This window comes from Panicum virgatum, chromosome 3N, assembly GCF_016808335.1.
Source record: "Panicum virgatum strain AP13 chromosome 3N, P.virgatum_v5, whole genome shotgun sequence".
NCBI lineage: Eukaryota > Viridiplantae > Streptophyta > Magnoliopsida > Poales > Poaceae > Panicum > Panicum virgatum.
Window position 1 is genome coordinate 65,537,691 of NC_053147.1, and position 139,891 is coordinate 65,677,581.

At 47.9% G+C, this 139,891-nt stretch overlaps 9 protein-coding genes, 2 long non-coding RNA genes and 2 pseudogenes across 44 annotated transcripts in view; 6 read left to right on the forward strand and 7 right to left on the reverse strand.

Moving 5' to 3' along the window:
* The first annotated feature begins 12,861 nt into the window (after positions 1-12,861).
* Positions 12,862-21,992, forward strand: LOC120666824. Of its 13 annotated transcripts, none has more exons than XM_039946793.1 (6): positions 13,234-14,376; positions 14,762-14,780; positions 15,304-15,391; positions 15,588-15,663; positions 19,418-20,352; positions 21,714-21,992. In XM_039946793.1, the coding sequence occupies exons 1-6, from the start codon at positions 14,333-14,335 to the stop codon at positions 21,734-21,736; spliced, it is 1,185 nt and encodes a 394-aa protein (XP_039802727.1). In that variant the 5' UTR covers positions 13,234-14,332; the 3' UTR covers positions 21,737-21,992. The 13 variants fall into 13 exon arrangements, 4 of the variants coding, with proteins under 4 accessions (XP_039802727.1, XP_039802729.1, XP_039802728.1 ...); XM_039946795.1 differs by lacking the exon at positions 21,714-21,992 and adding an exon at positions 15,914-15,960; XR_005671877.1 differs by lacking the exons at positions 13,234-14,376; positions 19,418-20,352; positions 21,714-21,992 and adding exons at positions 12,862-13,223; positions 15,914-16,109 and having other exon boundaries at positions 14,762-14,848; positions 15,304-15,434.
* A 587-nt stretch (positions 21,993-22,579) lies between these two features.
* On the reverse strand, positions 22,580-24,344 carry LOC120668023. Its single transcript, XM_039947986.1, has 2 exons — positions 24,169-24,344; positions 22,580-24,125 (listed from the first exon to the last, which is right to left on the reverse strand). The coding sequence occupies exons 1-2, from the start codon at positions 24,342-24,344 to the stop codon at positions 23,471-23,473; spliced, it is 831 nt and encodes a 276-aa protein (XP_039803920.1). The 3' UTR covers positions 22,580-23,470.
* Positions 24,345-26,252: 1,908 nt separating this feature from the next.
* LOC120666825 (disease resistance protein RGA4-like) lies at positions 26,253-29,947 on the reverse strand. Of its 4 annotated transcripts, none has more exons than XM_039946799.1 (3): positions 28,813-29,947; positions 27,147-28,705; positions 26,253-27,063 (listed from the first exon to the last, which is right to left on the reverse strand). In XM_039946799.1, exons 1-3 carry the CDS (start codon positions 29,682-29,684, stop codon positions 26,996-26,998), a joined length of 2,499 nt encoding a protein of 832 aa, XP_039802733.1. In that variant the 5' UTR covers positions 29,685-29,947; the 3' UTR covers positions 26,253-26,995. The 4 variants fall into 4 exon arrangements, with proteins under 4 accessions (XP_039802733.1, XP_039802734.1, XP_039802731.1 ...); XM_039946800.1 differs by having other exon boundaries at positions 28,819-29,920; XM_039946797.1 differs by having other exon boundaries at positions 26,253-28,705; positions 28,813-29,924.
* A 4,943-nt stretch (positions 29,948-34,890) lies between these two features.
* On the forward strand, positions 34,891-39,643 carry LOC120666826 (annotated as a pseudogene). Its single transcript, XR_005671882.1, has 4 exons — positions 34,891-35,052; positions 35,144-36,020; positions 36,323-38,375; positions 38,509-39,643. The product of XR_005671882.1 is annotated as a disease resistance protein RGA5-like (transcript).
* Positions 39,644-43,275: 3,632 nt separating this feature from the next.
* Positions 43,276-51,767, forward strand: LOC120666828. Of its 12 annotated transcripts, none has more exons than XR_005671884.1 (5): positions 43,276-46,453; positions 46,549-46,640; positions 47,905-48,084; positions 48,191-48,271; positions 51,501-51,767. XR_005671884.1 is itself a non-coding variant. In XM_039946803.1 (4 exons), the coding sequence occupies exons 1-3, from the start codon at positions 45,622-45,624 to the stop codon at positions 46,615-46,617; spliced, it is 603 nt and encodes a 200-aa protein (XP_039802737.1). In that variant the 5' UTR covers positions 45,469-45,621; the 3' UTR covers positions 46,618-46,640; positions 51,501-51,767. The 12 variants fall into 12 exon arrangements, 1 of the variants encoding a protein (XP_039802737.1); XR_005671885.1 differs by having other exon boundaries at positions 48,205-48,271; XR_005671891.1 differs by lacking the exons at positions 47,905-48,084; positions 48,191-48,271 and having other exon boundaries at positions 43,276-45,663; positions 45,758-45,853; positions 45,962-46,453.
* LOC120668024 (uncharacterized transmembrane protein DDB_G0289901-like) lies at positions 49,801-50,648 on the reverse strand. The gene is made up of 2 exons (XM_039947987.1): positions 50,483-50,648; positions 49,801-50,093 (listed from the first exon to the last, which is right to left on the reverse strand). The coding sequence occupies exons 1-2, from the start codon at positions 50,646-50,648 to the stop codon at positions 49,801-49,803; spliced, it is 459 nt and encodes a 152-aa protein (XP_039803921.1).
* A 199-nt stretch (positions 51,768-51,966) lies between the features above and the next one.
* On the reverse strand, positions 51,967-56,927 carry LOC120666827 (ureidoglycolate hydrolase-like). Its single transcript, XM_039946802.1, has 12 exons — positions 56,534-56,927; positions 56,331-56,416; positions 55,863-55,937; positions 55,584-55,712; positions 54,849-54,935; positions 54,549-54,751; positions 54,378-54,480; positions 54,208-54,299; positions 53,671-53,733; positions 53,341-53,581; positions 52,623-52,663; positions 51,967-52,402 (listed from the first exon to the last, which is right to left on the reverse strand). The coding sequence occupies exons 1-12, from the start codon at positions 56,726-56,728 to the stop codon at positions 52,305-52,307; spliced, it is 1,413 nt and encodes a 470-aa protein (XP_039802736.1). The 5' UTR covers positions 56,729-56,927; the 3' UTR covers positions 51,967-52,304.
* A 592-nt stretch (positions 56,928-57,519) lies between these two features.
* LOC120666830 lies at positions 57,520-64,941 on the forward strand (annotated as a pseudogene). The gene is made up of 7 exons (XR_005671894.1): positions 57,520-57,673; positions 58,200-58,687; positions 62,626-62,872; positions 63,085-63,233; positions 63,317-63,607; positions 63,793-63,981; positions 64,517-64,941. The product of XR_005671894.1 is annotated as a flowering locus K homology domain-like (transcript).
* A 3,681-nt stretch (positions 64,942-68,622) lies between these two features.
* On the reverse strand, positions 68,623-71,633 carry LOC120666831 (protein WRKY1-like). 2 transcript variants are annotated; one of them, XM_039946805.1, is made up of 5 exons: positions 71,473-71,633; positions 70,228-71,162; positions 70,009-70,134; positions 69,295-69,446; positions 68,623-69,178 (listed from the first exon to the last, which is right to left on the reverse strand). In XM_039946805.1, exons 2-4 carry the CDS (start codon positions 71,028-71,030, stop codon positions 69,302-69,304), a joined length of 1,074 nt encoding a protein of 357 aa, XP_039802739.1. In that variant the 5' UTR covers positions 71,031-71,162; positions 71,473-71,633; the 3' UTR covers positions 68,623-69,178; positions 69,295-69,301. The 2 variants fall into 2 exon arrangements, with proteins under 2 accessions (XP_039802739.1, XP_039802738.1); XM_039946804.1 differs by having other exon boundaries at positions 68,623-69,446.
* A 4,853-nt stretch (positions 71,634-76,486) lies between these two features.
* LOC120663829 lies at positions 76,487-77,461 on the forward strand. Its single transcript, XR_005670635.1, has 2 exons — positions 76,487-77,105; positions 77,184-77,461. It is a non-coding gene; the product is annotated as an uncharacterized LOC120663829 (long non-coding RNA).
* Positions 77,462-77,848: 387 nt separating this feature from the next.
* Positions 77,849-82,388, forward strand: LOC120666832 (protein prenyltransferase alpha subunit repeat-containing protein 1-like). 4 transcript variants are annotated; one of them, XR_005671895.1, is made up of 11 exons: positions 77,851-78,096; positions 78,226-78,504; positions 78,599-78,709; positions 78,867-78,972; positions 79,147-79,215; positions 79,410-79,487; positions 79,777-79,863; positions 80,095-80,145; positions 80,249-80,464; positions 80,579-80,786; positions 82,163-82,388. XR_005671895.1 is itself a non-coding variant. In XM_039946807.1 (11 exons), the coding sequence occupies exons 1-10, from the start codon at positions 77,975-77,977 to the stop codon at positions 80,723-80,725; spliced, it is 1,266 nt and encodes a 421-aa protein (XP_039802741.1). In that variant the 5' UTR covers positions 77,851-77,974; the 3' UTR covers positions 80,726-80,756; positions 81,014-81,352. The 4 variants fall into 4 exon arrangements, 3 of the variants coding, with proteins under 3 accessions (XP_039802743.1, XP_039802741.1, XP_039802742.1); XM_039946807.1 differs by lacking the exon at positions 82,163-82,388 and adding an exon at positions 81,014-81,352 and having other exon boundaries at positions 80,579-80,756; XM_039946808.1 differs by lacking the exon at positions 82,163-82,388 and adding an exon at positions 81,014-81,352 and having other exon boundaries at positions 77,852-78,096; positions 78,882-78,972; positions 80,579-80,756.
* Positions 82,389-86,768: 4,380 nt separating this feature from the next.
* LOC120668025 lies at positions 86,769-88,377 on the reverse strand. The gene is made up of 5 exons (XM_039947988.1): positions 88,272-88,377; positions 88,052-88,186; positions 87,865-87,966; positions 87,719-87,799; positions 86,769-87,565 (listed from the first exon to the last, which is right to left on the reverse strand). Exons 1-5 carry the CDS (start codon positions 88,375-88,377, stop codon positions 86,769-86,771), a joined length of 1,221 nt encoding a protein of 406 aa, XP_039803922.1.
* A 51,455-nt stretch (positions 88,378-139,832) lies between these two features.
* Positions 139,833-139,891, reverse strand: part of LOC120666834 — a 3,688-nt gene continuing 3,629 nt past the window's right edge. For both annotated transcript variants that reach the window (XR_005671899.1, XR_005671897.1), the window contains exon 3: positions 139,833-139,891. This exon is cut by the window's right edge. This is a non-coding gene — a long non-coding RNA (uncharacterized LOC120666834).

Here is a 139,891-nt window from a genome sequence, read left to right on the forward strand (position 1 = left end):
CACCAAAATTCTAACACTTTTATACCAGCAATTTCATATACCGACCTCTTGTACCCGCGTATCACTTTCTTTTGGTATACACTTTACTTTTGTTTGCACATGCATTCATATCAATGTAAAAAATAGCATGCTATAGCGCCGAAATAGCACCGCTATAGCATCCAAAAGCAACTGCCGCAACGATATTGCATATTTTTGTGCTATGGGTGCTATCACAGCTATAGCACGCAATAGCGCCGCTAAATGGAATAGTGTAGCGTATCATATAGTGGTGCTATTACCTGGTGCGTACTGAAGTCTTTAAACTTTAGAGTTTTAATCTTTCTTATTACTTTATAACGTCTGTTATAGCGCCTATAGCATTTTGGTGAGCCTCCCGCTAAATTCTATAGCCCGCGATTGTAAACATTGATTCACATATAATTTACGTCATTATTTATTTTGGAAGGATAATAATTGACATCATTATTTATGGAAGAAAAAGAAAGATGTGCATTATTTTCTGAAAGAAAAATTAAATATGTGCATGTTGTAAGACCCAAGCCCACGGGACTGTGCATCATGTGAGATAAATCTCCGGATATCCGTAAGGAAGGAAGATATCAAACTCCTACTAGGATTTTTTAATCCTACTAGAACTCTACTTTGTAATCCTGCTAGGACTCCTACCTTGTAAATTGACTAGTATCCCACCTTCTGGAGTATATAAAGAAGGGCGAGTGTGGCAGAACCGACTAAATTAATTCGGCTCAAGTGCGATGGCCCTTGCTACAAGGACAATCTGGTCCAACCCGCACTTCAAACGGAGTAATCTAACAGTCTGTCGGGTAAGATCCCGATAAAATTATCTGAGCTTCGTTCGAACCCAAAGCTTACATAAAATCCGCAGAAGCCAAGTCCAAAGATTACAACAATTCATCATTTATTACATCACAGAGATCCGCATGACTTTATTATTACAAACCGAGTTTCAAGCTTAACACAATACTTTTGAAGTTCATTGAGAAGAAAGTTCATTAGAGTTCTTTATTGCAACGGAAAATAAACGATAGTCTAGCGACGATGCAAGACGTCATGATGAAGCCTGTACAAGATATCAACCATATCCTCAATAGTATCACCTAAAAATAAAGCCACAAGCAAAGCTGAATATACTAATACTCAGCAAGGCTTACCCGATTATTGGTATACTTAGCCAATATCTAGACATGTAAGGATTTTTGCTTGAGGGGTTTGTTTTGCCGAAAAGCAACTAAGAATGAGTCCTTACTTTCAAGTTTTAGCATCAAGTTCTAGTCCAATTAACCATTCTAGGTGAGCAACTATCCAATATCACACATGGTGGAAGAATTAATTTTGAGCATCAAACAATATTAATCCATCATCAATCTTCCACTTCTTACTCTATGTGGCAGAAGTATTAAGCAGTCTCAATGGCCGCGAAAAATGGACGATTTGAATCAAATTTCTTAACCTTACAAGGTAAACCTAACACACACCAGGAGCACCGAGGAGTCACCCCAAGCAACTTTCCCCCTTTTTTTCTTGGGTTGTGGATCAGGGCTACCCCCCTAGAGTACAAGAAGTCCACGAACCACGGATGAAGCTAGGTCATTTCTGCTCTTGCACTCACCATTAGATGGGACCGAAGTTAAGAGGATGGGAGAAGTCCACTTGCCGGTCTAATCAGGTACCGAGCTTACCGATTACCATATTTTCGTCATGTGGCTAGTACGTTCAAACGCTTAACTACCACTACCACACACTGCGGTCTTAGCATTTTTCACTAAACAGATGGGACATCTATATCGGACCATGGTCCCGCCCGTCGACCTTATAGTTGCAGCATGTAATAAACATTCAACTCCTATAATCTCGCGATTGATAGAAAATCACTCGACTTTTACCGGCACTATTAGCATGGTACTCTAACAAACTTAACAACTAGTATTCAACTCCTGTAAATTTAAATACATATGTATATAGAAACATAAGTTGCATAGAATTTAAAATAGTGGGATTGATGCACCGGGATTTGCCTTCCTAAGCAAAGTTAGCCTTGGACTCTTCCGAACTTTGGTTCGGGTCTTCGGCGACTTCAGTTAGATTAGATTGAGCTTCACATAGTTCGTTTCCGGACTCCGGCACCAACTCGTCCATTCCGTCTACGAGAGTCATAGTGTCTGCATGAGATGCATATACATGATGTGCTCAAAAAAAAAAGATGCATATACATGAGTTGTGTTGAGGGTCTATTTAATTTAAACCTTTCACTGTAAAGTTGTAACCTAACAAAACATAAGTTTTGTCGTGAAACATTTTAATTATATTTTCTTAGGAAATTATTTATAGAGTAGTAATTATTTTACTTAGTTCACAAAGTAAGAATTTTGCTGTTTTTCCATTCTATCATTATGCAGAAATTGGATTTTTCTTAACTAACACTAAAATAACAATGTGACACTTATAGCTGGAGCTAGACATAGTTTATGGTATTGAAATTTTTATGCATTGTTCATAATATAGTGGTAAACTTTCTATCAAAATTTTAACTCTTTTTAATTTTCAGATTAATCATGAAAAATATATTAAACAACTACTGCTAGAATCAAGGTTCATTTTTACAAAACAAAGTAGGCAAGTACTGGACCTCAAAATTTTACTGAGTGTTCATAATCTCATAACTAGCATACTGTGGATTTTACGTATTTTTCCTATGCAATTTCCAAAGACAATAAATTCTTCAAATTAACTCTACTATTACTAAGATTTATTTCTACATAGAGTTCCGTTAAAGTTATGACTCCCAAACTTTTTCTGTAATATCATATACACAAAATTATGCAAAGGTAAAAATAATAATATTTATCTATTGCAGAAAATATTTGTTTTGATTTAAGTTTGTTACACATGGAAAAAATTAATCTAGCAAGTTCTAGTTTAGTAACAAGTTCCAAACTTTTTGTGTAGCCTCTATACAGTTGTATCATGGTTCTGTACAAGATTCATTGCAATAAGTATAATAAAACATTAGGAACAAAATAAAAATTATAGATCTAGCATAGCAAGAATCTGTATATAACTTCTGTTTTCCAAGGAATCTGAACCTTGAATTTGTCTAGCATGCTCAACTACTCAAGACTAGCATCTGGTAAAATTTTCACATTTTTCCAAGGACAATAGGTATTTATGTTGATTTAGTATCAGTATCCATGACTAAAATCAAAGCATATGCTATACAGTGGTAGGGTGTTCCACAATTTTACACTAATATTCTTTTACTGACTAGAATCAACTGAGAAAGTTTCATCCTCAGATATATAGTGCTACATCAAGAACAAAATGAACTATTTATACCTAGCCTTGAACAAGTTCCATCAAAAATCTTAGTCTAGGCAAGTGATATGGTCCTGAAATTTTTACACAGAGTTCCCCATGTCAAGATGAACCTATGTTCCAAAAATTACTAACAGACCTTGCCTAGAACATGAGATCTAATTAAGTGCTATTTTTACTAATCTTTAATCTAGATCAAAATGTAAGCATAATCTGAGTATGTGCATGTATGAAAAGTTGTAGATCTTATTTCAAGGATTCCAAAATATTTTAGTTTGCATTTTTCCTATTTTTCTACAAATTGCTATCCATTTTACAAGTTCACTGGTTGAATCAGTCCTTGGTTTCTTGCATCAGGAACCTTAGAAAAAGTTAAATCCTTGCAACTAGGTCCCGAGGCAGAAATTGGGGAGGGAATAGAGGATGGCTGGCCAAATTCCAGTGAGGAGGCTTGCCGGCGGCGAGGGAAATGTGGGGGAAGAGGTAGAGGAGGTCGAGACGCACCTCCTGGTGGTTTCGGTTGGGGCTGGGGTTGATGGAGGAGGCGGCGCCGCGATAGTAGGAACTCCGGCGAGGGGAGTGAAGGGGCTGTGGGTTTGGGAGCTTCATGGGCCAGAGGAGAATCCGTTCCAGGGGTTGATGGGGCCAGGCTTGGCTCGAAGGGGGAGCTCGGCGTGGAGGTCTGGGAGGCAGCAGCAATGGTGATGAGGGGGGCTTGGGTGTGCGAGCAGGGAGATGGGCGGCCTTTATAGGCGCGCAGCAAGGGTAGGATGGGCTGGGCGCTGGCTACGCGGCTGGCCAAGTGGTGGCGGCGGCTGCCCTGGTCGGGAAAACCAGGGGCGCAAGGCGGGGTTGGTCGGGACGCGACCAGGTGGCCGGCAGCATATGCCGTGGTCGGGAGCAAGGGAACAGAGAAGCAGGGGAGAGAGAGGTGAGGGTGAGGGTCTTGAAGCGAGAATTGAAAGAAGTCTAGGGTTAAAACAAAATTTTCTCAAAATTTTTTATTGAAACTCGAAACATTTTACATACTAAAGTTGTAGGAAATTTAAAAGTCTACAAATTTCATGTTGGACAAATTTTTTGTTTGAGTAATGGTTTAGAAAAAATAATTTAAATTTCTTACCACTAGGATTTGAACTCCTAATAATTATTTAATTTTTTTAAATTTCAAATTTGAAAAATGGTCTTTTAAATAAACCTGTACATCACAAAAATATAAGTGTGTTTTTATGCTACATTAATCATGATAAGTTGAGCATGAATAAAAATTTACCATCTTATTTAGGGAAAATTTTATATACATACATGTATATATACACACATACATATGCACACATACATACATACAATATAATTATTTTTAATAATTCTTAGATTTTATGCATGATGTCAAGTTTAATTTTTCTTGCTTAGCATTTTAAATACCTGGGGTGTCACAGCGAGGTACCTAGATCGGCATAAGCTTAATAGAGCACAACATCCAGCGCAGGGCATAATATAGAGTCAATTCCCTATATGCCATTGAAAAATAGAGATGATCCCTTACGTGCCATTGAAAATTACCACATCCCTTACATGCCATCGTTTATAATTTTCCGTCCCTTACGTGCCACTGCCGTCAAAATCCAATTTTAACTCCGTCAAATTTTTTGTGCTGAGACATTTTTAGCCCTGCTCGGGTCAAGAAGCAGCACCACTGCGTAGGGCCCATTGACCCATTTTCACTCTCTCAGTCTCTCTCTTCTCTGGCTCTGCTCGCTCTTCCCTTGCTCGAAAGATTGAACGGGCGCTGCTTTTTACTAGCCGGCGGTGCGACGGCACGACTGCGGCAGCGCCAAGCCCACTGCCGGCGGCCAGCGGCTGCTCCGCTAGGCGGCGTGCGGACCCGTGCGGCTGTAACTCCGTGGGCGGCCGACAGCGGCGCCCTGGAGCACGCACGGCAGCTGCGGTTCCTCGTGCGCGCGAGTTCGTGGCTCCACCGGCGGCCACGCGGCCACGTGCCGCGCCAGGCGCTCACCGTGCGCAGAGCAGGGGCGCCAGGCGCGCTCCCCACGCGCTGCTGCTACAGGGCTCAGGGGCGGGAGGCGGCGCAGCTGCAGCAGGGCATAGGAGCGGGGCGCAGCGGCAGGAGCCGGTTGGGGGGGGGGGGGCGCAGCAGTGTGGCCGGAAGCGGGAAGAGGGGCGACGGCCGCTTCGCCGCCGTGCACGGGCTCGAGGCCGCGCTCTTCGCGCGCGGCTCGCTCGCCGGGGACCTCCCAGGTGCGCAGCTCGAGGCCGCACTCCGGCTGCTCGCCGACAGGTGGGCACCTCTCGTGCACGCGCCCTCCACGCGCTGCTGCACGGGCCCCCGCGTGCCACAGGGAGCTCACGACGGGGCGGATCTGCTGACGTCGAGGCCCCTCCACGCGCGGCTGCACGGGCCTCCCCTTGCGTGCGCAGCTGCTGGCCGCGCCTGCCACTCCCGCTTCTGCACGCCGCCCGCAGCTCCAGCGGCTTCTGCGCGCCGCCCGAAGCTCCAGCAGCCGCCCACCACGCGTGGCCTAGCGTCCCCCAGCGCCCGCGCCCGCGCGAGGGGCACGCGGGGCCCGCGCGAGGGAGGGAAGCGCGTGCCGCAGGGCCCGCGCGAGGAAGCCGCGCCTGCTTCGCCTCCGCACCGGCGCGCCCTCGCTAGGGTTCGGGGACGGGAGGGGGATTGGCGTCGGGGACGGGAGGGGGGTGTGCGCTCGGGGGATAAGGTGACGGAGGGGTATTTTGGTCTTTTCGCCATAAGCTTTAACGGATCTGTTAGGGAGAGTTAACAGCAATGGCATTGAGGGGATGGAAAATTAAAAACGATGGCATAGAAGGGATCAGCTAATTTTCAATGGCACATAAGGGATCATCTCAATTTTACAATGGCATACAGGGAATTTACTCCATAATATACCAAACCACCACACATGACGTAGGGTATTACGCTATTCCGGCGGTCTGAACTTGTCTAAATTTGTGTTTTATGTCCTCGCGTTTACCTTCAAGTTTCAGATCTTGGCGATCTGTCCCCAAACAATCTTCTATCTTAGGGTATCCCTTGGCATGTTGGTGGCAAAAAATATTGACACATGTGGTAGGTACATCTCCACTAGTCTAGATAAAGAAGATGAATATGTGAGGTGCTCTATATAATACTAAGGGGATGCATCCGAGAAAAACAAAAGCTGGGGTCTTGCATGCTCTAGCCTCAACAAAAAATCGGAATTTTCTGTAAAACATATGGGAATATCTCGGCTAAATGTGGGATTTAAAAATATGTTGAAATAACTGAACCCTTTTCTGATCAAGATTAGGCCCACTTTACTCCTCACAGAGGTCGTACTTATTAGGCTAAAAGGTTTGATGAAAGGGAGGGGGGATTGGTTTCATCAATGCTTTCCACCAAAATTCTAGTACTTTTTACACTAGCAATTTCCTATACCTTCTTGTACCCGCGTATTACTTTTCTTTGGCACACACTTTACTTTCCTTTTGCACATGCATTCGCCTATAATTCACATCATTATTTATTTTGAAAGGATAATAATTGACAACATTGTTTATGGAAGAAAAAAAATGTGTATTATTTTTGGAAGGAAAATAAATGACATCGTGCTTGATGGAAGGAAAATTAAATACGTGTCTGTGGCACATACATCCTATTAGTATTGGAAAAGAAAAAGGATCAGAGATCAAACTGTGCTGCTTGTTTACTGGTCCATCAGTAGGGATGGAAATGGGTACCCAAAACCCGAGTACCCGATGGGTTTTACCCGATAAGAAGTCGGGTATGGAATGAGTTTTCTATTCGTGGGTACGTTATTGGGCAAAATCATGTACCATCGGGTACGGCGGGTACGGATGTGCAAGTATACTATCCATACCCGCCTACCCGTGGGTAAGAAAAACCCGCAAAAAAACAATCTAGCCTAAGTGCCTAGCTCATTTTAGCCCATATGACCCACGAATTTGGCTCAAATCCAATTAAACTCTCCTAGTATATATTTGAATCTGCTGTATTTCTATTAGCTTGTTGCAATGAAGCTTGGAATGATTTATTTTTTAAGTGAACGTATGATATTTATATGTAATTCTTGGGTATGCTTTTGGGTAGGTTACCCGTCGGCTACAAATTACCCGCACGGGTGCGGGTATGGAACCATTTTCCTACCCGTGTGCGGGTACGGATAACCCGACGGGTAAAATTTAGTCCTGATGAGTACAGGTATGGGTGGCCACTACCCATCGGGTACCTACCCGTTGCCATCCCTATCCATTAGTGGTTTACTACTCGAACCCGTTGTTTTCTATTTATCAATATATAAAGTCAAATGTATGGACGGTCCTCGAACTTATTTTAAGGTGTCATCAATTCCTAAATTTTCAAAATATATTTTTAGATCACTAAACTTGTCCAGAGGTGTCATTCGCGTCTCGAAACTGTCAAGATACATCTTTAGGTCCCTAAACTCGTCACAATGTGTCAATTCGGTCCTAAATTCTCAAGGTGAATTTTCATATCCCTGAAAATTGCCATTAATTAGTTGTATTCAAAATGGACCGTTTAATAAACTATTTTTTAGCCGATCCAATCTTATGGTAACACCATTTAAATTCTAAATTAGCTTCTTATTAATCTATATCATGGGTTAATCTAGATCATTTGATATCAAAGGTGGATATTATAGCTTTCTTATTTAACATAAAGATATCAATATTAATCCTGAATATTTCTTACTAACTATTCATATTTTGCATACGTTTTGTATAAATTTATTAAAACAATTTGTTCCTATTCTCAATTAAAAATAAAATAGCAATTTTATTAAATCTAAAGTAGCAAAATAAATTTTCATCCACTAAAGTAGCAAAACAACCAGGGATGGCAACGGGGGCATCCCCGCCGGGGATCGGCAGAATGTTCTGCTCCCCGAGAGATTAAAATGTCCCCGTTCCAATCCCCGTCCCCGCTAGCGGGGAACGATTTTACCCCGTCCCTGTCCCCGAACGGGGATCACGTACCTAGGGATGAAAGCGGTCGGGAACGATCGGGAAAATACTCTAACCACTTTCGTTTTCATATTTTTATGCGGGAACGGGAGAGTTCGGTCGGGAAAACGAAATTGAATACACGGGAAAACGAAATCGAAATAATTCGATCGGAAGCATGTCGATAACGGTCGGGAAGCGGTATTTAAAAGCGGGAACATCAATGCATGTAACCACTTCAAACGTAGAACTCGACGCAATAGATTCAACCATACATACATAATACATAGGGAAGCAAAACTATAATCCATTATCCGTAGATAGGTAAATAGCACCACGACATAACATTAAGCCTTCACATAACAAATAACATGCCATAGTCTCATACTGTCATAACCGATAACATGCCATCACAGTCAACACAACAAAAGTCCACACTCATATAAATAATAGGTGAATAGGTCCACTGTCCACAACAGTCACACAAACACAAGAACACTGGATACACCATTTAGCTTGAACAGCAGCAGCAAGACATCTTATGAGCCAATCCAAAAACCTAGATGTCCAAGCCAAAGTCCAAGTCGTCTGCATGGGCCTCCTCATCACTATCTGCGACTTCATCATCCTATAATATTGCAATTACAAAATCTACATCAATACTTCAGTAGCATAAGTAGTATAATATATTGAATATAGTAAATCAGTAAACCTGAATTGTCAATTTCGCAGCAAGGGCTTCTATAACTTCTAAATCAGCAACAATTGAACCAACTCTTTTATCTGATAAACAAAGATAAAAATCAGCAAAGGACAATTATGAAAAAATCATGTACAAGAACTAAATTTAAGGAGTTATTGTTACCCCTTTTTGTTACAGCAACCCAGTCTTTTGTGCATACTAAAGCTTCAACCATCTCAGGATCCAGACGGCTGCGAAATGGATCAATTACACGGCCACCAGCACTAAATGTAGACTCAGATGCAATAGTTGATACTTGAACAGCCAGCAAATCTCGTGCTATTTGGGACAAAATAGGATACTCATCCACCTGATTCTTCCACCATGCCAAAATATCAAACTGACCACTAATTCTCAAAGGTGCATCTGCCATATATTTATCCAGCTCACTCAATTCAGCCCCATCTGGTCTACTTTACTCATATAAGTAGTTTTCAAGCTCCTCATCATCATTATCCACTAACATATCTATTGTATCACTAGGCATATGTTCACTCCCCGATCTAGCCCTTGAAGTTGATGGTTGTGAAGCACAATAAAACTGATACAAATTCTTGATAACATCCACAAGTAGTGATGTTCTTTTCACCATCTTTTTCACATTTGAGCTGCAACTAACCCTTCACTATGTTGTGTGCTGTTCTTAGATGGGTCCAAAAACCTGTTGTCCCATAATTGCCCTCGGCCCTGGCATTGTGTTTGCAACCAGGTTGTTTGCAATGTGCCCACACTTGGAGATATGTCTTTCCATTATCTTCTTTGATCACCTGCTTCTTTGTGAAATATTCCCACACATTTGATGTGCATCTCTTTCGCCTCTTTCCACCAACAAGAGGTTCATCTACATCTCCATCTTGCACAGGCTCATCACCCTCAATAATTATGGCATCTGTAGTGTTTCTTCCTTGCTGTCCCTGCACTTGTGTCCCTTGTTGTCCCTGCATTTGTGTTCCACTACCATCTCCAGTAGCAGCATCACCCTTGGCTTCACCACCGGCATCATTCCCACCTTGACTTGGCAAAGAGGCTGATGGCGGGCTAGATGCAGGAGTCCCATTTGCAGATGCTGAAGATAGACACAGACCTAGATCCTGACTAGGGCTTCCACTTGCTGACCTAGACCTCTTGCATCCTATAAAGATAAGAAATGCTGAAATGTATAAGACGATTGCAACAATTAACTTGTATCTAGTAAACTAATTAACTTGCTGATCTAGACCTCTTGCATCTAGTAAACTAATTAACTTGTTGACTACACTCTACAGAACCACATCAACATGAAAACATGTACATTGATCAAATTCGTATATTACCTGGTGCTGGAAAAGGAGCTAGAGTGCTGCTGTTCACCGGCGGCGCCGGCTCCTGGAAGAGACGCCTTGTGGCGGGCGATGTAGAAGTTGAACCGGAAGATGGCCCTTGTTCGGTCCGCGGCTTCATGGGTCCTGACATCCTGAGCAGGTGCTTTGGCGAGGAGGTGCTGCTGTGCTAGATCTAGGCCTCCGCGGTGACGAGCTGGCTCCTCTGCTCCTGGGCTCTTGGAGTCTTGGTCCTGTGCCGGCGGCAAGTGGAGGGCGGCAGCCGGCAGGGCGATGCGCGAGGTGGGGAAGCGCGATGGGGAGGAGGTGCTGGCGACCTGGCGTGCTGCACTGCTGCTGACCTGCTGTGCAGCCTGTGCTGGCTGCCTGGCTCTGGCTGGGTGTCGTGCCACTCGTGCGGGCGTGCCGCGTACGGCGCGGGCGCGCGACTGCGCTGCGCGTCTACGCGAGCCGCGAGGTGGGGAGGCAGCGAGGCGCGATGGGGATGGCCGGATGGGGGCGTCAGGCGCACGGCTGGCGGGCTGGGCGATGCGCGAGGTGGGGAGGCCGGAGGCACGATGGGGGCGTGCGGCTGGGGCGCTGGGCGATGGGGATGGGGGCGATGCGGCCGATGCCGATGGGGATGGGGGCGTGCGGCTGGGACTGGGAGAGGGTGAGGGTGGGACTCGGGAGGTTAGGGTTTGGTGGAGGGTGGGCGCGCGAATGGGCCTTGGGCCGTGAGGTGCGATGACTTTGGCTGGTGTGGGCTGTTGTAATTCGGGAATACCGCGGGAAAATACCGAGTAAAAAACGGGATCCGCTAATTCGGTCGGGAAAAGTCCCCAACCGATTTCGATCCCAATTTCACCAAATTTTCCTGAATTTTTTCCTGATTTCGTTTTTTCCCGAAAATACGACATTCGACCGGGAAAATCGGGATACGATGTCGGTCAGTACTGGATTTTCCCGTTCCCGCTTTCATCCCTACACGTACCCCGACGGGGGCTTTGACCCCGATAAATCTCGAACAACTCAAGCACAGGAGGAGGAAGAAGGGAGCAGGGACATGCGGCGCGGGCACACGCCGTTGGCATCCGGGGCAGGAAGACAGGATGAGGTGTGGCGACGGGCAAGGGCGCGCTGCGTTGGAGTGCTGGGCGAGATCGTGCGGCGCAGGCACTCAGCGGCAAACACTCGGAGGGCGTGCGTGGCCGTGCAGTGCCGGAAGAGAGGACGAGGCGCGGCGTCGGCTTGGGCGTGCTGCGCTGGGATGCCTGCGAGAGAGAAGACAGCGCTGGGAGAGAGGAAGAGCCAACACGGTGAAAGGATAGGATAGGGTGGAGGTGGAACCGTGGATGGATGGATGGATGAGAGACGTGGGATGCTTGATGGGCTTTTAGAATCGGAGCTTTCAGCCCATACTAGTGACTGCATAGAGATGCAATCAATTAAACGGGGCCTTACGGGGAACGGGGACGGTGGCCTGAGGAATGTTCTCGGCCCCGCTTCACCCATCGGGGATGAGTTTTGGCCTACTAAGCTCCCCGCGGGGAGCAAAACTTCCCCGTTTTGAACCCCTAATGGATGAAATCCCCATCGTGGATTGGGGATCGGGGCCGTTGCCATCCTTAAAAACAACATTTATATTAAATTAAAAATATAGCATTTTGAGAGTTTGGAAACCTGCATGACATCGCGGGATAAGTTTATGTACCTAAAAATGCATTGAGAGATTAGAAACCTATATGGTACCTTGAAACAAATTCAGGGATCTAAAAATATATTTTAAGAGTTTAGGGACCAATATGATACACCATAACAAGTTTAAGGACCAAGACAACAGATCAAAACAAGTTTAGAGATCGCTGGTGTATTTTACTGTACTATTTAATTCTCGTTGCTCATATGAAAGGATGAACTAGTGGCAATACTATATTTCTCAAGAGCTTGTATTTCATACTTTATTTTATTTATTTTATTAAAACATTCACACATAACAATATTACAATAGTCTATTGTCCGAAGTTCAAACGTCAAACTAATCGTTTAGTCAAAAAGCGGTTAACCACAAAACTGGCTAGTGGAATGGGCCACACTAGCTCAATTGCTTTAGGGTAATTTTAGTGGGGAGTGTCATCGTACAGCTAATAAGATTGAGAATTTAGTAATGGCCACTATGTAAGAAAAATATAAAAAACACTTTCATCAAAGACTCGGAATTAAAATGCATCTTAAACATCATATTAGAGACGAGACGTGTGTTGATTGGACAGTCTCTGATGTGTCACAAATGACTATAGATATGACGTATCAACGGAAACAACAGAGACGCTAATGAACCAAATAGGTCTGCGATAATATGGTAGCCATACGAGACGCGGTTTGAAAGAGACGCGTCTCCTATGAAGCATTTTTTACTTGTTAGAACGTGTGTCCCTGTCCCTTTCACCTCCACGTGGGTCCGCCGGTCAGAACCGACGACTGCCTTTCCTCCTCTCATGCCCCCCTCCCCAGCAAAACCTCTCTCTCCGGCACCGGATCCCAGCGACCGCGCTCCGCCCTCCGCCTCCCGGCATCCCGCTCCAGTCGCCGCCGCCCGACCCGGGTGCTCCTCCACGTCGCCTGCAGCTCCCCGGTCGAGTCAATCCCCATGGCGGCTGCGATGGCGGCGGAGGAGGAGGCGCGGCTGCTGCGCCTGGAGGAGCAGGCGGAGCACGGCGGCGGTGGCGTCTGGGAGTATCTCTGCCTCGCCCGCCGCCTCCGCGCGCCCCGCCCCGCCCACGTCCTCCGCGTCGGCCTCGCCCTCCTCAACGACGCCTCCGCGCGCTCCCGCCTCGGCTCAGAACGTAATTGCGCTCTGCCCTCCACTGACTCTCGCTGATCCGCACGGTCCCGGTTTGTAGCTGTAGATGCATTGATCTCGCCGGCAGCCTCCTGCCGGACAGATCCCCGCCACCACGATCCATTTTTACGTGCGGTACGACTGGCTGAATTTTAGGCTCGTTTTTTTGGCGTTTAGTGGATGGTGTACAGCCTTACGATGCCAGTGTTTATTCAGGGAATGCGAATCCTGTGCCACTGGCTTCATCTAGTGAGGGTTTGTTAGGTTTGCTCAGCGCTCTATGGATTTCCGTTTGCTGCGCGGGGTGATTCCAATGTGTAGAGGGTTCATGTTTAGGTGGACATATAGGCAAAATGCTAAATCTCTAGTCCATGATTGTTCAGTGTTCTCTTTTCTTAGCTCCACGAGCATTCCAAGTTATTTGGGGATAGTCTGTCCTGACTCCTGAAAGATGTGCTATCAGTTCACAGACTGAAAGATGTCCTTTGTGCTTGTTGTTGATCGTTACTTCTAGTCCTTTCTGTAGCTTCCGATGTAAAGGACACTACTAAAGTACTAAATATGAAATTCAATTTTTTGCATTAGTGGTCCGAGGAAATTCCATGGTTAACTTGTTCTTATTGATTTCATTTGGAAGTTGCCCAAAAGTTCAGTGCAGTTCATTTTAGTTCAGCATAGCCTTATTTAAGCGTAGCCTTGCTCTCAGAATTTATTTTTATATTGATGCCCTCATATCATTGCTGGTGCCAATTCTCGTTTTAGCATGAGAAACACTGTCCATTTGTGTTAATATGGTGCTGCATCATGTATGTTTATCTAATACCGTACATCCATAGTTGTAGGGATTGAAGTATAGAATAGTAATTAACAGAACCTTGTCCCCAATCCTTTAGTTCTAGTAACTTAATAGACCGTGGTCATCTCATATTTACTGATGAGTTAATAGTGGAAGCAGGACAATGGTCTACATAATAGTCGAGTTGCATTAGGTGACATATTGCCAAATGGCTTTTACCTGTTTCAGCCCTTTCCCATTGCCATTTGTACCATGTTGGGTCCTAGATGTTTTTCTGAACCACATGCCTACTTGATTACACTAAATAACTGCTGATCATGATGGATTGGTATCCATTGCTGGATGGCTTCTGCCTGACAAGGTATCCTACATATCCTATCTTGGCTCCTGTTTGTAGATTCCTGTCTTGTTTGATGAAACTATTTTAGCCAACATAGATTTTAACCTCCCAGCATACTGAAGTGCAACCAATTCTGTCTCACGCCATAAGGCTACTCATTTTATACAGACTGTATGTAATGCATTATCAGTTCTTGTAGAAATCTCTGCTTTCTGATTTATTCTGATTTCTACAAATTTCTACTTCAGATTTTTTGTTTGAAATTGGACTGCAAACATATACTGTGCTATTGAACCTAGCTAGCTTAGTAGTTGATAGGTTGAATGCATGTTTAAGTAATGAGATGAGATTACCTAATATGATTCTAGTTAAGCTAATAACTGAATCTGCTTGTGTTCTTGAGCAGCACTTCTAAGCTGAAGAATGTGAAATGAGGTGCTCCACAATCAGATGCCAATTTCAGCACTTCTAAGCTGAAGAATGTAATACCTTGGTGAGATGCACTCAAAACATAATTTATGTGTGTCTTCTTTAGTATGAGTTTGGAACTACTTATCAGCTATCCTGTTAAAGGTTGAGATCATTGTGCGCATTATATTAGATCACATGTTTCATGAGTGGACTGATGTACAGTTTGAAGTAGTAATCTTCTCTAAGCCCCGTTGTCAGCTGATAAATAAGAGCTGCTGTCAGCAGATAAATCCTGTTGCCTTTTTCCTTGATGGTGCAAAGAGAAACTAATTTATGTAGTGACCAGTCATATATGATAAGCCACTCTAGATGGTAATCATATATATGGTTCAATTTGGTGAAGTGAATGTTTGAAAAATTATATTTGTCCTTTGTGGTCTTATATGTTAATTCTTGCCTTTTCAGCTTTACTCTGGAAAGGGCATATGGGAATCTTTTGAATACTAGCCTGTGCTATTTGTTTCACATGTTATACAGGTGAACATTCCTAAGACCAAGAAGACTTACTGTAAGAACAAGGTGTGCAGGAAGCACACTCTGCAAAAGGCAACTCAGTATAAGAAGGGTAAGGATATGGTTGTCAGATCAAGCCTGTCTTCCAGAAGAAGGTAATGCAGCATATCTATGTGATTGTAAGATTGATCTATCAATCATTTATACCTGTCTATTTTGATGCCAGCATGAATGTCTGAAAATAACTGCGAATTGTAAATGCCTATTGGCTGCACAGTTTGGGATATGACAGATGTTATAATTTTCAGGCCAAGACCACCAAGAAGATTGTGCTGAAGCTGCAGTGCCAGAGCTGCAAAGGACTACTCACAGTACCCGATCAAGGTACTCATTTCTCCTGTGCCTATTCTCTTGCTCATTGACAGTAGGTTTACATACTGCTAGTAAGTATATTTGCCTGCATGGCTGTGCACAATCTTAATTTAGCCATGGCAGTGTAAAAAGTTGAGTAACCATATTTTGTTGTAGCTATGCACCTCTAGACTTAACAACTCCCTGCTGTTTTGGTGAAATTGAGAAGTATGACATTTCTTACATTTATGTCTTGAATTAACAATATGCTGTTTTGTTGTAGCCTAGGAGTAGTTGGCCGAAGCTCAGAGGAAAGAAAGTAGCTAGGAGGTATTTGTATTGCCATTTATTCTAGAGCAACCATCACATTTTGATTGGTCAGGTGGATACTCTATGTAATTGCTTACAATTTAATAGACTGTAATCAAAATTCCTGTGTACTGTGAAGTGTGAACCATTTATCTTATGTATTTTGATCATGAGAAGTCTTTCCTAAGGTCAATTTTCAGACCTTTTTATTGTTGCTTTAACATCATTGTGCAGAGTCTTTTAATGGTTGAAATGTGCCATTTTGTGAAACATGGGGTTCAAAAATGTACACCATGGATCTAGATTTCCTTTTTTTTGTTCTTGCAAATTGTTATTAGTGACGCTTTTTCTCAACACACGTTGCTGCTATCTTCACATCAGCCGCGTCTTTGATGACCCATATCAGAGATGTGTTTTAACAAGACGCGTATCTGATGACCCACATTAGAGACACGTTTTAACCACCCGCATCGCTGATGTGGATGTGCTGTTATCACAACGCAATTTAAGTGACACATTTTTTGCGTCACTAATAACTATCTGGACACATCTCTAATAAGGTGTTTTCACATAGTGTGTGCCGGTTCTCTCTCATCCCATAAAACTCTCTCTCCTCTCTCATAAGTAACTCTGCGAAAACTTGCTGATGTGGCGTGATATTTAAGGCTCATGACATTCCCATGGAGATTGACCTTAGGCGATCTTAAGTTGAACCAATTAAGGCTACTGGTTCTTGTTATCTTTTGTTTTTGCTTCCGTATGATTTTTTTCTCTGAATAAAGTTTAAAGGTAATATTCCCTATTTCCCTTTGAACTTATTAATTATACATCTTCGGTTGAAATTTTTACAAGATGATAGTATGCATCATAACATATATTAGAGAAAATATATCATAATTTTGATAGGTTAGGATATTTAATAATAATTAATCATTGGAATTCAAAATTATATGTAAACTAACTAGAAAAAGTTTAGTAATTTTTTAATATGCATTGTGATGTCCACTACTACCTTGCAAAATTTAAAATTAAAATCCAACTTAGATATGGAGAAATAAAAAAGATAAATTATATTATGTAGTAAAATGAACTAAATGGCATAGTTTAGAAGGTAAATTGAACCAAATTATAGTTTAGGGGTTACACAAACTTTGACTATATTTGAAGGGAGTAAATTTGAACTTTTTCCAATACTACCCTACCCCTGCACAACTTTTCTAATCCAGATAATCCATTTCTCATCGAAACCTTCTTCTAAACAGCACCTCTTCCAGGAAACCCCAATTCCACTTTGTCAAGGACTCGAGGTTATTTCCGGCTCCACTCCCCCCTCCACTCTGGGAAATCTCGCTCGTTTGGGTTTCGACTCTGGGTTGCGGCGGCCACCGCTCGCCAACCGGCTTGGCCGCTTGATTCACTTACTTTGCACGGGTCCAGAAGAGTCGGTATCGCATGCTTCATTCACTTACAGGTGGGGTCCAAACCCTGAACTATGTGATGGGTAACTTGGATGCCGGTGAAGTTTTGTTAAAAGCCTTTGGGGCCCCACCGGCGACCCCACAATCCAACAACTTCTTCCTTCGCCTCCCCGGAGGCCCGGACCCCGTGCTACTTGGCCAAATCAAATTCAGAAATCGCCTGGCCGTTGCCAGTGCGTGGCATGCCATGGCGTTTCTGCGCGGCATTTCGAGGGCCAGCCGCTGCGCCGGCGAGCTCGCCGGAAAATTACGCTCACCGGCTCCACCTCCGTCACCCCATCCCCACCGCCCTTCATCGGAGAGCAGACTCCGTGTCCCTCTCCTTCCCCTGCTCCCCCGCACCACCATCTCGCCCCCGCCGCCGCCGTGCGGACTTGCGGGGTTCCTGCTCCACTCCATCGAGCGCGCGGGAGCATCCAGGAGGCCGCGTCTCGCACCCACTCCTTCGACGCTTCGGTTCGCAGAGTACGGGATGCTGGCCCTGGCCGCGGCGGCTTCAGGAAGGTCAAGGGCGGCATCAACCTCGACTCCAACGCCGGCATGACCATCCTCGACTCCCCCACTCGTGCCATCTCCTGTGGAAGGACTCGGTTCGACCCTCCTCGCCGCGAGGGAATCGGCCTCGGCGTGATCAGGCGTGGCTCTGGCGGCAGAAGCCGGATGTACACCTACGCTACAACTACGAGGTCCTGGTATTCACCGAGACCGAGCTCTGTCACGGCGGACTCGCTGCCGAATAGAGAACGGCGCTGCCTCAAGCCCGTCCCCCACTTTGCTTCCGGTGCAAGAAGAGATCGGCTGCTTCGTCTCCCTGGCACCACAACCTTGCCGCCACGATCAACTGGATTCCTTATCCGCTCCAGCGAGCGAGCGGGAGCAACCAGGGGTCCGGCGTCACCGTGCACGAGGGCAGCTGGAGCAGCGGGGCGCCCCTATGGATGGAAATGAGTTGGGTCGACCCATTGGGTAGTTGACCCGACCCACAAAAATAGGGCCAATGGGTTATAGGGCCCGACTCTAAATTCCAAAATGGGTCAATAAGGCCGGTACCTATTGACCCGATGTGTATTATGGGTCGACCCACTTGTCATATTAATAATTTTTTATTTAATTTATTGGTTTTCTTCATTCTTTTGAATAAATACAACTAGTCATAAGTTGTTAGATTCTATATACTTCAAAATATAATGAGGAATATTATACGTTGGAAGTGAAAATGGATAAAATTGAAATCATGGACTGCCAGTAAATATGTTTAATTTGATGCATTGCTAACAATCTTAACATATTATTGTGATATATATTAATCTTGAATCTTATCTTTTCTAAAAGTGTTCATAGTATTCATGGTTTATGATTATAGAAAAATATTTGGGTCGGCCCATAATACCCAATGAGCCATCAAGGCCATAACATCTAGGAGAAATGAGTCGACGCATGACCCCTGAAATTGGCCTCGAGGCCATGGGTCCGGTCCAAGGCCAGGGCCGGGTCGGCCCATTCCCATCTTGTGCGCCCCTGCCTGAGGGCGAGGGCATCGCCACCTCAGTCCACCACCACCGCTCCGCGCACCGTCTTCAGGCATTTAGGATCACGTCATGGCAGCATCTGCAGAGCAGGCGGATGTCAGCTTGGAGAGGGGAACACGCCCCGCCGCCCCAAGCTCCCTACTGGAAGAGCGGGCACATTGTACTCCAGAAGCCATCATTCCTACCGATTCATGTGCCTGATCGGTGAGCAGTCAAGCATCCATTCCTATTCCTTCCTTAATACCTATTCATTCTTGAAATAAAGTATTGAACATTCATTCAGTAGTATGAATTTGCAGTTCAAATTTATGCAAAAATTAGTGAGAGGTGGTAACCTGATTCAATACTGTTTTGAGATTATTGGGCAAGATTATACTAATGCCATTTCATTTGTGCACTAGTAGTATGCATTTGCTATTCAAGCGATCAAGTCTGAGTAAAGATTATGACAATAGCACTTCATTTGTGCAGAAAGATTTGGAGACCAGAAGAGAATGTTACTGGGATCGTGCATGAACGCTGTATAGACGAAACATCGCTATTCATCAAATTTGATCCAGTGGAGTATCTGAAAGGTCATCCGCTGATGGAAGAAGTTCCAGTTCTGGGTGAAGCACCTGGAACATGTAATTGGAAATTCACTGAAGACGGCAAGTATACCACCAAATCACTGCTTGATCTGATCGGAACATTCCATGATCTAGGATGTTGCATTCCAACACTTTCAATCGATTCTGTTGCCATAAATAGTGCAGGCAGGTTTGAATTGGTTGAAGCCAAGAGCCAATTCACTGCTCTAACTCCAAGGGGAGCAAGCATTGATTATCTGAATGCAGCATTGCTTTTGGAGAAATTGGTTGCTGTTTCAATGGGAGATCACATGATCAATCACATCCCTATAGATATAAGCATCTTGCTTATGTTAATGAGGACAAATGGTTATCTGTATCGTTTCCTGATTGGTAACCATACCAGTTTGCTACCGCTTCACAATAGATCAACTGTGTTTATGGAATTTTTTGACTACATCAGGTTCCATATACCAAATTTCAGAATAGACCTGAAGGGCAAGGTTAAGGGATACATGCCATACCGCAAAACGTGGATTATTATGGCTTCCAACAACAGATATATGATTGAGTGGCTTAAGTATCCAGATCGACTTTCAAGAAAACAATTCAAGGGCAAGTGGTATGAACTTCTCCAGTTTGTACGGAATGTGATATGTCACAAGATGGAATTACTGATGAAGGGGGAAGTGTACCAAGCAGCAGAAGTTGAAAATATGTTGCACGCCATCTTCCCAAGGTTGCTACCCCATATTCAGCATTTTCTTTGGCAGAAAGGCTGTTTGAGAGATTTCGATATGGAGACATACTTCATGCAGAGGAAAGTCACAGAATGGAAATTGAATAGGCAAAATTTGCTCTGCGACACCGTTAGAACGTGGTCATTGCTAGAAGCCACTAAAAAATCGCACCTTGGCTGAGAGACATCGTTCAACCGAGTTCATTTGCTGGAAGACACCATCGGCAATATCTTAATTGATTTAATTCTAAAACAACAGGAAATGACAATTGTGCCCCGCTGCTTTATCTTCTCCCCCATGGGTACCCTCCTCCGGCAGAACCATTCCCCTGGCCGCTCCTCCGATTCTTCACGGCGATCCACGAACCCCTCCCCGACCGCTCTTGGCTGCTCCTCCGCATAGATGTTGCCGGGGATGTGGACGACGACCACAGCTACCTGCTCGTGTGCCGCGACCAGGAGGTCCCCTGGGGCCACTTGGCTCCGTGCGCGGCGCTATCGTGGCCGCGGACGACTTCGGCGAGATGCACCTGCTCGACCCCGTAACCGGCGTGCGCAGTCCTCTCCCGCCTGTCACCATGCTTCTGGTCGTCGCCCGCGTCGAGGGCCTCCAGGTCCACCTCCGCGGCGGCGTCGCCCCGTGGACGCCATGGTCGCGGTGCTCTACGGGAGCACGGCGCTGCTGGCGTACGTGCTGTCCATCGCAGCCGCGCACCTCCTCCTCGCCACTGGCCGAATGGGACAGGGCGCTCCGTGTGCTGCTCAAGTCCCCTGCACCCCCGTGGTGTCGCCGTCGTCCTCGCCCATGAAGTCTGCCTTGCTGCCACCGGCGCCCGAGCGCGACGTGGCGCGCAGCTTCCTGGTGGAGTCCCCCTGCGGCGAGTTGATGCAGGTGGAGCTGCTCCTCCCCGTGGTGGTGGCAGGCTGGTGAGCCCGTGCTCGGCAACCGGCTTCGGCGGGCAGTGGAAGGCCATCCCGTTGTGCTGTCCGACCCGACGGCTCCGGCGACCCAGGCTGAGGCCATAGTGGCAGCGGGCGACGAGCTGACGAATGTGCGGGAGCTGCTTGCCAGGCTACAGATTGGGCATGCGGAGGCGAAGCACCGGGCGGTGGACGGGTGGCTTGACGCTCTGCGCGAGAACGAGGAGAGCGTGCTGTCAGTGCTCGGCCACCCTGGTGCAGCTGCTCACGGCGACGGCGCCCAAGGTCAGGGAGAAGGCGGCAACTGTCCTCTGCTTGCTCGCCGAGTCCGGCATTCCGGAGGAGGAAGAAACACATGGGAGGAGCGGGGGCATAATTGTCATTTTTTGTTGCTCTACAATTAGATCAATTAAGATATTGCTGGTGGTGTCCTACGGCAAATGAATGAAGTTGAATGATGTCTTTCAGCAAAGGTCGGATTTTTTAGTGGTTTCTAGCAAAGTCCACATTCTAACGGTGTCCTACGGCAAATTTTGCCAATTGAATAAGAGAGGCCACTGATGAGATATCTCAATCTGAAACCATACTGCCTCAGCCACATCAACACTCCCATCTTATATTCTTATGCTGCCATCAGTCAAGCATATTAAGAAAATCATGTTGTACAGATGTAGCTAGTGAGTTTGTCACAAAGTGAAGTTTTGGGGGGGGGGGGGGGGCAGCCTTTTCCAGTTTCTGGTCCCTTTACAGTCATATAAAATCTGCGGAACGTGTTATTGCAATCCTGAACAATATATTGGTGTTTGACTTCCGTCAAGAGATTTCTATAGTAGATTTGTTCTTGCACTTAGAGATAAGATTATTAGTTTACAACAAGAGAAGGTCAGCTTTCACCTAATTTTGGCATCAGATTTTGACTGATCTTTGTGAACAGTTGGGGGCAAAGTTCCTATAATTTCTAAGACAACTAAATCAATTATAAATCGCAATTGTGCACATTAAAAATAGATGGGCATCTTAGTATCTTACCATACCTTAATACCTGACTGAGCACAATCTTTCGTTGTTTCCAGATCACATTCACTGCTAGAAACTAGGCCTAGCAGTTTTCTTGCCGCCATCAAGAATAATATTTCTGTTATAAAGTATGAAATAATATTCATCCTTAATGGTGGACGTGTGGCTGTTTACTGTTGATTGCTTTTCTTCACCTTGCCTGTTCCCTGCATGCTCACTTATTCCGTGTTACTATATACATTTAGTATGCGTGAAACTGAAACAACTTCTAGTCTTGGGATCAATATTATTTTCCAGTCAACCAAATACTAACCTTCGTTTCTTACCTCCTGCATATTCAAGCCATACCCTCTCAGAATGGCCATGCTGACAACAATATAAGCTTTAGGGCTTTACAAGTGGTGGATGTACATATCTAGCTAGTGGATGTGGATTCTTTTCTTCCCCCTGGATCTCTCCCCCTGTAGCGAAGTTCTTTTTTTGGAAGAAACACCACAGAACATTCTCACAAACACTGAAGAACACAACTGTTGATGCTTGGAAATGCTTTTGAGACTGCTAACTCCTGGATGTAGCGCTGCAGGATGTATGGAGAAGAATATGTTAGTTCAAAATAACACAAGGGCAAGCTTCTCTTGGCAGTCCTCAAATAAGTCACCTAAATTCTCCTTTTTTAGAGATAAAATTTCCTGGATAATGGCTGACCACTACCTTACTATCATTACGAAATTGGAACAAAGCTTTGATTTTTTAATCCAGCATCTTGCCTAATAAGGAGAAAAATTGTGGGAAAAAATATTCCACACAAAATCATATAAATTGTTAAGTATCAGAGTACCTAAGTTGCAAGTCGCATGGCTCCTTTTTTATTGATGAAAGTATGAAACCAAACACAACTAGTCATTCAGTCATCACTCTGATTCAAATAGTACTTGACTTGAAATCTGCATCAAGCTTGGCAACTGCTTGCAACACAATAGAGAGAGTAACTCAACAACTCAACTAGATGGGAAACACATTTATTTATGATATTATATTCGCACACATAACCTGAGTAACAAGTTAGTCAACAGCTTCTAAATGATTACACCAATTTTATTACAGAGGCCCCCCTAAACACTACCATGCATATGACACAAACATCGACAATCTTGATAAAAAATCATCATGTGCCAAGTGAGGTTGATTGCTACTCCTACTACTAAAGATCTATTGGGGCCTCAAGAGGATGCCATATAAGATCTTGTGCTGTTGCCACTAGGTACTAATAGAAGCTAATCAAAGCACCCAAGGGATCATCTGCATCTCATGGAGGAGCATGTACAGCGATCCGTGCTTCATCATTCGAAGCCCTCCGTCGGCGGCGGCGCAGCGCTCCACCTCAACGGCGGTGAACACCGCGTGGCCGGCTGGGTAGGGGCCGAGCATGTCGGTGGTGAAGAACCTGGCGGATCCCAGGTGCACGAGGCGCGACACCGGAGGGAAGACCGTCCACTCCGCCGGCGGGGCGAAGTCCTTCCAGAGGCTGCGCACCGCCGGGGGCCTCCGTGCCGTGGCGGCGGCGAGGTCCACGGCGCAGAACGCGCAGGGGCCGCCGTCTCTGAGGCCGAACCAGAGGCCGTGCTCGGGGACGTACTCGGCGCGGCCGCTGAACGGCAGCGTCCAGTCGCCGGCCTTGCTCCACGCCTCCGCCGTCGTGTCGAACGAATTGGTGCCACCGCGCGCCGCCGCCGCCGCCGCCGTCGACCGCCGTGTACGAGTCGACGGCGGGAGGAGGACCGTCCCTCCTACGCTCGCGGTACATTTAGGGCGGCGGCGGGAGGACGCGGGGGTGCCAGTCCTCGCCTCCGCCGTGGTCAAACTCGAGGCACTCGAAGCACCGGCCATCGGGGCCCGGGACCGTACCGAGCACGTAGAGGTGGTCCTCGTCGACGGTGAGGGAGGCAGGCATGGACTTGAGCGCCGCGAATCCGCGCAGGGTGCGGACGGCGTGCTGGTCGGGGTCGTAGAGGACGGCGCGGCCCGTCTGGTCGGCGGCGACCACCTTGTTGTGCCTGCCGCCGAGGAGCATGAACTCCATCCTGCCGTCGTAGTACAACCGTCCGGGCGGGTAGAAGGTCATGGTCGGGGCGGGGAGGGGGCACGGCTTCATCTCATGATCCTCCCCCGTCGGCGGTGGCTGGTCGACCCGGCGGCCGTGGCCCCCGGTACCACCAGGTGCACCAGCCACCGGCAACTCATGGCTAGCTCGATCCCCTTCAGCAGCTTCAGCTGGCCGGGGCTCGACAATGGACGCGGGCAGCGGCGGCGGTGGCCATGCGCATGGGGGTGCTATGTGTCGTCCGGAAGATAGTTAATCGACTTGTCGCACAGTCCAGATGGACTCACCTGTCCGCACCACCCAGCCCAACTCAGGTCGTGTTTGGATGCAAAAATCCAAATTCCAAATTTTTTTCCGACACCTGCATGGAGACTTAAATCTAGACGAAATAAAAAACGCATTGCGACTGCTGTCTGTAAATAGCGAGACGAATCTAATGAACCTAATTAGGCTGTAATTAGATGCTAAATTGCTACAGTAATGCTACAGTAGACAGCCTCTAGTGACGGATTAATTAGGCTCATTAGATTCGTCTCGCGATTTACAGACGAGTTCTGTAATTATTTTTATGAATAGTTTATGTTTAGTACTTCAAATACAGAAAGATGCCTTTTCAAAAACTTTACAGAGCGCAACCAAACACGGCCTCAGTCTTCTTGTCCATGTATCAAGAACAAACAGAACGATGAGAGGGGAGAGAAGGCATTGCACCACCCAGCCCAACTCAGTCCAGATGGGCGCCCCGACTTGAAGCATAACATAGCCATCTCGTCGAATCGTGGCCGCACGGCTTAGATCTAACGGCTCCGATCACCTTAACCCGGACGGTAAATGGAACACCGTCCACCCCGTATCAGGCCACTCAGTTCGCCGCCGCCGCCGCCGCATCCCGCCGCCGGCGACCAACACCGCTGAGTAAGTGAGCCCGGCATATGCCAGCGAGCGTTTCTCAGCCGGGGAAGGCCGCTCCCTCTCCATCGCCACCGCGGCAGGGGCGGAGACCGAAGCGGCGTGACGCCGCGCGCGCACCTGGTCGGCGCCGCCGTGCCGGTCCGGATTGGCGCCACCGCCTCGGGCAATAGCCCTGTCTCCGTAGCGGTGGGGCCTCAGTTTCGTCGCCCGACGGACAAGCAGATGTCGCCGGGGCTGGCAGGGATAACTGGCCCTGGCCATAGTCGAGGCTCATGGCGACCGGGCGGCCCGCTGTGCTCGATCGCCAGCGCTGTGCAGTGACACCAGCGATGCGGCTGGTTCTCGATCACGGCAGCACCGGCAATGAGCATGGCCACAGAAAGGAGATGAAGAATCAGTGCATCTCATCTTCACCAACACCGGCAGATTCATACGAAGAATCAAGCTTGTTCAAAACAGGTATGTCTAGGACACTTCTTTGTGTCCCATGAACCTTAAAAGCTCTATTCTTGCATTTTTTGTGGTTTGCTAATTGATTATTTTATAATTTTATCTCCATATATACGACCACATACTGTCTTCCTGAAAATACCTGGTTTTATGTAAATGAGTTACCAGCTATTCTGTATAAACTAGTACTTATGCTTCTTGTTTACAAAAGCCAACCTAGGAGTAACTAGGTGGCTGACTGGCTTTATATTAAATATATATATCCGTAAGAAGAAAATATACGCACCCAAATTCAACTCGATGGAGACTTCCTTATTATTTGCAAAAGGAATCATTAAAATCTATATTGCTAACTTATTCATATTCTAATGAAAATAAAGCACGCAATCCGAATATATTCCTTGGATTGCTTTAAATGTATTTGGTGTAGATACAAACACCCCTCACCTGTACCAGGCAGTCCACAGCTGCTCTGCATTAGTTATGTCTGATTAGAAATACAAGTTGTACCTGACTAATTACCTTCAGCATGACAGTCCACTACACCCAAGTATCGAACAATAAAACCATGCATCAACTCCAGCAACAGCAATCAGATGGTAAAACACATTCTGCAATATGCACAGCAGAAATTGCCACTGTCCACCCCAATCTTACAATCTTTCCATAAAACAAGTCCATCAACTACATTAACATCTGATGTCTGTACGAAATAAACAAGAGAGAGACACAAATCTATGATTACAAACACAGTTGAGAAATGAAAAGGGCATGGGATTTGAAATTAAGAACGGCTGTGCTGCTGCATCCAACCACCAGATTCATCAGCATGAAGAGGAATAGCAATACTGGATGATGCCATTGTGTCTGCTCCCATCACCGGATGGATAATTGCCTGAGACCAAGAAGATGACTCTGAAAGTCTCATCTTCTTAAGACTAGAATCTAGTGCGTCATCCAAACTTGGTTCAGCTGGACATCTTTTTCGCTTCTCCCTCATGTCACACGGTCCCAGTCCCAGTTCCTCGCTTTCAATCTGATTGGCTGTTTTGACCAACATTACTCTGGGCCTATTTGGGTGTTTCTTTGCTGCGTGTTCCCAATGTTGTCTTTCTTGTGCAGTCGTGTCAGCATCAATTGTGATTTCCTTGAGATGTTTGAAGTGTCTGATATCCATGCCTGAAAGACCAACCACCAAATCTGGACAGAGGAGCTGAAGTGAGACAAGGTTTGGCAGAGCTCCCTGTTCAATGGTTGGCGGCGGAGCTAAAGCGAGACTCCGCACCTGAAAGCACAGGCGTCGCAGACTTGGGAATGCCCCATGTTTTATTTCAAAACCCTCAAGCAGGTCTGCAATCAGTTTGAGGTAGAGCAAATTGCCCAAATTTGCCAGAGCTGATAGAAGACCCTGCGTCAGGGTAGCAGATGAGATGCAGAGATCTGTGAGACCTGACAACAGCGTAACAAATGGCGGCAGCATAAGCAACTTGCCTTGAAGCTTTAGTGACCTTAGATCATATTTGGAACCCCCAGAGCATGGCTCCAAATTAAGTTGACTCGGAAAATCTTTGTCGGTTTCTTCAAAATCAAGTGACAGAGAACAATCATTGTGTCTGTCGATTGGGACCTTTGTCAATTTCTGAATGGCTTTTGAAAGGTCACTCATATAACTATCTCTGTTGGCAACGCGCTTGCACCATATCTTAAGCTTCCTCAGTTTATACATATGCATAATAAGCTGCAGAAAACCTTTGCTATCTTCCTTTTTTGAACAAATAAAACCTTTGCTATCATCAGCGACAAATCCAGCTAAAGTCTGCAAGTTACTCTTTTTTCCAGACAAAAACTTTTCTAGTTTACTCATCTTGTTCACATTCTTCAAGTCATCCTTATCAAGCATAAGCTTATTTCCAAACAGGTGAGTTAAGTGTGGCAGTTGAATGGCCTCGACGGGTAGTGATTGTATCTTTGTTCTCCTTAAATCCAGTGTCTCCAAACAGTGCAGCCCATCAATGCACCTCGGAAGCTCATGGATAGTGCCTCCTAAGCTCAGGTATTTCAGATGCCATAATTTGCAGATGTGCTTGAGATCATGGTCTTTCAAATCACTGCATTCTTCCAGATCCAAGACTCGTATCAGTTTGCACTTGAGAACAAAAGAAATGGCTCCACCTGCATCCCCAAAGACTGTCAGAGAGCGAACACGTGACAACTCTTCATCAGATGCCACACATTCTATCAGTTTCCCATCTTGGACAGATAGGTGCCGAGCATTGTTGGCATTGGCAGCAGCCCTTGGATGAGCAGCAGCCCTTGGATGATCAGGAGACAGCGTCATGATGAACCTATGCGACAAGGACTTATGAAGTACAAACTCATGCATGATCCCATGAGTTCTGCAAGTCTTCACTTGTGAATTGTTTCTTGTGTCGATAGGCTGAATGATATTCCAATCAACAAGCTTATTGAAGTTCTCATCTGCAATGTCCTGTTCATCACGAAGAGATTCACTTCGAGCATATCCTTCAGCTAACCACCGCCTAGTTACAACTTTCCTCTTGAGCGGACGGTTCCTCGGGAATATGCCAAGATACAGGAAGCAACTTAGAGCGTAGCCAGCTAAACTGTCATAGTTATCAAGAAGAACCTTCCTTAGGTCTGAAAAGCTGTCATGGCCATGGTTTTCCTTCAGATGAGAACCAAGGTCACGGCATAGCTTTGCACAAAGCTCCCCTGTGGGCTCAACTGAACTCTTCAGATAGTCGGAAACACTGACCAGAGCAAGTGGAAGGCCATCACATTTTCCCAGCAGCGCCGCTGAACCGTGCTCCAACTCAGGTGACCTGATCCCCGGAAAGGCTACCTCCTTTGAGTCTTCTTCACCAAGGTTGTCCATTTGGTAGACATAACCATTGCCATGACTGCACACATTAGCAACCGACTGAATAGTTGTCGTCAGTATTATTCTGCTACCTGTACTGCTATCTGCAAAGGCCGAGTTTACGGCTCTCCACTCATCCATTTGGACGCCATCAATGACAATCAAATACCTAGCAACAAAAATAGAGAACTGAGGATGAAAGTTGAGTGATAAAAAATAATAATAAAATCATTAGGGAGTTGAAGTGGCAAAGAACTGATACAAACGGAAGCATACCCACACCTCTTGTCACTGAGGTATTCCTTGAGCGAGACCTCAAGATTGATGGTGTCAGCATCCAAATCCATGCTGTCCTTGGGAAGAACTTGCTGGAGTATATCATGCAGGATGGCCTTAATCCGCTGGCTGATCTCCGGCGAGGTACCGGCGGCGGAAACCCAAGCACGGCAGCGGAAGGTTTCCTTGGCATGAGGGCTGTCGTAGACTGCCCTTGCAAGGGTGGTCTTCCCCGAGCCACCGAGCCCAACGATGGAGATCACCCTCAGCTGCCGCGGCTCACCATCCACCTCGCGCAGCAGCGACAGCATCTCCTCCATGGGCTTCTCCATGCCCACCGGGTTGCGCGTGACGGGGCGGCACGGCTTCGAGGCGTCGAGCGTCACGGACGACGGCAATAATCCACCGGGCCGGCCAACATAAGCAGATCTAGAGTCGATGACCCGCTGGTGCGCCTCCTTCAGGCGCCTCTTGAGCTTGTGGATCTCGTCGGCGTAGCTTGAGCGGCTCTGAACCTTCTTCAGCTCGCGAGCCACCCGATGGACCAAGGAAGACGCCGTCCCGGCGGCGGCGCCGCCGCCGCCGCCGCGGTGCTTGCACCTGAGGCGATGCGTGAAGCGGTCAACGCAGTCCTCTATGTCGTGCGCCAGGTCAAGAATCTCCGCGCTGTACAGCCTCGCGACGGCGGTGCGCTCGGGCCTCCCCAGGGCGCCGAGCTGATCATCCATGGCGGCAGCGATCATGCGGAGGTCGTGCTGGATGGACGCAGCTTCTTGCGCGAGGGCCCTGTGCTTGCTGTACTCCTTCTCCAGCAGCAGGAAGAGCCTTCCCATCACGCTCTTCAAGAAAGCTCCCACTGCCGCGGACTCCATGGATGTGTATGGGTATGTGAAAGACGTTGATCCACACTACTTGGAGACGCCTACAAATCTCACGGATTAGTAGCGCAGCTCCAGCTTCAAGCTTCCCTGCTGGAGCACTTTGAGTGGATGCACCCAGTCATGGGCAGAGTAGGCATCTCTATCTCGTTAAATTTTTTAAAAAAGAAATGAGCTGGTGGTTGGAAGTGATAGGAGACGCTACATGGCAACACTTCTGTGTTGTGTGGATGCACTCAATCGTGCCTACAGGAATAGTATCTGATAACTTTGTTCCAGTAGTTCAGTGGACAGAGAATCATATGCTTTACTGATAAGCATGCATATGTCAGTGTGTAGAGGAATAGTATCTGATAACATGTGTCCCAGTAGTTTAGTGAACACAGAATCATATGCTTTTATTGATGAGCATGCACATATCAGTACGTAGAGGAATAGTATCTGATAACATGTGTCCCATCAGTTTAGGCTTGCTCCAAGGGCACACCGTATATCGCCCCCCACCCTACGTAGGGGGGCTTTGGGGGGAGCGAGCGCTCCAACGGCTCCCCCCACAGCTCCCCCTATATACGGGGGGGTTGAAACTCTCCTCATATATAGGGTGAGTTCCAACTCTCACTATATCTCTAATCATACTGTTTCTTCGCAATATTAATTCTGTTTGAGCCCCGTAACACGATGATAATGTGTATTATGACAGTACAAATACTGTATGATTTTTTTAAAATTCAAAAACGTTAAGTAAATAGTTAGTTAATGAGTGATAGTATATAGGGGGAATAGATATGGGGGGAATGGTTGGAGAGAAGGAGTTATAGGGGGAGGAATCTTTTGGAGGGAAGTAGTAAAATATAGTAAATAGTACGTTTGGGGGGAGTTGGATGAGGGAAATAGTTGGAGAAAACCTTAGTGGACAGAATCATATGCTTTGTCTCTATTTGGATCTATGAGTTATTTTTTTAGCCCCCTCCAAATAGCTTAGAGGACTCAAATAGAAGGACTATTTCTAGGTTATTTGCAACTAGCCCACTCAAAAAACTACCCCCCTCAAAGGGTGCTATTTAGGGCTATTTTAGGTGGGGCATACTGATTTTCTCTTTCTCTCTCTTGAAAAAATGGCAGCAAATGATTGGAAAAACACTTTATGAGCCAAATAGACCTTAGATCCAAACATCTCAAGGACTATTTCATTGAAGGGATATTTTTTTAGGCTAAACTTTAGCCCTCAAAATAACTCTTGGCTATTTCTCCAAACAGAGGCCGATGAGCATGCTTCTGTCTGTGCGTAGAGGAATAGTATGTGATAACCTGAGTCCCAGTGGTTTAGCGGACAAAGAATCATATGCGTTATTGATGAGCATGCGCATATCAGTGCGCTGAGGAATACTAGTATCTAATAACATGTACCCACTAGTTTAGTGGACAAAGAATCATATGAGTTAATGATGAGCATGCACATGTCCCGGTTGGCAAACTTTAAAGGTCGTGTCGAACGGTTCTATCTGATCACTGGCTTAAAGTCAATCCATATCAGTGCAGACGACAGCACATCCATCAGTTTAACGACTACACGTTCATCAAAGTGTCTATGGGACCCACCAGGCACCAGCAGCAACGCCGAACAGGCTCAGCCTATCCACAAATGGTACTCTATTTCCATTCTCTAAAAGAAATATTTCATTTTGATCATCGAAATTCTTTCCTCTATATTTATTTCTTCCACACTCATCATCCTCTATATCTCATTTCTCCCGCACTCATCATCACCTTTTATACTGGCTGACAAGTGAACCCACTTCACACTCACCATCTCTTCACCTCTCCTGCACCACAGTGCTGCACCACAGTGCCGCACCACCATCTCTCCACCTCTGAATTTGGAGGACCGTAGGCTGTCCGCTACGACAGAGGATGCTTCCCAGTAGGCCGCAGCTGCAGTTTTTACGGTAAACATATCCTTCAGGAACCGGTGCCGTTAGCCAATACAGACAGCCTCACCTCCTGCTCTGGTTGTCCGCAGTGGGTACTCTAACCCATACGGAAAGCCGTCCTCCAGTATTGCTATAGCGGAAAAAGCCCCGCAGCGGGGTGGCAAGCTGTTCGCTATCATCGCGGACAAGGCGTCGTCCGCTATTTTAGGGGGAGCGAGGTGTCCACCATCTGCCTTCCGAGGCTGGCAGACGCAACCACCCCGGACCTTCCGCCCCTGGTCCGAACCGCCCGGAGGCACGACAGAGCAGAGCGGGGGCGGCGCTGGGGCGCGGCAAGGGAGCGTGGCGAGGGGGTGGCGCAGCGCTCGCACATGGCCGCCGCCGCGTTCGTCCATGGTCGCCGCCGACGCTCGCCCATGGCTGCCTCCTCGCTCGCCCATGGCCGACGCCCGCCGCGAGGCCCGTTGCGGGGCCCCTGCTCCTCCGCCGGCCGCAGAGCTCGAGGCCTCCTGCTCCGCCGCCGCTGGATGGGGACGGAGCTAGAGGCCGCGCGGATCTGGTCGGCACGCTCGAGCAGGGGACCCGACGCGGAGAGGAAGGAGGGAGGTGAGACGCAGAGAGGGAGTAGCAGCACGCGCCCAAGGTCGCTCGCGGGCGGAGGGAGCAGAGGAGGGGCGCATCCGAACTCGCTGCCGCTGTTCCCCATGAACCACCGTGTCGCCGGCCAGCCGTGGCCGCGCCGCCCGCACGCTCGCGTGGCCATGCTCCCGCTCGGTTGCCCACACCGCCCGCCCACGAGCCCAGCCGCACACCCAGCTCGGGCGGCCGCGCCGCCCACGCGGACCGCCGCTGCCGCCGCTCGCCGTGGTCGCGCGCTCGCGGAGCCACACGCCCGCTTGTCTTCCCGCGCCGCGCGCCCAGCTTGGGGGGAGGGGGGCGTCGCCAGCGCGCTCGGGTTGCCGCACCGGCCTCCGCTGCCGGGGATGGCCCGGGTGGAGAGGGAGACAGAAGAGAGCAGGGGAGGAGAAAATGAGAGAGGAGAGTGCCGTGGGAGAGAAAATGAGGGGAGGAGAAAATAGGAAAAGAAAAAAAGAGAAACAAAAAAAGGAAAAGGGAGAAAGAGAAAAAGGAGAAAAAGAGAACAAACTATTATTATTTAATTAAAAAATTTTATTACTAAACTATTGTAAAAGGAGATGAAAAGAAAAAGAAGAGGAGGGGAGAAGAAAAGGAAAAGAAAGGAGATGGTTGAATAAAATATGTGGTAGTTGGTATAGAGGATAGATATAGAGTATGAATGGGTGCGGGAGAACTGGATATAGAGGAGAATATTGATGACCAAGACAGAATATTTTTTTTAAAGGATGGATCAGCCTGGTCGAGTACTGTAAATGAGGTGAGAGAAGATGGTCGGCTCTACGAGTGTGAAAAGCAGTGTCATACGCTAGCGTGGGAGTAGTCGCTGGTGTGGGAGGTGTGGGAGTCACTTACACTTATCTCAGCTCCACGGCGAAAAGAATCTGATGTAAAGGCTTGGTGAAATTTTTTGGATTTAGGTATTGTAGCATTTTCATTGTTATTTGGTAATTAATACCCAATCATGGACTAATTAGGCTTAAAAAATTCATCTCGTCATTTACAGTTGAACTGTGTAATTAATTATTTTTTCAATAATATTTAATGCTCCATGTATGTGTCCGAAAATTTAATGTGACAAGTATTATAGAAAAAATTTTAGAAACTAAAAGGCACCCTAAGTCAGCAACGTCGACTCCCATTGGACAAGACCTTGTCCCTTTAAATTTATTATTTAAACCAAAGGTGTGTGATGACATAAAGCAAACAATCAATCAAGCCATCTATATAAATTCACGTAAGCAAAATAAACTGATGTGATCATCATTAAATGAGTAAAAAATGTGTTGCTACCAACTATCTCGTCAACTGCGTTGGCTCGTGCTCTCATGCAAAACAACATCAGATAGTGTATGTACTCTCTCCGTCCTGAAATGTAGGGCATTCTAGAGTTTAAATTTTGTACTCAAATTTGAGGCTTTCTAGGTTGAAAGTGGATCAAACCATCTTAATTGTACATTATTTACGAGTCTTTCCCAATAAAAAGACGTGCATGCAACCATGTAGGGGGATGTGCATGGGAAAGAAATTGATATTTTAATTAGCACATATTTAATTACTCAAATAGAGTCCCAATGCTTAATAATTAGGGGTAGAAGAACCTTTTCTCCATCTCCATAATCTGTTGGAAATATTCTAGAATGACCTACATTTAGGACGGAGGGGGTATTAAATATCACATAGACAGCTAAACAGACAACCATTGTCTAAACTGTTGTAAAATACTCACTCCGTCCGGAATGATCTACACATGAAAGTCTTCGCAAATACCAATGGGCAGCCGTTAATACATGAATATGCCAATAGATGCTATAGAATTTGAAGAGACACCCAATACATGCATGACTACTACTCATGTGAAGATCAATTTAGGACGACTCTAAAACACTCATATGTAGATCATTTTCGGACGGAGGGAGTACTCTATTTAGTTGTCTGTGTATATCAAATAGACAGCAACTGTCTAAACTGTTGTACATGCTCTAAGTGGACAGAGAATCAAATGCTTTATTGATAAGTATGCATATACCCCGGTTGACAAACACAATTTCATCTATTCTCTTTTAATAGTTCTATTTTAAAAGATAATTTTTTAACAGTTATATATCAGTTGATATTTTGAAAATACTATGGATGATCGTTCGATTCCGTGGAGAGTAACTTTTTTAGAAAAAAAATTTGTATTGTATAATATAACATCAAAATCGAGCAGTCATAATTAATGAGATGATAAGTAAGATTTTTTCTTCTTGGTCATTGTACCAAGATGAAATGGACCTATCAAATACTCCCTTCATCTCATAAAGGCGGTTCATTTAGACAATTTTAAACATATTACTAGTACTAAAAAATAATCATATTACCCTTAATTAACTATAGCAATTGTGATTGAAGACCGTGCTGTTTATTTAATTACCTAGGTTCTTAATAAATGCAAATGTTTTTGAATTAGAAAAGTAATATCCACTTAAACATTTGATTGGTTCTATACCTTCCCAATGTAATTCTTTCTTGATATTTATTGCTTTAATTATACGGGACGGAGGAGTATGGAGGAAGTACTTATCACCTTTAACTTTATTACTTTAATTAAAGGTGTAAAAGGTAACCTAAAGCAAACAATCAATCATGCCTGTTCGGTTCCTATTTGACCGTTCTCTCCGGATCCGTTCTCTCCCAAGTCCTTCCTTCCGCAACGGAAAAGGTTCTCTCCCAAGTCCTTCCTTCCGCTTCAATTCTGTTGCTCAGAGGTCGTTCATGCTACCTTGATCTGAGCTGATTCCTTCACCTTCCAGGTTTGTATTTCGTAGTACTTGATCGATTTCTGTTTCGGCATCTTTATTTGCCTGTAAATTGAAGCACCAAACATGGCTAAGCAATCTGCAGGATTAGGCCTCGGAGAGATCTCAAGCATGGAGGCTCCTACCAGTCCTTTGGACGGCACCATTTTGAAGCTTCCAGGGAAGCTCGACAGGCTACTTCTTCAGGCTCACGGCTGCGCCCTGCCCAAGGGCGTGGCGGATGAGATACCCCTCATCAAGCTTGATCTCGAGAAAATCATAGGTATTTCCTCAAACCTGCAGGAAGACGACCATGCTATGATGGTCAGGTGCTGGAGGAAGGAGCTGCGGGAGCTTTCATACGACATGGAGGACTTCCTTGACCAGTATGAGCACGCCGCTGCCATGAACTGTACTAGATCCATTCGTGGCCAGGAGATTACTCGGCGGCGCAAGAGCAAGAGAACTCTCCCTTGGATCCGGGAGAAGCTGAGGCAGCGCCTGTGGATGGCCAACAAGATCAGAGAATTCAGCGAGCGCGCACAAGAGGCACTTGAGCGCCACAGGTTGTATAACCTTGACGCCATTGCTGGCCCTGCTTCCTTTAGCTGTACTGATGATGCATATCCCACCTCTTGGAATTGCACACCTTGTGGGGAAGATAAGGCTTATGTTGGTATCGATGCTGCTATGGAAGAGCTCGAAGAGTTGCTGATGATGACCCATGATCAAGGGCTCCAGAAGCTTCAGGTTGTGTCCATTGTTGGGTTTGGAGGAATTGGGAAGACGACACTTGCCATGGAACTTTACCGCAAGCTTGGGCAGCAGTTCGAATGCCGGGCATTTGTGCGGACTTCCCAGAAGCCTGATATGAGGAGGATTTTCATCAGCATGCTCTCCCAAGTTCGTCCACACCAGCCACCTGACAATTGGACAGTACATGGCTTAATTTCCACCATCAGGACACATCTGCAAGATAAGAGGTGCTATATATCTTTACTACATCTAACATTAATTACATACATATTTGCATTGTGATAAACTGTACTCACAATCCAGCTCCATTGTCCAGTTGAATTCAGTATGTATTCCATTCAGTGTCTCTAATGTGTCTAACATAAAGCAACTCGATTGTTAGAACAGATGGTCTCTAACGGGTGTACAAAAACAAAATGTAAAGTCTGCTTAGAGAGGGAGAGAGAAATTCGAATTATTCAGAGTTCTTATTTAATATTTGCCACTGATCTTGCCACAATGTTTTCACTGTAACAAAAAATATTTGCAGGTACTTGATTATAGTTGAGGATTTATGGACTACATCAACATGGGACATTGTTAAACAAGCTTTACCAGAGAGCAATTGTTGCAGCAGAATACTAACAACAACAGAAATTGAGGATCTCGCTCTACAATCTTGTGACCATGACCCAAAGTATGTTTATAAGATGCAACCGCTTGGTGAAGATAACTCAAGAAAATTGTTTCTCAGTTCAGTTTTTGGCCCTCAATATGAATGTCCTCCAGAACTCAGGGAAATTTCTCATGATATTATCCGGAAATGTGGTGGTTTACCACTGGCTATTGTGACTGTTGCCAGTATTTTATCAAGTCAGCCAGGCAAGCAAGATCGATGGGATTATGTCAATAAATCCATAGGTTACAGTTTGTTGACCAATCCTACCTGGGAAGGGATGAAACAAATCTTCGAGCTTAGTTACAACAATCTTCCCCAGCATTTGAAAGCTTGCATCTTATACACTGGTTTGTATGAAGAGGACATTGTAATTTCGAAGGATGATTTAGTTAACCAGTGGCTAGCTGAAGGTTTTATCCAAGCAACAGAAGGGCAAGACAAGAAGGAAATTGCAAGGTCATTTTTCGATAGGCTTATCAATGGAAAACTGATCCTTCCTGTAGATGTAAATAGAAATGGTGGGGTTTTGTCCTGCACGATTCACCACATGGTACTAAATCTTTTTATTAGATGCAAGTCAATAGAAGAGAATTTTGTCACCGCAATACATCATTCTCAAGCAACAACCACACTCGCTGACAAGGTTCGTCGACTGTCTCTTCAATTTGGCAATGCAGAAGATGCAATAACACCACCAAATATGAGATTGTCACATGTCCGAACACTTGCCTTTTGGGGTGTCTTCAAGTGTTTGCCTTCCGTTGTGCAGTTTCGCCTTCTTCAAGTTCTAATTCTCCATATTTGGGGCGATAAGGATACCATAAGTTTTGACATCACTGCAATTTCAGAACTTTTTCGACTGAGGTATTTGAAGGTTGCATCTAATGTCAGCTTGGAACTACGTACCCAGATGCGAGGTCTGAAATCTCTGGAAACACTTACAATAGATGCAAGAGTTAGTTCAGTTCCATCAGATATTGTTCACTTGCCAGGCTTGCTGCATCTTAGTCTTACTGCTGAGACAAACCTGCCCAGTGGGATTGGCCACATGACATCGCTTCGCATGCTTGGATGTTTTGATATCAGTAGTAATTCGATAGAGAATGTACAGAGCCTTAGCATGCTGACAAATCTTGAAGATCTTCAGCTCACCTGTTCTACAGTACAGACAGAAAATCTGAATAGCAAAATGCAATCCGTGCTGATCTCGATTCTAGGGAGACTCAGTAAGCTCAAGTCTGTTACTCTTGCATCAAGAGCTCCCAGTACTGTAAAATCTATTGGTGCCACGGGCATGACCATTTCTGGTGGCTTCAGCAGTTTTCCCTCTGCCCCACCTCTTCTTCGGACTCTTGAGGTTTCACCTCAAATTTGCATATTCTTCTACACCCCCCAAGTGGATCGGACAACTCCGCGAGCTCTGCGTCTTAAAGTTTGGGGTTAGAAGAATAGACAGGGATGGTGTTGATGTTCTCAAAGGATTGCCTGCTCTTTCTGTTCTCACCCTGTATGTCCAGACCAAGCCTGCAGCGAGGATAGTCATTGGGAAGACCGGATTTCCAGTTATAAAATACTTCAGGTTCAAGTGCTGCGACGCTTTGCTGGAATTCGAGGAGGGTGCTATGCCTAATCTCCGCAAGCTGAAGCTTGCTTTCAATGCCAGCAATGCTGACCAACAGAGCACAATACCTGTCGGCATCGAGTACTTGTCTGAGCTGAAAGAGGTATCTGCAAAAATTTGTGGTGTTGGTCCTGAGGAATCCCACAGAAGGGCTGCCGAATTGGCATTCAGAGATGCCATCAGGGTGCATGATAGATTTCAAAGAGTCAATGTACAATGTGTAAAGCAGATCATTGAATGTAAGGATGATCAGAGTAGCATAACAACAGTGGAGTATTCGCCTCATGACAGCATCCCTAGAAAGTGAGTTGTCTGCTGCCTTCCTGCCTGTGCAAATCAGCTCCATCATTTGATTCTTTTGGCTTATAATAAGCCTCTGTAGTGGGTAATGATCTTTGTACCCCTCGTTAATACTTTTTTCCTCCCCCTCCTACAGCAGAGGTGGCGGAGGCGGCAGCGACGAGCCGGCCCGGATGCTCAAGCGCCCGCGCCTCGTGTGGACGCCGCAGCTGCACAAGCGCTTCGTCGACGCGGTCGCGCACCTCGGCATCAAGAACGCCATGCCCAAGACCATAATGCAGCTCATGAGCGTCGACGGCCTCACGCGCGAGAACGTCGCCTCCCACCTCCAGAAGTACCGCCTCTACCACAAGCGCATGCAGGGGCTCGGCGGGGGCGGCGGCGGGGGCGGGTGCGCGGGCGGCAGCCACTCCTCCGGCTCCGGCACCGACGCCGCCACCGAGCACCTCTTCGCCACGGGGCCTGTCCCCTTCCTCCCGTACCCGTGCCCGCCCTTCGCGCCCATGGGCGCCGCGCACCACCACCACCACCACGCGCCGCAGATCGGCCACTTCCACCACCCCGCCGCCCGGCCGCTCGGCCACTACGGCCCCACGGGCGCCGGCTTCGACCACGGCTTCCTCAGCCGCGCGGTCGGCGCCGGCGCGCCGCCCGTCGGCCCGCCCGGGATGCACCACCACCGCATGATGGCGCCCGCCTCCTTCGCCGACGACATGGACCTCGGATCCCGAGGCGGCCCCGGGGGCCTCTACCTCAAGCGCATGCAGGGGCTCAGCGGCGGTGGCGGCAGGGGCGCGGGTGGCAAGCACTCCGCCTCCGGCACCGACTCCACCGGGGGCAGCGGGACCACCAACTCCGCCGTCACCTTCGACGCGACGCATACACATTCCATCGGCACCGACTCCACCGGGGGCAGCGGGACCACCAGCTCCGGCACCGACGCATCCATCTGAACAATGTGCTTTCAGCCTTTTAGCCTTTTCTTATCGTTCCGTGGCATCTTGATTTTAACCATGGTTTAAATAGAGGGTTATAGTGCCGCTATAGTCTTTTTAGAGGATTTCCCTACGCTATTTGTATTTGTACCGCTATGTTAACTATGAATGCTAAATTGGGCTATAGTTGCGCTAAATGGTGTAGCTTTAGCGCCGCTAAAGTCTTATCCTTAGTCCAGTGCTAACGTTTTGATCTTTTGGACAACTAAATATTTGATTGTATGAATTTTGTTGTATTGTCAACTTAAGTAATATTTCTGTAGCCCTAAAAACATATTTGTGTTTATGAAATTCGTTAATTACTATGTTTTTGTGCATCTATTACTTGTATTTTTCATAGTTTAGTAGTAAACTGCTATTTGGCATAGCCCGCTATAGCCTCGGGAAAAAATACATCGCTATTTGTCATAGCCACTATTTAAAACCATGATTTCAACCCTATTCTTAACACTGTAATTGTATTTCTTAGCTTCTGAACAGATGGAAATACTAGACCAACAGAGAAGGTGGGGTTGTTCAAATCCCCATCTCTGAATGACTTGAAGTTTGTATTGTCACCTCCACCCTCTTCATTTGGTAGGTTCAAAACTTCCTCATCAGTATCTTCATATGACATCTGTTCAGGTCTGCTTGAGTTGAAACACTTGAGTCTGCTCCATTTGGCTTTCTTGTTTCTTATTTCTGATACTCCCTCATGTTACGACGAATGACAAATAAACGATCAAGAGGAACAAACCAATCACAGAGGACACAAGATTTAACGTGGAAAACCCTCTCAAGATAGAAGGAAAAAACCACAGGCGCTAGCGCGCAAAACTTCACTAGCTATATCAAGTGCGGTTACAAAACGCCGGGGATTTACAACTGAATTTGGATCACAACTCAACACCTCATCCACATCACCATCAACAAAGTCCTTGAAAGGACCGTGATGTCGCCTAAAGGGGGGTGAATAAGCGCACCTACAAATTTTCACTCAAATGCAGCGGATTAAATTCACTGTCTGCCAAACCCGGAACTTCCGGGTTTCAAATCCGGAACTTCCGGATTTGGGCTAGACAGTAGGTGAACTCGGAACTTCCGGGTTTGTCAATCCGTAACTTCCGAGTTCACTCAGAACAGAGTGAACACAATAAAAGTAGTGCTAAAAAAATAAATGTAAATTCAAACCTCAATTGTAGAGTCTGCTCAGAGAAGTTTCTTGAGCAGGTTCACGCGGATCCTGCACATACGAAACAACAATATCTCCAAAACACAAGTGTCTAATGGAGAGCTCCTCAAATCCACAAAACAAATGTAAATGCAATGAACATAAGGATTTGTTTTACCGAAGTTCAGATTCACCCCGTGCACCCACGTGTGAATCCTAGTCTCCGTTGAGGAAGCTTATATCGATCCCAAGGTCAAGCTATCTCCTCCTTCCACTATATGACCATGCACCCTCGTGGCACAAGATCGGTGCTGCAACAAACTTTCCGCTGCTCACCACAATCCTTGGGAGCTAGCCGGTGACGCCTAGCCGTCTAGGAGGCTTCACCTCCAAGAGTAATAAATGCGAACCACACAAATCTCGCCTAAGCTCAAGTGCTCAAGGTTTGCTGTGCTCTCTAGTGCTCTCAAGCATTCACTCTCTCAACTCAACTCAAGGATATACACTAATCACACAATCTCACAAAGAGAGGTTGGGGAGAGCTCAACTATGGCTACCAAGCTTCTTGGGATGACCAGCAATGAACAGAATAAAGCCTGGAACAGCAGCCCACCAAGGAGGGGGCTAAGGGTATAAATAGCCGGTCCCAACAAAACTAGCCGTTATGTGACAGTTAGAACCCGGAACTTCCGGATTCTACAACCCGGAACCTCCGGGTTTTCAAACCAACTAGCCGTTAGTGCCACGTGTACTAAATCCGGAACTTTCGGATTCCAAATCCGGAACTTCCGGATTTGCCCTGGCAGCAAAGTTAAAATGTGCACATGAGGCTTTTATGTCTCTCTCAACTCACATGGGTTACTTGAGTACTGAGACTAAGCCAAAGACCATTGTGATGCATCCCTTTTGATAGTATGACATACCTAAACTCAAGATCAAAAATAAATTACATTTCAACTTCTTGAGCTTCTCTTTTTCATCCTATGCCGTGTGTTGATCAATCACAATCTGAGGTGTGCATCCAACTTGGCTTCTTTACTTTGAGCACATCTTCCTTGAGCTAGTGACCTTGAACCTTTATCCTTGAATGAAATCCACTTCTAGTTCAAGTCACCGTCTTCACAATAAGATTCTAGAAAGATTGATACTTGCCAACATGAACACCACACATGACCAAGATTCTTCAAGTTGAACCCAAAGAACGTTTCGTCACCCTACAATTGGTTCCTCGGCACAGCCACAATTGCCCTTCTCCAAGCTTAGTACCTAGAAACCCATTCTCGAATTCCAACTCTTCATCCTTGCATCACATATGGCTTCATGTAGGCTTGTATCACATTTAACTTACAATGAAATCCATTTTGATCCTCAAGCTATTTTATTTCTTCTAATGAATAATGTTTCTCAATGTGAAATTCTTCTTGTCTCTTAGAATTCTTGTACTTGATCATTATCGGTTTCCTTGCTCATGCCAAGCCTTTGCTTACATAGCCTCTGGAAACTCGCCTTTCGATCCCATCCATTTATTCTCAAGAGCACTCTTGAACTCACATCGATTTTTACATTATAATAAAAACCATTTCTTTCATACTTGCTTGATCATCAAATATCACTTGTAATTCTTATGACAAATTTTTCAATATATGAGACTATGCATAAGCATACAAGCTTGTCTCATTCTCAATATCTTTACTTGTTATTTTGAGTACCACATACTTCAACAAGCTTCATTTAGATATATGAGTGAATTCTTCACCAATAACACATATCCCAATTCACACAATACTCATTGCCCGTTATCATTCTCATACTAGATCATGTTGTGGCATTCATCTTGTCATATGAGTTTTGTCTTGAACATTGATACATTTCATCGCATATATAACAAATATAATAATTAATTTCTGCTCATATACTTAACAAGATGGTTAGTCCTTTAATCGTGGTGTCAATCAATCCACCAAAACACACTAGGGGCCTAGATGCACTTTCAGTCCTCAAAAAGGTCGTCATCATCATCATCATCATCAACATCCTCCAACTCATAATCACTGTCCCCAAAAGTCATCATCTGAACTATCAGAGTGAGAACCATCTATTCCCCATCACCATGTAGATGCTCTTCAGCTCATGCTGTCACATTCTATTCCACTCTTTTATTCCTCAAATCAATGTAGAAAATAGGGAGCTTCTCACCAGCTTTCTTCTCGACAACTTCAACTTTTTTGGGGCTAAAAACTTTTGGCAAAGGAGCTAAGTGGATTCAGTACAATGTCATCCCAATCAAGACCCCCAATATTGTTCTCATGATCAAAATAAATCACCATATTCTTGTACTTATGCACCACAGCTGCCATCACATTGATGTCATGGTCCCCTAGCAAGCACCCTAAGACCATCAGCTAATGTGTTGTCTGGTAAAAGCCAGTAAAACATCAAACTTGGGTTGGTTGGATAACCCAACTGCTCCTAAAAATCTTCAAACCAGAGCAAGGACCATGTATCTGTCTCCACGTGATCAAACCAGAGTAAGGACCCATGCAACTAGTGCTGATAAGACATTTTTTTAAAAGACTAGTTTGGAAGCCCAATTCCTCGGTCTTTTCCCGACCTGTTCCCCGGGTTGGTAGCCCACGAAGAAAACGCTCCCGGCCCAAATTTCCCCAGCATTTGGAAGCCCACCCGCAAGAGCAGCCCAGCCCGACCCGACCCCCACTGTCCCCTCCCCGCCCCCCCGCCCCGCCCCCATTTTCCCTGGGGTCGGCGCTCCCCACCTCTTGAGTCCGGGCGCGGCTTCCCCGCCGTGAGCACCTCCGCCTCCCCGTGTGCGAGAGGAGAGAAGGCGACGCGCCGCCGCTCCTCCTCTGCGTCCAGGCACCGCCGGCCCTCCTCCTCCGCGTCCAGGCGCCGCCGGCCCTCCTCCTCCGCGTCCAGGCGCCGCCGGCCCTCCTCCGCCGCCGCTCCATCCTCGTCGTTCGCCCTCCCCGTCCAGGTCGCGCAGCTCTGAGCCGCTGCGTCTTCCGCCTCCCCCAACTGCCGGTCCTCCGCCTCCCCGTCAAGATCCGACACCACGCCGCCGTCCTCTTGTCTCCTCCGCCTCCCGTCCAAGATCCAAGAAAGTGTTCCTCTCCTCCTCCTCCTCCTACCCTTGTGCTAGGGTTTGTTGTGGATCCCTATTCATGATAGGTTGGTGATTGCTTTCGCGTCCCTGTCAAGATTCGCACCCGACGCTGTGACATACCTGTGCCTGATTTTGTTTTGCTGTCGCATCATTTGTCGATATAGCTATGAGAGCCTATGATGTGCTTGGAACATGATGCTAATGTCGCCAGCAGTTAGTTCACTTCTAAGCCATGAAATTAACCTGGAAGTTCCTTAGCATCACCGTTATTTTACATTTTTCTATTGACTTTCAGTTATTTGTTAGCAGGTTGGATGTGTTTTTATTCAGTATAGTGTCTCATTCAGGTTCAGGTAGCGTACAATTAAACATGAGGGCACTATTCAGTGAAGAACTTCTTTGGTCACTGTTTGTGGTCACTGTTTGATTCCTATTTAGAAGGTTAACAATTTCTTGACGCCATCATTTGAAACTGACAATATCATATACATGAAAATGGAATTGCTTCAAAAATCATGTCACTTATGTCTATGCTGATTTGCCACTTCTGTTACAGAACAATTACTACATTGTGGTACAAAGCTATTCATGGTCTCTGTATTTCAAGAATCAACGCTTGTTAGAGTATGCTGATAATGTTTATTGACATGTTTATTAGCATGTGTCGAAGCACTCCTGTTTTAATTAGCTCAATAGACTTTGCTGGTTGTTCCAAGTTAGTTCAGCTACTCTCAACTCTGATGGTCACATGTTTGAGTCAGTCAGTTAGCTCGGAATTTTCACAGTTTGTCTCACAATCACAAGGTCCAGTACACAAGATGCTGCTTATTAGTGTTTATGAAAATTAAAGCATTTATGTTGGTTCACATTACTTCTAGCTTGCAGAATATCTTGTGATTTTTTTTCTGAACATGACCTGCTGAGTGCTATATCCTTTTTTATATGCTGTTGTTTCCATATGACAGCTAGCTAGCTAGCACTATTTTGCTAATAAATAATATTATATCTATACTAGAAAATGGATTCTTGGGAGGATCAAGTTAGAAGATTCATGTTAGATGAGGAAGAAGAGGGCGACGAACTATATCTAGTTATGGTCCCTGCCCTTCAATTGTGCATGTATGACAAGAAGATACCAGAGCACACCTCATCTCTATCTGGGGCACAAAAGGTTAGAGAAATTTTAGAAGGTCATGAGAGGTGGTGCAAAGTAGAGTTTAGGATGGAGTCTCATATTTTTAGAGCAGTAGCACATTTTCTCAGAGTGGAGAATTTATTACGTGATACTCATGGTGTTAAGATTGAGGAGCAATTAGGAATGTTTATGTTCATGCTCTCCCATAATGCTAGCACCGAGAGGCTAAAAAAGGAATACCAACATAGTGGAGAGACAATACATCGGAAAATTACAGAGGTCTTCGATATAATTCCAGCTCTCACTCATAGATTTGTGAAGCTGCCAAATGTAAACCAGATACATGTCAAGATTGCATCTGATCCTCGATATATGCCTTTCTTCCAGGTTAGTAATAGGTCTCGAATATTTGCTCTAATCACAACTTCACAACACAAGGTTCCAACACTCATTCCTTGGTTTTCCTTGGTACTCTATGTAATGGGCTCGGTACAATAATTAGTTGGCTTAATTGCTCCATTTTGTATGGCTAATACATATAGTGCTCCCATCCTTTATTTCTAATAGTCATGCCAGCAGAAAGTTCAAGGGCTACGTAGAGCTACACTTATGAGAAAGGACTTGTGGAAGCAATGCAGGCGCTTGTCAACATCCCCAGGTTGAAGGGACAGAATGGGTGGATAGCAGAAGGTTGGAGGAACGTTACCAACCAATTCAATGAAAGGTTTCCTCATGCACAATTCACCAAGCAACAAGTACAAGAAAAGGAGAAAGAACTAAAGGGGAACTATAAGATACTATGACAAGCAAGAGCTAATATTGGTGTCGGCTGGAATGACACTTTCGGTATGATCAATGCTGAACCAAAAATTTGGGCAAAGTTGATAGAAGTAAGTACTAATCAACAATCGATTTGGTTTGGAATCTTGAGGTGTCTATTCTGATTCCTAAGTACCAAATATATATTTTGTTGTGTTCAAATAGAATAATCCTAAAGTCAGCAAGTTCCGCAAGAAGGCTTTTCCTTTATTTAACAGCTTGGAATCATTGTATGAAGCTAATACTTTTATCTAGCTAACAGTTGAGTAATTCACTTCTATCTATTCACTTGTTAAATAACTCTCTTGTACAATAGGAAGTATTGCCACAGGGGATTTAAATTTTACATCCACTCAATCTGTACCTCAGAGAACTGAGCAGCGAGTTGAACCTATAACTCAGAGAACTGAGCAACGAGTTGAACCTATACCTCAGAGAAGTATCTCAGAGCAAAGCACCCATAACACAACACCTAGTAGAAATCCATTCAATTCTGGTCTTGATGGCATCGAGAGCACTGAAGTTCAATCTGCTGCTACAAATCAAACTTTAGAGGATGTAGAAGGTTTCAGTGGCAAGAAACGTAAGCAAAGTCAAATGGCAGCAAGACTTGGAGACTACATTGATTTCAGGAAAGACCAGATTGAAAAAACTATGAAGGAGCTCAATGAGAAGAAGAAACGCGAAGATGACTATTTTGTTCAGAAGTGCATTGACATTGTGGACGCCATAGAAGAACTAACTGATGAGCAGAAGGCAGATTGCAATGAGCTATTCCAATCTGAAATGAATAGACAAATCTTTGTGGGCACAAAAAACCCAAAGGTCAGGCTTATTTGGTTGAAGAAAAAAAATTCTCAGGTATATCTAACATGCTGATCACTAGCTCTGCTTATTTGGAAAATGTATTCTTGTTTACTTTGACTAAAACTACAAAATTGTTTTTGTTTGTTCAGGGTAGTAGACCTAGCTTTGGCCATGGTGGCGACAGTGCTTTTGGTGCTGGGGCATCTACTATGGAGTGATAATTCAATACCCCATACCACTGGTACAATGCTCTTGATGCTTATTTTTCTCTCCTTGTAGCTTGTCAATTTCTTTTTTTTTGGAAACCATCAGTAAATTATCATGAAAATACTTCGTTATTGGGTCTGATGATATGTATGGTTCATGTGCACATAGGGATGAAAACGGTCGGGAACGGTCGGGAAAACATCCAAACCATTCCTGTTCCTGTTTTTTATTTTGCCGGGAACGGGAACGGGATAGGCGGACGGGAAAACGAAAGCGATATTACGGGATATCGGGAACGGAACATATCGGTCGGGAACATGTCGATTACGATCGGGAAGCGGTAACTTAAATCGGGAACAACACATGTAACCACTCAAAACATTTAGTTCGGCACAATAATTACAACCATACATCATTCACTTGCAAACAATACATAGAATAGATGAGATAATCGATTTGATAAATAAGCATCAAGTAGCGGATTGTCTCCAGCACGGCAGCACTCAAACGACACATGCATGATGCATGCAGATGCAACATACTGTCACTGTCTCCATTAGACAGTCACCCGGCCACACCACAGACATAGTTCAAACTTCAAAGGTCCAAATTAAAAAAAAAATTATATGCCACATTGGGCAAAAGTAGCTGGCACTGGCAGCCAACAGATCACTACTTCCCTAGTAGTCGTAGAACTCCCCATCATTAGGTAGTGGCCCATCAACCTCTCCATCACTGTCTGCGACATCGTCGTCCTAGAACAGGAGAGCAGTCATATATTTGCACCAAGCCTTTGTAATATAAAGTTTATATATAAAGTTATATATCACATGGAGCACAGCCAACCATCTGATTTTTCTATATAAAGTTTCTAATATATAGATAGCAGATTAGAGACATGTCAGATAGCTATGAATCAAGTACATTTTAAGTTCAGAGCTAGCAAATTAAGTACAGAAGATGAAATGATATCTCATGAAGGCATCATTGGGCAAAAGTACAGAACACAAACTTTGATGGACAATAGATCAGTTTAGGCAAATTTCTAAAGGAACTTGGCGGGCACAATACCTGCAAATTAAGCTTTGAAGCAAGAGCCTCAATGACTTCAAGATCACCAACAATTGAACCAACCTTATCTGAAAATCAAAGTTAAACCAAGACACATAAATCAGCAAACATTAGTCATAGACTCATGATTATTGTATACAGCAAAGAGCAAACTAAGGAGCTTTTCTAACCTCTTTTTTCTGCAGCAACCCAATCTTTCATGCATATTAATGCTTCAACCATTTCAGGGTCAAGGCGGCTTCGAAAAGGATCAACTACACGTCCACCAGCACTAAAATCAGATTTAGAAGCTACAGTTGAGACTTGTACAGCCAGCAAATCACGTGCTATTTTTGCAAGAACAGGATATTCATCAGTCTGGTTCTTCCACCATGCCAAGATATCAAACTGACCACTGAGCCTCAGAGGTGGATCTGCCATATACTTATCCAACTCATTCATATCATCACCATTAGCTCCATCATTATCATACAAAAAGCTCTCTAGTTCCTCATTTCTATTGTCCACTAATAGGTCTGCTGTATCAGTATCTCCAGGCTCATTTGACCCACTTTTAGGCCTCGAAGATGAGGGTGCTTCAGCAGCATAGAACTGGTACAACTTCTTGATGACATCAATAAGTTCATCAATATGAACTTGACAAGAATTGCCATAAAATTTTCTCATGTAGAACTCTATAAGTCTTTTCTTATATCTAGGATCTAGAAAGCATGCAACAGCTAGTGTAGTGGATGACTTCTTCCAATATTTTTCAAACTTCTTACTCATAGAAGTAGCCATTGCACTAATAGTGGTATTTTCACTAATAGACCAATCACCTAGCAGAATCTTTATCTCACAAAACCCTCTATAGAACAGATTTGCAGTGTGATATAATGTGCCAGAAAATAGTTCAGTGAGATCAAAGAATTTCTTCAAGCATTGGAAAAGCTTGAATGCCATTGTCCATTTGCTAGGAGATGGAGTAATTTTTTCATACCTCCGACGATAAGATGATTTCAGCCTCATGAATGCATTCTTGTAGTACAAGGCATCTCGAAGCATCAAATAGGTTGAATTCCATCTTGTTGAAACATCAAGTGAAAGACCCTTGTTTGTATCCAGTCCACACTCAGTTGCACGCTTCATGAGCTCCTCCCATTGCAATGGAGATCCTTTGACAGCAAGTACAAGCTGTCTAATATTCTCTATTGTGGTTGTGATTACACTCAGACCATCACGAGCAACAAGGTTCAATATGTGACAAGCACACCTCACATGAAAAAACAGTCCATCACATGCCAAAGTTGAAGCACTAGCATTGGCCCTTAAATCAGCAATGATATCTCTGACTACTACTTCATTTGCTGATGCATTGTCTAAGGTCAAAGCAAACAATCTCTTGTCAACATACCACTTAACCATGAGTTCAGTAAATGTCTCAGACAACTTGGTCCCAGTATGACGGCCCTCTACATGCACAAAGTTGACAATCCTTTTCTGGATGCACCAATTGTCATCTATCCAATGTAATGTGACACACATGTAAGACTTGTTTTGATTTGAAGTCCACATGTCCATGGTGGCACTAAACCGACAAGAGACAGATTTGAAGTATGCATATAGCTGGTCCTTTTCTTTTAAGAACATGCACATGATTTCTTTCCTAATGGTAACCCGAGATTTGATTGGAAAGCTAGGACGCAAGGATTTGATAAATTCAACAAAATACTCATGCTCAGATATATTAAATGGATACTCATGCATCACTATTGCTAAGTAAAATTTCCTTAAGCTGGCTTGTTCATCATACTTGTATGGAACAACACTAGTAATACCTTTTTTATTGTCTGTTTCAGCTTTGAGCTGCTGCTGGCCCTTCACTATACTATGTGCTACCCTCATATGGGTCCAAAATCCCGTTGTTCCATAATTGCTCTCACATCTGCCCCCTTCACTATACTATGTGCTACCCTCATATGGGTCCAAAATCCCGTTGTTCCATAATTGCTCTCACATCTGCCCTTGTGCTTGCATCTTGGGAAATCGCAATGAGCCCAAATCTGTTCATATATCTTCCCATTGTCCTCAATGATCACTCTCTTCTTAGTAAAATACTGCCACACATCAGATGTGCACTTCTTCTACTTCTTTCCAGGTGGCAAAGGGTCATCACCCTCAACAATGATGGGATCTGCAGCCCCTGCACCTTGCTGTCCACCAGTAGTACCCTGATTGCCACTGCCACTAGCCGCAGAGCCATTGCCACCATCAGCTACTCCAGTGCCAGTGTCACCATCACCACCACTGCAGCTACCACCAGCACCATGGCCACCTCCACTTGGCAAAGAAAATGCATCAGTCGGTGTAGAGCTAGATGCAGGAGTTGCACTAAACAAACACAAGCCAAGTTCTTGACTCCTTGACCTCTTAGATCCTGCCAACAGATAAATCAAATCAATAAAGACTTAAATCATGTGAATAACTCAAAAACTAAAAATCAGTAGATCAACATTGCAGATTTTTAGCAAATAAACGCTAATTGATTCTACTTTACAAGCCAATAAAGGAAGCTACTTATTCTGGTGTTCCTAGTACAACAACCAAGGTCACCACAAAGCTTACACATTTAATCTTATCATGTTCTGTGCAAAAGACTATATGATGAAGCCAATAATTTGCATTTCGCCGACAGAGCAGAGAGTATTTAAGATTGATGGCTGAGCAAAGTACAATACAGAGAGTATCCATCCAGAAGCTTTCTAGTACAAGCAATAACTAATTAACTAGTTCACAGAGAACATAAACTTTCTAATCACCAATTACCTGATGTCGGAGTAGGAGCAGCAAGTTTGGTGGTATGCACCACCAATGGCAATGGCGGCTCTAGGATGCGCCGGCGCTGGGATGCCGACGAACCTGCAGCTGAAGCAGAAACACCTCCGGTCGGTGGGGACTTTGATCCTGGTGCGCCGCCGCCCGTGGATTCCATGCCGGCGGGGTCGGGGCGTCGCAGTCTCGCAGTCGCAGACTCGTTCAGCCCCTGCTGCGGTCCGGCCGTCCGAGGCGTTGCGGAGTTCGGGGCGTCGCAGGTTCGCAGCACGCAGGGGCACCACCGGCGCTGGCGGCTGGCGGCTGGTGCAGACTGCAGAGGTGAGAGGCAGAGATCGCCAGGTGCCCAGGTCGGTCGTCGCCCGTGCGGCCGTGCGGAGAGCCGGAGAGGATGCGCCGGCGCTGGGAGCCTGGATCCTGGGAGGAGGGGAGCGAGGCAGGGAGCCTGGCGCTGGCGGGTGGCGAGTGGCGGTGGCGGTTGGCGAGGGACTGAGGGAGTTCGAGACCGGGAGATGAGATGCCGGATGCGAATGCGACTGCGAGTGGCGGCTGGGAGCCTGGGAGGCTGGGACTCGGGGGGGACGGACGGGGTAGGTGGGTTGGGGGATTATGGTTTGTCGATTTTGGGCCGGGCAGAGAAGGGACCGCAGGAGGCGCCTGGGCCGTGGGCTCAATTGGTCAAAAACGGGAACAACTGACGGGAATTCCTGTCTAAAATACGGTAACCGCGAAAACGGTCGGGAAACAACCCCTCCTGTTTCCGTTCCTGTTCCTGCCGGTTTTTTCCTGTTTTTTTTCCTGTTCCTGCTTTTTTTGCCGAAACGGTATACGGTCGGTTTGGTTTTTACGGGATTCGGTGGCGGTCGGAACGGGATTTTCCCGTCCCTTTGTTTCATCAGTTATTACTTTGTTTCATCAGTTAATCCATGCATGAGTATATATCCTGCTGGCTTCTACTATTGTACTGCAATTTGTCTGAACAGTGCACTACAAATGCTCTTTTGTTTTTCAGGGACCTGCCTGCGGAGAGACCTCATATGAAATGATTATACCGTGTTTTTAGCTGGCAGGAGGCCTTGTAGGATCTGGATTTTTGTATTGTGTAATTTGGCATCAATACAGTATTGGTTTGGCATAAATGCAGTATTTTCAAGGCCTGTGTGCTTGCAAGATACGAACTTTTTGTTTGGTGACCAATTGTGTTTGTTTGCCTTACATAATGGAGATGTATATGTGATCCAATAATTTGCTGCGACAAATCTTTATTTATCTGCAACAATGTCCTAGAGTACTATAGCTAGTCTATGTGGTATTGCTGTGGATTTGATTTTTTTTTTTGAAAGAGCATGCCTGGTGGTGGAGTTGCCCCCCACAGGGCTGCCCCGGCAGGACCCTCCAAACAGCGGCCGGGAGGGGGGAGGGGGATTGCCAAACTAGCCCAAAGTGTAGAGCACTGCAAATCCAGGAGAACGTTGGACTGCAAAAATCTGAAAGAGGCCCCAGCTGCTTATTGTTTCAGAATTTTCAGAGTACCCTACCAGCATTAGACGGTACTTTCATTCAGATCCAGTGATCCTTACATATCTGTGCACATTTTCAGTGAATTGTTCACCTATCAAGCATCTAGGGAGGTGCCACACTGCAGGATTGCAGCCATGGTGTATCCAGCTGACAGCTTTGACCCTAAATCCTATAAATGATGGTGTATATGCAGGCCTGGTGCGGGGAAGATGACGCCACTGTTGTGCAGCTTATTATTGGCAAGAACACAGGTGTTGTTTGGCGGTGCTACTTGATTTCCCCGCATGCTCACTTGTCACTCCAGGGATAGCTTAGCCATTGTCAAGGCAAGGACCTTGACCCCATTTGCCATGTCCTCTGGCGATGCATACTCCTCGGGCTTGTGGCTGTAACCTGCAGATGCTGCTTTCAGTAGCCATTCATTTTGCGACAGCTTGTTCATTTGCAAGCAGGTTGTGTGCTAAAACTGAAATTTTACGCCTAAATCACTAGCTACAATGACTTAAACAAACACATTTCTTGGATATTAGCCTATTTAACATAACACATGTACTTCTGTATATGTATGAAAAATCATGTTATTACTCTGACTCATTTAAAAGTGAGTACAAACCTTTGTAACAGGGGATGAAGATCATACCCATTGGTGATACTCTGCAGATCAAATGCATAATTAGACGTGTTAGTTGATAATAAATATGCTAGTATGGTGATGCAAACTAGAAATATATGTAACCTAGATTGCAAAGTTGTCAAACAATTGTATGGACATTGTAAAAAAAAAAAGAGGAACAATAGCAGAAACATGGGTTTTGGCTTTCCTGAGCTAATGCAAACTGTTACCACTGAGGATATAAATAGAAATTTCAGTTCCAGAATGAAATAACCTAGATGGGACGATCGATGGTTCAAAGAATATGTCATGTATTTACTTTATGAATGAAAGTTATGGAATTTTTTATCAGGTAGTCTGAATCTTTTGTAATTGTTCAGTTCCGTTGTGCCTAATTGCCTATTAGTTTGTTCTGTATAAGCAGATACTCTAATTTTATCTCCTATGCAACCACATCAACAATTCGTGAGCGGATTTCTGCTGAAAACATGGAGGCCCTGTCTCAGTTGGACAGTTGAGGGATCAATAGAATCAGAAAATCGAGCCATGACACATTCTGTGGTAGTTTGTTTTCTAAAAACTTATCCTGCCTTTTTATTTGCTGGTCAGAAATTTTAGTATATTTTTCCTATTTATTTTATGCTAACATGGGGACCTAAAGCAATGAACAAGAAAAATTCAGAAATGGAAAACATCACAGTTGGGGCTAGTAATTCACCTGGCCATGAAGAGAGAATCATGGTAAGCTCTGCTAATCATCTTTTTATACTCCAGGTTCAACTGTTTTGCAGCAAATTCCATTGCCTCAACAACTGATTGGTCAGATAGAGCAGGGGGATCCTGGTTTATGATCTTGAATTCTGAAAGCACAACTCCACGGTTCTTTGATATCTCTGTTGCAGATCGGCGAATCTTCTCAATGACTTCATTCCTTCTTTTCTCATCAATATCTCTTACATCTGTAACAAGGATACCATGACTTTGATAGTTGGAAAATCATCATATTTTCTTGAAGTCATATTTTGTTTGAAAGGAAATAGGCTCCTACCAATTTCTAGGTGTGATTTACTTGGGATGCTATTGATTGCTCCTGGATGTAGCTGCAGAATACCTGGAGAAGAATAATTTAGTCAAATTAATACAAGGTTAAGCATATCGTGACAGTTTGTTTCAAATGTTCAACCTTTTCTTTTTGAAAGAAATCCTGTTGGTATGTTGGTTAACCATTAGAATCATAAATATACTTCAAAAATTGTCTAATTAAGCTTCTAGCCTACAATGGGATAAAACAATAGAAAATTACGGTTGCAGAAACATCATTATTTCAAGGCCAGAATATCAAAGTCGCATGCCTATTGCCTTGGCTAAATATGATAAATTTTGTTTGACATGCAGAGAAGATATAATCCAACAAGGATGGGCGCACATAAAGTGCAGTGAGAAAGCCACAAACTTCATGCAGAAAACAATGTGCTGAGCAATACATATTTAGTCCAAATGTACTACAGGATATCATGATGCCACAAGCATGAAGGAATGATAGATTTTATGTCAAAAGTTAATATATGTGATTTATAAAACATACCAACAGTGCCAACAGTATCAATTGATCCTGATTCCAGGACATGTTTCTCAACTGCTAATGCCAGCTCAGCTGCTGCCAGTCCAGCATCATTTCTGCAAAAGACCCTTTTTACATACATATACGGGGAGATCCTTCCTTACTAATGTAATCAAATGAATGCAAATGCTAACCTTGCAGGCATGAGCACTGCCCCTGCATGACCCCCATTCCCTTCAAATTCAACTGTAATGCTTGCAGGAGCAGCAATAGCAGTAACAATGCCAATGGGGATACCTGTTATAACAATAGATATGAGTAAAAGCAATTTTAAATCTCAGAAATACTAATTAATTGGAATATACCTTCCTTCTCCAAGATGGGACCCTGTTCAATGTGCAATTCTATAAAAGCAGAGTAACTGTTTTTCTTTAGGAACACACTTTGCAGGTCTTTTGGATCCATCTTATACCCAGCAGATTCTGCAGCATCTAAAAATGACACATTCTGATTGTCAACTACTTTTCTGAGGGATTGTGCTAGTTCCTCAATACCTGCCATTAAGCGGCTGCACAGTTTAAAGGAGTGAAAAGATAAGAACCAACAAATTAGAGTCATGCGTTGATTGACACAAGCAAATTTAATCTTATTAGATAAGGGTCCACCTTCCCAAGCAGCTAATTCCAAATCGTGTAGGCTCCTCTGATGTAAACATAATGACCTCCAAAGATCTTTTTGGCTGGAAACCAGATCTGTATGAAACATGCAGGCCAAACGGGTAAGGCTCATTTCAAGATGAAAAACAAAGCTAATCCAATGTTTATATAGCCCAGAGTCATGACCTCAAAATGCTGACAACCTAGACAGAAAAATGCAAGGTTTATGACAACGTGAGTACTCCACTTTTTGGACAAAATGGCAAAAGCTCTGTCAGTTCTATTGATAAAGTAATCAATTTCTTGGAATCCAATGAAGTGTAATGCCACCGATGTTCTATATCAATGTGGCACAAAGGTTCTGGATTATGTTAAGAACTTAATATCTCAAGTCTAGAGCACATTTCTAGTGCATATGAGAATGTGATGAGGTAAATATTAGATGCATGCTTGAAAATACTTGGTTACATCCCACGACGAGCAGAGGTGGATCTTCAGTGGTCTATCAGACAGTTGCAGCACAGAACTAATCAATATGCAGCTCAGGAGTTTGATCAAATTAAAACTCAACAATAGTTGATCAAGCACATTACAACAGCAAAATAATTTCACTCATGCAAGCGCTAAAAACATCCTTGTATAAGAACCATCCATGTTACAGATGGGAAAGAGTAAACAAATTGGAAGCCAAAGAACCATATTTTCTTTAGAAAAAGTGAGATACTTTTAGGCAGTATCTGCTACCTTTTTAGAAGACTAATTGCCTCAAGAGCACCAAGAACACCAACAACACCGTCATATTTTCCTGAGAATGGAATGGCATCAACATGAGAACCAGTTCCAACTGCTCCTAGTCCAGCTTCGGAACCCTCCCTGAGAAGTTCACCATGTTAAAATCGAAATGTGAATTCCAGTACATATCAAGTTTCAGTGAAAACAAGAGATTTTCCAAATCGAAGGTACTATATTACAGCAGGATCCTCACATGCTTTCAGCTGAATACGAGAGCCGTCACCAACTTACCAGCGGCCAAATATGTTACCAACAGCATCTTCCCGAACTGCAAGGCCGAGATCATTCATTATCCCTTTGATATACCTAAACATAAAAGAAAAACAGAGGACGACAATCAGGCAGGCATCAGCAAAAGTGGCCGTGGATGCTCATTATTGTGGCACAGTGGTAGCTTTAAATATCACACTTGAAACGGGATGGGATGACCACTTTGTTAAATTTGCATCCGAATCCGGAATGCAAACCAAGTCACAAAGTCGACATATCAGTCTTATAATGATCGATCTTCTAAGCGTGGAACATTCTAGGACTAATATTTCCCCCCGAACAATCACGGCCATAATTGATCCCAAATAAATTCAGCACAGTCAGCAGAGAGTAATGTCGAGTCGTTCTTGCTTCTGTTAGCTAGCTAGCTAGCTCTGACGACATTGGATATTCAGAATTTTATACTGATGATGGTGGCACCAGTGTTACCTTCGAGCCCGCACATCCTTGTCGCTGTACAGAACGCGGGTCACGGACGGCGCGGGCGAGTCCGAGAACGACGCCAGTTCATCAATCTGGGAAAGGCACATCGTGGGGGAAAACACCATTTCAGTTGTCACTTGTCAGTTCACAGTGATAGCCTGCAGCCCTGCGCAGCATGAGCGTGCGGCTAAGGGAACGGGGAGGCGCACCTGACGCTGCAGGCCCTCGGAGTCGACGCGGAACGCGGTGGACGGGCCCTCGTCGCCATCGGAGGCGGGGAACCCGGCGAACTCCTCCATCGTCCGCCGCGCCACCGCGTCGTCGTGGCCCCCCGCGGCGGCCGCGGCGCCGACGAGGAGGAGAGCGAGGAGGAGGAGCCGCGAGGCCTTCGGCTCCGACGTCATGCTTCGGTTCTGTCTGGCTGGCTGCCCTGCTGGGTTGCAGGGAGAGATTTGAACGGCGGGCGGGGGAGGTGGGAGTGGGAGACGACGCGACGGCACTGCCGCTGTTGCTGTTGGTGGTGGCGAGTGGGGTGGCCCGACTGCCTGCGTGCTGACGAGGAAGACGACGCGGCGGCGGGTGGGCGGTGGCTGCTTCCTAACGATCACGAGTGGAGGTGCGGCGCGGGCCCGCCCGGATTCTCTGTGAACTATCGGCCGTGTTAGTCCCTGAATTTTTTTATTTTTTTTTTCAAAAAAGACGAATACATGTATGGAGTACTAAACGAAGTTTATTTGTAAATTTTTTTCATAGATGGATGTAACTTTTCGAGACGAATCTAACGAGCCAAGTTCCACCACAATTGGCTACAGTGATACTACAGTAACTGTCCCTAATTATTCCCTAAATCTTATTAGCTACATCACATACTACAGTACCATAATTGTAGAGATTGTTTTATAATTAGACTTTATTTAATACCACTAATTAGTGGTCAAAAAAGAAAAAAATTTCTTACCCCTAACCAAACACGGCCATTGCTTTTCCCTGTCACCCTGTACGTTCAGGTGTGCGTGTACTTTTGAGCTCCTGCGGAATCCGATGAAGCAGAGGATCCCTCGCCCCACTCTCTCCGGAACCGGGGCTTTGGCTCTGGGACCCACGAACCAGCAGCCGAACGGCCCAAGAGCAGCCTGTGGAAGAGGGACATACTAGGGGACCAAGCCGGCTCGGCCCATGGGCCGCGCGCACAGCTGGACAAGGAAACGTAAGGCCGGCTTAAATCCAAACCGAACCGCACGAGCACACTCCCGTGCTCACCGCTCAAAACCCTCCCCCTCTCCTCCTCCCACTCCGGCGGCGGCGGCGGGGCCTCTTCTCCGGCGAGGCCTCCTCCTCTACACCACAGAGTACGCTCCCACTCTTATCTCCCCTACTCCCGCCCCCTTTTTGCACACGTACGCCGTCGCGTGCTCGCGCGGCAGCCCTAGCGAGCGCAGGCGAAGAGCTTCGAGAGCGGCGGCTAGGGTTCCAGTGCGCGGGGTGCCCCCTTGCGCTCGTGTGCATAGGCCGCCCTGCTTCTATAGGCGCTACTGCGTCCGTACGGTGGGCTCGATTTGTTGGGCCGGGTTGGGGGTCTTCTCACAGCTCTGCTGTTGATTAGGGTTTAGTGTCTGAGATCTTTCCCGTATGCTACATGCCGAGGCGTTTTGAATTTGTTGGAGCTGCAGGGGAAATGGGTTTCGTGGTGTGCAGGCCGCTGGTGGATGGGCTCGGGTTAATTAGGATGTTAATTCCGTGGTTGGTAGTTCAGCTGGTTTTGTGCAGTGTACGCACTGCCTTAGTTTCTTTTTCCACCTCCTGGTTCCTGGAGACTACATGCATGTTTCAGAGTTATTCCTCTTCAATTGAACTGAGCTTGTTGCATGTTTCCAGAAAACATGGATGTACCTGTTGAGGACCCTGTGGAGAATAACCTGGCTGGAACTCCTCCTACCCTTGGCAATGAGGAACAAGCCAATCCTTATGCTGATGTGCAAGAGAAGCTCAATGAAGAACCAGAAAAGCCGTATGATGGGGAATCCAAAGACCCAAAACCTGATGAGTTGGGGAACTCCGAGCATGCGGATGTGAACAATGAAGATGCGGGGGATCTGAGCAAAGAGGACCAAGCTACCCCCATGCAGCAGGAGCCTGCCAATGTCTATGTTGAGGAAGCTGGGACAAAGCAGCAGGGTATTGTGGTGCCTGATGAACAGAAATGGCCTGGGTGGCCTGGAGAAAGCGTATTCCGTATACTGGTTCCTGTCACGAAGGTGGGTGCTGTCATTGGGCGAAAAGGAGATTTCATCAAGAAAATGTGTGAGGAATCCAAAGCTCGCATTAAGGTCCTCGAGGGCCCACAAGGCGTGCCAGAAAGAGCTGTAAGTCTTTCTCTGTCTTCTTTAGCATGGTGAATTGCTATTACTAGATATTCCTCAGTCAGTATGTCAGCAGAGGCATGTTGAGTTTTTGTGTGAAGACCACTTTCCTTGTTTCCTACACCATTAAATATGTTATATGCTGTTACTTCAAAGGCCTAGACATGTAGATAAGATAAGTTACATGCTGGTGATTTGTTTCTTTTTTATGGATACTTGCAATTGTAAGGCTTCCATACTGACATAATTTAAAGGCCTGGGCATGTAGATAATTTTTTGTATGCTGCTTGTAGTTGCTATGGAAGCCTTACAATTGCAAGCAGCCACCTATACTGTGCTTCTATAAGTGATACTTTGTGAACATGGTCATTTGTGGATCTCAGATAGGCTGTTGTGTGTTGTCTGGAAGTGCTGGAGTTGATTTTAACATGTAACTTGTTATTTGGATGTGCAAGCCTTTTTGAATCTGAAAACTTGCTGGGAATTATAGAAATGAACAGGAATTATTTATTGAAACTTTATGCTGTACAGTGTTATTTGCCATACATCTGCTGCTGCAGATTACGTAGCCTCTAAGTTATTGAGTCGGGTCTTTTGCTTTCTTTTTCCGTCTGAACAGGATGCTCTTTTAAACATTTTAAAAAAAAAGTTCAAACAGTTTAGGTTAGTGATCAGGTGCATATATTGCTCCTGAAAATTGTCATTCCATTATCACTGCTAACTCTAATGCAATTTTATATTTCTATGAGATTTGATCATCTAAGTTATTACAGTAAAATTTGTATAATATTAATAAAAAACATTAATGTAGCAGAAACCTGCCTAGAGAATGGGCTACATGTATGGTGCAAATAGTTAGGGAAAAATGTTGAACATATATTTTAAGTGGAAAAGTGAAATCTCCAACTCCATTTTTAAGTTTGCAGTGGAAATAATTGTGGTGTTTTTTACAATACTGTATCAAGAAATGTTTGCATGCAACCAAATGAGGGGGGGGGGGGGGGGGGGGAGGGGTTACCTCGTGTAGATGCAGTATAACCATGGTTTTTAAGGCGGAAAGGCGAGGTGCGGCGAGCGACCCCCTTCCGGACGCCTAGGCGAATAAGGCGCGCGGCGAGGCGACGCCATATACATACCCTCATCTAGAATAGAGGCAGCACAAACATGCACCAATATACAGTCACTTGATCTCCATACCCACCTGCCAAGTGCTGCTTCAACCTTTTAATCCCTCCATGAACCATGGTGTCACAGAGGGTACATGTCACTTGATCTCTGTTTTCAAGGTTTGCCCAGTAGCCATACTTTCAGCCTGGATCATTAGACCTTGCCTTCCTTGCTTTATTAGTTTTTGGATCATAGTTCTCATTGTTGACTGAGGGTGGACTAGCCATTGCTTGCTGTTATCTTGTACTACATAAAAAGAACAAAAGCACAAATTACAATTACAAAAAGCACTGACATTAGACTAATCAAGTGAGCAGTGAGCACATGGTTCAAAGAAGTGGAGCACTAACATTAGACTAATCAATTGAACAAGCACAACACAGATTTAAAGACTAAACTAGAGACACAGGGCACACATGGGATTAGGAAAGAATAATTAAACAAAATGCACTACACAAAAGCCAAGCAAAAGGGAGGCATGCAGCAGCAGCACACGCGCATGCACATGCACCAGGCACAAGCAGACAATGCACACATGGGCACACCACAAAAGCCAAGCAAAGGACATCAGTCTAGCATAAATAGATGCGCTACTCTAGCATAAGCAAAAGCAGTGCACATGCAAGGCGCACATGGACAGCAGAGCAGAGCACTAATTCCAAATATAAGTAGATGCGCAGCCTTGCACTCTGACCATAAACAAAAGCAACTGAGCAGAGGGAGGGAAGAGGAGAGGCAGAGGTACTTGTGTCCCTGTGATGCAGCTCCAAGAAGGGGTGGCGACAGGGAGGCAGAGGTGGGCACGCCGGAGAAGAACTAGGAGCTCCTGGGTGCGGGAGTTGAGGGAATCCGCCCGGATTGGTTGGAGAAGAGGAAGAAGAAGCAGATTGATTGGAGAAGAAGGGGCTCGAGCCACGGATTGGAGAGCAGCCACGGCTAGGTCAGAGTAGAGCGCCGCCGGAGAGGATTCCAGGTACCGGCGGCCGGCTGCCCTCTATCTTTCCCTCTCTATTTCCCTCTCTCGCTCTGAATCCCCGCCCGTGAGATGTACTCGCGGCGGGAGGTGTTGGCGCGCGATTTCCTCGCGCGCGCAACTCTGCTCTGTTTCCCGCTTGCGATTCCCGCGCGCGCCCTTTTCCCCCGCGGCCCCGCGCGCCCCCATCGCCAAATCGCTCTGCGGCGCCCGCCTCGGACGCCAGACCCGCCTAGGCGACGACTGAAGACGCCATATCCATCGATTTCCTGGCGCCCTGGACGCCGCACATTTTTTCTCGCCTGGACGACTAGGCGACGCCTAGGCGACGACTTAAAAACCATGAGTATAACAATAGAATTGAACATCAGATGGAACAGTGGCTTTGGGTACCTCTTATAGATGAATATAACACTAGAATTGAACATCGGATGGAACAGTGGCTTTGCCAAAAATATTAGGGCAAAAATGTGTCCATTAGTGAATGTTAGTAATGTTTGATCTGTGCCTGTAACAGATGGGATTATGGGTAGGATACATGAATGTCCTTCAATATAAAAAGAAGATCCCATCAATTATCAAATGGGTATACTGATTTTGACCAGTCCAGTATTTATATATGTGAATGCAGATTAAAATAGAATATTATGGCATGGTTCCTTTCTTTAGTTAACTGTATATTATGAGACCAGTTAAACACATATCATGCTTCTAGCCCTATAAGTTTGTGCATAAGTAAAGGAACTCTAAAAATAAAAAGGAGCAGATTATTAGCAAAATGGCATTCAAGCACAGAACATAATAGTGTCAATAACAATAACAAACTAATCTTTGCAGGTTCTCACTGCTGTCTAAGGCCTCAAGTTGAGTCATTTGTGTATCCAAATTCCAAAGTAGACGTACAGTCATGGTTACCCAAGTGCAGTGTTGTGCTCCTCTCCTGAACATATGATTTAAGTCTTTTGAATATTGGATGAAGATCCCAGTCGAGGAGCTGCATATATTGTCGGTAATTCCATGACCTGTTTGAGTTTTTGACCAGAAGGGCATCAGTTGGTTAAGCAGTGAAAGACTAAAATAGTGTAAAGAACATAAAAGAATGATTCTAAGCCCTAATCACTTTCTAAACAATGCTCTAATACTTTGAGAAAATAATATATAACTGCAAAAAAATAATGTAGAAGTGCATACACTTTTTAGATATTAAAAATAATTCGCCGCTTGAGATTTCCTCTTATATTTTGGCCGAGTTGACTTTTTTGCTGAACCAGTGTTTTAACTTAACAATATGATTTATGAAATGTTAAGCAAACTATACGACATACGTCTAAAACAGTCGCATCATTTTTGCTCTTGGGGTTAAGAATCGCATATGATATAGATAAATATTAGGCCATCTGTATCCCAAATTCCAGTATACCCTTAAAAGCAAGTCTTACATGATAGTTAAGGGAACTTATTGCTGCAGTAAGGATGCTTCTAAAATGTATAGATCATGATTTCGTTTAGTTGGCATAGGAGCATGATGATACTTATTGTTATAGCCGTGGGGCAGCAGGGATATTGCCTCACTTGTGTTGATGAAGTGAGTGTATATGCAATGTTCCATTGTTACTTCATACAAAAATGTGTGTCTAAGAAAATGTAGTTGAAACCCAGCTAAACGGGTATGGATATAACCACTATCATTCTGTTTAGTTACCGCAGGATGGAACGACTCCTTATTCATTTCCTTTCATGAGTCCTTGTGCATTTTTTGTACCTATTTGCTGACATTTTGATGCTGTTTTCCTGTTTAAAGGTAATGATTTCAGCAAAGGATGAACCTGATGCAGTGCTATCTCCAGCTGTCGATGGGTTGCTTAGAGTTCATAAAAGGATAACTGATGGTTTAGATGCTGAAACTGATCAGCCTCAACGAGGCACTGTCACCGCTGGGCCTACAAGGCTACTGGTTCCAGCTTCCCAAGCTGGAAGCCTGATTGGCAAGCAAGGAGGAACTATTAAATCCATACAAGATGCTTCAAAGTGTGCTCTCCGAATTCTTGGTAACGCTTTACTTCTTTGCCTGTTATGAGTCATCCTTGTGTCATGGGAAGGATTTACCATATCATGTTCTGCTTATACAATACAGATTTCTGTAGTTCTTTTCAATTGTTTTAGTTAGCCAAGGAGATATCCATAGTCTGCAATTAACTTCACTTGAAGTCTCCCATGGCACATCAGCCATTTCACTAATATAGTATTTTTTTAATCACAGAGAATGTTCCTCCTGTGGCATTAAATGATGATAGAGTTGTTGAGATACAGGGTGAACCTCTTAATGTTCACAAAGCAGTGGAGCTGATTGCAAGTCATTTGAGAAAATTTCTTGTTGACCGCAGTGTTCTCCCTTTGTTTGAATCCCAGGTAAGTTGTATTCTTCTATGCAGCCTATTGATTCTGCAATGAAGTATTTGGTAATCATAAAACATAAATTGCCTTCTTGACAGATGAAAGCATACAATGTGCACAGAGAGCAACCTATGCCACCTCCTCAGCCATGGGGTCCCCCTCCACCCTCACCCTGGGGTCATCCACCAAACCTTCCTCCTGGTCCTGGTGGCCCAGGTTATGTTGGGAATCCACAATACATGCCTCCACGACCACAAGACAACTATTACCCTCCTCCTGATATGCCCCCTGTAGAAAAGCAACCACACTATGGAATTTCTTCATATGGGCGCGACGCACCTCCAAGTGCTCCCTCAGGGAATCAGCACCAAGCACATGGGTCTTCTCAGGTTAGTTTCTACACATTTGACCATTCTTGGCATGATGAATTATTTGCATCCCTATCTCATATTAAGTTGTTCTCATGTTAAGTTGTACTTAACTTTTTTTCTCATGTTAAGTTGTACTTAACTTTTTTTTGGTAATTGTGATTTTACTTATTACTTCTTTCAGTAATTGAAATTTTACTTAGCAGGTGACACACAGCATGCAAGTTCCTCTTTCCTATGCAGATGCTGTGATTGGAGCAGCTGGTGCCAGCATCAGCTACATCCGCAGGCATAGTGGCGCAACCATAAGTATTCAAGAAGGTGCTCCTGGGGAGATGACAGTGGAGATAACAGGAAGCGCCTCACAAGTACAAACTGCTCAGCAGCTGATCAAGGTATTTTTCTGTCTTACATTGCATCAGCAATTTAGCTCATATATGATTTGACAAAATCAATTTCCTAGCTTCTGATATTGTGTCATTCACTCATCGATGCCACCTCACGAACCGGTCCTAGGTTGTTGCTGGCCATTGATAATTTGATTTATACTGTCGGTACAGTTTCTGGGGGCACACAAACGACTTTTCCTTGAATGCCTTTCAAGAAATGAAGCTTTTGTGAATAGGGCCATATGTACCAGATGGTACATATATAATTCAATGAGAAAATCGGAAATCATGTATTGATATTTTGACTAGTGTAGATGTTGTCATTTTCCAAGTTAACCTTTGCTAATCTACCATCACATGCCACTGGCTGGCAATGTTGTCAAGTGTCGGTGTAGAGGCTGGAATACTTTTCCTTTATCTAAAAGAACAAAATATACAAGAACTACAGATGACCTTTTAATTTGGTTGACTTGTTCTCTGTCCATCGCACTCTGCAACTCATCTTTTCTGTGTAACTGAACAAGATACTCTTCTCTTGCAGAATTTCATGGCTGAAGCTTCTCCCCAGGGCCCACCAGGTCCTGCTGCACCCGCTCAATCTGTTGACACGGGCTACAGCTCTTCTTACCCACCATACGGCGGAGCATCATACGGATCTCCTCCAGGCAGCGCAGCTCCAGGCCCACACAATGGAGGAAGCTATGGCGCTGCACCATATCCGCCGAACTACGGATACTAGTTGGAGGGAGAACTTGGTTTCCTAGTTGCAGATCTTGGGGAAAGGGGGTATTCAGGTTTTGTTTGCTAGTCACCTAGTCTGTTCATGTGTTGAGAACGAGGTCGTTAGGATTTCTGAACTAGCTTCTGGTGTTGTAAGCTGCTTTCTGTTCCCAATGCGCGTACGCTCTTTCTTTGCTCTGTGGTTGCGTGAACTTACCATTAATCCAGTATTTCCATATTCGCAAAGGGTGGCGGTAGTATTCCAATGGTATTTCTTTTTCCTAGCCGTGGTATTGAAAGAAACAGCTTATGGTGCTGGTGGTGTGACTACCTATCACAAGGACGGATATGCTCTGAACCTGGCTGAGCATAAATATTCTAGCACCCATGATGCCATATTGCCATGGAAGAGGAACAAAGAAGGATAAATTGGTAGGCGGTCATTAGTCAAGACCTCGTAGTCGAATCAACAAGAGCATCTTGGAACGGCAAAGGTAAAGCCCTACCTTTCCGACATTTGGTCCGGAGACCTGACACTAAAATTGAGGATAGTCTGATGAGGCTGCCTGCAGCTGGGGAATAGGGAAGAACAAGATGGAGATAGCCTAAGAGCAGTATTATAATAAGCAGATCGAATGTTGAGTTAGAGGAGAGAGAGAGCCAGAGAAGGATAGAGAGAAGCAGTTACAGCTTGCTTCGACATAAGACCAAAAAAATTTTGTGCAAGAGACAAACGAGTCATATATTAATGAGGAAGAACTAACTATTATACGAGTGAGTTGAGAGATAAGTTACAAAGATCTTTACAACCAGCTATATTATTAACCTTGCTCAAGAAGTTCTAATGATATATAGTAGTTAATGTCAACTTAGAAAATCTAGTTAGCATGCTCAGCTTGGAGATTGGCTACCGTGATTCAGATTGCAAATCTAGGGTCTCATTCAAAGGCCGTTTCAATTGCAATGTGGGCATGTGGCTATCCAACGCGCACTCGGATTTGGGTTTCAAGTCAGAAAGTTGTCCAGATGATTTGTTAGAAATTTGTTATTTTTATATCTCACAAACAAAGTCGAGTTTGGACAAGATATTTTACAAGATTGTTTATCATCATATCATCTACATGTATGCTTTTTTTGGGTGAATTTAGACGACTTTTTTGATGTGGTTTGCACGGGTTTTCACGAAGTTGTGGTTTGCACTAGATATGTCCCCCATTTTTTTTATCTAGATTTTCTACAAGTTTGCACGCAAGGCTTGACTTGCGCGAAACTGCTACCGACCCCAATTGACTTCCTTTCAGTGGACTGTGGGCCCGAAGTTTAGCCTTAGGCGGCACGTTATGCGAAAACTTAAACCCAAAGGAGTAGGACTGCCAAGGACAAACAGTAATTCTTGCTATGATCACTGCCGGCTCCTCACTTAACTTGATGCATGCAATAGAAATGCTTGGGTATTCCTTGCAAGACACATTTGAGGATGAGTTCCATAAAAGATGAGAAATTATAGCGCCCCTTGGGTATTGGTTTCCTGCTTATATCCATTTTGGTGAAAGGTCACAGCAGGATATGCCAGCCCTTGATCATTTTGTCGCCTGGAGAAATTATATATATGTGATGAAAGTACAGACACATAGGTGTAGAAGAAGACTTATGCCAGACATGAAATGTTCTGTCAGACATAAGTAGCTGTCAGTGGATCCAGCCCTCGCATTTCTCGACTGTGCATGCTGCTAGGATGTTCCAATCGACTAGTAATACTTTTCTTCGTTTTTGCTTGTCAGTGTCTTCATCATTAGCAAGCTAATGGCGACAGCCGACACATGGCTTAGTTAGCCTGTTCGGTCCCTCAACAAGATCTATGATAAGAAAGGAATCAAAGTAAAAAAGAAGAATAAGAAGCTGTATCTTGTAAACTACAGTATAACTGTATAAGGGCAATAGGGCAGGAATTTCGAACGATTTATGAGGAAATTATGCAATTTGCGCCGAGTTCGTATAAAGGTGACTGAAATTCCAGTGTTCTAAATAGGTTCATGGAATTGGATGCATAAAAGGGAATAGAAAACATGGGATGGCCATAGACATGTTCAAAAAATAGAAGGAAAACAACATAAAGATGGTGTCTTGCACTCTTGCTTGGACGTCAGAATATTCCAGAGCTGATGCAAGGCCATTGCTTGAAGCTAAATCTCCTCCTTGACCTCAAAACACCAGCAGTACTATGAAACTTTGATTGCAGATCTTGACAGAAATCTCTCACCAAGATCCCACTTTAAATTCCTTGTACGAATTGTTGGCTCTCCCAGATTAAATCTGTATGGATAGGCAAGGAATTTAAGTGTGGTTGACCATGCAATGAATCATCGGTTGGTGACGCATTTTTGTCCGGCGAGCTGCTCCAATAATGGAGTGTGACTAGTTTGCCCCCACAGGACAGCCAGGGGCTTGCACTCTATGATTATGTCCGGATGACTCCACCGTGAGCGTCAGCTAACGTGTTCAATTGTCAACCTCTTGTTGAGAGGCACCAAAAGCGAAGAACATGGGACTGGAAAACTCTAAGACTAAAACGTTTCATAAATACTTTTGTTCTCATGGGCCCACAATTTTCTTGACAAAAATAGGACCATGACTTCCACAAAACTGACAAACTTCTTCATGAAAAGGCTCCAGAAAAAAACATTTCTTTTTTGTGTACACCATGAAAGAGGTTTTAGTTAGAATCTCTGATATAATTTTACCTTTTTTATACTAAAAAAAAGATAAATTGTTAGACTTTCAATCACCGTCTAGACCTGTCAAGAATGCTGATGGCACAAATCTATGCCTAAATCATTGACATAGAATGCTTTACACAAGAGCAATAGTACCAAGATGGCAAATCACCACGAGCCTTACCACGGGGGCATGTACGGCGACGAGGAGGACGAGAGGCCCACTATGGGAACTATCTGGATTTGGCGTCAGGTACGTTCGCAACAAATCTAATTTTGTTATTCATTGTTACATGATGTATTAGCGCACTTTTAATTTTACTTATTCGGAATGCAGAGGTCCTGGGCACATGCGCGGGTTAGACGCGCATATCCTGAGTTTGTTTCGGAGCTCGACATGCTGACGCCCGAGGACGTTGTCTGGGAGCCTTACAGCCCAGAGGCTGTGGCTACCCGTGCACCAGCAGACATGTCTTCGCACTGCTCCGCGAATGCGAGCCTGTGGCTTACTTCCGCCGTCCTGGTTTATGACATCGCGGTGGAGGTATATTGCCCCTGGAGAGTCAGGAGACGGTTTGGGCAGCGCCAGGAGTTTCCGGTGCCCACCGCGTTGGAGCGTGTCAGTCGCCAGGACCACAGGTAATTATGAATGAACTTGGCTCATACATTCGTGTCGAATCTAACGATTCTTCGTGGTCCACTTTGTAGGTTGTCAAGGAGTGGCTTGCCGTGCTCTGATGATTGGCTCACCAAGATCCAGCCGTGGGTGGACCAATGAGAACAGGCAGACGAGCTCTTGGTCCATCCAACAGGACCACACACAGACAGCTCCTTTAGGGCTTACCTCACTTGGTACTTACCCCGGACTCGGGCTCGTCTGGTTTTTGTTGACACTCACCCGCAGCCACACCAGGCGAGGCCTCAGGATGGCTATGGCCGGCACCACGTGGAGGCACTAGCTGGCGCGGTGAGTCTCTTGATCATATTTGCATATATATATAATCATATTTATAAGATAATTCATGTGTTTGTAACTGTACCTTTACTGAATTGATGCAGCTTCGCCTTTGCAACATGGAGACGGACTGCTCGACTTACTTGACGAGAGTACGTGCCGGATCCCCAATGACCCAGTTTGAGCAGATAGAGGCATGGTCGAGGCAGCGTGATCAGTTGCCTGTCAATCACCGTCTAGACCTGTCAAGAATGCTGATGGCACAAATCGATGCCTAAATCATTGACATAGAATGCTTTACACAAGAGCAATAGTACCAAGATGGCAAATCACACCAATAACTTGCACCTTTCATTCTCGAAGGCTTACACCTCGAAAACCCATATGATCCTAACTTGTCAGCAGTCAGTACGGACCACCTTTGATACTGGAATGTTACTGTTGTCAACAAAAGAGGTGATGATCTTTCGATAAAGCTAAAGCAACATACACAGGCAAGTCATCGCAAGTGAACTTGTGCACGCTAAAAGCCAATCCGGCCATCCTAATCCATCCTTGCATGATGCTCAGTCGTTCACTTCTTTTCCTCAAATCTTTGCTTTCAACCCCTTCAAACTCACTCGCAAAGCTCCCCGGTCGCTATCAAATGCCAGATTTTCCTTTCTTTCCTGCATCATCTTTCAATTATTTGTGCCCCAACTCACAAGATAGGTGAACAGCTTGAATGTCCCCACTATAGCATCTCTAACAACATGTAGCTCAGGAGGGACCAAGCAGCTCATCAGATTCTCAAATAGCTCTATGTCAATAACTGCTGCAATCAAAGATCAGTAGATCAGCAGACCGAGTTTCTAAATGATGACCAGCTTGGCCATCCAGCAAAGGCATGGCCTGCACTTCATGTGTGGAGTGTGGAGTGCTGAGTTTTACTGATTCTCTAGGTTTGGGCAGATTGTGCTGGCAGTCGAGTATGGTTGTGCTCGCCTTCGTAAGTCACAATTAGCATAGCTGGGTCATCTACGCAGCGCTCAACATGCTTCCTTGCCGGGCAGCCCCTGACACTGCTGCATTTGTAGTAACCCCTGCATTGGATTAAAGTCATCAGCACGGGGAGTCTCATGCTGAGACAAAGAGAATATGTGAAATGGGTAAGCAATCAGCACCATGTGCTTTCTTTCATGGAATAGCTACATTTTCCTATCATCCAGGGCAGACATTAAAGCTTGACATGGGGTAGGGGAATGAGCACAATCAAGAGAATGATGTAGATAGGCTAACATGGCATTCAAATGCAAGTAGCAACTACTAGGTCCCCCATGATAGATCCTTCGTTTCTCACAAAATGAGTACAAGAAAGAGTAGAACCCTAAGATATTCCACTAAGCTATATTTAATTGTGCTAGCGACTAAGTTATCGACAAGCATTGGTTGCAGAAGCACTTGGGAGTTACGAAAAGGTAAAGTGGAGAGGATGATCCACCAAGCACCAATAATATTCTACAGAAAAAGGAGCACCCTGGGAGCTTGATACAGATATGCCATCTCTCATGGTACAACAAGGGGAATGATGCATCAATTATTATGACTGAAAAGGATTTCATATGCATTTTAATGTTAGTTGAATATTTCTTGTTCAGTTCATACCTTGGGTGAGGGGAACCCTTAATCGGCTTCTGCCCATACTTCCGCCAAGAGTATTCATCCGGAGGTATATCAGCAATTTTATTGCTAATTGCTGGCACTTTTATCGACCTCTTAATTCGCAATTTCCTGCCGAAACGAGCAGTGTAATCAGACTGAGTTATATCCCACCCAACCGAAGATAAAGATAAGAATAAAAATCATTAAAGGAACATAACTTACCTCCTCTTTGAGCAATGGCATCTGCCGGTAGTGGCACACTTGCCTGTTCCATCCTGCCCCCTACCTGTGCACCTTCGCTTGGGCGCACGGTTTGCATCAGCTGAGTCACTTGCCACAGGCGCACCAACCAAATGGAATGGCCGCTTCCCATCCAAGCTAGCCACACTCCCATCCATACTCAAGGATGACATGAATGACCTCGCAGATGACATCGTCCCAGCACCACCACTGGGGCTAGGGCTATCAAACTTCAGACTGATCCCACTATTGCTCCTCTTGAACATCTCAGCCTGCAGCTTCTGCCGGGAAGGCTGCTGGTGAAATGGGTACCGATGTGCAACATTCCCAATCTGAAACTGCACCGACAACGGTTGGACCATCTTTGGAGCTCCAAATGGATGTGTGCCGCTCTTGCTGCTTGAGCTGGCCAAATCCAGCCCTGGTGGGTCTGGCGCGCCACTAATCCGAGCACGCAATTGCGCATAGCTAGTAGATGGAGATGGAGCAGCAGCAGTGCTCGGCATCAGCTCCGACGGGGTATCGCTGATGCTCCCCAAGAGACTCTTCAGTGTGAAGGACCCCGCAGGTCTGCCTCTCCTGGAGAACCTGCCCCTAGCATGCCCACTGCTACCGCCATTGCTGAGGAGGGCGGTCACCTTCCTGAACTTGGCGCAGGCTTCACCCGTCTCCGAAGCTATGCTCTTGAGCAGGGCCGGGTCCTGCTGCTGGGACTGGGAGAGCAGGGCCAGCACCCGTTGGCAGCTCTCCACCGCGGCCCTGTTGGCCACCTCCACCTCCTCCATGGCTGAAGTGGAGAAGCAGCTGGAGAGGGGGTGAAAAGAAGCAATCCGTTCCTGAGCTCCTCCAAGCTCCTCTCTTCCACAACCTCGGATGGAACCTCAGCTCCTTTCAATTCTCACGAACAGCAGCAGCACCTGCACATCGGAATCAGGTAAAGGACGCAAGATAAGCAGATCTCCTGGAATCTCACGGAACTGGGAACTTGTACAGGAAATCGCGGTGGCCAAGAAGCCACCCATTCAGGCGGATAAGAAACGAAATAAAATGTCCGCCACATGGAAACAGTACAGGACCCGTTGCGCCAAGAACTAGATGCGCCAAAACATGGGCGCCGGTCGAGGTTCCACCACGCACAGGCTGACAGGCGGCGGCCCAAGAACGCGCGGAGCAAATCCGGCCGCTCCAGGAATCACAGGCAGCGAGAGGCTCAGGCGGCGAGCTCACCTGCGCGCGGGAGATGGGAAACACCGTGCTGTCGGCAGCGGCGGCGCAGTACATCCCTGGCCGCTGCAGGCCCGGCGAGGAGGGATCGAAGGGGGCGGAGGCGGAGAAGCGGCTGCAGCAGCTGAGAGAGAGAGAGGAAATGGGGAGAGCGGGGGCGGAGGTATATGAGGGCGAATTTGCCGGATTCGGAGGGGTGTTTTGGGAAAGCGTCGCTTTCGGTTGGGACCTGGAGTCAACAATGTCAAAGACAGGGGTCAGTGGTACGGTCTGAATTGAAAAAAGAATAAAGAAATACTCTAGCTATGTACTAGTACTTAATACATGTGCCTCCTAAATACGGGTATTATTTTATTTTTTGGAAGAACTACATAGTTGGGTTTTTTTAGCCTCTCTTCTGGATACAGCTGTAGAATCTGTTCATGTGCAACTTACACCAAACCTACACACAAACCACGCTCACACCACACGTACACAAACAAACCTACAACTACACTCAGACTAAATCGCGTTTTTTGTGAGATCACCGGGTCCATCCAAGACTCCGTAGGTGACGGACGCGTCGTAATCCCTTTGTGTCTCCACGCGTGAGAGGCAACGAAATTCTACGGGAACCAACTATTCCCGGTGGGAAATCCCGAGACGAGCAGAGTTCGAACCCGCGACCGGTGGCCTCCGCACCTGGAGAGCACACCAACCGAGCTAAGGCTCCGTCCCTACGTAGTTGGGGTTGCAAGAACAGCGAAAAGGAGTAAGGCCCTGTTTAGTTGCATTCAAAATTCCAAAATTTTATAAGATTTCCCGTCACATCGAATTTTTCAACGCATGCATGAAGTATTAAATCTACACGAAATAAAAAACTAATTGTATACTTTGTTTGTAAATCACGAGACAAATCTAATGAGCCTAATTAATCTATGACGGGACAATAATTACCAAATACAAACGAAAATACTACAATGTTTTACACCCTAAAATTTTTGCAACTAAACACGGCGTAATCAGTTTTCTCTCTTTGTAATAGCATCTAAACTCTTCTTTGTAGTAGCAGCTGCACAGCTAAAGCTGCACGTGCTCCAGCATTACACGTTGTAAAAACTCTTTTTCTATCTATTAATATAAAAATACGCAGCTCTCCTACCTATTCCAAAAAAAAAACAGCGAAAAGGAACAAGAGAAGGAGCGTAACCGACATGTTGCCTAAAGTGTCACGCTAACATTTTCCGCATGTCTTCCTGCTCGTCAAGGAAGGTGCTTATATTCGTTTTTCGGCGAAAGGAAATGGAAATATTTATCTAATAATTTTTATTCGATAATGTTAGTTGTGCTACATCATCATAGAGTATCTTAGTTTTTGCAACATAGTTTAGTGATTTTGTATCCCGTTTTTGTAGCATTTCCATGTTCTTGTTAGAAGTGATGTATATGCACACTTGCTACGAAAAAACAATCTTCTTAAGTACCACGGTAGAAAATTCCAAGGGTGATATATGAAATAATTCTCCATTCCGCGCTATTTCAAGCTCTTATTGAAATGATTGTGAATCCGCCGAGCAAAAGAGAGAGTATTTATTGGTGAAGTAGTTTTTGCCATGGAAAGAAAATGGACCGGTGACAGGACCAGTGGGCTAATACGGTTCGCCAAACCCACCGGCGAACCAAGCCGGCGATCTTGTTCGGTTTTTTCCTATGGGTTTTCTTATTCCAAGACTCTGCGACGTACACTACAGTTCTGTTGATGATTGATGACAGGTCTAGTTTTCAAAAAAAGAAAAAGAATGGTGAGAGGTCACGGGACCGTAGACTGCACAGGAATGACCGTTGAAGAAACGGACTGCCCGATTTTTCTTTCTCAGCACAGCAGGTGAACAGGAGAGACCGCTGCATGCAGTGCAGCAGGCTTGTCCTGGCCGGTGGGCCCCGTCCCGGTTACGTTTCCACGGCGGCAGGAGGCAGCATCTCTCGTGAGTGGCCCCACTGGAGGCCGTTCGGGTCGGGGCCGGGCCCCGTGGGCCCGTTGCGGGGCGCGCGCAACAGCGCTGCGGCGCCGCTGTTTGACTAGTGTGTGATGGGCCGATTCCATCGGCGGTTCGGTGGTCGCCTGCCGGTCGGACGGCCCCACCACCACCAGCCTCTGACTGCGAGCGCGCCTAGAGATGAAAGCATACTGTGAGCACCGGACTGGAGAGGTTATATGGAGAGATTATCAGTTAGCTGGTTCATTGGTCCAACTGTAAAGAATCTGATGAACCGCTGGTTCAATAGTTTCGGATCAGAGAATTGAACCGTTCACAAATACTTTCAAATCGATGCAATATCATAATATATGATGGATAATTAGCAATATATAGTTGACCACATGTACGAATAAACAGTCAAATAACATAATTAAATAAACAAATTCAACACAAGTTCACAAAAGATGTGTCTTAATTTAATAAATTTAATATGTTTTTGTGCTCTAGAGTTGTTTTAGGGACATATATAAAATAAATATGCATGAAAAGATAATAATATATGTAGGGGTGGTAAAGGTCATATTTTTTTTCTAGATAATCTAAGGACCGGGTCCTAAAAGGATCGGATTATAATTTTATTCAATTTTAAGCTAAAAAAATTAAGGGCCAACTAGAATTGTGAAGAAAGCATTAGGGCCATGATCCATTACCACTCCTAAATATATGTAGCATTTATGAATTAGAAAAGTTTTATTTTAAATATTTACCACTGTAAAACAACCTCTAATGCTAAAATGAAGTTCATCATTGCAACGAGCTCATCAAAATAATCAAAATGAATATATTATTTGTCTAATTTGGAGCTCATATGAAGCTCATATAAAAAGACAACCCGGTTCAATTGAAACCGGCCGGTTCACAAGATCCATAAAAAATAAGGTGGTCTAATGGTTTTCATCGATCTGATTGTAAGGACGATCCGTAAAAATGAACCGAACTGCTATAATCTCTGATTTGGTCTTTTAACCGTCAAACCGTGTTCGGTCCGATCCTAATAAATATGGATGAAAGGCATTCCCAGTGTTTTTCCCACCGATGCTCACTTTGGCTTGAGTTGAAAAAACACCCGACCTGCATGTTCTCGTCAATGTAGAGCCATGACCCACAGACAGGCCAAGTTGCTTTGAGTGCTCGGATTTAAACTTATTTATCATGTTGGTGCAAAAAAAAAAAAATCAAACATGGCGCGGCAGTGGTCATTCAGTTAAACCTCTGAACAAGGGCGCTTTTGATAAGATCTCCATAAGTGTTAGTATTATATTTATACTTCTACTAGAAGATTATTACAATGCCCAATTATAAATGAAAACATGTTGAACCGATGTGTGTACTACGACGGCTTTCAGTTTTTCATCAAGGAGGGACGCTACCGCTTTTCTTTTATTCTTCTTCCACGATATGACACTACTTAAAATACAGGTGTTGTTTACCAGTTACCACATAATTTTTCTTGAAAAACTGAATTCTTTTACAACTTGATCACACCAGGATAGCAAAGCCGGCAACACTCGCGTGCACTAATAGAGGCGCGCTACGCGCGCCTATACCAAAAACGTGGACCTAAAATATTAATAGAAATATATTATATGTTACTATGTTCGAAGGAACATCGTATCGATGTATTGAATTAGATCTAGAAATTACAGTAAAGCGGCATAGTAGTTTTGTGTCTGAGAGCACGCCAATATCAAGCATTGTAGTATAGAGGTACAGGTAATTTTTCCTTAGGAATTTTTTTTTGTGTCAGTAGGTATAGTTTAATTACTTTAGTAGGAAAAAAGTAAGATTATAAATGAATGAACACTTTAATTATATTTTGTGGGTTTACGGAGGGAAATCAAAACCCAAGAAGTAGTACAAGTACCACATGTAAATGTAGTATACAAAGTTTAGTTATTATTTTTGTATGTAGGAAGTAGTTAAATATATTTTGTATTGTCAAATAATGGAAGGAAAAATATTTTTTTAAGATAAAGAGACTAACTTAATAGAATCGTAGGCCCCACGTGGGTCCCGCTTAAATAGTACATGGTTCCCACGTGAGTCCCGCTTGAATAGTATGTGGGTCCCACGTGGGTCCCGCCTGAATAGTACGTGGGCCCCACGTGGGTCCCCACATGAATAGTATGTGTGACCCGCATGAACAGTGCACGGGCCCAACGTGGGGCCGCGACTCACGAGGAGGCCCCAAATCTTGGCCCTTTAGTATATGTACTTAAATTATCTTTTTTTTTTGCTTCTGGAGGATATTGGACGAATGGGCCGGCTAGGCCGGAGTCAAGATGGCAACGGGTAGAAAAAACCCGCAAATCCGCGGACACCGAATCCGTTGGGCGCGGATTCGGGTCTGGGTTCGTACCCGCGGGCGCGGGCGCGGGTACGAATTCGAACCCGACGGGTATTTGCTAACGGATTTCAAAATTTAATACCCGAACCCGCAAACCCGCTGACATGTGGGTCCAAATACATGAGTATATATAAGATTTTCTAGGGTTTCCCCGGCTCCCAGCCGCCACTCACGGACTCACCCACACCCACCCCGGTCCCCGGGTCCCCGAGTCCCCGAGAGTCCGAGACCCCGACTCCCCAGTCCCAGCCTCCCAGGCTCCCAGCCGCAAACGGCAAACCCCATTGCCCCCTCGGGCTCTCCGCTCCGCGCTCGGCGCCTCGGCCTCCAGGGCCGCCGGCTCCCCTCCGGCCGCCGCTCTCCCCTCCGGTCGGCTGCTGTATCTCCGGCCAGCGCTCTCCCTAGCGTCTCCCCGACCCCGGCCAGCAGATCCCCTCGGCGTCTCCCCTTCGACTCGGCGTCTCCCCAACCCCGGCCAGCAGATCCCCTCGGGTCGGCGGCCAGCAGAGCTGCAGATCCCCTCCGGTCGGCTGCTGTATCTCCGGCCGGCGCTCTCCCTGGCGTCTCCCCGACCCCGGCCAGCAGATCCCCTCGACGTCTCCCCGACCCCGGCCAGCAGATCTCCGGTATGCGCTCCCCCCCCGGCCGGCGCTTCGCCAGGTCCTCCTCCGGTCAGGCCTTAACCTTCGGCCGCTGCTCCTCAGGCCCCCAACGCCAGAAGCTCCTGCTTGATCTATTCGTATATGCTTGATCTATTCGTATGCCAATACAAGATCTACTCTCAGATCATGCCAATACTGATCTACTCTTGTGTACGCTAGATCTGCTCAGTGATCTGAGAGTCCCTTCAAGGTGTTTGTAGTTTGTACTCTACTGTCTACTCCATCTCAATCCACGAATTGCAAATTAAAAGCGTACTTTACTGATTCAGTGATTAATTGGTCGTTGGTGTGTCCATAGTCAATTGGCTTTATGTGCTCATTAATCTGCTTTCAAATTGTAAATTGGAAGTGTAGCGTGACTAATTAATTGGTCAATTGTTGTATCCGTAGTCCATTGACATGTTAGAATGTGAATATTTCATATTTTATACTTGTATACCGCATTGCTAGAGAATTTTGTAGCTGTGTTATCTGACTGCTCTTGTATATGCTTGATCTATTCGTATTGGCATGATCTGAGAATTTTGAGTGAGCATCGCAGCCGTCTTACTCCTAAGATATTGGAAGCTTTGATGTGTGGGCAAAGTTGGCTTCGTCACACTCTCAAAGGTAGTACTGTATTGCATTGCATTTTTCATATTAGAACTATAAACTGCAGGTACTAATGTATTTGAAACTTGATTGTAGATAATGGTGATAGGGTCAATAGCTTTTGGTCCTGCCTTGAAGACATTCAGGAAGAAATGAAAGAAGATTCTTGCATCACTACCGCTGATTCCGACTGATATGAGTTCCATTTGCTTGGTTCAACAGAACTTTTTATGTAATAATGGTGTTGAACAATAACTCTTGTATGGTTGCATGTTTTTCTTTGTGCATCAGACTATTTATTTGTTGGCTTGTACTTGTATTAGACTATTTATTTGTGGGCTTCTACTTGTATCAGACTGTTACTTGTTGGCTTCTACTCTTCTATTTATTTGTTATTTTTTGCTGGCTGTTATATATTTGATTTCCCATAGTTTGCGGGTTCGCGGGTGTGCCCGCGGGCATGCGGATATCCGCGGACAGCGGGTACGGGTATTGTTTTATGCCCGTAGCGGGTTGCGGGTGCGGGTGCGGGCGCAGATTTTGGCTTGCGGGTGCGGGTTTATCAAACCCATATCCGCGCGGATTTTACCCGTTGTCATCTTGAGGCTGGAGGTCCAACACGTCCCAGATTTAGTCTGATCACAGCTTTGGGTCATTTGTTGACTCGCCTTCGGCCCAGTTACCTGGCGTGCTCGCCTTCGGCCCAGTTCGGAGCGTAGTTGTGTTGGGCCGAACTGGGCCACATGAAAGGCACCTAGCCGCTGCCGCCGTCCGCCGTCCACCGCCGCCGCACAGCTCCACGACTGCCGCCGGCGCGCCGCTTGCTCCAATCCTCCGAGCGGGCGTTCCCCGGGACCCCGCCCCGACCCAGCGCTTTCCCTTCCCCGATGGAACAAGAAGACGGATCGGCAGCTGCTGCGGCGGAGCAACAGGCGGGCGGAGCAGAGGAGCAGCTCGCCGAAGATCTCCTCCACCACTTCGAGCGAGTCCTCCACTCTGACCCCCTCATGTATGTATGCTTCCCACCCGGGCAGGGCAGCTCTCGTCCCGCATCTCACGCCTCCCCCTCCGTCCATTTCACCGCGCTGGATCTTGGATGACATCTCCTGCCCTGCTTGTGCTCGGGCCATGTTCGCAGTGATGAAGTGGGGTTCTTGCATCCCACGCAGTTCAACTCACTAGGCTGCGGCCAGGACGGCGATTCCGCACCCCAAGCTCCGGAGTTGCAGCACAGATACTTCTGGTGCCGAGACCACAAGCTTGGCATCTCTGCCGAGATCCTGCCCAAGCTCTACCGCGCCGCCCGCGACGCCTACTACAACTCCAGAAATGCTCCATTACCAGCGACTCTTCTCATGAGCCACACCAAGGCGCTTCTCATACTTTGCCCTGACCTGCTTACCGCATGGAACTCCAGGTTTGCGTTTTTCACGGTTCATTGAATTGACTGCAAGAAGATGGGTAGGGGAAACGACTGCATGACCTACCAATTTCTCTCTTCTTTCCTGCAGGAAGATGGTTCTGTCTGAGAAATATGATTTCACAAAGCTCAAGGATGAGCTGCAACTGTGTGCGCTGATCCTTTCCTACTCACCAAAGAACGAGAGCACATGGAGCCATAGGTACTCCTCTTGCACATGTAAAATAGTTAAATCAGCCTGCCTGTGAAACTCCAGATAAAGGGTTATGTCCCCTACCTATCTGTTTGGAGCTTGATTTCATTTGGCTGCAAATTATTGTGCTGGTTTGGATAACAATAAAATAACATAGAGTTTCAAGTTTCTTTTGCCGCAGGAGATGGGTGTTGAAACAAGTTGCAGAGCAACATCAAGATATGACAGAGCTTGTAGAGAAGGAATCTGTACTAGTGAAAGAGATAGCAGAGGTTATAACTTGTGAATACTTGCTTATTCAAAATTTCAAACTGCCAACAGTGTCAACTTGTCTGAGCTCATCATATTGTAATAGTCTGTTGTTTGTTATGTAAAAGGTAAAAAGCCTTTTCTACACAAGTAGCTGCAGACAGTATGCAGGAAGATAAATTTGATGTCTTTTGCAGAGGTCAAAGATGAACTACCGTGCATGGAGGCATCGCTGCTGGCTTATTCCTTACATGACAAGGAAACAGGTGCGGATAAATGATCCAGACTGATTAGAAATTCCTTTTGTCTCATTCTTAATCTTGTGATTTCTTAGCACTACCATGAAGACCAAAGCTTTAATCCTGGCAGTCAGTCAACCACTGTTATGATGTTAATGAATACTACAGAATGTCTCCTCATCAGTTACCATATATAGAGCATTTAATTTGTTTTTTTGAAGGTGCTGGATGAACTGAAGAAGTCAACAAGATGGAGTGAGCTACATGTTGCTGACAACTGCTGCTTTCACTACCGCAGGGTTAGTAGGTTCCTTATCTGTGTGTTTAGTACTACACAATACTTAAAAAGTAAATTTGTTTATTACTTGATGGTTTTCATATGGACCTGTAGCATCTCTAGAGAGCCTGCACAATAGGTTTGCAAATGAAATTGCAGAGCTTTTGAATGCGCACCATGCTTTAGACTGGTTATTTTGAGCTTCTATTTGTCGACAATTTCTAATAGTATAGCACACATACCCCCTGTTTGCGAACCAGTCTGATTGATAGCACATGTAATACACACGCCTTTGTGTTGCATCCATGCAGTCCCTGCTTCTTGCACTACTAGACAGTCACCTAGAGAACAGAGAGGATTCCCTCAGTTGGGAGTCAGAAACCTACCTGCTCTGGAAGGTATGATAAATTCCATCGAAACAAATTACTTTTTTGCAGCAGTTATTTGTATTCATTTCCGCTATCGTATCCTCTTTTTCCATTATGCATGTTATACAAAGCAGAAAACAAAGGATGCACACGCACATTATTGTACATTTGTACTTTTACAACACCAGTTTCTCTTTAGGCCATGTGGTTTGTTGATACATGACCATCTTGGTGCAATGTTGATTGCATATGATCTGACAGGAGGAGCTGAGGTGGAATGAGATGCTGATCAGACGTTACCAAGGGAGAGAGGTTTGGAAATTCTAAATTCGCCTGCTGCTGTTCTTTCAATTGGTGATTGCAGTTGGTCTAGTGTGTCTTCTCTTATGCTAGTTGTGGTGCTGTATTGCTGCAGTCACTGTGGAACCACCGGCGGTTCCTTTCACAATGGTGGATACAGCAATTGCTTGCTGTTGAAAAAAACTGCCCCTCAATGACATCCCAGGTTGACCTGTTCATCACCCAGGAGATAGACCTGCTGTCAGAGTGCCTGAATGACCCTGTGGATGATTTCGAGGAGCCACGTATCCAAGCAGAGCTCTCAGGGCTCTACATTCTGTGGATATCAAAGGCAACCACCACCAACCCTGCTTCTATAGCAACCATGTATTTGCTAGAATAGATTCATGTGCTGCGAAGGGTTTAAGTTTAACAGGGAAATTGTTGCGCGTTTCGTTGGATGCAGCAATTTCCGGCTGTGAATGGGAAGCTGAAAGAGAGGCTGCATTCCGTTTCCATTATGGGGCTGAAGGACGTGCTGGTAAGAGCCTGCCGACTGGAGAAGACGCGACTGTGGATGAATGTGCTCGGCCTGGCTGATCCATCACAATGATGACATGACATTTCTTATTGACATTAAGGCCTACTTCCTCCTTCCTCATTTATAAGGCAAGGTACGGTGGAACATGGCACGGTCTTCCAAACAATACTTTGACCATTTATTTGTCATATATTATATCACTTATGATTATAAATTTATAATCATTGTAAACTATATTTGATGACGAATCCAATCATATAAAATTTACATTATAAAAATTAATAGTTAAATTATTGGTCAAAGATATAAATGTTTGAATCTTGATATGCGTGTGCGCCTTATAAACGAGGAAGGAGGGAGTAATTTGGAAGCAAGGGGAGGTAAACCCAGGGAAGGAAAACCTCCCATCAAGAACTAAATGTCTTATTCAAATGATATCCCTATGGATTGCTCACCCTGGGAAAAGTTAGGGATCCCAAGGGGATTTGAGTTTCCAAGCTAGCCCTGCTGCCTTGATTGCTGTTGTAACGAAACACATGGATTGCATTTTGTAACCAAACACAAACATGTAGATCTCTTAAAGCATTTGCTCAGGTCCTCTGTAATTGCAAACCAGACTAAACAGGGGGTTGGGATAGCCGGCAACCCGTTACAGGCAAAGAGGAGTGATGTGTTTAGCTCCGAACAATGTTGCTTGCTTCCCCCCACTTTGGACTTCACTTTCGAGGAACAAAATGGGCATCAAACCGTGGCATGTAGCAACAGGGCAAAATTTGGCATTTAACCAAGAGAACAAATTTACAAACAAATTGCATTGGAACACGAGAAGCATGCCATGCTCATATGCTTCAAATATAGTTCTCACTTTTTAACAAATCAACCACAGCGACGCCAGCACTACTAGAATTCACAACTTCCCTATGGCTTAAATTTCCAGGGGAAGGGTGAAAAGCTGCAGGGAACCTACTGCAGAGATCCCCCTACTGCTTTTCTAAGAAACCGTAGTGAAGGATTCTTTCTCTAAGATAGACCTGATCAAAATAAAATCAGATGTTTTCTTCTTCAGTCCCAACCTAGCTCGACTTGACCATGGTCAGATTTTTTGGCCGAGCCTGACCACGTGGTCGCCTGGTCGGGTAAAACCCGATTTTTTGTGTACAGATTTCTGGTTGTCAGATTAGGTCGGGTTTTGAGTTAATAAATTCGGCTCGAGTTTTGTTGCAGTCCAAAAATTTCAGCCCAAGCCCTGCAGCCCACACATTAGTCAGGTCCGGTTTTTTCGGGTTGCATGATCCATGATCAGGTATACCCTAGGCTTTTGAATGGTAGGGAAATTTGCTCACGTGGTAAGCCGCCTACATGGAATGCTTCTTTCCCTATTATTTTAGCAGCTTAGGAAATACTTTTTATCCTATTCTCTAATCATTATTAAAAATTACTTTCCGCCAAATATTACATTTTATTATTTTGTTCTCTCACCACTAATCAAATACATTGCAATCAATGAAGTACCAAATTTCCTTGCTGGTGGAAGGCGCTCTCCGGTACGGAGGAGCACCACAACAGCCTCGAAGAGCGCTCGTGAAAGTGATAAAGATACTAAGACACCTTCGGAACTCTCGGAAATGCTCCGACAGCATTGTATTGTCTCATCAGTTATAGTTTTTTTAGAGAGTACAACAACAGGTATGTAAATTTTTTTTCCATGGACCTCATTGCGATTAGAGAGTACACCGAATGCCTTCCACGAGCAATTGCGTTTAGTTTTTTTTTTCAAATTCGCAATGAGGTCTATGGAAAAAAAAAGAAAAAAAAACTAATCGCAATTGCTCGTGGAAGGCATTCGGTGTCATGATCCACAATTGTATTTCATTATTTGTAATATGTAGTAATGAAATATGGCAGGTATGTGATGAAGTATTATTGTATTTATGTGTCCAGTTTGTATGAAATATATATTTACCTATGTGTTCTCATATATTTTTGAATGCAAGTATGGAGATGGACTCCTTGCTAGACCCAGTGATCGACTCGAGCCACAGGTCTTACTTTGCAGCTGTTGAGCACCGAGCCCTAGAGGTGCTACGTCCTCGTCCACCCGGCGAGGCGATCTCTATACACCACGATTGGTGTGACCGGTATGTAATGAAATATTATTGTTTATCACTTATGTATTCGCCGGTATTCCTTTGTTTCGACATTTTTTGTTTTTTTGCAGGTTACGTGAGGCCGGCCTACTGACTCTGAGCCGTCTTGTCGAGGTTGGGCCTATTCAGCTCGACCGATCCCTCCTGACGGCGCTCGTTGACAGACTCTGCACGGGAGATTGCGGATGGGGACGAGGACGTACCGCCCTACAGCTGGGGTGAGACGGTACTTGCAGCCACTTACCGTGGACTCTGTGACGGCTGCATGAAGACACAAGGGAACGCTATTCTGTCAGGGTGCCCACTACTGCTACAGCTTTGGTCGTACGAGAGGCTAGCCGTTGGTCGGTCCTTTGTCAGCCACGAGCCTTACCACGGGGGCATGTACGGCGACGAGGAGGACGAGAGGCCCACTATGGGAACTATCTGGATCTGGCGTCAGGTACGTTCGCAACAAATCTAATTTTGTTATTCATTGTTACATGATGTATTAGCGCACTTTTAATTTTACTTATTCGGAATGCAGAGGTCCTGGGCACATGCGCGGGTTAGACGCGCATATCCTGAGTTTGTTTCGGAGCTCGACATGCTGACGCCCGAGGACGTTGTCTGGGAGCCTTACAGCCCAGAGGCTGTGGCTACCCGTGCACCAGCAGGCATGTCTTCGCACTGCTCCGCGAATGCGAGCCTGTGGCTTACTTCCGCCGTCCTGGTTTATGACATCGCGGTGGAGGCATATTGCCCCTGGAGAGTCAGGAGACAGTTTGGGCAGCGCCAGGAGTTTCCGGTGCCCACCGCGTTGGAGCGTGTCAGTCGCCAGGACCACAGGTAATTATGAATGAACTTGGCTCATACATTCGTGTCGAATCTAACGATTCTTTGTGGTCCACTTTGTAGGTTGTCAAGGAGTGGCTTGCCGTGCTCTGATGATTGGCTCACCAAGATCCAGCCGTGGGTGGACCAATGGGAACAGGCAGATGAGCTCTTGGTCCATCCAACAGGACCACACACAGACAGCTCCTTTATGGCTTACCTCACTTGGTACTTACCCCGGACTCGGGCTCGTCTGGTTTTTGTTGACACTCACCCGCAGCCACACCAGGCGAGGCCTCAGGATGGCTATGGCCGGCACCACGTGGAGGCACTAGCTGGCGCGGTGAGTCTCTTGATCATATTTGCATATATATATATATATAAAATCATATTCATAAGATAATTCATGTGTTTGTAACTGTACCTTTACTGAATTGATGCAGCTTCGCCTTTGCAACATGATGGAGACGGACTGCTCGACTTACTTGACGAGGGTACGTGCCGGATCCCCAATGACCCAGTTTGAGCAGACAGAGGCATGGTCGAGGCAGCGTGATCAGTTGCGTCAGGTAGTGCATAACTTCGGAAGCCGTGTGCAGTACGAAGACAGCCACGGGTTGTCTCAGGCCTCGTCGTCGTTCCCGTGTCCGTCGACCATGCACGGGCCGACGTCGCAGTTCTTCCCGAGTGCAGGTAACGTACATATCTCTTTAAAATTACATCAAGTGTTCCTACATATTTACTAATATCACATACAGGATACGATCCAGCTACTGCGTTCAGCCATACTGGAATGTTTAGAGGGACAGCACCAGTTGGCGGACCGTATCTAGGGATGGTACTGGGGCCACAGATACCGGCTTACACATGTTAGTTTATGTTTCGTATTTCGGTTTCTACATGGCATGACAAAATATACGAGCGTACGCTAACATCCACATTTTTTGCATAGGATTCTACCCCCATGCGAGCGTCGGACCTTCTTCTTCCTCCTTTCGACCAGATAACGAGACCTTCACCTTAGACGACTTCGACAGCTTGAGTCCAGAAGAGCCTGCCGCGCAAGGTGACCCCGATGTCTTGGGTATTCACAGCTAGGAGGAGCACCACTTGGGATCTCTCAGCAGCAGACACCGCAGCCCCTTGCGCGTCCTGAGCGACAGGTGAGGTCTCCGGATGTTCTCACCTACTCCGAGGGCCATGTCCGTGCCCAGCAGAGGGCTAAGAGGGTCCGACGCCCTAGGGGTGGTTAGATGTATCTGATGTTTGTATCTCTGATGTTTATTTGTAATGAGATAGCTGTGGACCGCTTATTTGTATCCGATTTTTATGATTGTGGTAGGTTACTTGTCATTTGTTTCTATAGATACTATTGATGTGAACTTATTATGTTTGTGGGTTCCATAATGCTCGTGAAATAAGGGAAGTTCTTGCGATTTTTTCCCGTGATTTAATGAAGGACAAGTTAGGTGCGGTAGGAGTCAGCGGCCGAGATCCTGCCGACGATGATAACGAATACACGCTCGAATAGCTCAAAATAGGTCCCTGGAAAAAAAATAAAGGCCCAGGGGCCTGTCGCCCCCCCTGTCGCCCGTTGGGGGGGCGACAGGCCCCCCTTTTTTTTCTCCAGGGACTTCGTTGCAAATTTGAAGAAAAAAAAATAACACTTTGGGCCTGTCGCCCTATGGGAGGGCGACCGGGGTATATTTTTGAAATATTTCAAAACGGACATATATTTTTGAAATTTTATTTTTTTTTAAATATAAAAAAGAAAAAATGGCCCACTGCAAGCCCAAATGGCCAATAGCCCAATAACAATAGGAACTGCCTGTTAGTGGTTCTCCTGGCTCGTTCGTCCGGCCTCTCCATCGAGCACCCAGTCGAACCGACGGTGGACCCCTGGTAGCCGATCCGTCGAGACTTGGGCAGGGTTTTTTTATCCGACCGCCGGGAGCTAACCGCCGGCCACCGGTTCCGGTTTACCGGACCGGTTGGACCGGTTACCGGTTGAAACCGATCAAACTCAAATTTGAATTCAAAATCCGCAGTTTTACCGGTTGCGAACATCTAACCGGCCGGTTAGTCCGGTTTACCGGTCCGGTTTGATCGGTTACCGGTCGGTTTGACCGGTTACCGGTCGGTTTAGGCTAAATTCAAATTTTTTTCTTTTTTAGTTTAAATTCAAATGCCCGCAAAGTATACTAAATGAATGTTTGTATAATATGTTTTAGCCTAAATGAACCCTCCAACTCTTTTTTGTACTACTTTTACATTGTATTTGTATACTTTTGTATGCATATTTTTTTGTTTAACTCCAAATGCTCGCAAAGTATACTAAATGAATGAATATTTGAAAAAAATTGACACCATTAGATTCGTCGCAACTTGAAGTATTTTTAAGAATTTTTTTTTGGATTTTTCCATTTTTTCAAATTCAAATTTAAAATTTGAATTTGGGCCGGTTTTTAACCGCCCGGAACCGGAACCGGGCCGGGCCGGGCCGGTTAGACCGGTAACCGCGGTAACCGGTCCGGTTCCGAGCGGTTTGGTGAACCCTGGACTTGGGAGCACCAACGCGCAGGACGCCGGCTTGCCGCGGACTCGCCGACAGGCCTGCTCGCCGAGGCTAGCAGTAAACGTCAATGATTCAATTATTTATTTGCAATACTAGTGGATGCGTACGTGTCACAGGCACATATTTAAAAATAATTATATTAAAATATCACATGTTTAAGAAATAATTATATTTAAAAATATTATTATGCGGTAGCTATTATATTAGAGAGTAAAAAATGTAGTAATATAAATACAGAATAATTGTAAACTGAGGCACAATATTATTTTAGAATAATGAAACTTAAAAATACTTCAGAATGTATATATAATTTTATTCACACTCAACAAAATTCTAGCAAGAATATATATAAGAATAATCTCATAATAGACATGTTACAGATCAAGATAAAAAAGTATGTTTACACATGTACACCTAAGATTTATCAAAACATTCAGATAATAAGGGAAGTCATAATCTCCAAGCGTGTGACCTGCATGAAAAAATATATGTTTAGAAGAGCATGCATGCACATGATTATGAGTGCATAAATGCAATTACTACATCCTACGGATATATAAAGTTGCTGCACAAACACATCTCACAATTTCAAGACATCTGTGTATACAATATTCTTCGTACTCTTTCCAGCAGGATCGATGTTCATGTTTCTCTTTGCAAGAACCCACGTACTCTCACGAGATACACCTCTTGACAGAGTCACATACAATTGTCCGTGTGAAAAGACAGGCTCGGGGAGGTAGATACCTACATTAGGTATGGTCTTACCCTGCGCCTTGTTAATTGTCATCGCAAAACTCAACCTGATGGGGAATTGCTTCCTCTTAAACTTGAATGGAAGAGTGAGGTCTTCGGAAGGAGACATTGGTATCGTCGGTATGAACACCCTCTTTCCTGCATGCTGCCCATTAACAATCTCAGCATCAATCGAATTATTCTGGAATCCCCGTACTACCAGCCGAGTTCCATTGCAAAGGCCATTATGAGGATCAAGATTATGAAGCAATATAACAGGACAATTCTTCTTAACCTTCAACTCATGAGGGGGCAGCCCATTAGGGGTAATCGAGTTGAGAAAATCAAGAGGATAATTATTACGTGAGTCATCATCCACAGAGTCGAAACTATAGAAAATCTTCTGCTTCCCCGGAAATCTATCAATCATAAGTGCATTCACGGCATCAACATGTTCATTCCTGGTGGATAGTATTGCACGCTCACGCATATAAGAGGTAGAAGTGCAATTAGCAACAAGATTCGGGAACACCTGATCAATTAGGATGTCAATGGAATCATCCTCCGGAGATCCACATGCAACAGAGCCGAGAGTGGGGTGCCAGACAGTCCTACAACCGTGCCATAGCATTTCAAAATTATCTAAATTGGATATATAGTGGGTTGCAACTTCACATTGAAACATGGAATTCCATCCGAAGCACATTGAAATCTATTCTTCTATACATATAAATTAACTGTAATCATTGGACAAACCAGTTTCGTGTTGATTCATGGGCATGTGTATTTGCTCACTTGAACCAACACCAGCAGCTCCATTCAAAACCGCAGTTCCATCCAAATGCAACAGATCTGAGTGTGGGGTGCCTGACAGTCCTATCACCATGCCATAGCATTGATCATTCTTTCAAGAAGAAAAGTATATAAGAAATAGGACTAACCTGCAGTTCCAGCAATGTGGATCACTGCCGACTTCGGTGTGTCCACCAAACATGGAATTCCATCAGCATGTAACAATGCCAACTGGGGTGTATCCGTCAATCCTGGCATCAATAACTTTCATAATTTATGTATCACACAGTATTTGGCATATAACTTTCACAAATTATCTAGCAACATGTAACGAACCTACAGATTGCTTTTCTGCCTTCTTTCGATGATAGTTTTCCCTTTTCTTTGCATTAAGTTCTGCCTTCTTATCTGGCGGCATATTCGCATAACGATCTCTATCTTTTTGACGCCTAACGTTTCTTAGATCATCATCTAAGAAACAGATGTGCACACATACATCTAAGAATTAGTTTTCCAGATATTGTAATTGAATCAACTAATATGTTGTGGCACTCACCGTCTTCAAGAACTCTTGTCCTTTTTTTAGAACCAAAATCTTGATTCTGTGCGTTGGTTATGTCCCCAAGAGGAACACGCGGGTCGTTGTAGTCGCGGTGCGCCATCGACGTAGACTGTGGTCGTCGTCGTGGTTGCATCATCCAGTGTGATCGCGGCGTCGGATGTGGTACTGGCCTTCGCTTCTCTTCGGGCGGTACTGGCCTTCGCTTGGTACCCTTCGCTCCAAGCCCTTAGGGCGCGCCCTCTTCGCTTTCGCAGCTTGCTTTGACATTTCTTCCGCTCCCTTGCTCGCAGCCGAACGCCTTCGGCAACAGGCGAAGGTGGCGTCCCCGACAGTAGCCCCTCGAGGCCACGGCTGCTCCTCGGAGCGGCTGAGGCCTCGACTGATCGGCGCGCGAGCGAAGCCGCGCCCCTTAAGCGCCACCCCTCGGACGTTCGTCTGCGAGCATTTGAGGTTCCTGCAGTGTGAAAGAAGAAACATGTTTTTTTTAAGTCTAGGCATCGCCGCTTTGTGTGAAGACAAGAATGCCGCTTGATTCGACCGTTGGATGGTTGCCGTGCGCTGTCATTTGACCGTTGGGGGCACGGGCATTCTCGTAACTTCGCGTGATCTGGCGCGTCTCGCTGGGAGCACCCCCGGCTATAAAAGGACTAGAGGGGGGGGGGGGGGGGGGTTCCGCGAGCCTAGTCTTAACGCACGAGCTTCCCTTGCATTCGACCTTCGCTTTCAGCTCTCTCTGCTTTCCACTACCCTTCACCTTCCGACCTTTGCTTTGTCTTCATCACGGCTTCACACGAGGAGATGGCGCCTCGATCGTCCGAGAAGCCGCCTCCCACCCGTGCCTTGGGTTACAACCACGTAACCCCAGAAGTCCTCGACGGGATGATCATCAACGGCTTGGTCGACCGCAGCTAGGTGCGGGCTCTGTCGCCTGATCAGGCTTCGGCGCGACCCGAGCCGGACGAGGTGGTGGTGATCCAAGATTTCTTCACTGCTGGCCTTCGCTTCCCGCTGGACACGGTGATCATGGACATCTTCCGACTGTTCACGGTCTACCTCCACCAGATGACACCCACGTCCTTCGTCAGGCTGAACCTCTTCATGTGGCTAGCGAAGACATGCAGGGTCGAGCCCATGGCCGAAGCCTTCGCGCGCGTCTTTTGCATCTACTATCAGCCAAATACGATCGTTAAGACCAAGAAGGATGGCAATAGCAGCGACGGGGAGCCCCAATACGGCTGCTACACCTTCGCCTTCAGGCATACAGCCCCGAGCCCCATACAAGCGTACCGGAACAAGTGGCCCGCGGAGTGGACCAACTCCTGGTTCTACCACAAGATCCGCCTAGACCCGGAGACGAACTCCAGTCCCCTTTGGGTCGCGAGGATCCCTCCTCTTCAGAAGACCCCGGTAGTGGCACCGCCGGACACCGCAGAGGCTAATGCTTTCGTGGCGTTGCTGCGGGTGGTGGTGAAGAGCTTCAGCACCCAGGATCTCGTCGAAGAGTTTTCGGTGTGCCAGTGCTTAGCCATCCGGGAGGGGTGATTAGTCAGTTCCTGGGCGCCCGAAGAGAAGTGGATAGAGGGCGTTCCAATGCCCGACTTTACGGAGTGTTTTGGCCTCCGTCGCGAAGGTGGTTTTTTTTTGTTGATCCGTTGTCTTCGCCTTTGATTGCAGAAGTTGATCCGAAGGCTATATAGGTTGCTGCTGATGAATTCGTCGGCCCCGTGGGCAGCGTCGAATATAAACAATTGGTGGAGAAGCTCGGTGGCACCAGGAGGAACCGAGTTTTTAGCTTCTTCGGAATCACTCCTCCCCGCCGCGAAGCCGAGGCGGTGATGGCGGAGGCTGAAGAGAAGAAATAGCAGAAGGAGCAGCAGAAGGCTGCTGGGGGTGTGGGCGCTACTAGCGCCCTCGAGAAGAAGAAATGGCGAGGAAAGGCCGACAGCTCTAGTGTGCCGAAGCGTCCAAAGCTTCTGGAGTCGATCTTCGCCTCATAGCCGCTCTAGGTGAAGGGCGATTCCGAAGATGATTTGGAGATGGAGGTTCGCAAAGAGCCCCCTCTGCAATCTCCAGCCACCCCCGCTCCGATTGCGGTGGCTCCAATCACCGTGAGGCGTGCGCCCGCACTGGAGTACAACACGATGGTGGAGGAAAGCGACGAGGACGAGGGGCACAAAGATTCGCCCATTGCGGTTGAGTCGAGGCCGGCCCAGTCGATTCCCGAAGGGCCCCCTGCAAGCGCTGCCGCCGGAACCAATGTCTGGGATGATTCCGAGTCTTCTTCAGAGTCCGGCGAAGAAAACGAAGTCAAGCCTCTGGGTGAAGCTCCCAAGAGGGCTGCCGTCTCCTCGTCGAACATGAGCTCCGGCTCTTCTGGTGACAGCAATGCTTACCTTGTCGGCAATGCTGATCCCGTCGAGGTTGCTGGGGCCCTTGGTGCTTCGGGAGTGAAACTCATTGGGGGACAGGTTGTCGGCAGCCTCCGATTCGAGAGCTGCGACAGGGAACATAAATTTCGGGCGGAGGCCGGCTGGTCCGTCTGCTTCCCGCTGATGGAAAAAAGATTGATGAATACCGGGGCAGCCAATGCCTTGCAATGCGCGGAGGATCTAGCTTTGAAGTCCTTCGTGGCTGCCCGCTGCGCCCGAAGGCAGCTGGAAGTCGAGGCGGCGGCCTCTTCGCGGGTGGAGGAGCTTGAAAAGATGGTCTCCGCCTTGCAGACGGAAAAGAAAAATCTCGAAGCATCACTTGCTTCCGTGCGCATCAGGGCGGAGACATCTATAAAGCAACTTGATGAGGCACGTGGCCAGGCCGCGGTTGCCGAAGACGCTACCAAGACCGCCGAAGAGGTCCGAAAGATGGCTGAGGAGGGTTGCAAGAGGGATGAAGAACTAGTTGAAGCCTTCCGGCAGGCTTTGGCCAACAAAGCCATCCCCCTTCAGAGTGAAGTGCACAAACTTTTGGAGCACTTCGGGATCGAAGCTCCGCCGTTGGCTGGTGAGGACGCAAGATCTGTTGAACTCATCGAGCCCTTCCGCTAGTTGCGATGCTGCGTGGCCATGACCAACTGCGGCAGCCAATTTTTCGGTGAGCTGAATGCTGGCGTTGCCGCATGCTCGCTCATAGCCGCGGTGTGCTCTCTTCTTGAAGCCCCAGCGGGAGGCGAAGCCTCTGTGACTAAGCCGAAGCTTCGCACTCTTCGTGACCCCGATGTGCAGTGGCCATCCACCGACGAGGTGAAGCCGGAGACGCTGTCAGCTCTTCCTCGCAACATTGCCAAGAATTTTATGGCGACATTCTTCCAGGAAAAAGGGCGAGGGCTGGTTGCGCACAAAGGCGAGCGCATGAAGGCTCAGGTAGGTCTGCTATTTGTTCATTGTTGCCTTCGACTCTTCCCACTTGATGTTTAACATCCGTTTTGTTTAGCTGCAAGAGAAAGCAACGGAGTGGGCCGCCGAAGCGCTGAATCTCAGGCGAAGGTCCTCGCCCGGAAATGATGGAGATGCCGAGGGCGAGACTGGCGCTGGTCTAGGCGAAGACATTGGAGAGGTGTGAGCCATTTTGGAAGATATAATTTTGGTGAAATGTAATATAACTTTTGATTAATGCCTTCGGTGACTGCGCATGACCCTGCATCGGAACCTGCGCGGATCACCGAAGGTATATTGCCCTTGCGGATGAGACATGGAAACTTTATTATTTCTGGCACTATGTGGCGCAAGTTTAATGCGAACAGGCCTTGGTTGACCTTCGCTGAATTCTGGTTGATCAAAGAGCGCGCTTATAACCGGCGCAACGAGCAGTCAAAGCGTTTTTTCGACAATTTTATGCGTGACACGGAGAAGCATCGCGAGATTCTTCACGACTGTTTCATCCGCTGCGAAGTCAAATGAATGTTGAATAATAATGTACCATACTCGCCACCTGCTGGGCTGCTTGAGCCGAAGGCGGAGCCCGTGGATGAATTCCACAGGGAGTATTGCTTCATGTACAAAGAGGAGGGTGCCTTCGTTCAAGGCAACTGATGGAAGCCATCATTTATTGCAGGGCCAAGATTCGAAGCATATCTCCGGAGTCTGGCCGAAGAGATAATAGACGTCGTGGTCCGCTATGTCATTGATGAATTGGACCGCATTGTATTCGAAGAGGAAGAAATTGTTGTAATTTTAGCGTGAATGGGCGATGGCCCTGTGTAATATTGGTGCAATATTGGTCGATGCCCCTGTGTGTAACTTTTATTTTTGAAGGACCACCTTTATTGATGTAATGTTTTGGTCCTCCGAGGACGCCCTGTATTTTAACTGTGAAGCGCTACCCCCCTTCTGCGTTCTTGGAGGGCGGATTGTTACAAAGAAATATAGTGGATCTTCGACTTCGGCGAAGCCATGGCTAATTTGTCCCTTCGAAGGCGCAATTTGTTTTGCTTGCAAAGCGCCACTCCCCCTTTTGTGCTCTCGGAGGGATTTTTTGTGGACGAAGCCTTAAATTATTTTGCGAAGCACCACCATTATTTGTTTTGGGGTGACTTACGACTGCAAGGACACAAACATGTTTGTACGCGAAGCGCCACCCCCCCTTTTGTGTTCTTGGAGGAGTGAGGCACGCTATATTTGTTGATTCAATTGTATGAGCCTTGGGAACAATGTTCCGAAGGGCTTTTGATAGGGGGACCTTCGGCACTTTTGCTCGCTTAGGTAGCCCTAGCCTTCGGCTTCCGCGCGATAGGACTTTCCGTGCCCTCGGCGCCTTGGCGTAGAGGGACTTTATGTTTAGGGGGCCTTCGGCTCTTTAGCGCACTTAGGCAAGCCCTGGGCCTTCGGCTTCCGCACGATAGGACTTTCCGTGCCCTCGACGCCTTGGTGCGGAGGGACTTTCAATGCCTTCGGCGCTCTGCGCGGAAGGTCTTTTCCAACTGGGAAAAATTAAGAACTGAGGCCCAAGGGTGCTGCAGGCCGTTAAGCTCCGCGAGACCTGGGCTTATTTCTCCAAGTGTCAATCACGCACAACGCACCGATGACTCCCCCCTTCGATTTGACGAAGGGGGATAGATTCTTCGGTGCCTTCTCATAGGCTAGTCTTTTATGGGGACCTTGTTTATATAAGGGGTTACACGGGGTTGCTGCATCGTTAGAAACCTCACACCTTCGGCAATCACAGCAATTGCGCGAAGGTTTCCCCTGTGAGGAAAAGAGTACGGGCCCTTGAGTACATTGTTCGAACCAACTAAATATTACAATTTATTACAAAAAAGAAAACTACAAGAGACTAGACATAGTAGCGCTGGAGCATGCCTTTGTTCCAGAAGTATGGCTCTTCAACTCCTTCAAGCGTGCGAAGCCTGCAGGCTTCAGGTCTTACCATCGAAGCGACCAGAAATGGTCCTTCCCATTTGCTGTGCATTTTTCCTTGCTGCTTGCTCTTCGGGATACGTCGAAGGACGAGATTTCCCTCCTTGATTTTCTGAGGTCTCACCTTCTTGTTGCGCCACCTTCGGGTTTCCTCTTGGTACCTACCAAGGTTGATTGCCGCTTGGATCTTGATAGCTTCGATCGTATCGATTGTCGGCTTGATGTCTTTGTCAGGTGATTTGGTCCTGTAAGACCCGTGGCGAAGTTCTTCTGGAGTCATGGCCTCTTTGCCATAGAGGAGCTTGAAAGGAGTGAACTTTGTAGCCCTTGACTCTGTTGTATTATGAGACCAGATTACTTTTGGCAGCTCATCGACCCACTTACCCTTCGGCTGCTCTGTGATGTTCTTTTTGATTCCGGAGAAGATAATTCCATTTGCCCTTTCAACCGCCCCATTCGACTGTAGATGGTACACTGAGGCAAAGCACAGCTTGGTGCCCAGTTGTTGACAGAACTTTCTGAATGTTGTGCTGTCAAACTGTTTGCCGTTGTCTACTGTGACTTCTTTGGGTACTCCGAAACGGCATACAATATTCTACCAGAAGAATTTCTATAGGGTGGCGGCTGTGATGTCGCGAAGAGCTTTGGCTTCGATCCATTTTGAAAAGTACTCTACAACAACTGCTGCATACTTGAAGTTGCCTGGTGCTGTTGGCAGTGGGGCCAGACTGAGGGTATGAGATGGACTTCTTCGGGTGGGAATTTGCTGTAGTGGGCATGCTTCTGGCAATTTGGGCAAGTACGCACGAATTCGTTGGCGTCTACCACGGCCGAAGGCCAGTAAAACCCTTCACGAAAAGCTTTTCCCACCAGAGCCCTCATTCCGATGTGCGAAGAGCACATTCCTGTGTGAATTTCTTGCAGTACCTGTCTGCCTTCGACTTGTGAAATACATTTCAGCAACAGAGCACAGACACCCCCTCGATACAGTGTGTCATTGACTATTGAGTAGCTTCGCGCCCGAAGGGCAAGTTGTATTTCCTCTCTCTCATCCTCTGGAACAAAATGTCCCCGAAGGTAAGCCATAATCTTTGACCTCAAGTCTTCGCTTGAAATAGCATTGAGAAACTTTGCTGGCTCTTCGGCGCAATTTACTGAACTGCTCTTGATTGTTTCAAAAAACACATCCGGAGGCAATGGGTCGTTCTCTGCTGCTGCCTTCGCCAGGACGTCTGCCTGCTTGTTCTGTGTTCTGGGGAAGCTTCGCACATTGAAACCCAAAAAATTATTTTTCCATGCTGCGGACGACTGCCAGATACTTCGCTAACTCTGGTTTTAGTGCTCTGTATGTCTTGCCAATGTGGTTTGTGATGAGTTCAGAGTCGGACTTGATGGATAGCCTCCTCGCACCAAGTGCCCTTGCCTTGCGAAGGCCAAGAAGCAAACCTTCGTATTCTGTGACATTGTTTGTACACCCTGGAAAATCCAGCCTAGCTGCGTACTTGAGTTGATGTAACATCCTGAAAATCCACCAAAATAAATCACACGCTAAAAATATATTTTTTGAATTTTTTTTTGTCATCGTTGAGCTCAAAACCTCCTAAAACCTAAACCCTAACTCCCGAAAATCTTTTCTCTATCCCGAACACCCGATTTCCAACATCTGATTCCATTCGTCATGTCTATCTTTTCGCCGTCCGAACCCTCTCTTTTGCCTCACCGCCCGTCGCCGCGAATCTCTCCTTCTCTTTTTCTCTCTCCTCTCTCTCCTCCCTGTCGCGTGCACCCGAGCGCCGCTTGGCCGCTAGCGTCGCGCGTGCCCACCTCCCCTGGCCCGCGCACGCGCAACCAACGCCGCGTGTGGCCGACCGCGGCCGCGGGCGCCGCCGGCGCGCACTCGCCCTCTCCTTTTCTTTCCCTTTCCTTCTTTTTCCATTTTTTCTCCTCTTTTCTCCATTTCTTTTCCCCTCTTCCTTTTTCTTTTTCTCCTTTTCTTTTCCTCTCTTTCTTTTCTCTCCCTCTCCCTTCCTTCTTCTCCCTCCTTCTGCTCTGTCCCGCACGCGCGCGCCCTCCTGCTCCCGAGCTCCGCTCAGCCGCCGCCGCCCTAGCCCACGCGAACGTGCGCGCCCGCCCAAATGGCCGCCTGCCCACGCACGCACACTCCCTGCCTGTTCACCGCCACGGCAAGCACCGCAGAGCGGTGCTGCGCGTGCTCCACGCGCACGGGCCGCTCGACGCCCGCCCGGCCAAGCCGCCTGCACCCTGCTCCCGGCCCCACGCACGCGCACCGGCCCTGCACCACCCGCACGCCCGCGTGTGCTCACCCTCGGCCGCCTCCGCACGCCCAGGCACGCGCCCCACGCACACGCTCTACGCGGGCCGCGACGCCGCTCACCGCGCTTGGCGCCGCCCGCTCCGGTCGGTGCCACCTCCCTGCCCTGCACGCACACGCGGTTCGAGCGCACGTACGCGTGCGCGCACTGCCGCTGCCTCCCCCGCTCGCGCGCACGCGGCCGCGCTGCCCGGTCCCGCTCGCCTGCGCCCACATGCCCGCGCGCTGCAAAGCTGCTCGCCGCCCTGCGCGCTCGCTGCGCCACCCGCTGCCCCGCCCCGCTGAGCGCCGTCCGCGCGCACAGCACCGCCACACGAGCCGCCGCTGCCAAGCGCACTCCCTGCTCCGCCCACGCGCACAAGAGCACCAAGCCAAGGCGAACGCGCCAGGCCGCAACGCCGTGAGCTCCGCCGAGCCCACGTGCGCGCCTAGCCGCGCCGCGCGTCGCCCGCCGCTGCCCTGTCCGGCCGCACAGCGTGGCACTGCTCACCGCCTCGATGCCCGTGCTACCGCCGAACACCACTCCGCGATGAACGGACGCGGCCGGAGCGCCATTACTCCGACCCTTGTCGCTCGCCGGCCGCCTCACCCACCCTTACCTACCCCGCTCCGCCTCGCCGACCTAGCATGGCTATAAAAGGGGCGCTGGCGCCGCTCCTCCACACCCCAGGCCGCCACAGTCACCGCCGCCTCCCCTCCTCACTGCCAGCGCCGCCGCCACGCTCCATTAGCGCCGCCGCCGCCGGCCCGCGTCGCCCTGCTCCCTCGCCGCGCCCCAGGCCGAGGTGAGCCGGGGAATCGAACCCCCGCACCCCGTAGCCCCTTTCCCCTCACCCCCGGCCGCCGCCGAGCCCCGCAGTGCCGCCACCGCGAGCACCAGAGCCGGCCGCCGCCCGCCACCATGGCCGCGCCTCCACAAGACACCTCCGCCCAAATTGAGTGGGGGAATTGACCCACCGCGACTCCCTCTTCCTCTTCCCCCTCCCCATGGCCGCTGTCGCACCCCGAGGCCGCCGGCCCAGGCGCCGCCGGCGACCCCGCGCCCCTCCTCTGTTCCACGGGAGGGAGGAGGGGGAAGAAAGGGCATTTTGCCCTTGACCCCCTGACCTTCTCCCAATTTCTTTAAGAGCTCTCCCCCTCTCTCTACATCCTTTTCCAAGGAAAACCCTCTAGGTTCTTCCTATTTAAGAAAAGACCCCCCTACTATACACAATAATTACACCGAGACCCCTGCATATTTCCAGTGAACCTCGGATATTTCTAGAAATTCCAAACAAGCTCTTTTCTTCCCGCAAATAATTACAAATAGGTCCCTGACCCCCTAACTAACCCCTAAACCTTTATATAACCTATCATTTCATGCACCAAACGACCTCGGATCGACCTAAAACTTTACCACGCCTCTCATAACATAATTTTGACCATGCCATTAGGAAACTGCCCAAAAATATTACTCCGAACTCCATATCTTAACTATTTCCAATTTGAGCTCAACGATAAAACTTTCATTTCTCCTTCTTGATTGTGTGTTTGTGTGTACGTGTCGTAGACCACGGTGTGAACGAAGGAGAGCCCGTTGACGGGCAGTACTGCGAGCCCGTGAACAAGGACCAGCTCCGCGACCCCGAGCCCGAAGGACAGTGCTTCGACCAGGACCTTCCCGAAGGCTTCGAAGATGGCAAGTTCAATCCCATCCTTTGATGCATGTTTCTGTCCTAGTTTTTATAAACACAATCCATTGGCCTATTTTACAAAATTGCATATGTTTTGCTTGCATGAAAACACGGTTGGATAGCCACCCCTTGATTTGTTATAACCAATCCTTGACCACCTAGATTAATGTCTGATTCTGTTTGGACGTTAATCACTGCTAGAACGCTTAGGACCTCATACTCAATACAACTTGTTTTTATAAATAAAATGCGCGTGTGTGGGAAGGGATAAAGTGTGGATTTTCGAAAGATGAGTATAGACAGGATGGATGGCATTCTGTGTGATTTGCCGATTGGTGTGCTTGTGCCTGTGTGGCAGAGCAAGGAAGGGAGATATCCATCTTGTCACCCCTAAGGACCGAGTTGGTGTTACATCTCACCTAACTCCACTTTCGTGCAAACCACTCGACCGTTGAATGGGCAACGGCTTAGCATAAATCCCACTAGTTGATTTGATAGCCATCAGGAGAGCTGAGAGCAACGGGTGACTAAGGAGAAGGGGTAAGCCCCGAGTGACTTATGCCCGGTTATACCTAAGTGAACGGTCGATGACCCCTTAGTGCATCCCGTGATGGCTAGTCAGGTTTAGCTAAGGTGGGTAATGGCTTTGTTGTGATCTGCACCGACACTAAGGTGATCGAGTTGCGGTACCCCACTTGTGGGTAAAGTTGCACATCTCTGCAGAGTTAAGAATCTATTCGAATAGTCCGTGCCCACGGTACTGGGCGAGTTACGGTGTGGTCTCACAACTAGTGTTTACTTCGGGTTGGGTTGGCGTGAGTTATTTTGGAAATGTGTCCGGCAGTTGTGCCGTGTGCTACTGCGGACGAGGAGTCCGGTAGCAGTCTAAAACATGGATCCCGTGTGGATCAACCCTTTGTGTCACTCGGTATGAGGAAACTGGTTTTACAAATGTTTTCTTTCAAATGAACCCCTGCATAAAATATTGCTTTCCGCAAATCAAACCCTAGCCTTATCCTTGATTTATCCCGTGCATTATATTCTGATTATACCCCTCCGTGGGTGTGGTTGGACTTGCTGAGTACGTTTGTACTCACCCCATTCTTTATTTTTTTCAGAAGAAGATCCAGACTTTGTGCCTGACGACGTTGAGTAGGGGTACCGTCCTGCACCCAGCCTTGCCTGTGGATTAGGGTCACCCGCAGAAGATACCGCATGGCGCCAGACTTTGATGATTTCCTCTTTGTTTTTAATATCGTTGCGTGTGTGTGGATTGTAATCCTCGCGATAGTGGCGTTCCTCTGCTCACTACCGCGTAGAGTTGTACGGTAATGAACCATCTGATGTAATAAATGTGTCATCAGCCTCCTGGGACTGATGTTTGTTGCACATTTAAGTCTTCTCTTATGAGGGGACGCTTCAGGTGGTATCAGAGCCGTAGGTTGGCCGTAGGACGTGACCCTAGGAGCGAGCCCCTTTTTCTGGCCTTTGCACATTAGGACTTTTCTTTCTTTAATCCTTCTTTCACACAAACACTCACCACTGGTTCTTACCCTGTTCCAGATGGCTGACAATGGATGGATTGGCGGAATCTGCCACACAGAACCCGGCCTTCCCAAGTTACTGATACTCAGCCTGGAACGCATTGGAGTTTTGGAGCCACCAGAGTTTATCTACCAGGAGTACGACTCCAAGGGCACTCTTCGGTGCGACCTGATGATCTTCGTGGGAAAGAGCACCCGCTACCCAGATGTGGACCCTTGGTTCATCTCCACCACTGGTTTTCGCTTCCCGGACACCTACCGGAAAGCTGCCCGTAAAGCCCTCCGTCGTCTACGCGTGATCTACAGGCACCACCTTCAGCGGACTCCTATGGGATTTTTCCCGCCGACTGAAGGAAGAGGACGCACATGGATTGCCCGGATGAGAGGACTCGAAAGAGAAGAAGAAGACCTAGAAGACACGGTCTCTCACCTATCCATCTATCTCACCGGCCTGGATGAGCTCTACCGTGAGCAAGCGGCACAACTGAAGCAACAAGTCCACAGAGCAGAGAAGGCAACCCAAGAGCTGGATGAACAACGGACAAGAGCCGTACACGCCGAATATTCTCTAGCCGCTTTCCAAGTCCAAATGCAAGAAAAAGAGGCAGAACTTGAAGAACAACAGGCAAGAGCCACACGCGTCGAAAATTCCCTAGCCACCCTCCAAGCTTGAATGCGAGAGTACGAGGCTCGCAGAGGAATAGGTGGATGGATAGAGGAGGAAGAAGAAGAAGAACCCATGGAAACCCATTGGGATGTAGGTACTCAGACAGAAAAAGAACCCGAAGAAACCCATTGGGACAAAGGTACTCAGACAGAAGATGACGGGATGGATCAGTACCTTCCACTGAAGAAGCGCCGTCTTAGGATCAAGGAAGAGTCCCCATGATAGGAGTAGCCCCCCTAATCTAGAACCTCTGCCCTAATAATTGTGTAACCATGAAGTTTGTTCCCCCACCATGTTGCAATAATAAATGTCATCTACTCCCTTTGTGTACCCCAAATAATTGTGCAAGTTTTTCACCCTATCTTTGTTTTCAGATGGCTAAGGAAGGATGGACCCAGGGCGACTGCCAAGCTGCACCTGGCTTCCCCAGCCTGTTGATAAACGCCCTGGGAAGCCTTGGCGTCACGGAACGCCCAAGGTACTACAGCAGAGAGTATGAACACCATGGTACCCTCCGCTGCAGGGTGATCCTGGTCATCGCCAGGAGTGATCGCTACCCCGACATCCAGCCATGACGAGTGACCGCTACGGGGTTTAGGCACCAAGACACCTACCCCTTGTCCGTCAAAAAGGCACTTCGCTACCTGAGCCGGATTTTCGAAGAACACCTAGCCCCCACACCAATGAGATTCTTTCCCCCGGCCATCAGAACCCCACTTTGGGAAGCACGCATGAGAAGTCTGGAACGACGCCGCCATGAAGAGGACCCCCTGTACCAAGTGGCTACTTACCTAGCCTCCTTGGACCAGCTCTTTGACGAGCAAGCCAACTTGCTGAGGGAGCAGACCCATCGAGCCGAGCAAGCAGAGCTCGCGGTGAGACTGCAACAGATACGAGCAGCCCAAGCCAAGGCGAGAGCCGCAGCCGCGGTTAGCAGCGAAGCAGTTGCTCAGGAGAACCTCAGGCAAGCCCGAGACCGACGTATGCAAGAATGGACCAGAAGTGGAACCCCAGTCCCGGAAATTGGGAAAGACCAAGTTCTACTCGGGACACCCATCATAGGATGGGGACCACTCGTGATAACCCCGCAAGCCCCACTCGAGAACCCCGAAGGGCCTGCTGCCACCATCGAAAGAGAAGCTGCGACGCAACCCCAGGAGAATGGGAACTTAAAGGACGACGAGCAAGGACTGCTCATGCACTCCGCCCCAGAAGAAGGCTCGCCCCGCGAGTAGAATGCCCGATGCCATCCCAGTGTTGTACCCTCCCAGCTCCTCTGGCTTGAGTTGTACCCTTAGTATGAACCTGTACCCGGACGTGTAGTACGCATTTTAGTCTTGCCCTGTGATGTACCCCCCTTGCAGTAATGAAGATGGTTGTGCTTGTTGTTTGCTATGTTTGTGTGCTTGTTGTTTGTGTGCTTATCGGCAGAAGATAGATTCTGTCTTTTCAAAAATACGATTTAAACAACTTAAACATCATATAATCTAAATCCCACTCTCACCAAAACCCTACCCAATTTACAGATGGCCTCCTGAAGTGTTACGAGGGCCTCCCGCATTCGGAACCCTGCAGTCGCTGGCACGGGAGCGCAGCCTAATGGACAAAATCCCCCTCAGGATGAACAAGAAGTGAGCCAGAACCGGGGAGAAAATCAAGAAGTGCCACCACCACCACCATCACCCCTCGGAGACCTGGCATAAATAATCCACAATCAGACCCTTATCCTAGAAACACTGGCCAATGCCCTTGTCAACAGGCAGCCCCGAGAGCAAACCCTGAATGACAAGCTGACGGCCTTTCTGAGGACCAAGCCGCCCACCTTTGCTGGATCCAGCAACCCATTGGATGCAGATGACTGGCTGTGTGTGATCCAAAGGAAGCTCGAGCCGTTTGAATGCCAGGACTGGGACAAAGTCCTTCTAGCAGCCCACCAACTCTCCGGGTCTTCCTTAGCCTGGTGGGAGAATTACTACGCTGCTGCCAAAGATGCCTCCACCATCACTTGGAAGGAATTCGTGAAGGAGTTTCGCCGCTACCACATCCCCTCGGCCACCATGAAGCGCAAGGCGGACGAGTTCCACGCTCTGCAGCAAGGAAGCATGTCGGTGGAAGAGTACACCCATCAGTTCATGGAACTGTCCCGATATGCACCAGAGGAGGTGGATGATGATGAAAAGAAGCAAGACATGTTCAACAAGGGGTTGAACCCAGAACTCTGGACCCTGCTTACCCCTCAGATCTACCTGGATTTCAACACCTTGATGAACAAGGCCATTCTCACTGAAAGGGCCAAAGTTGAAGAAAGAAAGGACAACAAGCGCAAGTTTATGGAAAGCAAGGCCCGCCAGCAGGACCGCTTTCCAAAACCCAAAAGCTTTAGCTACACTACACCAAGATCTCAGGCTCCAATGCAGTATAGGACCCAGTCTCAGGTGACAGTCCCACAAGCCTCTAACACGTAGTTCAGGAGCAAGAACTCCATGAAGGCTCTGCAGAGCAATGCAAGTCAGGTCACCAACAACAGCAATGTTAAGGCCTGTTTCAACTGCCGAGAGACAGGGCATTTCATTGCTAACCGCCTGTATGACAACAACAAGCCGGCAGCCTCAACCTTCTCCAACTCTGTGAATGGACCAAGACCAGTTCTGTCAGGTGCCAACCGAGTGCCCGTCCGCAACAACAGCCACGCCAACAACAACAGTCAGCAGACGAGGCAGCCCCAGCAGTCATTTGGACGAGCCCGCGTCAACCACATCAACGCACAAGAGGCTCAAGGAGCTCAGGGCGTAGTGTTCGGTGAGTACCTAGTTAGCTCAGCTCTTACAACAGTACTATCTGATTCTGGAGCATCACACTCATTCATATCTTCGAGTTTTGTGGGAAAACACAATGTACCTTCAGTACTACTAAAGGCACCCCTAATAACCCGGACGCCTGGAGGTGACATCAAGTGTCAACTAGGTTGTCTACGGGTAAGGATCAATTTAAGTGGGGTAGAATTTTTAGCAGACTTAGTAGTACTAAAGTCCAAAGGAATAGACGTAATCCTTGGAATGGACTGGCTAAGCCGACACAATGGCCTCGTAGGATATACTGACAAGGTGGTACACCTCACGAACCCGGATGGAGTCCGAGTAACCCGTCATACCCGGGAAAGGGGATCAGACCCAATGGTGCTTAGCATGAGAGCCAAGTCCTTGGAAGAAATTCCAGCAATAAATGAGTACCCAGATGTTTTTCCCAAAGCACTTCCCCTACCTATTTAGGAGCCAGCCGAATCTCGAGGACGAGATTCATTTTAAGTGGGGTAGGTTTGTAACATCCTGAAAATCAAACAAAATAAATCACGCGCTAAAAATATATTTTTTGAAATTTTTTTTGTCATCGTTGAGCTCAAAACCTCCTAAAACCTGAACCCTAACTCCCGAAAATCTTTTCTCTGTCCCGAACACCCGATTTCCAACATCTGATTCCATTCGTCATGTCTATCTTTTCACCGTCCAAACCCTCTCTTTTGCCTCACCGCCCGTCGCGATCGTCGCCGCGAATCTCTCCTTCTCTTTTTCTCTCTCCTCTCTCCTCCTTGTCGCGTGCACCCGAGCGCCGCTTGGCCGCTAGTGCCGCGCGTGCCCACCTCCCCTGGCCCGCGCACGCGCAACCGACGCCGCGCGTGGCCGACCGCGGCCGCGGTCGCCGCCGGCGCACACTCGCCCTCTCCTTTTCTTTTCCTTTCCTTCCTTTTCCATTTTTTCTCCTCTTTTCTCCATTTCTTTTCCCCTCTTCCTTTTTCTTTTTCTCCTTTTCTTTTCCTCTCTTTCTTTTCTCTCCCTCTCCCTTCCTTCTTCTCCCTCCTTCTGCTCTGTCCCGCACGCGCACGCCCGCCTGCTCCCGAGCTCCGCTCAGCCGCCGCTGCCCTGGCCCACGCGAACGTGCGCGCCCACCCAGCTGGCCGCCTACCCACACACGCACACTCCCTGCCCGTTCACCACCACGGCAAGCACTGCCGAACGGTGCTGCGCGTGCTCCACGCGCACGGGCCGCTCGACGCCTGCCCGGCCAAGCCGCCTACCGCCGCACCGCGCGCCTGCACCCCGCTCCCGACCCCACGCACGCGCACCGGCCCTGCACCACCCGCACGCCCGCGTGCGCTCACCCTCGGTCACCTCCGCACGCCCAGGCACAAGCCCCACGCAGACGCTCTATGCGGGCCGCGATGCCGCTCACCGCGCTTGGCGCCGCCCGCTCCGGTCGGTGCCACCTCCCCGCCCTGCACGCACACGCGGTCCGAGCGCACGTACGGGCGCGCACCGCCGCTGCCACCCCGCTCGCGCGCACGCGGCCGCGCTGCCCGGTCCTGCTCGCCTGCGCCCACATGCCCGCGCGCTGCAAAGCTGCTCGCCGCCCCGCGTGCTCGCTGAGCCACCCGCTGCCCCGCCCCGCTGAGCGTCATCCACGCTCACAGCACCGCCGCACGAGCCGCCGCTGCCACGCGCACTCCCTGCTCCGCCCACGCGCACAAGAACACCAAGCCAAGGTGAACGCGCCAGGCCGCAACGCCATGAGCTCCGCCGTGCCCACGTGCGCGCCTAGCCGCGCCGCGCGTCGCCGGCCGCTGCCCTGTCCGGCCGTACAGCGCGGCACTGCTCGCCGCCTCGACGCCCTCGCTACCGCCACACACCACTCCACGACGAACGGACGCGGCCGGAGCGCCATTACTCCGACCCGTGCCGCTCGCCGGCCGCCTCACCCACCCTTACCTACCCCGCTCCGCCTCGCCGACCTAGCACGGCTATAAAAGGGGCGCTGGCGTCGCTCCTCCACACCCTAGGCCGCCACAGCCACCGCCGCCTCCCCTCCTCAGTGCCAGCGCCGCCGCCACGCTCCATTAGCGCCGCCGTCACTGGCCCGCGTCGCCCTGCTCCCTCGCCGTGCCCCAGGCCGAGGTGAGCCGGGGAATCGAACCCCCACACCCCTAGCCCCTTTCCCCCTCACCCCCGGCCGCCGCCGAGCCACGCAGTGCCGCCTCCACGAGCACCAGAGCCGGCCGCCGCCCGCCACTATGGCCGTGCCTCCACAAAACACCTCCGCCCAAATTGAGTGGGGGAATCGACCCACCGCGACTCCCTCTTCCTCTTCCCCCTCCCCATGGCCGCTGTTGCACCCCGAGGCCGCTGGCCCAGGCGCCGTCGGCGACCCCGCGCCCCTCCTCTGTTCCACGGGAGGGAGGAGGGGGAAGAAAGGGCATTTTGCCCTTGACCCCCTGACCTTCTCCCTATTTCTTTAAGAGCCCTCCCCCTCTCTCTACATCCTTTTCCAAGGAAAACCCTCTAGGTTCTTCCTATTTAAGAAAAGACCCCCCTACTATACACAATAATTAGACCGAGACCCCTGCATATTTCCAGTGAACCTCGGATATTTCTAGAAATTCCAAACAAGCCCTTTTCTTCCTGCAAATAATTACAAATAGGTCCCTGACCCCTTAACTAACCCCTAAACCTTTATATAACCTATCATTTCATGCACCAAACAACCTCGGATTGACCTAAAACTTTACGACGCCTCTCATGAAATAATTTTGACAATGCCATTAGGAAACCACCCAAAAATATTACTCCGAACTCCATATCTTAACTATTTCTGATTTGAGCTCAACGATAAAACTTTCATTTCTCCTTCTTGATTGTGTGTTTGTGTGTACGTGTCGTAGACCACGGTGTGAACGAAGGAGAGCCCGTTGACGGGCAGTACTGCGAGCCCGTGAACAAGGACCAGCTCCGCGACCCCGAGCCCGAAGGACAGTGCTTCGACCAGGACCTTCCCGAAGGCTTCGAAGATGGCAAGTTCAATCCCATCCTTTGATGCATGTTTCTGTCCTAGTTTTTATAAACACAATCCATTGGCCTATTTTACAAAATTGCATATGTTTTGCTTGCATGAAAACACGGTTGGATAGCCACCCCTTGATTTGTTATAACCAATCCTTGACCACCTAGATTAATGTCTGATTCTGTTTGGACGTTAATCACTGCTAGAACGCTTAGGACCTCATACTCAATACAACTTGTTTTTATAAATAAAATGCGCGTGTGTGGGAAGGGATAAAGTGTGGATTTTCGAAAGATGAGTATAGACAGGATGGATGGCATTCTGTGTGATTTGCCGATTGGTGTGCTTGTGCCTGTGTGGCAGAGCAAGGAAGGGAGATATCCATCTTGTCACCCCTAAGGACCGAGTTGGTGTTACATCTCACCTAACTCCACTTTCGTGCAAACCACTCGACCGTTGAATGGGCAACGGCTTAGCATAAATCCCACTAGTTGATTTGATAGCCATCAGGAGAGCTGAGAGCAACGGGTGACTAAGGAGAAGGGGTAAGCCCCGAGTGACTTATGCCCGGTTATACCTAAGTGAACGGTCGATGACCCCTTAGTGCATCCCGTGATGGCTAGTCAGGTTTAGCTAAGGTGGGTAATGGCTTTGTTGTGATCTGCACCGACACTAAGGTGATCGAGTTGCGGTACCCCACTTGTGGGTAAAGTTGCACATCTCTGCAGAGTTAAGAATCTATTCGAATAGTCCGTGCCCACGGTACTGGGCGAGTTACGGTGTGGTCTCACAACTAGTGTTTACTTCGGGTTGGGTTGGCGTGAGTTATTTTGGAAATGTGTCCGGCAGTTGTGCCGTGTGCTACTGCGGACGAGGAGTCCGGTAGCAGTCTAAAACATGGATCCCGTGTGGATCAACCCTTTGTGTCACTCGGTATGAGGAAACTGGTTTTACAAATGTTTTCTTTCAAATGAACCCCTGCATAAAATATTGCTTTCCGCAAATCAAACCCTAGCCTTATACTTGATTTATCCCGTGCATTATATTCTGCTTATACCCCTCCGTGGGTGTGGTTGGACTTGCTGAGTACGTTTGTACTCACCCCATTCTTTATTTTTTTCAGAAGAAGATCCAGACTTTGTGCCTGATGACGTTGAGTAGGGGTACCATCCTGCACCCAGCCTTGCCTGTGGATTAGGGTCACCCGCAGAAGATACCGCATGGCGCCAGACTTTGATGATTTCCTCTTTGTTTTTAATATCGTTGCGTGTGTGTGGATTGTAATCCTCGCAATAGTGGCGTTCCTCTGCTCACTACCGCGTAGAGTTGTACGGTAATGAACCATCTGATGTAATAAATGTGTCATCAGCCTCCTGGGACTGACGTTTTTTGCACATTTAAGTCTTCTCTTATGAGGGGACGCTTCAGTTGAGTTCCCGAAGGTGCTGTGAGAATTTCCGAAGCGCCTGAACCATTCTTGCAATAGGCTCCGTCACATTCCAACTGCCAAATTGCTTCAATGACCAGAGGGTTTTGCGAAGGTACTGACGGTGTCCAGTCAGCAATGAAATCTGCCAAGACTTGAGACTTGATTGCGCTTCGCGGGACAAAATCAATGGTGTGCGATGCCAACAGTGTTGCCCATTTTCCAATTCTACCTGAGGCCTCTCTGTTCTCAAACACATCCCGAAGAGGAAAAGATGTTGGGACTTTGATCTTGAAACTCTGGAAACAATGGCGAAGCTTCCTGGCTGCCATTACCACTGCATAGGCCATCTTCTCCATTTCAGAGTAGAGCATCTTCGATCCATTTAGGGCTTCAGATATGAAGTAGATTGGTAACTTCTTCAAGGTGCCTTCGACCATTCTCTCTTCGACTAGGGCTGCACTCACCGCGGAACTCGAAGTTGTGATGTACAATAGGAGCTCTATGCCTGGCGAAGGGCTCGTCATTACAGCCAAGTTTTCCAAGTACTTCTTCAGATCCTCGAAGGCTTTGTCTTGCTTAGGACCCTAGTGAAAATTTTCTGTGCCCTTCAACACCTTGAAGAAAGGGAGAGGCTTTTCTGCGGACTGCGAAATGAATCTGTTCAGTGAAGCTAGGCAGCCTGTCAACTTTTGTACCTCCTTCTTAGTCGAAGGCGGTCGCGTTCTTCTGTTGGCTTCGATCTTCACTGGATTTGCCTCGATGCCCCTCTCAGTGATCATGCATCCTAGAAGCTTTCCCCTTCTGACCCCGAAGACACACTTTTCTGGGTTCAATTTGAGCCCATGCTTGCGAAGGTTAGCGAAGGTTTCTCGGAGATCCGCGATATGGTCTTCGCATTTTTTGCTTCGCACGACGACATTGTCGATGTACGCAGAGATATTCCTGTCCAGCTGGGTGTCAAGTACTGTTGTGATGGTTCTGTTGAACGTGCACCCTGCGTTGCGAAGCCCCTAAGGCATTCTTACATAGCAGTAAGTTCCGAAGGGAGTGGTAAAACTGGTCTTCTCCTCGTGTCGCATCTAGCATGCTTAACATCTCCAACCCTGCTGCCGCATCTACCAAGGTGTCGATGCGGGGCAACGGAAACTCATCCTTCGAGCAAAACTTGTTGAGTGTGGTGAAGTCAATGCACATTCTCCAATTTCCATTCTTTTTTGGGACCATGACTACATTAGCTAGCCACTCTGGGTACTGCACTTCGCGGATTACTCCTGCATCGAGTAACTTCTGAACTTCGCTTTGTGTGGCTTTCTTGCAGTCTTCGGACATTGTGCGAAGACGCTGCTTGCACGGCTTGACCTTCAGATCGACTCTCAGCTCGTGTTCCATGACTTCCCGACTGACTCCTCGCTGGTCCGAAGATGACCATGCGAAGACATCTTGGTAGTTTCTCAAGAACTGGATCAACCTAGACTCTTCGACCTATTCTAGGCCTCTGCCTATCGTTACTGTGCGATCTAGGACATCTTCGCAGAGCAGAACTTTTTTGGTGTGCTCGGCCGACATGACCCCGTCTTTGTCGTGCCGCTCAGAATTGAGTGGATTCGCTTCCTCATCTTCGCAGTCATTGTTGTCGGCTTCGATTGCGTGCACATTTTTCATGGCACACGCTGCATGGTCCTCGCACCTCCTGGCTTCTTCTTGGTTGCCGAGGATCGTGATGACTCCTTCGGCTGTTGGGATTTTCATGCATACAAAGGCTTGATTGATAACTGCGGCAAACTTGATGATGCTGTTGCAGCCAAAGATGGCATTGTATGGATAGGCAAATGTCCACCACATCGAAGGTTATGAGCTCTGTTCTCTGGGTGTTGCCTTCGCCAAAGGTCACATTCAACTCTATTTTGCCGAGGGCTTCGATCTTTTTGCCTCGGAAGCCGATAAGTGGGTACTGAGACTTGTGGAGGTTCTTTTCTGTGAACCCCATCTTCACGAAGCATTGCCAGGTGAGGACATCCACGGAGCTGCCATTATCATCGAGAATCTGACCAACATCGTTTCCCGCGAAGTGCACGGAATTTTTTCCAATGTTTGCTCGAATGACGAGGGGATCATTGTGCGGGTTGTGTTGAAGCCTGAGGTCGGCTTCGGATAAGGAAATTGGGATGTGGGACCAGGGGGTGCGGAAATGTTTGCCTTTGCAGACGTGCGAGACGGTGCCGAGGTATTCTTTCCTCTGACGCTTTGTCTCGTGCACTGGCTCATTTGATCTGCCGGAGATGGCGTTGATGACATTCACCGTGCCTTTGACCGGATCATTGGCTCTGTCTGGGATTGTGTCGGGTTCTAGCTTCGGCGGTGGAGGGAGGTAGTTGGATGCTTGTGGCTGGGGTTGTGGGGGCCACCCTTGATGTGGCACCGAAGAGGTTTGGATTTGCGGCAATTGGGGCGCTGAAGGTGCTGGGAGGGCTGGAGGGGTGTATGTGGGGTTATAATGGAAAGTTGGGAAGGATGGTGAGAGGGTGGGATATGCCAAAGTCTAGTGAGGTTGATGCGAAGGCTACCACTGAATTTGCGATGGCGGGCCTTGCGTTTTGTTGGTGTGGTTATAGTTGATGGGCTTCGACGGCTACTCGGTGTTTGTGGCTCGCTCCAACTCTTTTTTCTCTCCTTGACGATGGGGCACTCATTCGTCCAATGACCTTTGTCTCTGCCATGAATGCAGCAGTAAGGAACTTTTTGCTTTCAGCCGGAGTTTTCCCTCCGACCATGATTGGAGTTGCTTCGGTTGCTCCTCCCTCCTCTGTTGTTCTGAGGCTGGGATGAAGCGTCCCCTCATAAGAGAGAACTTAAATGTGATACAAATATCAGTCCCAGGAGGCTGATGCCACATTTATTACATCAGATGGTTCATTACCGTACAAACCTCCGAGGATAACACACACACAATCAAGAAAAAGAAATAAAGGTTTTATCGTTGAGCTCGAATCGGAAGTAATTATGATACGGAGTTTGGAGTAATATTTTTGGGTGGTTTCGTAATGGCATGGCCGAAACTAGGTTAAGAAAGGTGTGGTAGAGTTTCGAGCCGATCAGAATTCGTTTGGTGCATGAAATGATAGGTTACAGGATGGTTTAGGGGTTAAACAGGGGTCCAGGGACCTATTTGTAATTATAATTGAGAAGGCAGGGGCTTGGTTTGTAATTTAAAAACTATTTGGATTATTCGGGGAGGGTCAAGGTTATATTTAGAATTATGGAGAAGGTTTATTTTAAAGGGCCATTGAGTGGCATGATTTTCAACATGACACCCAATTTCACGGAGTTGTGGTGGCATGAATCGAATTTTCCCTATTTTAAAATAGAGTAAAGGGCAGGGTTTTCTTTGCAAAAAGGCAGAAGGTGGGAGGTTTCTTTACTAAATAGAGGGAAGGCTAGGGGGTTTTGGGCATAATGCCCTGTCCTCTTCCTCCCCTCGCGCTGGGAAACAGGGGAGGGGGAGGCGGCTCGCCGGCGGTGCCGAATCCGGCTGCCAGGGGCTCGGGGCGGTTCCGGGGTAAGGGGAAAAGGGTAAGGGAGGCCCGCGGGGCCGATTCCCGGCCGCAGCTCGGGCGGGGTGGTCCCAGGGCGGTCTGGCCGCGACAGCGGGCAGCGGCGGGCGGCGGTAGCTTCGGGCCGGCGTCCCAGAGGTGCGGCAGTGAGCAAGGGGAGGGGGGAAAGCATCACGGGGCTCCGGGAACTCGATTCACCTGCTCACCTTGGGTAGTGGCGTCCTGTGGATGGCTCTCCACGGCGGCGGGCGGCGCTTAGTGGCTACGGTGGCGGTGGCGGTGCTGGGGCTCAGGAGGAAGCTGTGCGGCGGTGGCTGTGGCGCTCGGGGGACTCTTTATAGGCGAGCAAGGCGGTGACGGCTTGGCGGGACGCGGGCGGAGGCCGGCGGCTAAGTTAATGGCGGGGGGGCTCAGCGCTGTGCTGCCCGAGCGCCGAGGCGAGCAGTGGGCCGTGGTGGCACGTAGCGGGGATGGCGGCAGCTGGGCGGTGGCGAGGCGACCACTGGTGACGTGATGCTTCGAGCGGGCGGCGACCGGCGCAGGTGGCGCTGTGCGGGCATCAACGGCGGTGCGGACGGCGAGGTGACGCGACACCTCGGGCAGGCGGCGACCGTTGCAGGCGGCGCTGTGCCGTGGTCACCGGTGCTGTGCGCCCAGGGCGTCGGTGCGTGTGCGTGGGCGGGGCAGTGTGTGTGTGCAGGCGGGCCGGTGCCGCGGCTCGGCGCACCGTGGCGCGGCGAGCTCGCGCGTCCACGCGCGTGCGCGGCCTGTCTTGGCGTGGCGCATCGCTCGGCCAGGGAGGGGAGGCCGGGGTGGAACGCGCGGGCGTGCGCGGGTGGAATCAGGGAGCGGCCGGGGTGGCGCGCGGGGCAGGCAAGCGGGGGCGAGCGGCATTCGGGGCGCTCGTGCGGGGGCGGAGCAGAGGAGAAGGGGGAAATGGGATAAGGAGGGAGGGGAAAGAGAAAAAGAAAGGAAAAAGAAAATGGAGAAAGGAAAAATGGAAAAAGGAAAAAAAAAGAAAAGGAGGGGAGAGAGAGAGAAAAAAAAGAGAGGGCAGTGAAGGGATTCGCGCCGCGATCGCGGCGCCCGGTCGGCCACGCGCGATGCCGGTCACGCGTACGCGGTCGGGTGCGTGCGCGGGTCAAGGGTGAACAGGGTGGTGGATACGAGTGTCGCGGTCGGGTCTTCCGATGATCGGGAGATTGGGCGGAAGAGCTTGGAATGAACCGAGCTCAACGATGAAAATTATAATTAGCGCGTGTTTTATTTTGGTGCATTTTGGGATGTTACAAACATACCCCACTTAAAATGAATCTCGTCCTCGAGATTCGGCTGGTTCCTAAACAGGTGGGGAAACTCCTTCTTTAGAGCGTCTTTGCGTTCCCACGTAGCTTCCTCAACACTGTGTCTGCTCCACTGGACTCTGCAAATCCGTACTTTAGAATTTCTTGTCCTTCTTGTGACAGTGTCCAGAATCTTGACCGGTATTTCCTGATATCGCAAGTCAGGCTGCAGATCTATTGCTTCTATTGGCACGTGTTCTGCCTCGGGTACTCTTAAACACCTTCTCAACTGCGAGACATGAAATACTGGGTGTATGTCCGACATTTCTTCTGGTAGCTCCAGGCGGTACGCTACTGCCCCGATTTTCTTCAGAACTCAGTACGATCCAATGTAGCGAGGGGCTAGCTTTCCTTGCACCTGAAATCTTTGGGTTCCTCGAATGGGTGAAACCTTGAGATAAACGAAATCTCCTGGGTTGAAGCTTATTTCCCGTCTTTTCTTGTCGGCGTATCTCTTCTGTCGGGACTGGGCTGCTCTTAGCTTTTCTCTAATCTCAGCAACTCTTTCTTCTGCTTCTTTTATGAGTGCGGGCCTGACTAGGGCACGTTCTCCAACTTATGACCACATCAGCGGTGTTCTGCACTTCCTTCCATAGAGGGCTTCGAACGGTGACATGCCTAAACTTACTTGGTACCCGTTGTTGTATGAGAACTTGGCATAGGGTAAACTCTGCTCCCAATCTTTGCCATAAGTGAGGACACACGCTCTCAGCATATCTTCCATAATCTGGTTTACCCTTTCTGTCTGGCCATCTATCTGCGGGTGATAAGCGAAGCTAAAATCTAACTTGGTGCCCATGGCTTTATGCAAATTTTTCCAAAATCTAGAGGTGAACTGGGTCCCTCTATCTGAAACAATTTGGCTGGGCACACCATGCAACTTCACTATGTTTTCCACATAGAGCTTGGCTAGCTTTTCTCTGCCGTAGTTGGTCCGTACGGGTATGAAGTGAGCCGCTTTGGTGAGTCGGTCCACTATTACCCATATGGAGTCATGTCCTTTCTGGGTTCTGGGCAAGCCCACCACAAAGTCCATTCTTATTTCATCCCATTTCCACACCGGGATGGGTAGGGGTTGCAACAATCATGCTGGCTTTTGGTGTTCAGCTTTGACCCTTTGGCAAGTATCACAGCGGGAGACAAATCGTGCAATATCCGCCTTCATTCCATCCCACCAATATTTTTGTCTTAGGTCCATATACATTTTGGTGGATCCTGGGTGGATGGAGTAGGCCGAGTTATGGGCTTCGTCCATGATTATCTGCCTGAAGTCTCCCTTTTGGGGCACACAAATCCTATCTTTATACCATAACGTCCCCTTATTATCCACTCTAAAGTCCGGTGCCTTATTTTCTCCGGTCTGCCTCTGTATCTCCATCAGCCTCTTGTCCGATCTTTGTGCCTTTCTGATTCTGTCCTCTAGTGTGGATTGGACATTCAGCACTTGGCTGGAGCCTCGAGGGACAATGTGCACATTTAATCGTGCCATCTCCTCGCGCAGATGGTCATCCTTGGGTCCATAGGATTTCCGGCTTAGGGCATCGGCTACTACGTTTGCTTTTCCGGGGTGGTAATGGATTTCCAAATTATAGTCCTTAACCAACTCCAACCATCTTCTTTGCCTTAAATTTAAATCTGGCTGGGTGAAGATGTACTTCAGGCTCTTATGGTCGGTATAGATCTCGCACTTATTTCCAATCAGATAATGCCTCCAAATTTTAAGGGCATGCACTACAGCTGCAAGTTCCAGATAATGGGTTGGATAGTTCTGCTCATGAGACCTGAGCTGGCGGGAAGCATATGCAACAACTTTCCCGTCTTGCATCAGTACACAACCCAATCCTTGTCAGGATGCATCACAATAGATGACAAAATCTCGATGAATATCTGGTAGGGTCAGTACTGGAGCGGTCGTCAATTTTTGCTTCAGTTCCTGGAAACTCCTTTCACATGACTCTGTCTAGGTGAATTTCTTTTCCTTCTTGAGCAGCTCTGTCATGGGTCGGGCTATCTTGGAAAATCCTTCAATGAATCTCCGATAATACCCAGCTAATCCAAGAAAACTCTTGATCTCACTGACGTTGGTCGGTTGCTGCCAGTTGGAGACTGCTTTGACCTTCTCGGGATCCACTGCTACTCCTTCCGCTGTCAGAATATGACCAAGGAAGGCTACTTTCTCTAGCCAGAACTCACACTTGATGAATTTGGCGTATAGCCTATGCACTCTCAGCTTTTCCAAAACTACCCTCAGGTGCTGCTCGTGTTCATGAATGCTCTTCGAGTAAATAAGTATGTCGTCGATGAATACTACGACAAACTTATCTAACTCGTCCATAAACACCTTGTTCATGAGGTTCATGAAATAAGCAGGTGCATTTGTCAGTCCAAAAGACATTAGTGTGAACTCAAACTGCCCGTATCGGGTGACAAAGGCTGTCTTTGGGATATCGCTCTCCCTAATCTTGAGCTGAAAATATCCGGACCTCAGATCGATCTTGGAGAAGTACTTGGCCCCTTTTAACTGATCAAAAAGGTCATCGATCCTGGGAAGGGGGTACTAGTTCTTGATATTGACCTCGTTTAGTGCCCGGTAATCTACACACAACCTCATACTTCCATCCTTCTTCTTGACAAATAGAACCGGGGCTCCCCAAGGCGACAAACTTGGCCTGATAAAGCCGATTCGTTGTAGTTCCTCTAGTTGTTTCTTCAGTTCTGCCAATTCAGAGGCTGCCATTCTATACGGTCTCTTGGCTATAGGGGCAGTTCCAGGGACAAGGTCAATAACAAACTCTACATCCCTATCTGGTGGCATACCGGGAAGTTCTTCGGGGAAAACATCTGGGTACTCATTCACTACTGGGACTTCTTCCAAGGACTTGGCTTCCATGCTAAATACCATTGGGTTTGGTCCACTTTCCCGGGTGTGACAGGTCACTCGTACCCCTTCTGGGTTCGTGAGGTGTACCACCTTGTCAATACATCCTATGAGGCCATTGTGTTGACTTAACCAGTCCATTCCAAGGATCACGTCTATTCCCTTGGACTTTAGTACTACTAAGTCTGCTAAAATTCTACCCCACTTAAATTGATCCTTACCCGTAGACAACCTAGTTGACAATTGATGTCACCTCTAGGTGTTCGGGGTAATAGGGGTGTTTTTAGTAGTACTGTAGGTATTTTATGTTTCTCCACAAAACTTGAGGATATGAATGAGTGTGATGCTCCAGAATCAAATAGTATTGTTGCGAGGGTTGAGCTGACTAGGTACTCACCGAGTACTACGCCCTGAGCTCCTTGAGCTTCTTGTGCGTCGATGTGGTTGACGCGGGCTCGTCCAAACGACTGCTGAGGCTGCCTCATCTGCTGACTATTATTGTTGGTGTTGTTGTTGCCGCGGATGGGTACTCGGTTGGCACCCGTCAGAACTGGCTTTGGTCCGTTCACTGTGTTGGAAAAGGCTGACGTAGCCGGCTTGTTTTTGGCATAGGGGCAGTCGGCGATGAAGTGCCCCGTCTCACGGCAGTTGAAGCAGGCCCTCACATTGCTGTTGTTGGTGGTGACCTGGCTTGCATTACTCTGCGGGGCCCTCATGGTGTTCTGGCTTCTGAGCTGGGTGTTAGGGGCCCGTGGTCCTGTCACTTGGGACTGAGTTCTGTACTGCGTTGGGGCTTGGGATCTTGGTGCGTTGTAGCTGAAGCTTCTAGGCTTCTGGAGACGATCCTGCTGGTGTGACTTGCTCTCCAGGAACTTGCGCTTGTTATCCTTTCTTTCATCAATCTTGGCCTTCTCTGTGAGGATGGCCTTGTTCATCAGGGTGTTGAAATCAGGATAGATCTGAGGGGTGAGCAGGGTCCTGAGTTCTGGGTTTAGTCCCTACTTGAACCTATCCTGCTTCTTCTTGTCGTCGTCCACTTCTTCTGGTGCATAGCGAGCCAGTTCCATAAATTGGTGAGTATACTCTTCCACCGACATACTCCCCTGCTGAAGTGCGCGGAATTCATCTGCCTTGCGCTTCATGGTGGCCGAGGGGATGTGATAATGCCGGAACTCCTTCACGAATTCATTCCAAGTGATGGTGGAGGCATCTTTGGCAGCAGCGCAGTAATTCTGCCACCAGGCTAAGGCAGACCCGGTGAGTTGATGTGCTGCCAGCAGAACTTTATCTCGATCCTGGCACTCGAACGGCTCAAGCTTCCTCTGGATCACACGCAGCCAGTCGTCTGCATCCAAAGGGTTGCTGGATCCAGCATAGGTGGGCGGCTTGGTCCTCAGGAAAGCTGTCAGCTTGTCATTCATGGTTTGTCCTCGTGGCTGCCTATTCACAAGGGCATTGGCCAGTGTTTCTAGGATGAGGGTCTGATTGTGGATTATTTGTGCCAGGTCCCCGAGGGGTGGTGGTGGTGGCAGTGGCACTTCTTGATTTTCTCCTCGGTTCTGGCTCACTTCTTGTTCATCCTGGGGAGGGCTCTGTCCATTCGGCAGCACTCCCATATCAGCGGCTGGAGGGTTCCGAATGCGGGAGGCCCTCGTAACGCTTCGGGAAGCCATTTATAAATTGGGTAGAGTTTTTGTGAGATTTAGGGTTGAGTGATGTTTAAGTTATTTAAATCGTATTTTTGAAAAGGCGGTATCTACCTTCTGCCGATAAGCACACAACTAACAAGCACACAACATATCAAACAACAAGCACAAACAACTTTATTACTACAAGGGAGGTACAACACGGGCAAGGCCAAATGTGTACTACACGTCCGGGTACACAACTTCAAAAGAAAAGGGGGCACATATCTTCTTCGGACCACACGGCTTCATCCCTTAATGGTCGCTAGCACTTTAGGCAAACTCATCGGCTTGAGTGGGTTCTTCCCTCGGAAGAGAACTCACGTCTTCTAGGGGAATGAGCGGTCCTTTCTCGCTGTCCTCTAGATCTCCGTTTTCCTGGGGTTGCGTAGTGGCTTCTCTTGCGGCGGCGGCCGTAGACCTTCCAGGGTTCTCGGGTGGGGCTTGTGGGTTTCCAAAGAGTGGTCCCCATCCTATGACAGGCGTTCCGAGCAGAACATGGTCTTCTCCTATTGCCGGGAGTGGGGTTCCACTTCTAGCCCATTCCTGCATATGCTGGTCCCGGGCTTGCTTGAGGCTCTCCTGAGCAACTGCTTCACTGCTGACCGCGGCTGCGGCTCTTGCCTCGGCTTGGACTGCTCGGATCTGTTGCAGTCTTATCGCGAGCTCTGCTTGCTCGGCTCGATGGGTCTGTTCCCTCAGCAAGTTGGCTTGCTCGTCAAAGAGCTGATCCAAGGAGGCTAGGTAGGTAGCCACTTGGTACAGGAGGCCTTCTTCATGGCGGCATCGTTCCAGGCTTCTCATTCGAGCTTCCCAAACTGGAGTTCTGATGGCCGGCGGAAAGAACCTCATTGGTGTGGGGGCGAGGTGTCTTTCGAAAATCCAGCACAGGTAATGGAGTGCTTTCCTGACGGCTAAGGGATAGGTGTCCTGGTGCCTAAACCCTGTAGCGGTCACTCGCCATGACTGGATGTCGGGGTAGCGGTCACTTCTAGCGATGACTAGGATCACCCTGCAGCAGAGAGTGCCATGATGCTCGTACTCCCTGCTGTAGTACCTTGGGCATTCTGTGACGCCAAGGCTTTCCAGGGCATTGATCAAGAGGCTGGGGAAACCGAGTGCAGCTTGGCAGTCGCCCTAGGTCCATCCTTCCTCAGCCATCTGAAAACAAAGATAGGGTGAAGAACTTGCACAAATATTTGAGGTACACAAAGGGGGTAGATGATATTTATTATGGCAACATGGTGGGATACAGACTTTATGGGTACACGATTATTAGAGCAGAGGTTCTAGCTTAGGGGCTACTCCTACCATGGGGACTCTTCCTCGATTCTAAGGGGGCGCTTCTTCAGTGGGAGATACTGATCCATTATGTCATCTTCGGTCTGAGTACCTTTATCCCAGTGGGTTTCTTCGGGTTCTTCCTCTTCGGTCTGAGTACCAACATCCCAATGGGTTTCCATGGGTTCTTCTTCTTCTTCTATCCATCCACCTATTCCTCTATGAGCCTCGTATTCTCGCATTCGGGTTTGGAGAGCGGCTAGGGAATTCTCGGCGCGTGTGGCTCTTGCCTGTTGTTCTTCCAGTTCTGCCTCTTTTTCTTGCATTTGAACTTGGAGAGCGGCTTGGGAATATTCGGCGTGTACAGCTCTTGTCCGTTGTTCATCCAGCTCTTGGGTTGCCTTCTCTACTCTGTGAACTTGTTGCTTCAGTTGTGCCACTTGTTCGCGGTAGAGCTCATCCAGGCCGGTGAGATAGATAGATAGGTGAGAGACTGTATCTTCTAGGTCTTCTTCTTCTCTACCAAGTCCTCTCATCCGGGCAATCCATGTGCGTCCTCTTCCTTCAGTCGGCAGGAAAAATCCCATAGGAGTCCGCTAGAGGTGATGCCTGTAGATCACGCGTAAACGTCGCAGGGCTTTACGGGCGGCTTTTCGATAGGTGTCCGGGAAGCGAAAACTAGTGGTGGAGATGAACCAAGGGTCCACATCTGGGTAGCGGGTGCTCCTTGCCACAAAGATCATCAGGTCGCACCGAAGAGTGCCCTTGGAGTAGTACTCCTGGTAGAGAAACTCTGGTGGGTCCACAACTCCGATGCGTTCCAGGCTGAGTATCAACAACTTAGGAAGGCCGGTCTCTGCGTGACAGATTCCACCGATCCATCCATTGTCAGCTATCTGGAACAGGGCAAGAACCAGTGGTGAGTGTTTGTGTGAAGAAAGGGTTAAGGAAGGAATAATCCTAGTGTGAAAGGACCTAAAACAGGGTTTTGCTCCTAGGGTCACGTCCTACGGCCAACCTACGGCTCTGATACCACCTGAAGCGTCCCCTCATAAGAGAGAACTTAAATGTGATACAAACATCAATCCCAGGAGGCTGATGCCACATTTATTACATCAGATGGTTCATTACCGTACAAACCTCCGAGGAGAACACTCGATACAGATGATAATAACAAGTAACCAAGCTACGACATAACACCAGAGGGCGACCCACTTGGGATCTAGCTCGGGCTCAGAGTACTGCGTCAGCGAAAACATCTCGAACAGGGCCGATTCCACAGGCAAGGTTGGGTGTAGAATGATGACCCTACTCGGCGTCGTCTGGTACGAAGTCTGGGTCTTCTTCTGTAAAAAGTAAGAATGGGGTGAGTACAAACGTACTCATCAAGTCCAACCACACCCACGGAGGGGGTTATATCAGAATAACATGCTCAGGTAAAACAAGGATAGGGTTATGGTTAAATTTGCGGAAAGCTAAATTTTATGCAGGGGTTCATTTAGCTGAAAACATTTCAGAAACCAGTTTTTTGTATTGAGTAACACGGAGTTCAAGTTTTAAACTGCTACCGGACTCCCCGTCCGTCGTAGCACACGGCACAACTGCCGGACACAATTCCAAAACAACTCACGCTAGCCCAAACCAAGGTAAACACTAGTTGTGAGACCACACCGTAACTCGCCCAGTACCATGGGCACGGCTATTCGAATAGATTCTTAACTCTGCAGAGGTGTGCAACTTTACCCACAAGCGGGTACCACGACACGAGCACCGTAGTGTTGGTGTAGATCTCGACATAGCCATTACCCACCTTAGCTAGACCTGATTTGCCATCGCGGGATTCACCAAGGGGTCATTGACCTAACTCTGAGGTATAACCGGGGTATAAGTCACACTGAGCTTACGCCTTCTCCTTGGTCACCCGTTGCTCTCAGCCCTCTTGATGGCTATCACATCAACTAGTGGGATTTATGCTAAGCCGTTGCCCATTCAACGATCGAGTGGTTTGCACGATAGTGGAGTTAGGTGAGATGTAACACCAACTCGGTCCTTATGGGTGACAAGATGGATATCTCCCTTCCTTGCCCTGCCACACCGGCACGAGCACACCAAACGGCAAATCGCAATGAAATGCCATCCATCCCGTCTAGACTTATCTTTCAAAAATCCACTTTTATCCCTTCCCACACACACACCCCTTTTCTTTATAAAACAAGTTGTATAAAGTAGCAGGTCCTAAGCATTCTAGTATCGATTAACGTCCAGGCAAAATCAGACATTAATCTAGGTGGTCAAGGAATGGTTATCACAAATCAAGGGGTGGCTATCCAACCGTGTTTTCATGCAAGCAAAACATATGCAATTTTGTAAAACAGGCCAATAGGTTGCGTTTATAAAACTAGAACAAAACATGCATCAAAGGATGAGATTGAACTTGCCGTCTTCCAAGCCTTCGGGGAGGTCCTGGTCGAAGCACTGTCCTTCGGGCTCGGGGTCGCGGATCTGGTCCTCGTTCACGGGCTCATAGCACTGCTCGTCAACGGGCTCTCCTTCGTTCGCACCGTGGTCTACGACACGCACAAACACACACACAATCAAGAAAAAGAAATAAAGGTTTTATCGTTGAGCTCGAATCGGAAGTAATTAAGATATGGAGTTCGGAGTAATATTTTTGGGTGGTTTCGTAATGACATGGCCGAAACTAGGTTAAGAAAGGCGTGGTAGAGTTTCGGGCCAATCAGAGTTCGTTTGGTGCATGAAATGATAGGTTACAGGATGGTTTAGGGGTTAAACAGGGGTCCAGGGACCTATTTGTAAATATAATTGAGAAGGTAGGGGCTTGGTTTGTAATTTAAAAACTATTTGGATTATTCGGGGAGGGTCAAGGTTATATTTAGAATTATGGAGAAGGTTTATTTTAAAATAGAGTAAAGGGCAGGGTTTTCTTTGCAAAAAGGCAAAAGGTGGGAGGTTTCTTTACTAAATAGAGGGAAGGCCAGGGGCTTTTGGGCATAATGCCCTGTTCTCTTCCTCCCCTCGCGCTGGGAAATAGGGGAGGGGAAGGCAGCTCGCCGGCGGTGCCGAATCCGGCGGCCAGGGGCTCGGGGCTTCTCCGGGGTAAGGGGAAAAGGGTCAGGGAGGCCCGCGGGGCCGATTCCCGGCCGCAGCTCGGGCGGGGTGGTCCCAGGGCGGTCTGGTCGCGACGGCGGGCTGCGGCGGGCGGCGGTAGCTTCGGACCGGCGTCCCAGAGGCGCGGCAATGAGCAAGGGGAGGGGGAAAAGCATCACGGGGCTCCGGGAACTCGATTCACCTGCTCACCTTGGGTAGTGGTGTCCTGTGGATGGCTCTCCACGGCGGCGGGCGGCGCTTGGTGGCTACGGTGGCGGTGGCGGTGCTGGGGCTCGGGAGGAAGCTGTGCGGCGGTGGCTGTGGCGCTCGTGGGGCTCTTTATAGGTGAGCAAGGCGGTGACGGCTTGGCGGGACGCGGGCGGAGGTCGGCGGCCGAGTTAATGGCGGTGGTGGGGGGCGGCTCGGCGCTGTGCTGCCCGAGCGCCGAGGTGAGCAGTGGGCCGTGGTGGCGCGTAGCGGGGACGGCGGCAGCTGGGCGGTGTCGAGGAGACCACTGGTGACGTGATGCTTTGAGCGGGCGGCGACCGGCGCAGGCGGCGCTATGCGGGCGTCAACAGCGGTGCGGACGGCAAGGTGACGCGACGCCTCGGGCAGGAGGCGACCGTTGCAGGCGGCGCTGTGCCGTGGTCACCGGTGCTGTGCGCCCAGGGCGTCGGTGCGTGTGCACGAGCGGGGCGGTGTGTGTGCGTGCAGGCGGGCTAGTGCCGCGGCTAGCGCACCGTGGCGTGGCGAGCTTGCGCGTCCGCGCGCATGCGCGGCCTGTCTTGGCGTGGCGCGTCGCTCGGCCAGGGAGGGGAGTCTGGGGTGGAACGCGCGGGTGTGCGTGGGTGGAAGCAGGGAGCGGCCGGGGTGGCGTGCGCAGCAGGCAAGCGGGGGCGAGCGGCGTTCGGGGCGCTCGCATGGGGGCGGAGTAGAGGAGAAGGGGGAAACAGGAGAAGGAGGGAGGGGGAAGAGAAAAAGAAAGGAAAAAGAAAATGGAGAAAGGAAAAATGGAAAAAGGAAAAAAAAGAAAAGGAGGGGAGAGAGAGAAAAAAAAGAGAGGGCAGTGGAGGGATTCGCGCCGCGATCGCGGCGCCCGGTCGGCCACACGTGACGCTGGTCACGCATGCGCGGTCGGGTGCCTGCGCAGGTCAAGGGTGAACAGGGTGGTGGATACGGGTGTCGGGGTCGGGTCTTCCGAGGATCGGGAGATTGGGCGGAAGAGCCTGGAATGAACCGAGCTCAACGATGAAAATTATAATTAGCGCGTGTTTTATTTTGGTGCATTTTGGGATGTTACACGGGAGTCGCGGGCTTCGTCACCGGAGACCGTGTTCACAGCCTTCGGGGTCTTCGCTTGTTCAGCCTGGTGTGGCTTCGGTCGGTCGCGATTGCGTGACCTCTGCTCATTCATATCTTCGATTCTCCGACGCTTTCCTTTGTCTGAGATGCAATACTCTTGCATAATCTCGAAGAGCCTGTTCAAGGTCTTCGGCCTGCGGCGCTCGAGGTACTCTCCACACGGGCCGATACTCAGACCTGCGATCGTGGCATCGATGATGGTCTTCTCATCTACATTTGGTGCTCTTGCGCAAAGTCTGACGAGACTGTGCAAATATTCTTGCAGTGTGGATCCTCCTTGCTTCAGGTTGTGAAAGGCACATGAATTGACTTCTTCAGGCTTTGGTGCTCTGAAGACAGCGATGAGCTCTCTTCAGAGTTGGTCCCACGTGTGGATGTGTCCACCTGGGAGGTTGGAGCACCAATGCTGTGAGAGGCCCTTCAGCGAGAGGACAAATGCTTTGACTTTGCATGTCGCTCCGCCTCTGGATGCTTTGATGGCTGCTTCGTACTTGAGGAGGAAATCTTTTGGGTCGGAGTCCCCATCGAACTGTGGTAGAATGGTAGGGTTGAATCGTGGAGGCCACAAGAGCTCTTCAAATTTGACAGAGAGGGGTGTGGCGAGGCTTTGTTGTGGATGATGCTATTGCGGACGAAGCTAGTGCGGTATCATGTACTCGCCTTCCTCTTCATCTGAGTACTAATCTTCGATGAAGACAGGTTATTGGCGAAGCCTTTGAGGCTGAGGCGCCTGTTGCTCGGGTCTGGGGTCTTGGCGAAGGAGCTTCATCATCACCAGATGATCTCGAATGGATTGCCGCATTGCCTTGCAACGAATTTCTTGTTCGTTTAACTTGCTGAGTTGCTCCTCCATCTCTTTGGCAGAGAGCTGGAGCCTTTTTCCCTTTGCTCCTGCAGCTGCTGGCGCATTCGATGTGCCGGCTTGTGCTTGCTCTGCTTGACGGAGACGCTCCAAAAGGCATGCATCGATTCTCTTCATGGCTCGAATGTCTTCGGCGGAAATGCCGAGGTCGTGGAGATCGACCTCGAGGCCCCCGTCAGCGAGGTCTTCGACCTCGAGGTCTTTGCCGTGGTCTTTGTTGTTGTTGTTGTCGTTCGCCAGGACGAGGGTGTTATCTATCGGAGCCGGGGCTTCCATTGAGGCGTTAGCCTTCGAAGTGCTGGGGTTTGGTTTCTTCTTCGCTGCCATGTGGTCGTGTTGAGGACGAACCGCGGGTAGGCGCCAAAACTGTTGGTGTAAGACACTCTTCGGGACGAAGAGGTCACAACATCCCAAATGAAGGGAGGCGAAGCCTTGAGAAAGGAAGAAACTAGCACACTGGCAGCGCGAGAATTAAAGCAACAGAGTAATTGCACTGTATTCAATGTGTCTTACACAGTTACAAGGGGGGTATTTATAGCCCAAAAACTCAACTATTCCATGGCCAAAATTCTCTTAGTACCCCCTAACAGCCCGCATCTAGGAATATTCCCTGGGCAAAATCGCAATATCACAACACTCGACGCAAATGAGTGGAATTATAGTTGTACACTCCGTACAGATTTCTGACAGTGGGGCCGCTTCACTTCGCGTCCCTTCGCCATCGAGGGTCTTCGCTGCCTTAGCGAAGGGGCTCTCGGAGTCGCTTTGCCATTCGTCCCTTCGGCACACGCGCCGCCCCTTCGCTGCGCGCGCCGCCTCTTCGCTTCTCTTCGGGCAGTACAGGCCTTCACTTGGTACCCTTCGCTCCAAGCCCTTAGGACGCGCCCTCTTCGCCTTCGCAGCTTGCATCGACATTTCTTCAGCTCCCTTGCTCACAACCGAACGCCTTCGGCAATGGGCGAAGGTGGCATCCCCAACAACCGGTTCGCATTCTTTATTTTCTGTTGTGAGCTCCTCCCTCTCGCAACCCTCTATGCCTGCTCGCTAGCGCCGCTCCGCCTGCTCGCCAGCGCTCGCCGCGACCTTGCCCGCCACCACCGCTAGCTTGCCCCGCCGCCGCGCGCTCGCCCTGCCACCTCCACGAGGCCGCCCCGCCACCTCGAGCTCGCCCTGCCACCGCCACGAGGCCACCCCGCTGCCGCAAGCTCGCCCTGCCGTCGCCACGAGGCCACCCCGCCGCCGCTGCGAGCTCGCCCCGCCATCTGCTCCCCGGTTTCTCTCTAGCGGCCCTCCACCTGCTCCTCGGCTTCCCTCCAACGACGCCCCTCCCCAAATCCCCATGGCGTATGGCGGCCGTTGCTCTCTTCCATCCCTAGACGCCTTGGTGGGCAGGCTCGCGCGAGAGGGAAAGCTCAAACTCTGCGTCGTCGCCTCGAGGCGAGCTCCGACTTGCTAGACCCGGCGCGGCCATCCCTGGTGTGGAGAGAGAGAGAGAGAGAGATAGGAAGAAGATTGGTGAGAGGGAGGAAGAAGAAGGGCTAACACGTGGGGTCCACTTGTCAGAGAGAGGGGGAGATCGTTGAGTGGTCAGGAATGCGTACGACATGTAGGATCTGCGAAGCAGTTTTTCAAAAGCCATAGCCAATTCACCAAATGGTCTTCTATTTTTTCTATAGTTACCTTTTCACAGCTGCTTTTCCACGTCCCACATCTCCCAGCAGCTTTCCCAAAACCATAGCTCAACCAAATACACCCTCAATGGTCTGGCGACAATTGCACTTGTCGGGTACCATAATTAGGGGCACCCTAACTAGGGGACTAAATCGCCCTAAAAACGCAAACACGTGTTAGTCAATCGGGCCCACGAAGGCCTACAGCCTCCCTCCAATCCAAAGGAAAGGAAAGGACTCAAAGAAGCCCAATCCACGGCCCAAGAACACAGTGCGGCCTATCCTAACCCCCCCCCCCCCCCCCGAACCCACGGGGCAGTCTCCTACTTGCTCGAGGGCTCCCCGCCAAGACCCTCGACAGCGCCCCACGTCTCCGCCTCGTTCGAGGGTAGCGATCCTATCCTCGTGCAAGCAGACCGACTTCGCCTCGCTCGAGGCCACCCCTCGACGGAAAGGACAAACAGCCACCCGTTCACCCACCCGCCGTACGAAGGCATTAAATGCTAACAACTCCGTCATAACGCCTGGGTCAGACGGCGTCAGGGCCACCACTCCGCACAGTGGCTGTGACCAGGGGCTTATCCGCCAACTCCAGTCACTGCACAACCATCCCTGGCGCTGTGGCACCACTGTGGGAACTTGCGATGCACTGTGCGAACGTGCGCGGTGCTGCTCCTTCCACTGTGCTGCCAACTCCTTGTACTTCCTTCATACTTTTCTCACTGCAGGCCCCTCGAATGGCATGAGCACGACCCTCGGGTGCAGCCCGAACCTTGACCCGATCAAGACCCCCGCCTACAGGACCCTCGGAACACCGCCACGTCGAGCGCAGAGGACGATACCCTCTACAGGAGCCACCGCACCGCCCGCTGGAGCTGCCAGGACGCTGACGCGATCTCTGCAAGGACAAGGACGACGCCAAGGACGACCGCCACGCCCGGCGCCTCACTCTCCAGTGCGGCACAGTGTACTTTCTACAGTAGTCAGCCACTGCACACCCCCGATTTAGGGAAGAACAACGACTTCTCCCCCCTCCCGTACATGTACACCGCCCCTCCTTGTGTCTATAAAAGGGGGAGGCGGGCTCTATATTTGTCGGGCTCTCACTCTCCAACGCTTAGCACGACTGGTAGAACACACACCCGCTCTCCTGAGCCCCGATATTGGCACTTGCCCCAATCAACTTCTCCTCTAGCAGAGACTTGGGAGCCTCTCTCCCTCTCTCGCCTCGCTTGTACCCCCTACTACAGGCTCCCCCGATGCAAGATAGTACAATACACTCGCACACCCTTTGCTGGACGTACGGCCACGCGGCCGGAACCAGGATAAACCCGTGCGTTCCTGTGTTACCTCTTGCATCAACCATCCAGGAAGAGAGATCACGCAGCGCTTTACTAGTTGGTCCCGGACCGTCGGGTCAGGACATCGACATCACTAGAAAATGATATTTTGGAAAATATTAAATATGAAGATATAGTTGAAGATTTTAGTTTGAAGAATACTAGGCGCATGATGCTTTTAATAGAAGTTAAAAAGGATATTGGTAAGGAATTGCTTTTTACTCCTTTTTAGCAATAATGCTTATGTATCATTATATTGTGAAGTTATCTAAATACATTCTGGTTATTTACATTTTATATACATAAGGGCCTCTATTTCATATTTCGCACTAGGGCCTCCAAACCTCAGGTACGGGCCTGTATAGTGACTGGAGGATTTATAGGGGACAGATCTACCATCTCTTCATCAATTACACTTTTATGCCTCTCAACAACAATATTTCCCGAATATTCCAGTAGTATAAGATAATTTGCATATATAATATTCCAATAGTATAAAGTAATTTGCATATATAATATTCCAATAGTATAATGTAATTTGCATATATAATATTCCAATAGTATAAGGTAATTTGCATATGTGTCCATAGTTTACAGAGTTCCCCTCCAGGGCCCACTCCTCAAAGGGTGCGCCTTCAGCTCCCTTCAACTAGCCTTTGGCGTCGTCTCCTATTGAGGGCGTGCAAGGACCCGCTCTTGATAACTTCGCCTTCAGTTCTCAGCCTAAGGCTCTGGCCTTCCGCAGTCTTCATTGCCTTACCTCTTCGATCCTTGCATCACTGAGTCCCTAGTCTTCGACTCCCTTCGTCGGAAAGGGCCTTCGTTGTGTGCCGAAAATGGCGTCCCCAACATCCCTGTGTCTAACTATTGACGTCTTTTATGGGTCAACACATGAACACTCTAGGTCGCGCGGCACGAGGAGGGGCTTGATGCAGCTCCTCCTGCGTGAACTGGTCAGACCGGTCTATGGGACCGGTCAAACCGGTCGCCGGGTGAAATCGGCGATGGCCGACGAACGCTCGCCCGGGAGGCACCCCGTCAGGGCAAGCGCTCGTAGGGTTGTTCTAGGATCGGCGGGCCACCTAGAATGCCCTCAGACATCGCGGAGACGAAGGAAGAATAGCAGATGGAGGTTGGAAAATCTAGGGTTTGGAGAAAAGGTAAAGAAGATAAAAACTAGAGTTTGTATTGATTTGATCGATTGGATATCCTCAATCGGCCGTGACCCTTTATATTTATAGGGCGGGGTGGACTTATCCTGCAAGGAATCCCTATTACAAATCTAGATCTACAAAAATCCTTAATCGACTCGGACTCCTATTAGACCGGTCGGTCCCTGCCGGACTGGCCACAGTGTCTCGACCGGTCAGACCGCTCGGTCAGACCGGTTGGTGCCAATTTTGGCTGTCAACATATGTCCCCCTATTTTTTTTAGAAAGCTTGCTTGCCAAAAAACATTCTTCTAATCCCAAATTGTCTAAGGGCGATGATTATCATTACATCGGCCATTATTTGTGCTAAGGGCGATATGTAACTATCGGCCATAACTTGCTATAATCAAGTTGATGTTGAAATAACATGCTTCAGCCGCCACACCTTCTTCGTGATTGCTGACGTCTTTGGCACGGCCTCCACTTGTTGCTCCATTGCCTCCTTCTTGCGCATACATTACAGTCTTCACTTCTGAGTATGAGACAAGCCTGAGGGACACCACCTCGGCTGCAAATACTTTGAATCTTTCTTTGCATCTTTCTCATCCGCTTTGCTGCAATCAATATCTTTTTTAACCAGATCGTTGCTAGAAACAACCGGTCTTTGTGGTAAAGTATAATTTGGATACATAGGAGGATATTAAATATAATATAATTGCATATGAATCCTACTATAATCCATATGCATATAAGAGTAAGGAAACCAGCAATACCACGGAGTAATCAGTCCATTGGATGGCGTATAATCACCTTGTCTTGGATGAGAACCTGATTGCTCCTAATGCTTCGATGAGGACTTTGTATCTTTGACCTTGTTTGGTCGCCCCTTCTGTCTCTGAGCAATCCCCTCCTTCTCATATTTGGCCAAGAGTTCCTTGAAACTCGGCCTTATTCTGCTTCTGGAGGAATTCCCAGCTTCACTGGGCGCACCGGTCAGACCGGTCCTAAGACCGGTCAAACCGGTCAGACCGCCGCTGTGGCCGGTCAGATCGGTCGACTTGCTGTCGGCCTTCTTCTTCTTATCTCCTCCTCCCCCCCGAGTGTTTTTGCGTCTTCAGGGGTCTTCTGTGTTAGTTTCTTTTCAGGTCTTTCATCACCAATGACTACATTTGTTCCCTTCGCCAATTCAGCTTGATTTGGCCGAATTAGTACTTTAGGATTATTCAATTCCAACATATGCACTGGGAAAAGATTCTGATCAACCTGCATAGTAGGAATAACCAATCATCCTTCATTAATGACCGATTGAATCTATCTACGTAACACATTACAATCATTGGTAGCATGTGAAAAAGTATTATGGAATTTGCAATATGCTCTCTTCAAGCGGCGGTACAGTATGTGACATCTCGATGTATCCAATCCTATATAACTCATGAAATATTCTTTCGCACTTGGATACACCAAATGTAAATTTTTCATCTTGCCGATTTTTGTGAATCGACTTAAGAGCAGAACAAGTAAACGGTTTGGTTTGAGATGGCCAAGCAAACTTAGCAGCATATACATCATTAGACTCATCGTCCGAACAATCTGAAGTACAATCTAAAGCATGCACACTAGAACGATGATGCCTATGGGATTCTTGAGACTCTTTGCTTCCGCTTTCTATAGCCAAAGCTCTTTGATGCACCTGAGTGAGAGTAAAGAAATCATAGCCCTCTAATCTTTCTTTAATATGAGAGCGCAAGCCATTAAAATCCAAATCAGCTAAGTCTTTTTCTGCAATATTCACACTAAAGCATTAGTTTTTTGTATCATGGAATCGTCTTATGTAATCATCGATAGATTCATGACGCGATTGTCTAATCGATGTCAAGTGAGACAATTTAAGCTCATCATGCCCATAGAAAAAGTGCTCATTGAACTTCTGCCCTAATTGTTCCTATGAGCCAATGGAATTAGGTGCCAAAGAAGAAAACCAAAAGAAAGTGGTTCCAGTTAAAGATAAAGAAAACAAGCGCACTTTCAACTCATTTATCGAACCAGCTTCTCCTAATTGGGCAAGACACTAACTAGTATGTTCAAAAGTGCTCCTAGTATCTTCTCCAATGAATTTAACAAATTCAGACAATCTAAAACCAGCAGGATATGCAACCGAATCAAACGAAGTAGGATACGGTTTTTGGTATGTGCGAGTTTTGCTTCTAACATCCACTCCAAAATTTTCTCTAAGAAGATTAGCCAGATCATTCTTATAATCAGCAAGCGCTTGGTCAAAATGGCTTGAAGAATTTGGCTGTGTGGATGTAGACCCTTCGCGCTGATTTGCAATTGGCTGACTGGATGGACCGGTCGGACCAGTCGGTACGACCGATCGGACCGGTGGGGGGGTGAACTGGTCTGACCGTACTGGTAAGTCGGTCTGACCAGTCTCTGCCGGTTTTGCCAATGCTGTACGTATCGGTCGAACATCTCGTCGGAGATAAGACCGATAAGTGGTACTGAATTCCTAGGAGATTCCGGTGGTATGTACTGAACAAGCTCGTTTGTTCGGCTAATGTTGGCCGAACCAGGGATACTCATAATGGGATCGGTGTATGTGGGTGGCACAGTTTGACCATTGAAATAATTCATCGGCATCCCATATTGAGGTTGACTCGTAGAAGATGCTGCCGATGGTTGATAAACATAAAATTCAGAAGTAGAAACAGATGGAGGTTCATCGGCTATCTCTAATTTCTTACCAGCCGATTCTCTTTTCTTAGAGCTAAGCCAATTAACCCAATAAACATCACGCTCAGCTAGCAATTTCTGAATTTGTTCCATAGTAACACTAGAAGATGGAGCCCTTGCAGCAGGTGTTACCTCAGTTGATGCATCCGTGGAGGTAGAAGCGAAGTCTATCTCCTTGATCTTGGTGACCTTGTGTTGACACCATTTTTTGACACGTGTCAAAGAAGGTGATTTTTGTGAAGAGAAGGTGGCCGATTTGGAAGAAACCAAAAGATGCACAGTGTTGGAATCGGCCGATGGAGTCCGTCCGATGGACCAGAGGAATATGCCGTGAAGATGCTGATTTGTCCGTTCTGGTGTTCGGCCGATGGATAGTTGACGATGAAGTTAGGGAAGGACGAGGGGATCCGGACTCTACGAGAATCTTGATGATTCGGTTGTAATATTTAAAGTAGTTTATCTTTAGATAGTCTTTTCTTTTAAGTCAAGTAATGTTCGCTGTAATCGGCTAGGACTTGATAGCGCTAGGCTATAAATATGGGATGTAAGGGACCGGAAAAATTGATACACATCCAATACAATAAACTTTACAATTCCTTTGCACTTTTTCGGCGACTTCACCTCTTTCTTTTCTTTTTTCGATGAGTTCTTTCAAGTTGATCAAGGACGCCTCACATTCGAGCGACTTGATTTGCTAGTAAGTTTTCGTTTTACCGAGTATATTTGAGCTTTAGCTACCGGGCGCATCACTGTAGCTTCGTTCAAATCTATTCAAAAGTTATTGGGTTTATCTAGGCTTTGACTTCCGGGCGCATCGTTGTCGTCTCGTCTAGATTTATTCACTAATTATCGATATCGGCTAGATTTGTAGGTTTTCCTATGCTTTTTGGCCATTATCACATCTAAAAACATGCTAGATCGGATTTAGGTTTTGGAGTAACACTTTTGTTATCTCAAGAGCCGGTTTAGATCTGTTTTTAGCTCACATCATCTGAGTTACACATTCGTAGCTTAGATCTTGTCATACATACGCAATCGGCTGTTCAAAACCGGTTTTGTCATTTAGTGCATCGGCTGATCCTGCCGATGCGCTCTTTTACTACGCGCTTGCATTTAATATCTTTTTTGTCGTCTATAGTATTGGCAAAGCTTGCCGGTACACCCATCTGAGAGATATTCGGAATCCCAGCCGATATGCTCTCGAATTTAACTTTGTTTTCTCCCTTGTCAATTTCAGGTCAAATTGACTGGCACGCTTGGTTGACTTTCCGTGACTCGGCGAACACTTGCCCTCGGATTCCAGTGTGTTGATTTTTGCGTCAACACCTTGCCTTGTCGATCGATCTTGATGCTCGCAAGCGCCACTAGTAGATCTTCTTTATCACGCTTCTTCTTGTGCTCCTCCAGCACCAGACGGACATCCTCAGGAAGATGCTCATACGTCGCAGGGATGATATTGTCCTTGTCGATATCGGTAGTAGAGCCCATCTTCTTCGGGGTATATTAGATCGGTTTTGCTAACCAAGATCTTTCTCCCCAGCGGAGTCGTCAAAAATATGTTGACACCTTTTACGGGTCAGCACATGAACACGCTAGGTCGCACGACACGAGGAGGGGTTTGATGCAGCTCCTCCTGGGTGAAGCGGTCAGACCGGTCGCCAGGTGAAATCGGCGACGGCCGACGAACGCTCGCCCGGGAGGGACCCCATCAGGGCAGGCGCACGTAGGGTTGTTTTAGGATCGGCAGGCCACCTAGAACGCCTTCAGACGTCGCGGAGACGAAGGAAGAACAGCAGATGGAGGTTGGAAAAGCTAGGGTTTGGAGAAAAGGTAAAGAAGGTAAAAAGTAGAGTTTGTATTGATTTGATCGATTGGATATCCTCAATCGGCCGTGACCCTTTATATTTATAGGGTGGGGTGGACTTATCCCACAAAAAATCCCTATTACAGATCTAGATGTACAAAAATCCTTAATCGACTCGGACTCCTATTAGACCGGTCAGACCGGTCGGTCCCTGCCGGACTGGCCACAGTGCCTCGACCGGTCAGACCGGTTGGTGCCACTTTTGACTGTCAACACTAACACTTCTGATCATCTCCCTATCTGCATGTACAACACTTGCTTGTAACTACGATGCCTTTTAGTAAGTGTTTCATGAACAGCTCTACCAATCTTTTTAGCAGAAACGTAGCCTAACAATTATATTCTCTCAAACTAAACACTGAAATTATGTGCGTCAGCACTGCTGCGTAGTGCTTGCGTATGCGGTGTGCTGATTTTGCATGGGCGCTACTTGTTCCCTCGGCGAGGTAAATAATGAAAGCTACACAGAAGCTACCAAGTTGTGACCATAGTCACGTGAAGGCTGAAGCACAGTCCTTTTGTTGGATCGCGTAGGTAGCAACTGGATAAGCAACATGCATATATATACAATATAAATCACATATATATAATATATAATATATCTATAAATTCAAGTAGCTAGCCAATTCAGTTAACGACGAAGTGGAAGTACTCTACCTACCTCCTCCCTGAATACAGATACACCCTAGTAGAAAACACGCCAAAGGTCCACCCCAAAAGTACCAGAATGAAGATGAACCGGTACCAATGCTAGTATTGGTACCGGTTCATCTTAGTACCGGTACTTTTGGGGTGGATGGGACCTATGGATGAGCCTTAGGTACCGGTTGGTAACACCAACCGGTACCCAAGGCTCTCCATAGGTACCGGTGGTAACTTTTACATTAGTACCGGGTGTTACCACCAACCGGTGCCTATGGATGAGCCTTAGGTACCGGTTGGTAACACCAACCGGTACCTTAAGAGCCTTAGGTACTGATTGGTGTTACCAACCGGTACCTAAGGCTCATCCATGAGTTACTTTAAAAGAAAAATATCTCCTTCTCAATTAGAACTGCTGTGTAGTTGAGATGGTAAAGGGGCAGCGTGCGAGGCTAGAGGTCGTGGGTTCAAATCCCAGTGAAAGAATATTTTGTCTCATTTTGGAGGTCTTAGGTACCGGTTATTTTACCCGGTACCAAAGGCTCGAGTCATTGGTACCACTTTCAGAGTACCGGTTCAAGAAACCGGTACCAAAGGGCAATCTCAACCGGTGCCTATGGCACTTTTTCTAGTAGTGACACATTGCATTGCATGCCTTGCTTCAGGGTACGGTTCAGTAGTTTGAGTATAATTCATCATATCAGCCTGATTCGCACACATGCATGCATGAAGGGGTCCTCGATCTGCATATGCATGTACACATCTGAGCCAGAAATGAGTTGATTGAAGAGGCCACTGGCCAATGCGATGATCAAGCAACCGCAGTCCACAAAGGCCAGACACCATGCATGGAGGTCGGAGGGGGCTCAACACAATAATGTCGCCATGCACGGCGGCGCGCCGGCGCCCGGTCAGTCTGACGGAGGAGTCGCCGGTGGCGGTGGCGCGCACTGGAGCGTCGAATCGGATCCGAAGAAGGTATGTCATCCCTCTCCAAACATGTATGTATATACATATACATGCATGACTTATTACACGGACGACGCGCATGAGCATGTGATACAAAAGTTTAAATCGGAGATATGAGCACGAGCTTTCAGAACTGGACACACACACATGTGTCTGTGTGGATAGAAAATTTACATTGATGGATCTATTATCTGGCTGTGATTCTCAAAACCGCCTATATTGTCACACCCGATTTATGAAGAAAACCGAATGCATTCTTATATGTACGCCAGGATCAGTTTACACACATACGATAGACAATAAAGCGAATATCATAATAATGTCATAACGAAAGAGAGTATTAAAGACTTTATTACATAACCGAAAGTCTTAATCTTAAACGAAGAAATAGCGTCTCAGAGTAACAGCGGAATCCTCTAGCACATGCAGTCAACTGGGAGACATACGCCTAGAATTCGTCAAAGTCTTCTGGGTACTCCGGGCAGTCGTTATGTTGGTCTGAACAGCGTTATGCAAGGGTGAGTACACTTATAGTTGGTACTCAACAAGTGACAAAAAAACATCTATATATTATATGCATGGCTGAAACAAGAAATAGCTGACATGGTTTAACTGCGATAAGCACTTTTAATTGATCAAGTTTTATTAGCAAGCATTAGCTACATGTAAGTTTATACCATTAACCCAAAAATAGGCATATGAAGTAACCATCATCAACAACATAAATAAACATTGATTTAGATCATCTTCAAGTTCAATTATCATGTGAGGGTCCAAGCCGCTCTTGACAGTGAGCACGGCTAACCGGTTAGTTTTCACTCTGCAGAGCAGCCGTTCAACGTCCCCGCGAGCCTGCGCGCACCGCACCTTGCGGTGGTCAGACCACGCCCAAGCGTGTCAATGCCGCGGTGGGGACCGGGCGCGGGTCCCCACCGGAGATGGGTAAGGCCACCGGCGCCGCCGGCGTCGGCGTGGGGCTTGGCGTGGCGTCTTCTTGATCATCCTCGTCCTCAGACGATGAGGACAGCCCAGCCCCATTGTCCCCTCGGCCGCCATCGAGCGCCGCGGTCACCTCCGCCTTGCTCTCCCTGATCTTCTTGTAGTCGCCGGCGAGGTTGCTCCAGCTCTTGCGGCACTGCACGGGCCCGCGGTCGACGCCGTGCCGCCGGTAGTACTCCGTCACCACCGCCTAGTTGGTCGGCTCCGCGCCGCTGGTGCCGGCGTCGATGCCTCCCCTAGCCCGCCCCCGTCCGCGCCCGCACCCGCACCCGCTCCTCTCCACCACCCACTTCCCCTCGATGAGCACCAGGATCTCCTGCCGTGTCCACCGCGGCAGCCGCGACCCGCGCCCGGTCCCCACGCCCAAGCAAGTCAATGCCGCGACCCAGCACCGACTGGAGCCTCACCGCCTGCTTCATCGTTCGCCCCAGCAGTCGAGCCTCCTCCTCCTTGCCGAGCACCGAGCTAGAGCAACCACCCCATCTCGTCAATGCCGCCCCGGGCCTCCTGCAGCATGCCCCTGCTCCGCCCCGCGCACGCCACGCGCCCACGGCCACACCGCCGCGCACGTGCCATGGCCACCACGCGGGCCACCGACCGAGGGAGCAGGGGAGGGCCGCACCGCCCATGGCCGCTTGGACTCGGCGCCACGCTCGCCCACCGTGGCGGGGAGGGAGGCTGCCAAGGAGGGAGGACCCTGCTCCTCCCCTGCCCATGGCCGCCGCATGGCCCGCCGCCCGCGCATTCCTGGATCTGGTGTGGGTGGCCGCCCTGCCCGCGCTCTGCTCCGCCCTCGGCTGCTCGCCAGCGTGGGTGGCTGCCCCTGCCTCGGCGTGCCGGCGTGCGCCCCGTGCTGGCCTCCGGCAGAGGGAGCAGGGGAGGGGCAGCGCCTAGGCGGAGGAAGCAGGGGAGTCCTTCGGTCCCAAGCCCGGCCGCCGACACCGTCCACTCCTCCAGCGCCCAGATTGGAGAGGGAGAGGGGAAGAGAGGGAGGGAGGAGTAAATGTGAGAAGATAAAAAAATTTAGGAGTTTTTTTTTTTTGCAAATATTCGCCACCGTGGCGCCACGTGGCATGCCACGTCGGTTTCGGATGCACGCGTGGCACATTTGGGACCTGGGATGAACCACTTAAAGGACTTTAGGGACCCAATTAAACGATTTGAGAGTTTGGGGACCTAAGCGGAGCGCCGCTACAAGTTTGGGGACTTGGGATGCAATTTACTCTCTTTTTTTCATGTGTGGTGAACATATCATATATGGTGTTGAATACTGCCATAGAAACATGGTTGTCCATCGTGACCTAAAGCCAGAAAATCTGTTACTTGATTCGAAGTATAATGTAAAACTTGCAGACTTTGGCTTAAGCAATGTAATGCATGATGGTCATTTTTTGAAGTCGGCCTGTACCGCTGCATGCGGGGAGCTAGGTCCTGCCGCCTGCCCAGCCATCCAATAATGAAGCGCTGCGTGCAGGCCGGGAGCTTAGCTGGGAGTGATGCGGCCAACCAATCACTCCCATGCATGCACCTGCTGCGACGACTTCTGCGAGGCCAGCATCACGGAGGGGTAGGCGCAAGCTGAGGTGTGCGGACAGCTCGTATGGTTTGTGTGGCCTTGGCAGCTTACTTGAAGGTAACCACACCTCGTCTTTGCCATGGGAATTATTTCTTGAAACTGCTTTATTATTATATGTCATCAAAATTTACATGGGAAGTGGTTTAATTATTATGCGCATGACATTATATTAACGAACGATCCATTATATTTGTCAAAAATTAAGGTTTTTCACGCGATGTCTATAATCACATCAGGTTATTTTTATTTCCATAAATGAAACCTTTATCTTTGATTAGCAATATCAACAATATTGAGTTGCATGCACCAACCAGTTCAACCTAAAAAATTAAACTAATAGGAAGAGGTGGGCACAATTTACTTATACTTCACGTGGAGGCTCCCCAGGCCTTAAACGTGGAAATTAAGAGTCGGCTGCAAGTATTTTAGTTAATTGAGCCCGCCAGAATTCGAACTTGAGACCTCTGATCTTGATACCACATTGAGTTGCATGCACCAACCAATTAAATCCAAAAGCAATTAAATCCAAAAGCTTAATAAGCTATTAGGAAGAGGTGGGAAATTCGCTTATACTTCAACAAATAAAAATATATTAAAGATGATCTTAAATGAAAAAAAGATACATTATAAAGCTACCTTTTATAAATAGTGTCCATAATTCTATATCCGATTAATCTATAAAAAGTTTAGATATTGTTTAAACTTAGAAAAAAAGGGTGATAGTCAACCTTAAAATCTGCTCGCCCAGTCTCTCATATTTTTCTCTTAGAGATGTATACATAGCGTGTATTTGTGCGTTTCTAAAGATGATTGTGCGTACGTGTATCTGTACTGTGTGTGTGTAAACACGACTTGTGTTTGCATATGGTCGTGCTGCTGCATGCTTGCCTGCATCACTATCACTACCGGATCCAGGGCCTTTGCCGTGTGCCAAAGACACACGGCAAAAGGCCCAAAGCACAAGGCAAAAGGGTTCGCCGTCGGGCGCCCACGGCGAAGACCCGATGGCAACCCTCCCGACGGAAAACACGCTCTTTGCTGTGTGCCCTTTATCGGGCACACGGCACAGGCTTCACCGTGTGTTTTTGATGACACACGGCGAAAAAAAATAGAGACGGCGCGGCGACGGAAAATAGCAGAGTAACGGCGGGGTGGACGGCTTCGCCGTGAGCCAAATCTGACGCACGTCAAACAGTTTCAAAAAAAAATAAAAAAATCCACTAGCTGCCCCCGCCGCCGCCCGCACCCCTGGTACTGCCGCCGGAGAGAGGAGAGGCAGGTGAGCCACCGCCACCAGAGGAGGAGGAGGCCCCCGTGTCGGATCTGGAGGGGCACCGCGGCGAGGAGGGAGGAGGCCGGCCGGGTGCAATCCTCCCTCTCCTTCACCTCAGCAACTCCATCTGCGCCGGGAGGGAGAGGTAGGTGGCCGTGCGCCATCGCTGGAGGAGGACAGCCCCGCCGTGCGCCGTAGTGGAAGAAGAGGGCAGACCCGCCATGTGCCATCGCTAGGAGGAGGAGGCCGGCCGCAGCTCGCCTCCGTCGCCGGATGTGAGGATGAGGAGGAGGCCGGCCGCAGCTCGCCTCCGTCGCCGGATGTGAGGATGAGGAGGAGGTCGCGGCCGCCGCTCCTCACCCCGCCGCCCCTCCACACCGGTGAATCTATACCGGTGAGGGGCGAGCATAGGGGGGAGGAGAGGAGCCGCTCGTAGCCCTGCCGGCCGCTGCCGCCCGAGGCCTCGCTGCTGCCGTGGTCATGCCATGAATATTATTTTCATGGGTGTGGCCTTAAATTGGGCTAAATAACATGAATATTATTTTTTTCACTCATTTTGATCTACTATTTGAACCACTTGCAGTTCACATTTGACTGGATTCAAAAAATTGCTTGAAATATAATTAATTAGTTTTATATAGCAAACAAATACAAATATGTTCTAAATTTTAACACGGACTACAACATGTTGCTTGTGGATTGGGAAAAAATTTGAAAGGCAATGGATAATTTTTTGTTGTCCGCTTTGCCGTGTGCCTTCAAAAGGCACACGGCGAAGCTAAAAGACACACGGAGAAGGCCTTACTTTGCCGTGTGCCTCTTCATGCCACACGGCAAAGCCTAACGCCGCTGCCCTCTCCTAACGGCCGTCATACACGGAGAAAAAAAATTATTGCATTGCCGTGTGCCTCAAAAAAACACACGGCGAACTATTAGTTCGCCGTGTGCCAAAAAGAAAGCACTGACTTCGCCGTGTGGCACTAAAAGGCACACGGCGAACCATTACTTCGCCGTGTACCAAAAAAGCACACGGCGAAGAATGGCTTCGCCGTGTGCCCGAAAGAAAACACACGGCGAACTATCGTACACATGGCGACTTTCGATTTTCTTGTAGTGTATCCAGAAGGTGTCGTACGTTGAACCATGATGTGAATGAACGATCGATATTGTGCCGTCTTCGTTTATGCATGCACTGCATATACATACTCCCTCCATATTGTGAGTTTATTTATAGTACGTCACCCTACACGGCTACACGTACATGCACTGATGGATTCGTCCGTCGCATGCGCATCCCCAGTGTTACGGCACGCCAACGCCAACGGCCTCGTGATTGTACGCACGCACTGATCCAACAGCCCTGCCGGCCGGCGCCGGTACGTGTCTCCGTCACTTCGCCGAGAGATCGATCTCCCCCAGACCATGGAGCCGCCCCTCGGATTCGGGATTCCGGGCAAGGCGACAGGCAAGGTCGATCGATCCGTCGAGCTAGGTCTGGAAGCTAGATCACGTGAACTAGCTCGTCGTCTTCTACCTCGGTGCCCCCCTGCCAGCCTCCGTGTCTGCATCCGTATCGTCGACGACTATTCAACGGCGGCGACGGTACAAAGCCGTGCTTCGCCTCCCAACCGTCCTTTTTTGCCTAGCCTCCTCCCCGGCCACTACTATATAAGATAGAGGTACGCAGTTGTACGAGAACAAGCTGCCCAAATCCAAGAACCAACAAGAGTACGTGCTCTCACTTGCATTGCTAGTAAGGATGAGTAGTGATATGAACTGCCCAGCAGGCCATGCTGCCGATCCATTGTGCTACCGCCCCGGCGACGACGACGACGCCGCCACCGGTCGCCGCGACGTCGACACCAGCGGCTTCCCCCTCGACATGATCGCCGACTACTCCACGTACGTCGTCAGGCCGTGATTGATCTTTTCCATTCGTCACACTCATGTACGTAGCTAGATGGACCATACGCACGCTTATGTCACGTGCATCTAGTAGTATATATATACGCCCTTGCGTCGACGCACGTGAGTGCATGTATTTCCATGCATGCACGTACGGCATGATGTAGTATACGCCTTGCATCATCCATCAGTGCGATGTTTTTCAATCACTGACTCGATCGATCGCGTACGTATACTACCTTTCCTGTACAGGGATGATCTCTTCGAGCTGGTGCGGGAACAAGAACAAGGAGGAGGAGGGGGAGCCGGCGGCGCACCGGGGTTGAGGACGATGCGGCCAGCAGGCGCCGAATCCTGCCTCTGGTCGCCGCCGCCGCGGCCGCCGGAGGTGCGGTTCGAACCGCCGTCGGAGGCCCAGATGGCGGCGTGGCTCTGTACGATTGTCAGGGGCGAGGAGCTCGCCGGCGGTGGCCGGGATGCATATCTCATCTCCATTTTTATATGCATCTCATGATCAACAAGATTACAGGGGAGTATATGCATTTCCATATATAAAACATTCTCATGTATAATCTGCCTGATGACTGACTATACGCA

Bases quoted from the DNA above. Each gene is read 5' to 3' on its own strand.
- LOC120666824 (XM_039946792.1), top strand. From the start codon at position 18,843: ATGAGTCGACGCATGACCCCTGAAATTGGCCTCGAGGCCATGGGTCCG. The intron at 19,151-19,417 runs GTGAGCAGTCAA...TCATTTGTGCAG, and splicing joins CCGATTCATGTGCCTGATCG to AAAGATTTGGAGACCAGAAG. The intron at 20,353-21,713 runs AATTGAATAGGC...GCAAATTTTGCC, and splicing joins GAGGAAAGTCACAGAATGGA to AATTGAATAAGAGAGGCCAC.
- LOC120668023 (XM_039947986.1), bottom strand. From the start codon at position 24,344: ATGAAGCCGTGCCCCCTCCCCGCCCCGACCATGACCTTCTACCCGCCC. The intron at 24,126-24,168 runs GCGCGGATTCGC...GCCTCCCTCACC, and splicing joins CAGCACGCCGTCCGCACCCT to GTCGACGAGGACCACCTCTA.
- LOC120666825 (XM_039946797.1), bottom strand. From the start codon at position 29,684: ATGGAGTCCGCGGCAGTGGGAGCTTTCTTGAAGAGCGTGATGGGAAGG. The intron at 28,706-28,812 runs GTATGCTTCCGT...TTTTGTTGCTAG, and splicing joins CTCAGTGACAAGAGGTGTGG to GTATTTGATTGTCATTGATG.
- LOC120666828 (XM_039946803.1), top strand. From the start codon at position 45,622: ATGATCAATGCTGAACCAAAAATTTGGGCAAAGTTGATAGAA. The intron at 45,664-45,961 runs GTAAGTACTAAT...TCTGTACCTCAG, and splicing joins TTTGGGCAAAGTTGATAGAA to AGAACTGAGCAGCGAGTTGA. The intron at 46,454-46,548 runs GTATATCTAACA...TTGTTTGTTCAG, and splicing joins TGAAGAAAAAAAATTCTCAG to GGTAGTAGACCTAGCTTTGG.
- LOC120668024 (XM_039947987.1), bottom strand. From the start codon at position 50,648: ATGGAATCCACGGGCGGCGGCGCACCAGGATCAAAGTCCCCACCGACC. The intron at 50,094-50,482 runs GTAATTGGTGAT...ATCTGTTGGCAG, and splicing joins TGCTCCTACTCCGACATCAG to GATCTAAGAGGTCAAGGAGT.
- LOC120666827 (XM_039946802.1), bottom strand. From the start codon at position 56,728: ATGACGTCGGAGCCGAAGGCCTCGCGGCTCCTCCTCCTCGCTCTCCTC. The intron at 56,417-56,533 runs GTGCGCCTCCCC...TGCCTTTCCCAG, and splicing joins CCGAGGGCCTGCAGCGTCAG to ATTGATGAACTGGCGTCGTT. The intron at 54,481-54,548 runs GTATATTCCAAT...TTGTTATAACAG, and splicing joins TCCCATCTTGGAGAAGGAAG to GTATCCCCATTGGCATTGTT.
- LOC120666831 (XM_039946805.1), bottom strand. From the start codon at position 71,030: ATGGAGGAGGTGGAGGTGGCCAACAGGGCCGCGGTGGAGAGCTGCCAA. The intron at 70,135-70,227 runs GTAAGTTATGTT...TCGTTTCGGCAG, and splicing joins TGCCATTGCTCAAAGAGGAG to GAAATTGCGAATTAAGAGGT. The intron at 69,447-70,008 runs GTATGAACTGAA...AATCCAATGCAG, and splicing joins AAGGGTTCCCCTCACCCAAG to GGGTTACTACAAATGCAGCA.
- LOC120666832 (XM_039946807.1), top strand. From the start codon at position 77,975: ATGGAACAAGAAGACGGATCGGCAGCTGCTGCGGCGGAGCAACAGGCG. The intron at 79,488-79,776 runs GTTAGTAGGTTC...GCATCCATGCAG, and splicing joins GCTGCTTTCACTACCGCAGG to TCCCTGCTTCTTGCACTACT. The intron at 80,465-80,578 runs GCAACCACCACC...CGTTGGATGCAG, and splicing joins ACATTCTGTGGATATCAAAG to CAATTTCCGGCTGTGAATGG.
- LOC120668025 (XM_039947988.1), bottom strand. From the start codon at position 88,377: ATGGCGCACCGCGACTACAACGACCCGCGTGTTCCTCTTGGGGACATA. The intron at 88,187-88,271 runs GTGAGTGCCACA...TCTGTTTCTTAG, and splicing joins GACAAGAGTTCTTGAAGACG to ATGATGATCTAAGAAACGTT. The intron at 87,967-88,051 runs GTTCGTTACATG...TATTGATGCCAG, and splicing joins GGCAGAAAAGCAATCTGTAG to GATTGACGGATACACCCCAG.